We start from the raw sequence: 143490 nt of genomic DNA, 5'->3' as shown, positions 1-143490 counted from the left end.
CAACATTAGAAAATCATATATCAATCGGTGAATTTTACTAAGAAGATTTTAAAGAATGGGTTCATCAGATAAAGGTAGTGATTCTTCATCATCTCCATCTGAATCTCCTCCAAATTCAAATAATTCATCGTCATCATCAGATAATAGTAACAACAATTCTTCCCCTCCTCCATCATCAGATTCTTCATCATCATCATCATCATCATCATCCGATAACAATAACAACAACAATTCACCCCCTCCTCCACCGTCAGATTCATCTTCTAATAAGTCACCCCCGCCATCGCCATCGCCATCGCCATCACCACCACCACCACCACCACCACCACCACCTCAATCATCAGACAATAACAACAACAATAAAACCAGTGGCAATAACAATAACAACTCGCCGCCGCCGCCGCCGCCGCCGCCTCCTTCCTCGTCTAAAAACAAGTCCCCAAACTCTCCATCACCACCACCGCCAAGTTCATCAAAAGGGTCGCGGTCTTCATCCTCGCATTCTCCTCCATCACTAAGTGATGATTCTTCGTCTCCACCACCGTCGACATCTTCTAATAATAATAATGTTACTCTTATAGTTGGACTTGTGGTTACCCTTGGGGTTTCATTATTGCTATTGATAGTCATAGTGGTTGTTTGCTCTAAAAGGAGAAAAAACAAGCGTCGTCATGACACCATGCAATATTATGGAGGTCCTTCAAGTAATGGTATGAATTTTGATTATTATCGATCATTATTTTCCTTTTCTTATACTATGATAATCATTGTCTTAATTATATACGACGGATATTTTAAATTTTTTAAAATAATAGTACTTAATGTCAAATAACATTGGCACCTTTTTCACTTATTATTTCTTATTTAGACAATATTTAAACTTATTTTTTCAAAGTTTCCAATCCACAAAATAATGTTACTAATTATTAATGTTGCTTTATACATTCAGTTCAACTTTTTTTTTTTTTTACAAGCAGTTCAACTTAACAATAAGAAACTTATTAATCTTCTTATGTCCTATCATTCCAACAATTGACATTTTGTTTTTGAATAAAGATTGTCATTTATTTAAATTTAAGCCATGAATAAAAGACATAATGTGTATATATTTACTAATATTACAAAAACAACAATCAAATGTGTATATATTTACTAATGTTGTACTAATATCTTATGCATTAGCAATTAATCAATTATCCTTGTCAAATATTTTCGTTTTTCTAATTTTTAGTTTTCATAATTAAATACAATACTAATTAATCTCTTTATGGTTAATTTCATTAATTATGTACTAGGCCAACAATATAACGGCCAACAACAATATAGTAGCCAACATGCACCTTGGCATACAAGCCCTGGTCAACACCAAGACTCAAACAACTACGCTACAGGTCCAACGGGTATGTCCTCGGCACAATGGGGGGGTGGCGGCGGCCAAGCGATGATGCCGCCCCCGCCTATGATGAGCGCTGATATGAGTAGTGCAAACTACTCCTCAGGGCCAACAGGTCCTGCCTTACCACCACCTCACCCATCAGTAGCCCTTGGGTTTAGTAAAAGCACCTTCACATACGACGAGCTAGCAGCCGCAACAAATGGCTTTTCGAAGGAACGATTGTTGGGTCAAGGAGGGTTTGGTTATGTCCACAAAGGGTTGCTACCTAATGGCAAAGAGATAGCAGTGAAGAGCCTTAAGTCGGGGAGCGGCCAAGGCGAAAGAGAGTTCCAAGCTGAAGTTGAGATCATTAGTAGGGTGCATCATCGACATCTTGTATCCCTTGTGGGTTATTGTATTGCAGGAGGTCAAAGGATGCTTGTTTATGAGTTTGTTCCTAACAATACCCTTGAGTTTCATCTTCATGGTATGCTATTTAATAGGTCGCGTATCTATTATTTCAGTCTCTTTGAAATAATGTGCCATTTATCTACATCTTTAAAAGAATATTAAAAGCAATTATAAACTTAAATATTTGTACATTATATTCAAGATCTATAGATCATGTTATTTTGCCTTAACTTCTTATAGTTATATACTTATATATTTGTACACTATATCACTCATGAATATTATTATTGGATCGGATTTAGTGAATACAATTACAACTACGTTTGTCTCAAAGGGTATTACTTAATAATGTTCGATCCCATATACATTTTTTTTTGTAGGTAAAGGTCGACCAGTCATGGATTTCAATACGAGAATGAAAATTGCACTTGGATCTGCTAAGGGCCTAGCTTACCTTCATGAAGATTGTATGAACCATTACTAACATGTTCCTTTCATTTATAGCATTATATATATATATATTTCAGTATTGTAATAGTTAACCATACATTTGTACATATAGGTCACCCACGAATTATACATAGAGACATTAAAACCGCAAACATTTTGATTGATAATTGCTTCGAGGCCAAGGTTTGCACGTCGCACATTCTTCATATACGCACTTCGTACATTACAATATTTGCTAATTTGTTGCAACATGACATTGTAACTGATTAAGGGAGCTATCATTTTCTTTCAGGTGGCTGATTTTGGCTTAGCTAAGCTCTCATCGGACACATTCACTCATGTGTCAACGCGTGTCATGGGAACATTTGGGTAAGAATCTTAACATCAATCCTTTCACTTGGTTGCTGCTATAAGCTCGATTTTATCCATTGTTAGTTACATAATCTTCCTTGTATAGTACTCGGGTGAACCTTACACATAGATCGATCTTGGTGTTTTCATTTATAGGCTTTGATCATTTTTTGCTCATTGAAAATTCTCCAAATAAAATAGCATAATATGGTTACTTGAGTAATAAATACGCTTAATTATATAGCTTTAGGTGTACCCGAGTACAATATGGAAGTTTTCATTAATATTAATGTTGGTCACATAAGAAAGTGGATCAAAACCTATTTTAATTTATAATCTCTTGAAACCCAGGTACTTGGCACCAGAATATGCATCAAGTGGAAAATTGACTGAGAAATCTGATGTTTTCTCATTCGGTGTCATGCTATTGGAGCTAATCACGGGTCGTCGCCCTATCGATCCTTCATCTGAAGAAGAGGATAGCTTAGTAGATTGGGTTAGTCATTTTATTTACATAATCGTTTCTCATTTTCATTGGTTCAAATGTTCAATTCATTACATAAAATCGATCATATATAGCTAAATCTCAGTTTCATTAACCTTGCAAATAACTTGTTACTATCTATTTACTCGTTGTTGACTAGATACATAGGTTTAAAACATGATTTATTTATTTTTAGTACTTTAAACATCATATGAATAATAACTACTTACAGTTTTTTTTTTTTTTTTTTTTTTTTGGGGGGGGCAAATATCTAATGTACGTGTTACACATAAACAGACTAGACCACTTATTGCACGAGCAATGGATGAAGGAAATTTCAGTGGACTCGTCGATCCACGTTTAGAGGGTGAATTTGATTCCGAAGAGATGATGCGTTTGATCGCATGTGCAGGTGCATCCATAAGACATTCTGGTAAAAGGAGGCCAAAAATGAGCCAGGTGAACATACTCTTATGTACTCTTACTAATCTTTGCATTATGCATTTAATTATGCACTAACTATTTCATTATATAAATAGCGAATGACAATCGAGGTAAATGTAACTAATGACAATTTTCGATTACGTACTAACTTCTTAATCTCAAACATACTTGGTATAAAAAATAAAAAAAATAAAAAAATGAAAACACAAATAACTTAAATTGGTTGGAGCAACTTTAGTACTTACGTACACTAATTTCAATAATATAATGCTTTAAATTATAACTAAATATGATTGATTTCTTATGGTCTTTAAGGAATAAAGATATTAATCATATTATGAAGTCAAAAAATAACATGTGAAAATTGTTACATGAATAACAGATTGTAAGAGCATTAGAAGGTGATGTATCATTGGATGACTTGAACGAAGGAGCAAAGGTTAGAAATGGTAGCACATTAGTTGGCTCCAGCGGCGGTAGCTCAGACTATGATACCGTTTCATACAACAACGACATGAAGAAGTTTAGAAGGACAGCACTTAACAGTACAGATTATCCAAGTAGTGAGTATGGAGCAACGAACGAGTATGGGCATACCTCCGGTTCTAGCGCCGAGATGTCACCCTCAATGCCCAAAAGGACTAGCCCTTCGCCGAACCACTTTGTCTAGAAGGGAGGATACGTACTGTACAATTTGAATAACACTCCGACAAAGCGGCAAGACGTACTATTCCGGCAAAGGAATAAGGATGGATGAATTGGGAACGACCAGATTTTCCGTGAACTATATTTTTTCATTGATAACCCATTATTGTTGTTCAAGTGTAACCTAGCTTGAAACAATTACGTGATTTAGGTGTCTACTTAAGATTTATTTTAATGTACATTCTCAATCACTTTTTTTTTTTTTTTTTTTTTTTGTTATTGATAGAGTAGAAATTGTTATATACACTCGGGTGCGTGTACGGTGCATCCAAGGGTATTGTCTGCTCATTTCAATAATGATGCTCATTTTATTATCAAATGAGCAAACAAATACCCTTGGGTGTAACATGCACCAGGATGTATATAACAATCTCTCTTGATAGAGAGATTGTAGTTTTATATATTGCGTTATGGAAACAAGTTAATGGTTAAATGAAATACAAAATGTGGTTTATTCATTTTTTTTTATTTTTTTTTTGTAAGATATAATTGTCAAACATATACTTTATCATTTTCTTTAAAAAAAACACTAATTTAGTATTAAATAGCTATTATTTGTTTAAAATGGTTGTCAATATTCTTTATATTAGAAAAAAGTGTAATCATAAGTCCTGTACTTTTTGGAATATTCTAGGTTTAGGGTTTAGTGTTCTCTAAAAGAACCCTAGCTATTGTATATATATATCCCCTATTTTATAGAATAATATACACATCTCTATTCACCCTCAGTTCTCTTTTTCTAACACGTTATTAGCACCAAAGCTCTTTACGCATGCTAGAGATTAAATTTGATAAACCTTTGCATTAAACGTTTCATCAAGGATGTTTTGTGTGAGAAAGTCGGCACAACAATTGAAGGGAATTTAAATTCCTTAATGTCCGCTTCTTGGGTTTATGTTTTCGTAACATTATGATCAATTTTTGATCTAGGAGTTGGGCTCCAACCTTTCATGCCACGTTTGGTTATAATGCTATTAAATTGGATTATGTATTTAATTATTAAAGTTTTAATGGCATTACAACTGAATTATTCATGTGGATATTATACTTTAAAGCTAGTATATTTTTTCGAAATAGTGCGGTGAGGTTTCGTGTCCTTTTCTCCAGCAAGATGAACCAGCAAAGACCTTTCATTTTTAATTTGCTATATTGTTATGTTGTAGGCTCAGAGATTACACACTAATTGAGATCGAGAAGTTGTAATTCGGCTATGCAGGCTACAACAAAATATCAAAAGAGTGAGTCGTGTGACAAGACCATCTTGAAATCAGGGAAGTTTCTTCTCAGCTTTAAAATTCATAAAGTCAAACTTATATTCATATGTGCCCCTGATTATGAATAATATTATTTTTATCTTGTTGTCTATGTGATGGGTTAAGTTAGTATCTAAGATTAACTAGATAAAGTAAGTTGGTTTGACTAATCTTTGTGAGTATTGAAGAGAAATACTTCCATGTGACTTTATTTATTTGTCACTAAAGTGCTAGTTGATTTACATTACCTCTGCTAATATTTATTGTGTTCATTGCATTGGTAAATCGTAATTGAATGTGGAACTTATTATTTGTCTTAGTTGAGTACGGATTGTTTGTTAGTTTTTGAATGATTAAATGTACTTTCACCCTAATCTAGAGGCATTTGCAATGGAATTGTTAAGCAAGGTGTATTTGCTAATTTTATTGTTTCATATGGTTTGTTTCATTTAAAGATAGAAAAACCTTGACGATCTTTTGGTTGCATATTGACGATATTATTGCTTGAAGATAATATCAAATTGGATAAACAATAAGAAACGAGATCCTTAATTAAGGGGGCAATATATAACTAATTATGCATGGCTAATATTAAGTCTAGCTCTCGACCAATGTTTATCTAATCAAAAGATCAGATATAATCTTGTCAATAGATTAACAGATAAATTTACGGAGTATATTCTTACTCGGACTACCATATACGTCCATACCCCATACTTGCTAAAGATTTGTTGGTTTCCATAATTAACAATATTATATTAACAAGATAATATACTATGAGTATATTTCTTAAAACAAGATTACACTATATTATTATCATAATATTATGATTCTTTTTATTATACTATCAATGATATGATATTTTAATTAGTAGATTTTGCTGCTATATAATTTAGTTATCCTTTCTTTCAATGCTATTAATTTTGGTGAGTATCCTTATTACTCGTATTAGCTTAACATTAATAGGGAATTTAGAACAATTGAACTTAATATTTGATACATAAATTTTTATTTTTTTAGGGCAAGCAAGCTAATGCATTTTATTAATCAACGGACAAAGTGTACGAGAGTACATAAGGAGCAACCATTTCAGGGCAATGGTTGATCCAAACTTGTTCAACACCAAAAGGCATTAGCTTAGCAAGGTAATGGGCAACACTATTCCCATCCCTTTTTACATGGGACCAAGAAAACGATGTAAAAACACAACTAACAGACAGAATGTCTTCCAATAATACACCATCAAAATCAGTAAAAAACACAGCTGCCTTTGAAAGTCGATTCACAAGCACTTGACAATCTGATTCAAGGATGTCCTCTTTGTAGCCAAACCTTTGTGCGAGCTTAATAGCCAGTAGAAGAGCCTTCCCTTCTGCTATCTTAGGTGGCCACCAAGCTTTAATTTCACTCTTCTTGTTGCTGAGAATAACACCTTCCCTTCATGATCTCGAGCTACCACCCCCATTCCCACCCACCCATCAGTCATCACACAAAGACGCATCCGAGTTCACCTTAACCACACCTGTAGGAGGAGCAACCCACTTCTTTGTGCTAGATCGACGCTGTCGGTATACCCTCTTGCTATAAGTGCCAAATTTATTTGCTAGACGACAAACTCGTGCAACTAGAATATCATTAGGTGTCACAAGTGAACCTTATTATTCTTTTCGAGAGTACCCAAACAAGATATGCTGCTCTTTGATTTACTCTTGCTCCTAGCGTTCCCCATCTCAGCAGCAAATCACACACGCTCTTCCCTTCTTGTGGCCTAGCTGTAGCACAACCACATTCATCCCATAAATCCCATACACGATTGAAAGGAAAATCGCATGAGTAGCATTTTCCTCACCAACCTCACACCACGGACGCGCTGCAGAGTCAAGCAAGTGTCGAGTGTGTAGCAGCAACTTAGTTGGTAGAGTATTCGTGCACATTCTCCATAAAAAGTGTCTTACTTTCGGGGAGGCCTCTAAGCTCCATAGCTCCACCCAAGCTCGGTGAAACGAGTCAAAATCACAACCCTTTCCTAGCATATATGAAGTCTTTGTCGAGTATTCTCCATCCTTAGAAAAAGCCCACGTGATTTTATCTTTCAGAGCCCTCATGCTTAACAGTATAGCTAAGATGCATTTCCTATCTCGGTCATTAAACTTGGCAGATATAAGCTCATAATTCCAATCCATCCTTGAAAAATCCACAAGGTCACTCACAGTACACAAATCCCCAGCTTTCGGGGTTGTGATAAACCACCCATTTTCATCGGCTACCCAAGGGTCTTTCCAAATATTCACATTTGCTCCACACCCAATTTTCCAAATAATTCCCTCCTTTACAAGAGCCTTTGCACTCCAAATGCTTTGCCATGAATAGCTACCCGACACACCAAGATAGGAGTCAAGAAATGTAGCGGATAGTATTTCGCCTTCATGACCTTCCCTAGAAGTGAGTCTTCTCTAGAAGCAAGCCTCCACACTTGTTTCCAAGAAGGGCCACATTGAATACTTTCAAGTCCTTAATACCTATACCTCCAAAACATTTAGGAGTACACATCACATCACATGACTTCTAATGAATTTTTCGTTTAGAAGTCGAGTTACCCCAAAAGAACCTTGCCATAGCCGAACGAATATCATGTATAACTGACGGGCGTTAGAACGGTCGCACATTCCACACTCAATCAAATAAATTTGTAAATCCTAAAACTAACCCCTAAACAAGTCTAGTGGTAAGTTCGGAGTCGAACCACAAGGAACGGTAATGTTGGATTGTTCTCGATCTAATGCTTAAGCTACGCCGAAATCGGTTTATGGATAGTGGACACTACAACTACACTAAAACACATATAAAGAACAAGGTATGATAAAGTCTACTAGGGGAAAAGATCCACTTAGAACAATTAATAAGCTAATGAGAATCCATTTGATAATCAATCATGCAAAGAAAGAATTATAATGAGAATTAACTAAACTCAAAAGTAATCTCTCAAATTCCTAGCCTAGATCCCTCATTGACTAGGTGCATAGAAGAAAATTACCCAAAATGCAATCAAATATATCAATTCTAATTCACAATCCCTTGTCAAACTAAAACCAATATTCAATTAAGTGTGCTATCATGGGAGATCAATCCAATCTAAAACAAACAACATGCCAACATCAATTCAATCAATTTAATCACACAATTATCATCAAATTTATCTCAAATAACTCAAACAATCATTACAAAGTCTCACTCAACACCTAGTAGAAGGGAAACTACTCAAGCATAATGAAAGCAACTAAATAAAGCAATAAGAGAAAAGAAAGTAAGAAATGCTCATTGATATAAGGTGGAGATCTTCAAATTCCTCATTTGATTATCCAAAATCCATGAAAACCATTGTGCTCCTCACTTTCTCTCTCTAAAATTTTGAGAGTTTCTCTCTCTAAAACCTAAAACTAACCTAAAAACTATTCTAAAACTGAAAAATCTTTTTTTTTAATGAGCAAAAAAAATCTATTTATACCCCTTACAAAATTGCTTAGGAAGCTCCGCAAAAAGTCAGCTGAAACGGGAAAAGGTCCGACCGAACTCTGTGTAGGTTCGGTCGGACTCAGGGTAGGTTCGGCCGAACTCAGGGTAGGTTCGGTCGAACCTCCCTGATCCTTGTTTGGTCGAACTTTCCTGGTTCGACCCCTCCTGTAAACATGCTGAAAACTTGGTTGAAACTGCCTTGGAGGTACGGTCGAACTTTTCAAAAGTTTGACCACACCATGGTTCGACCGAACCTCTTAAAGGTTCGGCCACACCTCCTCTTGAACTTCCTCTTCTTGCTTCCTCTTCTTCCCTTTTGCTCCTCTAGTCTTTGCCCATGCCTCCATACTTGGCCAAGGGGCCTCCTACCGTGCTTAGGACCGTCATGGAACCTGCAAAAGATAGCAAAGATCACGAGAGCATGGGGATGATAAAATTATGCATAAAGATTATCAAAACAAGCGCAAATAAGCATACTTTTCATCCATAAAAGAAAAGGAAGCCATAAGAGGAGAAAAGAGGTAGAAACCCTAAGAAAAACAGGAGAAAAGAGACCAATACACTACCCCTAAGGGTAACATAAATGTCACTCATCAAACACCCCCAAGCTTAACTTTTGCTCATCCTCGAGCAAAACAAAACAAACACAACGGAAAACGATGTATATTTTTTTAAAAAAAAAACAATAAAATAAAATAAAACTAGAAGAGAAAGAATATACACTAACTCACTTTCGTAGGAATCACGAATGCATTTAGCGCATGCATCAAGCACTTTAAACCCCATAGATCGCTCTAGAGGACGAGTAAGCTCTCGTAAGGGTGTCCTAAGAGTTTAACCCATAACTCTTGACAAAAATCAAGGCAAGGCAATAAATAAATAAAATAAAATAAATCGAAGTAAGAGAAAAGTTACAAGCGTTCTAGAGTGGACTTTTATGATGGAACAAACACTAATGAATGTCAATCTTTCTAAAATAATAAAGGTATGCACGTTCTAAGATGTCCAAGGTTGATTGAAACATAACATATGCTAAGCATAGAGAACTAAAGGAAACACATTCCACCTTTTGTTTCAACCAATCAAACCACGTTCTCTCTACTAGTTTCAAATCCACTTTCAAGTTAGCTTCTCATGATTCCACGAAGAAACCGGAAAATAAATAAGAAATTAAAAACATCGAGAAGGTTACCCGACATCTTGGCTATGCAAACTCGCTCTATAGGCTTGATTCCTATTTCCCGCCATCATTGAATGACTTAAGCCTCTAGGATCAAAAGGACTTTCAAGGTATTAACATATAAGCTAGGAGAGTAAAGGTGTGGAGAACTCTTGAAATTGGTGGTAAACCTATGTGAAGCACGGGTGGAACTTCTTCCACAAGATCCAAACGATTCCAAAACAAAAGTGCCAAGTATGCTTATTAAATAACTTTCCCCCAAGCTTATTTAACACAAAATAACAAAAATAGGGAGAACAACAATAACAAAACCCCTTTTTTTTGTGCTTTACATTCTTCTTTACCTTTTTTTTTCAATAATTCCTTTTTCCAAGCTTTTTTTTTTTTTTTTTTAAAAAAAATGTCCTTGCCTCTTTTAACTTTGGACGGCTTTTTTTTCTCAAAATGTATTTGGTTTTATGCAAAAAAATTATATACAACACATACTTGCTTTGCAAATGAACTTATAATTCTAAACTTGCACCATAAACAATAAAACAAGCTCCAAAACAAAATTGCTTCACAAACTAAAGGTAGGATTTAAAGTGAAACCAAGGCTTCAAGGCTTGTATTGTGGCTAGAGAAAAGAAGGTATATGGCTCAAAAGGGCTAGCAAGAGGGGCAAATATAAACTAAACTCAAAAATAGAAAATCTATCCTATAAAAAGAGAAATTCCTTTGTCATCCCCAAAAATGGCACGGTCGCGATCTTGGGAGCTAAAAGTCAAGTTCTAGATATGAGAATGCAATAGCCAAGGATCCAAATATGCCGCTCAACAAAGTATGATGAAGGCTAGAACAATTATACATCACTAGGGATAGCAATAACTAACTCTTGATTTCATATCCACTATAGAGAGCAACTTCATCTTACCACAAGCAAGTGAACTAGAGCTTCATGGTCCCAAAGTTCTTAGCCAACTACCTTAGCATACCATATCCTAGAGTCAACCTAACACATTCTCAAACCGTGCACACCTCTAAAATTTAGGAAGAAAGGCATTCAAGAATACAAGTCCAAAAGTATTATGTCCAAAGCAAGAACAAAAGAAAATACATTGCAAATTTGCCTTGATAGAAACAAAAATCTTTTTGTGATTTTCAAGACATAGAAAATGGAAAAGCATATACAAATGTGCATGGCATATATGAATCAAAATTCCACCAAACATGATAGAATACCCTCCCTTAAGCTTGAATGAGGCAACATGCTCAAACTTTAAACCAAAGAATCCATGGGAGGAGAAAAGAAAGAAAGTCATCCAACCAACCAACATATGTCCAACAAGTCACAAATCATTAGAGGAAGAGCAAGGAAGGATATTACCGGATATTAGGTGGGTATAGTACTCGCAAATGACCCAATTAAACCTTCTTGAAGCCGACTACCTCTAAAATTGAATCTTGTTTTCCATGTGCTAGCAAAAGTGGAGTCAAACTTCCTTGATTCTTGATCCAAACCAATGCATAAGAGTATATTAAGTTATGTACCTAGCACCAAGCACACAAACATTTCCATGAGGCCAAAAATTATTCTAAAAAGAAAAGAAAATGAAAGCAATAAAACACGGGTTACTTCCCGAGAAAGGCTTGCTTAAGGTCCAAGCTTGACCGCTCTAGTAAATAATATTGCAACGATCGCAAGAGCTTGTCAAATGCACTACTACACATCTCATAAGATAACAAGTAAGCAAATGATATAAGAAGGGCATGCACCAAGATTAGTGCACGCAAAAGAAGGTGAAGAGGGAGTTTCCAAGAAGAAGAAGAATCAAAAGAAAATTCAAGAAAATAAGAAGAAGAATAGAAAGGCAAACTCTCTTCACAAAAATCTTTTTGGGTGGCAAAATCACCATTTTCCTCAATTGAAGACGAATGAGGGACATAAAAATCTTCATAGGCAAAGGGGTCCCCAATAGGCTCATTAACAAAGGAAGGAAGGGATATAGGAGTGTAGGGGATATGGTTGAAATTCCTTGAAAAAGGGACATGAGAGAAGGGGATAGGAGCAATGGTCTTACAAATGGTCTCTTCTTCACCACCATTCCTCAAATCACCAATTTGAGCATGAAAATCAATCATAGAATCCTCAAAAGAAGAACACTCATGATCATGATCTCCCTCAAACATCCAACTTCCAAGAGGAACTACATAATCCCCTTCACTACAATCATGAACAACAACTCCCTCAACTTCCTTAAAGCCTATAATCTCAAAGCCATGCATGAATGGATGCAAATTCATTTCAAAATGGTCTCTCTCCCATGAAGCATTCTTAATGAACTCACTCAAAAGGCTATGGGTTTTCATTTGACACTCAATAAACACATTAGAAATAACCTTAAATGAATCCAAATACTCATGGATAAAAGGATCACAATCATGCACTTGAGACTCATCAAGATGGGAAAAAGGGTTAGGATTTTCAAAATCAACACTCTCTTCATTCTCAACTCCTTCACCATCACTCATATGCTCAGCAATGGGATCCTCACACTCTCTTGGTTGCTCAAAATCATCATCATCATCCTCAACACACACATTAAATTGGGATTTTTCACAAACAAGCATCAAGGGTGACAATTGGCTTTCTAACTCTTCTTTTCTTCTCCTTCCCTCCTCAAGACGCTCCTCATTCTTTTTCATTATCTCTAATTGACCTCTCATAGAATTAAGAATCATTTCCTTACTAGGCCCAATCTCATTATCAAGCTCAATGCACCTAATTTGAGATTCAGAAGTAGCAATAAGGGATTCAAAAGGTGTTGAAGGTTGAGGCTCAACAAGAGAAGAAGAAGTACAACCAAGATTGGAAAAATCAACATTAAGATCATGAGCATATACATCACATTGGGGAGTGGGGGCACAATCAAACACATGAGGTTCATCATTAAGGGAACGAAGCACATCACAAGAAGGCATGGTAAATAATGAAGAATATTGAAACACACCATTAGCATCAACTTGAGCATGTACCTCATCATCATGAACAAAAGAGGAAATAGAGTTGAAATCATGTGTTTTAGGTTCACTTAATGGATCATGTAACAAATCATGGGAATTCATGCTAATATTAGAAGTATCAACACATTGCATATCAATAATAGAATCATGATTAGCCTTATTATAGACATCACAAGCAAACCAAACATAAAAATCCCAAGCATCATCAATTGATAATGCTCTAAATTCACCATCATGCATGCATTCAACTTCATCCCTAGTTTGCTCATTCAAACCAAAATAACAAATCTCACAAGCCTCCCAAAGACTACAACAATCAAAATCCAAATATCCCACAAGTCTATTGAAATATTCACAAAAAGGCTCATTGTCATATTGAGGAAACGAGTTACTTGCCATTTTTTTTTACAAAAACAAGCAAAAATTAAAAAAATTAAAATAAAAAGAAAAGTATACACAAAGACCTAGACTCAAGCAATCAAAAACAATCAAGCATTGACACCGTTCCCCGGCAACGGCGCCATTTTGACGGGCGTTAGAACGGTCGCACATTCCACACTCAATCAAATAAATTTGTAAATCCTAAAACTAACCCCTAAACAAGTCTAGTGGTAAGTTCGGAGTCGAACCACAAGGAACGGTAATGTTGGATTGTTCTCGATCTAATGCTTAAGCTACGCCGAAATCGGTTTATGGATAGTGGACACTACAACTACACTAAAACACATATAAAGAACAAGGTATGATAAAGTCTACTAGGGGAAAAGATCCACTTAGAACAATTAATAAGCTAATGAGAATCCATTTGATAATCAATCATGCAAAGAAAGAATTATAATGAGAATTAACTAAACTCAAAAGTAATCTCTCAAATTCCTAGCCTAGATCCCTCATTGACTAGGTGCATAGAAGAAAATTACCCAAAATGCAATCAAATATATCAATTCTAATTCACAATCCCTTGTCAAACTAAAACCAATATGCAATTAAGTGTGCTATCATGGGAGATCAATCCAATCTAAAACAAACAACATGCCAACATCAATTCAATCAATTTAATCACACAATTATCATCAAATTTATCTCAAATAACTCAAACAATCATTACAAAGTCTCACTCAACACCTAGTAGAAGGGAAACTACTCAAGCATAATGAAAGCAACTAAATAAAGCAATAAGAGAAAAGAAAGTAAGAAATGCTCATTGATATAAGGTGGAGATCTTCAAATTCCTCATTTGATTATCCAAAATCCATGAAAACCATTGTGCTCCTCACTTTCTCTCTCTAAAATTTTGAGAGTTTCTCTCTCTAAAACCTAAAACTAACCTAAAAACTATTCTAAAACTGAAAAATCTTTTTTTTTTAATGAGCAAAAAAAATCTATTTATACCCCTTACAAAATTGCTTAGGAAGCTCCGCAAAAAGTCAGCTGAAACGGGAAAAGGTCCGACCGAACTCTGTGTAGGTTCGGTCGGACTCAGGGTAGGTTCGGCCGAACTCAGGGTAGGTTCGGTCGAACCTCCCTGATCCTTGTTTAATCGAACTTTCCTGGTTCGACCCCTCCTGTAAACATGCTGAAAACTTGGTTGAAACTGCCTTGGAGGTACGGTCGAACTTTTCAAAAGTTTGACCACACCTTGGTTCGACCGAACCTCTTAAAGGTTCGGCCACACCTCCTCTTGAACTTCCTCTTCTTGCTTCCTCTTCTTCCCTTTTGCTCCTCTAGTCTTTGCCCATGCCTCCATACTTGGCCAAGGGGCCTCCTACCGTGCTTAGGACCGTCATGGAACCTGCAAAAGATAGCAAAGATCACGAGAGCATGGGGATGATAAAATTATGCATAAAGATTATCAAAACAAGCGCAAATAAGCATACTTTTCATCCATAAAAGAAAAGGAAGCCATAAGAGGAGAAAAGAGGTAGAAACCCTAAGAAAAACAGGAGAAAAGAGACCAATACACTACCCCTAAGGGTAACATAAATGTCACTCATCAATAACCGAGCTAGGAAATTTGTACACTCCCATTAGATAGGTTGGTATTGCTTGAATCACGACTTTAAGTAACATCTCTTTCTCAGTCCTCGATAGCAACTTTTCCTTCCAACACTGCAATTTCTTCCATATTCTATCTAAAAGAGCACCAAAAATAGCCTTCTTCGATCTCCCAGCCAAAGTAGGATTTCCCAAATATTTACCATGTCGATCAACACGTCTCATATTGAGTACCCCAATCAAATCATCTTGTTACTATGCGCTTACCACTCCACTAAACGACACTTCCGACTTCTCATAATTAATTTTTTGCCTGGAGTACATCAACTATCACTTCGCATTTCTGTCGTGTCGCTCTAGCAAAAAGTAAACTATCATCCGCAAACAAGAGATGAGATATAGCAGGCCCACTCTTACTCGCTTTCGCCCCATGTAGCATTTTAGTATGAACTTTATTGTGCAACATGTGAGAAAATGCATCAACAACCAAAATAAACAAATAAGGAGAGAGAGGATCTCCTTGTCTTAGACCCAAGATAGAGTTCACAGAGCCACACACTCTTCCATTAATTATGGAAGAATAAGAGACCAAAGACACACAATGCATCACTAAATTCACCCATCCCTACCATCAAAACCCATCGTAAGAAGAAGTTTCTTCAGAAAACCCCACTCAACTCTATCATATGCTTTGTTCATGTCAAATTTCAAAGCAATTGTGCCATGCATGTAGTTGCAATAAAACTCATGGAAGAACAAGAAGATAAATAATTTTTTTTGGCTAAATAAAGTAAAAAAAACCAAAAACCAATGTGAATCCAAAAACGGTAACGGTTTGGATTTTATGGAATTTCGAACGGCAATTTGCTCAAAGTGGGTGGCGAAATTCTTGGTGGGGCTCCGAGGATGAGAAAGGCGGGCAGGGAAGAGGTGTGATGGGGTTGGGGCTGCCGAGATGGGGTTAGAGGGATTTTTTTTTTAGTTATTTATTTTTTAAATAAAAATTAAAATAGACCAATCAAAAGTTGACACGTGGCAAATAACCTAAGATAACAAGTTACCAATCGGTTAAGGGTCTGTTTAAAGAAGATGGGTGTCAAAGGTGGGATTATTTTTGAAATAATTGAAGGTGAGATTGTTTTCGACCACACAAAGGTGGGATTATTCTTTTCCACTTTTCCTAATTAAAATTATAAAATATAAAAAAAATTGTGGGTTACAAGAAATTCTGGTTTGCTTATTCAGAGAATGTACCGTCAATTCAATTCACTACTACATTTGAGAGCTAATCCAACACTTATTTCCGTTGTATTAGGTGTTCAAACCGTTGTAATAGACCTAATACAACGGCTAGCAGCTGTCACATTTTCTAGGGTTGGATCCGTTGGATTAGGTTCCTTTCTTTTTTTGGAGTAACTGAATCTAATACAACGGATTGCGTCTTTCTTCCGTTGTATTAGGACTTTCTTTTTTATTATTATTATTATTATTATTATTATTATTATTATTATTATATTGTCCAAAATCCTGTCCAGATTGTCCAAGTCCAGAAGTTCAACTGATCAATGTCTTTGCATCGTAATTTTGGTATTGATGTATCTCTAAATCATTAGAATTTAAAAAAAGAAAAACTAAGTTATGAAAAATTGAAAAACGAAGAACGAAGAACGAAAAATTGAAAAATCTGAAAACGAATATCAAAAAAATTAAAATTCTGAAAAAAAAATCCAGAAATCAAACCCAGATCTGAAAAAAAAACCCAAAAAAACCCTGAAATTGAACAAAAACACGAACCCAGAAAAAGCTAACCCAGAAAAAACGAACCTTGAATTCAAAATCGAACCCAGAAATCAAATTCGAACCCAGAAATCGAAAACAAACCCAGAAATCAAAATCGAACCAAGAAATCAAAATCAAACCCAGAAAAAATGAACCCAGAAATCGAAATCGAAATCGAACCCAAAAAAAGGAACCCAGAAATCGAAATAACAAAAAAACAAAAAAAACCAACCAAGAAGAAATGAGATCGAACCCAGAAATCAAACAAAAAAAATAATCTGAAAAAACAAGAACAATAAAACAAAAAACGAAGACGAAAACAAGATCTGAATAACAATCTGAAAAATGAAAAAAAAAAAAAACGATCTGAAAAACAATTAAAAAACGAAAAACGATCTGAAAACAAGAAAAACAAAGACGAAAACAAGATTTGCAAACGATCTTAAAAACCAAAAAAAAAAAAAAAAAACAACTGATATTACCTTATAAACTCAAGTCAAAGAGGAGAGAATGAGAGGCGAGAGAGTGTTCGAGAGAGAGAGAAGACAAGGATTCGAAAGAGAGAGAATGAGGGAATGAGAGAGAATGAGGAAAGTTTAGAGACGCGTGGATTATAAGCTAGGCTAATTAATATCCCGACTTTTTTTTTTTCTCCGTTGTATTAGACTAGGTCTAATATAACGGATTCTTATATCTAATACAACGGTTAGGATAAATCGTTGTATTAGCCTAGTCTAATACAACGGTATGAAATTAGTCGTTGTATTAGCTAATTTTGTACCGTTGTATTAGATTAGAAATGTAGTAGTGATTTAAGTTAGACCTGATCATGTCAAGCCCGGGGGTTTGGGCAAAAATTTTAGGCTTTAGATTCGAGCCTGACCCGATTTTCTTAAAAATAAACGGGTTTGGAAAGCTTAGTAAACTAATTTTAGTTAAAATTTTGGCCCAGTCCGGTTTTGGCCCAAATAGCCTCTTTTTTTTCTTCAGAAATACTGAGTTTGGACACACCTTCTTCCGCCCTGAACTTGGGGCCGCCCCGAAGGCGTGGCCATAATGGACTAATAAAACTTTTGGACAAAGCTTGGCCCAACCCATGATCAACTTCTCATTTAAGTTTGATACATATATCTATATCAGATATGAAATTCTTTAAATTTATGTTTATTGCCGAATATCCTTAGTTTTGTAATTTGAAAAATTATGAAAGTTTTATATTTAGAAAGTGTATATTAATATGAACTAATGATATCTCATTTGATAAATTATTTATCGTACGGATTGGTGTACAAATTAGGTCAAGGTTTAGTCATATATGAAATTAACTCATTTCAATTCAAATCAGAATAAAGTTATGATCGTACTTTGTACTATTATGTGTGGTTTTTATTGCTAAAAACATTAATTCCGTAAAAATAATTACTCCCTCTGTCCCTAAATGATGTGTTTGCTTCTCATACAAGGAGAATGGAGGGAATACATTATATTCTTGTAAGTAGAGGAATACTATATGAGAAAGATAACAAGGAAGTAAAGATATTTTGGATATATGTGTATTTTATATGAGTATGAGAAAGATAACAAGGAAGTAAAGATATTTTGGATATATGTGTATTTTATATGAGAAACGTTAAAAAAAACATGGAAATTTTGTCAACAACTACCATTTAATTGACCACTTTTGAGAACAACTACCTACTAATTTTTTTTTTTAAAAAAAAAACCCACAAAAACACAAAAAGTTTGAGTAGCACTACCATGTTTGGTTTTCCAACTACAACCTCTAGTTAAGAAGACCCAATTTACAAAATTTCCATCCAAAAAAACCCATATGAACTAACAAAATTATCTCTACATTAACCTTAAATTGGGTATTACAATTCAATTGCACCAAATCCCCCAATTTCGTAAAACCCTAAATTCAATTTTTTGACATAAACCCTAATTTTAATATTCAATTGAGGAATTATATCATATGCAATGCGAAATTAAAGACAATTTACTTATAATTGTGTTCAGGCATTGAATTCCATTAATATTGTTGTCTCCATTACAATTGATCGAAATCGTATAAGGTAAGCACCACCAAACGGAGATACTTGTCGAAAAACCAAAAGTGGTAGTGCTACTTAAATTTTTTTGTGTTTTCGTGGTAGTTTTTGCAACAAAACAAAAAAAAAAAAAAAAAAAAAAAGTTAGTTATTTTCAATAGTGGTTTTTTAAATGGTAGTTGTTGACAAAATTTTCCAAAAACATTTAATAGAACGGAAATTTATGGACGTGTAAGCAAATTTTGTATAAAAAAGGTAAAAAAGTTGTATGGATTATATGATGGATATGTGATTTTTTTTTTTTTAAAAAAAAAGACATATTATTTTAGTAATATAGGAACATCATTTAAGGACAAAGAGAGTATGAAAATTACATTGTAACATCCCGACCCCAAACAAATTAGGGAGGGGCCTATTGTCACGAAATGCGCATTAAGGGCCAACAACTGTCCTCATAGACCAACACAAGTCCTTCCGGCACATTTTGTCCTCACTCATGCAGGCCTTGGGAAAACTTCCAGGAGGTCACCCATCCCAAGATTACTCCCAGCTAAGCACGCTTAACTGAGAAGTATCTTAGCATATGAGGGGTATCACACACACCTCCACTTGAGAACGGCAATACCCTCGTTGCACCTGGAACCCTAGGGACCCCAGTATTATGCCTAATGGCAATTGGGTAGCCAAAGTGTTACATCACTGACATAGGATTATTTTTCACAATCAACACGCGGTCACAGGGTTGCTATGATACCATTTGTAACACCCCGACAACAACTGTCCTCATAAACCAATACAAGTCCCCAAGCACGCTTAATTGAGAAGTATCTTAGCATATGAGCTTCCTAAAAGGAAGATGCATTTTGTTGGTATGTGTAGTATATTAAATTCTTTTAAAGCAATCATGAGGGGTATTACAACAATTTAATAAAATACACATTATTACGAATCTAACAAGATTTTCCTTATACATTAGAGTACGTAAAATGTCAAACTTTAATCAAATCACAGAATCTGATATATAATTCATATTACAACAAATAAGTAAAAATATGGTGAATTAAACATTGTTTTACTCCGTAGTCTCCATGTTTAATATGAAGTATTTTCTTTAGTTTGGTTTCCTTGTTTTTACAAATCTATCTATCTATACTATATACTAATACTTTTACTAGTTTTAGTGTGGGCAGTAACCTCATAAATGGGTACTTTTTATTTTTCTTTGGTTAATTGACAATCCTTTTCCTCTCCAGCCAGCAGACTCCTTACCTTTTCCTATTCTGGTCGGCCACCCTTTCTCTTTCTTGTTCCCCTTTCCTTCTTTATTCTTTCGATCAGTGGTTAGGGGGGATTTAGTGGTGGGTATGAGAGGTGGTTTCAAGGTGAGGGAGAGGAGCGGCTTTCGGGGGTGAGGCTTGGGAAGGGGGCTAATTTCGAGGTTAGGGCTACGTAGGGGCCAATTGTGGGGCTAGGAAGGAGATATGGGTGAATTTCGGGGTGGGGGAAAAGGAGGAGGTTGTTTTCGGGGGTGGGGTTGCGGAGAGGGAGGCATTTCAAGGGTGGGGGTGGGGCCATATTCCGATGGTTGGGGCTAGGGAGAAGGGACTGTTGATGGTGGCAGGTGGCTTGGGATTTTTTTTTTGTTTTTACCAATTATGTGCTGACATGTGTCCAGTAACATGTTAGGTGAGCAATTGAAACCAATAAAAGCAAATACCATTGAAGTTAGAATTATTAAATAATAATCCAAAGTTGAGATAATTTAAAGAGAATGGTTAAAATCAGCGTGTTTTCTGTGTGGCTGGTCACACCATGCAACCGGCTGACACACACCAAAACACTGACCAGATAATCTCTGATCGAACGAGTAACCCTTAATTAAGTAACCCCTGACCGATCGAATAACCCATCGCCAAGTAGTCTAGTCACACGGTATATTTAGCCACAACTTTGTGGGTTAAAATTGGCATTATTAAAATTAATTTTTCCCTTAAAAAAAATTACAAAGTTTATTGTACTTATCTCTCAAGTGAGAGAGAAAACTCTTGAGTAAATATTTGGTTTTCAGGAGAGAGAAAAAAGAGATCTTCGTTCCCATCCTTCTGTTATAAGCTTCTCCCTTACAAACTTCACTTGCTATTCGACCGATAAGAGTGAGAAAGAGAGAGACGGTCTACGCTATTCGATTTCAACCATTGCAGATCCACCAACAATGGCGCAACCTCTGATTAAGAAAGATGACGATCGAGATGATGAATGTAAACATTTCTCTCCCTAATTTGGCTCCATTTTCGTTTCAATTTTTTTTTTTAGGATTATCTTTGTGATTTATTCGAGTTAATTTTACCGACATTTGATCAAATTTTCGGAATGTCGGATCTGATGAAATTAGGGCTGAAATCTTATATTATAATCGTGCAATTTGATGTAATTGAATTGATTTGATTGATCACAATAATTAGGTTAGATCTAGGATCTAATTATGCAATTCGATTGAATTTTTGTGTAATTGGATCTGGAAATTTTGTTTGCAGCTGAATATTCTCCCTTTTTGGGGATCGAGAAGGGAGCTGTGCTTCAGGAAGCTAGGGTTTTCAACGATCCTCAGCTTGATCCTAGAAGATGTTCTCAGGTTTTCGACTTTTTTCGCCTTCAATTTTGCTTCAATTTCTGAAATTTATGTTTTCGCATTGTTAAAGTTGTCTACTACATTGATGTGTTTAGGTCATTACAAAACTTCTTTACTTGCTAAACCAAGGAGAGTCTTTTACAAAGGTTAGTGCTTAAATACTGTATTCGTCGGTTTGACATATGTTCAGAACATTATTACTTTTAGCTCTGAATGTAATCATTTTTTGAAATTATTGGGATCTGCTGTAGGTTGAAGCAACTGAAGTATTTTTTTCTGTTACCAAATTGTTCCAATCGAAAGATATCGGGTTAAGAAGAATGGTCTATTTGATGATAAAGGAACTCTCACCTTCTGCTGATGAGGTTACGCTGCGATTGTTATTGTGCCAGTATTAGTTTTGTAATGTGATACAATGTACTAGTATGATCTACGATGCTGACATATTTTCCCTATTTTTTGAAGGTTATTATTGTTACAAGTTCCTTAATGAAGGACATGAACAGCAAGACTGATATGTACCGAGCAAATGCTATTCGTGTGCTTTGCAGAATTACTGATGGAACACTCCTCACTCAGATTGAAAGGTATTTGAAACAAGCTATTGTTGATAAGAACCCTGTTGTTGCCAGTGCTGCGCTAGTCAGTGGTATTCACTTGCTCCAGGTTTGTTAACAAACCTTTCACCAGCTACTTTAGCATCCATAATTTTGTTTTGTCTCTTATATGTTTGATGGTTTGCTAGACCAATCCTGAGATAGTGAAACGATGGAGTAATGAGGTGCAAGAGGCTGTACAGTCACGCGCTGCTCTGGTGCAATTTCATGCTTTAGCTTTGCTGCACCAGGTAATGTCTCTGTTATATTCTCGGTTGTCTATGTGCATGAGAATGACTGGGATAGGTATAAATTGTAGAATATACGTATTGCTGTATGTGGTAATCAAGTTTTGGATTAATCTATTAACGATTAGGCTAGTTTGTAGCATGTTAGTCACCTAAAATGAAGGAAGAACATGATTTGTTAAAGTGACTAAAGCTCATCATTTTCTGATCCCAACAATCTACCTCCTGAGAATGTTTAAAATGTTTTTATCTGTGGCATTGTGCTATTCTATTCTGATGTTTGTTATATAAAAATCAATTTGTCCTTTTATCACATGCAGGGGTCATTGATAAAATTTACTCTGTACCGTTTATCTTAGAATATACGAAGTATATTTTTAGTTAATCTCAGCACTTCCTCCTTCCTTAGATGAGAAAAAGAAATGACTGCTTATGGATAATAAGTAAACTTGTTTTTCTATATTTGTTGAGAAGAGAAATTTCATCTTTTCCTTGGATGAATCTGTAACAAACTAGATAAGTACAAGAGAAGAGAAATGAAGATTAGGTTTTCACATAAGGAAATATAGGAGAGGGTTGGACAATAGAGGTGCATGCATAGTTGTTATTAATTTTTATGTTGTAATGCTGTAAAATTGAGATAATTTTATCAGATCTTTTACACCTACACATATCCTTAGCTGTAACTATAGTTGTAACCAAGGGTGAAGGTTGTGGATCATGTTCAGTTTTTGAGTTTATGTCTAGAACATTGCATTTGCAGAAATTTAAAATGGCGCGTCTTGAATTGCTCTGGTGCTGCTTGGAGAGGCATAGTGTAGGAAAGAAGGGAATTAATAATTGATTTGCACTTTAGATATGATACCTATGAAATTAATTCACATTGTACTTCATCCGTTTCTCAATAGATGTTTCAATTTGACTTTTTATACTAATCCTATACTACTTTGTGTATATTTAATTACTGATATGTAAAAATAAATGTTATTCTACTTGTTGGGTTAATATCTATGTGTGTGTGTGTGTGTGCGCATTTATATTTTTATAATTTTTACTTTAACGTAATTGAAGATATCAATGGCCAAAATAGCATGTTGGTAGATGTGTTCAGTCAGATGATGCATTATTGAGAAAGAAGTAATTGTTTTTTTTCCTCTGTGTGGGCTTAATGCATCGTGGGGCAGGAGCTTCATTTATCCCAATCATTAAAGTGTTTCAAACTGATCCATCTCTTCCTTTGCATTGGAAATTTTTGCTTGTTGGTGAGAATGTAGTGAGAGAGTTGATGGATATGATCAGATGACTTCCTAATGAATGTGGGTTGCAGTACCATATGGACTAGTGCTACTTGATGCAATTGGACAATGTTTAACATTTCTTTCAATTTTCTGTGCAACATATTTTCACGGTGATGCATATGCCAAATGTCTAACCTTTCATCACGTATCATTACTCATTAGTACTTTTTGCAATTTGCAAATGCTTTGGGTTTTTGTTTTTCTTTCTTTTCCTGTGTTTATCTGAAGTCCAAGTGCTTTTTGGAACTTGCAGATTAGGCAAAATGACCGTCTGGCTGTGAGCAAACTAGTTTCGAACTTGACTAGAGGAACAGTGCGCTCTCCATTGGCACAGTGTCTCTTAATTCGTTTTATTAGTCAGGTAGGATTATGCTAGACCTCTGTCCCTTGGTTTTTTCATGTCTACTTATTTCATCTTGGATGGCTATTTACTTAATAAAATTATTGCAGGTTATCCAAGAATCTGGAACCCAAACAGGTGATCGGCCATTTTATGACTACCTTGAAGCCTGTCTACGTCATAAGGCGGAAATGGTTATTTTTGAAGCTGCAAGAGCAATTACTGAGCTTAGTGGTGTGACAAGCCGGGAGTTGACTCCAGCGATCACTGTCCTTCAGCTATTTCTCAGCTCTTCAAAGCCAGTCCTTCGTTTTGCAGCTGTTCGTACTTTAAACAAGGTATGCCTTTTCCTTTATTTGCTCCTGTTCGTAGTGCTATCATACCAGATTACCAAGCCACTCTTTGTTGTCAATCTTAAGTGTTAGATTATCATTTGTGTCTTGCTGCATGAGATTTTGTTTCAATTTTGCTTTATGGTCTTTGAATAACTTTGCTATCTCCTTAATATCTTGTAAACATCCTTTGTTTCTTTGGCAAATTTAAAAAACCATTTCTTAAAACCACAAATGCCAGTCTCAACTCATTAAAATATTATCACTAGCATTTGTTTTTTCTTTTTCCTTTCTTTTTTTTTTTTTTTTTTTTTTTTTTTTTTTTCTTCTCTGTAATTCATCTCTGGTCTAGATTTTGAATCTAAACTCTTGTTAATTCAATATCTTTGTTTTTGTGCAGGTTGCTATGATGCATCCAATGGCAGTGACGAACTGCAACATTGACATGGAAAGCCTAATATCTGATCAGAATAGAAGCATTGCCACTCTTGCCATTACAACTCTTTTAAAAACTGGAAATGAATCGAGTGTAGACCGCCTCATGAAACAGATCACAAACTTCATGTCAGATATTGCCGATGAGTTCAAGATTGTTGTTGTTGATGCCATTAGATCTCTTTGTCTAAAGTTCCCTCTGAAATATAGATCACTGTATGTGTACTAGTTTCATTTGCCTTATAAACAGTTACTACATATCTTCTTTTCTGTAAATTAGTATCTAGATGTTTTTATTATTGGATTTTTAATTACTGATCTTTCCCAATAACACTATTTCAGCATGAATTTCCTGAGCAATATTCTTCGAGAAGAAGGTGGTTTTGATTATAAGAAGGCAATTGTCGACTCTATTGTCATACTGATTAGAGATATCCCAGACGCAAAAGAAAGTGGGCTTTCTGCACCTTTGTGAATTCATCGAGGACTGTGAATTTACGTACCTTTCCACTCAGGTTACAGTCCACACCTCTCTACAATGTGATTTATTTATTTTTAATTGGTTTTTTTGAATCAATTAGTTCTATTGCTATTCTTTTTTATATGTTACTGCTCCTCCAGATTCTGCATTTCTTGGGTGTTGAGGGGCCAAAGACAGCAGATCCCAGCAAATACATACGGTATATCTATAACAGAGTTATTCTTGAGAATGCCACTGTTAGGGCCAGTGCTGTAAGTACATTGGCGAAATTTGGTGCCATGGTCGATTCACTGAAGGTATTTTACTTGGTTGTATTGGTTTTCAAATGTATACTAATTGAAAGTTGATGACCTCTAATGGTGGACTTTTTCTTGTGCAGCCCCGTATCTTCATTCTGTTGAGACGCTGCCTATTTGACAGTGATGATGAGGTGAAGCTCATTTTCTGTGCTCGACTTTTGTTTTTCTCCTTTATTCTATCATACAGGGACTTCTTTTTTTTGGACCATTTTTTTGCTGGCGATTCATGACCCCAAATCATTTAGAGACTAAGGCATCTATTTTTCTCCTTTATTCTATCATATAGGGACATCCTTTTAACCATGAAGTTCAAACTACATATTTGATACATCTGTTTAACCGATAAAATAGTATTATAATAGCTCCATGGAACCACTGTACATTTATCTTGTTCAGAGTTGGTGAGAGTGAGGGATAGTTCAAGTGGTTTGAGCCTCTCTCCGGTTCCAAGAGATCTTGGGATCGATTCTCATCACCTGCCCTTGTGGCTCTCTAAACACCAAAAAAAAACTTGTTCAGAGTTGGTAATGCAAACTAGGTTTTCTAAGGGCAACTCTTCTCTTTGGGGGCATGGTTACATATTTTTGCGTCTCTTGATATCTTTTTGAACTGTCTTTTCAATTTGTGATGAATCCTCTGTCCAAAAAATATTTCAATTTGTGTATGATTCTTTAGTCAATCATGATAATGATGAATTCACCAAAGGTTAATGGTACATAACATTTGTGGGCTGACAACCAACTGTGAATGGCTACAGTCCCAATATAAAACATTTTTCAGTCACCAAACTTTCGACATTTCTTTGACCTCATAATTCCTTTGTGATGGATACTCTTTGTTGTCTTTCATACATTGCAGCCAAGTCCACCTTATTTTCTGCTATACATTCTACACCATTTGTCCTGGCTAGTGGAATATGAGTGTACATAGATGTAGAATTGCTTTTCTTAATTTATTTGGTAATGCTAGGCTTTATCTACTCTAAGATAGCTATGTTCTTATGAGTGTTAGCTGACTCTTTGAGGTTGTTTACAGGTTCGTGATAGGGCTACGCTCTATCTGAATACGCTGGGAGGTGATGGTGGAGTTGTTGAAACTGACGAAGATGCTAAGGAATTTCTCTTCGGATCTCTGGATGTCCCTCTATCCAATCTGGAAACTAGTCTAAAGAACTATGTAAGCATGCTTGTTAATGTATTTGATCATTGCTTACATTGAAGCTATTTGTTCATTGGTTTGCTATTTATCCAGGAGCCCTCTGAAGAACCATTTGACATTAACTCTGTTCCCAAGGAGGTCAAGTCTCAGCCGCTTGCTGAGAAGAAAGCAACAAACAAGAAGCACCCTGGGTTGGATACTCCTCTTGCTGCTGCTTCAACTGGTGTGGATGCTTATGAGAAATTACTGTCCTCTATTTCAGAATTCTCGTCGTTCGGCAAGCTCTTTAAGGTTTGACTAAACCCTTGTTTTTAATTTGGGGGAGGGGGTTGATATTGGGCGATTAATAATTTTGGTTTTTGCTGTAAATTTTTTTAATTATGCTCTTTACTTTCCAGTCTTCAGCTCCTGTTGAGCTCACTGAAGCTGAGACAGAGTATGCAGTTAATGTTGTCAAGCATGTATATGATGGACACGTTGTATTCCAATACAACTGCACCAACACCATTCCTGAGCAATTATTAGAAGATGTAAGGCCTCTGATATATCAGAAAATGATTTCTCTATGCTCTGCAATCTTGTCTGTTGACCTTTTGAGGTATTGTATGTTTGCTACTAGGTTACCGTTACCGTGGATGCTTCTGAAGCAGAAGAATTTGCCGAAATAGCATCTAAGCCTCTCAGGTCTCTTCCATATGACACTCCTGGACATACATTTGTCGCCTTCCAGAAGCCTGAGGGAGTGCCTGCTGTGGGCAAGTTTTCAAATAACTTGAGATTCATTGTTAAGGAGGTATACTTTTTTACAAACATTTATGAATATATATTTCTGCCACTAGTCCTTCCTGTATATCTTTGGTGATATTTGATCTAAAATGCTGCCCTCACCTGTTGTAGCTCTCTATTGAGTGCTGGGTAATTATTTAGGATGAGTAAAATTTATGTGATTCTCTTGTGCTTACTTCTGTTTTTTTTTTTTTTTTTTTTTTTTTTTTTTTTTTTTTTTTTTTTTTTTTTTTTTTGGATTTTCCATTTGGTACCATTGTAGTTTTTGGGATTTATTTTTTTATTTTATTTTTTTAATTCTTTGCATTAATGTTTCTACCCAGAGACCTTGATCCCCATATATGTCTGGTATACATGCTTGTAATATGAAATGACATGCTAAAGCAGAATTGGTAAATAGGTTAGGTTGAGTAATACAGTTATGTTTGTTGGTAAGCTTGGGTAAGCTCATGGAAAAGTAGGTTAGGTTCAGTAATATAATTTTATATGTTGGTGCAGGTTGACCCATCTACTGGTGAGGTTATAGAGGAGGATGGTATGGAAGAAGACTACCAGCTTGAGGATGTGGATGTTGTGGCCGCCGATTACATGTTGAAGGTTGGTGTATCTAACTTCAGAAATGCTTGGGATAGCATTGGTGCTGACTTTGAGAAAGTGGATGAATATGGTCTTGGCCCAAGGGAAAACCTGACAGAAGCAGTAAATGCTGTCATCAGCCTTCTCGGCATGCAACCTTGTGAGGTAAGCTAACAGAAATAAGTTTGAAATTATTCTAATGAACTAATCATATTGCCGGTTGAAGATCAAGGGAGAACAGGATAAAATTTTCCTTGTTTTGGGGTCCATTCTCCTTCCCTCTATTAATCTGCAAGCTCACTCCTTCTCTTCCCTCACCTCCCTTCTTCCATCTCTATAGTCTCCTCACCTCCATAAATGCCAACCAAACCCTGAAATCTATGGGAGAACTGCTTTGGCTATTAGGCATTGCAGATATTAGCGTGTCTCTGCCAACTTCTGTTTCTTTTCATTGTTGAAGCAATCAAATTATATTAGCTTAGCCAACTTCTTATCAGCCTCTTGAAGGTAGAGAAAGAGAGCTTGTGCTTCCTGGCTCTGGTTAATTCTTTTGGTTTGTTTTCCTCAGACTGTCACTATATATTGTTTTCCACTGGCAAAAGGCTAAATGAAAATGCTAATGACTATTTCCCATTGTGTATGATCTTCAGGGTACTGAAGTGGTGCCAAGCAATTCAAGGTCACACACATGCCTGCTTTCTGGCGTATTCATTGGCAATGTGAAGGTTCTTGTTCGATTACAATTTGGTCTTGATTCAAACAGAGAAGTGGCGATGAAACTTGCTGTTAGATCAGAAGATGATGCAGTCAGTGACACAATTCATGAAATTGTTGCTAGCGGCTAAACATTATATATGTTGATTTTTTAGGTGAAAGTCATAGTGTGGGGCGGGAAACAGATGCTAGTTGTAGAGATGAGGATTTTCCCATACAAAGCAAGGTTGCCCTATTAATTCATTACAGATTCCTTGAGTTTACGCAAATTCTGTCTACAGTGAAGTCTGGTTCATGGTGTTGACGGGGATTGGTTGTACTACAACTTACTGGCATACCCTAGTTGGTTGTACCCCTTAGCCGAAATCTGATGCTCTTTTTTGTTTGTTTGTTATATTTGTAGTATTGTGTATGAATCTATCCATTTTTCCCTGATATCATAAGATACTTGTGTATTCACTAAAAAGTTAAACAATAAAATGTTATTTCTATTTTAATTATTGCATTGTATGAACCTCATTCTTTATTTCATTTAAGTTAGCTATTTTCTTTAAAACATTTTAATGTTACATATCATTTGCGCTGCCCAAAAAGCTGTCGTGTGATATCATATCGGGATGTTCTGTAATTTGGTTAAAGCTCCATTTTTCTGTGCGAACATCATTAATTTCCATAGTTCAATCTAAACACTGGTCAAGTCAAGTCAGCACGTTGTACCTTGTAAGCTTGTAACATGTATAGCTTTACTTCACTTGCCTAGATGGAAGGGTTGTAAGCTTGTAACATGTATATCTTTACTTCACTTGCCTAGATGGAAGGGTACAAGATTGCTTCGTCGAATGGGCTGGTTTCTAGTGAACTGTATATTGATGTGGTTCCCCTGACAAATCTCTAGTCGGGATACTTGCCTACATGAGCAGTATTTCAAAAATTGACATGTAATACTTACTTTGTCACCAGATCTTTACCCTATAATTATATATTACTTTTTTTTTATAACTTTTTGTCAAGTATAATTGATGAGAGAAAATTGTGGTATCTAAAATAATGTTTGTGAGAAAAATTGTAGTCTCTATTATGTTATGGAACAATTTTTTAGGGACATATAAAGAAAGGAAAATGGGGCCTTTCTTGTCATAGATTAGTATAAATGGAAATTACATATGGAAAATTTTGACCTGTACATACTAGCTGAACAATGGAGAGATTCATTTCCATTTGGCATAAAATTTATCATCACCACACAACAACATTTTTTTCAATGAAATATGGACACTCCTTTGCATCAAATGCATATGCCTAGGCACTATTCTTCTTCTCAAGCTAAATGCAAAGTACTGGGGGAACTCTTTTATTTCATCAATGCTCCTTTGCATCCCTTCTACCAAGTATTCAACCTTCGGCGCCATGTTATTCTCAATGCTATAGCCAAAAATTGCAGGCAACCGTGTACATGCTTTTATTGACTCATCATACGTAAATCCAATGCTCCTTAAGAAGTCACGCTTAGTCTCAAACTTACTAACACGCGTATTAAGAAGGTGGGCGTTGAGATTAGTTGGTGAATTCAGCCTTTTGAGACCTATACTTGTAAGAAAGGCGAGTGTTGGCCTCAAGCAGTAGTCAACATTGGAGAACAAGAGATCAGGACAGCAAAGAATAAGTCCACAGGATTCATGAGTAGAAGCAGCAACATCAGTAGCCAAGAAACTGAATACAGGTCCAATATCAGCTGGTTCAAGATCAGACAAGAGTTTAGGGCAACTGGTAGTAAGTTTTGGGATATCACTATCTGAAAATCCTTTAGATTTTAGGAATTTGATGATGGTGAGAATTCTATCCAAACTCGCATGAGAGGGCACATTGGTGCTTTTGGGATTCGAATCTACAATGCCAAGATTTCTTAGGTAGGCTAGTTTTTCACGGTATGAAGTGCGGAAGCGGATGGCAGTGGCAGGGGAAGAAGACAGAGAGCAGATGTCACTGGCAGGAGGATACGACGGGGACTGGTAGCTAGAACTTCGAAGGTGTGAAAAGCAGACCTTAGACGTTGGGCAGAAAGATAGTAGCATCTCCAAAATTTTCAGCAAGAGTCATCATTGAACTCAGGGGTAGATGGGAATATGATAAGATGATAAGATAATGGTTGATGCGAAAAAATAGTGAGTGGCCCCAAAAAATTGGCATTTAATGAATTTTCCAAATTGCTTGGTACTAATGCAAAGATCTTTAACTTCATGACCAAAATGATAGAACCATAAAATAGCTGCTTACATGAGTTTAAATTTATCTTATTATTCTAGCCAAATAAACTCAAACGAAATGCAACGGCTTACAGATGTACAGAATGCCCAAAAAATTTAACAGACAGAAAACAAAACTAAACATAACAGAATATAATTATACGATTTGTTCCTATCATTTCTTGACACAAATTATAGCATGACTTGTGACACAACTCAGTAGGCATATAACACGCAAAATTTCATTCAATATAAATTTGCACTGTGATGCGCTAGAGATGCAATGAAAAATAAGAGAGAGCAAATGCTGTCTGTAACCACAAGGTGAAATTTATTCGGCTACACAACTACAATTTCATGTAAGATATTATTCAACAGTTCCATTGCATTAAAACAAACACATTTCAGAAGAAGCTCGGGTCAAAACAATACAGCTTTGAAAAACACTTCTACTTCAATGACAATGCATTGTCTTTCTTCAATTCTGGTACCGGATAAGGATCCTACAGCAAAACACAAACAAGCTTAACATAAGTTGGTGCAAACCATAATTTATAAGTTTAAGCATTGAGAGCTAGAACTGTAAATTATTTGAACATAAGGATAGATAAAGCATCCAGCTATAAATTCAGAAAGGAATACATCTCATGATTCCCACCATGTTAGTTCAGCATAAGCATTAACCACTGTAAACACAGAGAAGTTCCTACTAAATAGTAAGCCACCCTTCTCTCGTTCCACAGACAAAACACCTTGTTAACTCGGAGATTATTATTATGAGTATTATAAAGCATTGTCACGGGAATATAGGTTCCCTGGAGTCCTCATAAAAAACCACGAGAGTGTTATACTAGATTACACTAGTCCTCACAATATCATTGAATAAACAATCCATTTTCAAATTAGAGAAAAAAGAGTCTAGATTAAAATATATACCAATCTGCCAAATACGTAGACAACTAAAGGAGAAGACAACATCTTAACCAAAGTTTATAATCTAAATGTCAAGGTATTTATGATTAGAAGTTAAAATATGTTTATGTAATCATCATGAAAATGAGTATAATTTAACAATATCAAACAAACAATTTTACTATCTTAGAAACATCTAAGCACCCTGCAAAAACCCCATGTCAATCGAACTTGACAAGATCATCAAGAAAATGAATAGAATTTAACAATCTCCAAGAAACAAATTTACTACCCTAGAAACATCTGAGCTAATAAATCAGATCCACTCATCAGAATCCATTCATTCATGTCAATCAAGAAAACGAATAAAATTTAAGTTTACAAAATCATCAAGAAAATGAGTATACTGTAACAATCTCCAAGAAGCAATTTTACAACCCTAGAACTATCCAAGCTAAAGAATCAAATCCCCTTTGAAAAACCCTCCATTCGCATCAGTCAAATCATAACATAAGCCAAAGTAGTAAGATTTAAAAATTGATGACAAACAATAAGGTATTCTAACAAATACGGACATAAATATTCATAGTAGGCATACCGCATATGGCAAGAAAACAACAGCAACAACAAAAAAACCAAACTACCAAAGTTCGTTTCCCAATTGGATGGGGTCGATGGCATAAACCAAGAATATACTCCATTCCTCGAATAGCCATCCACATAGGCATATGCCAAAATAAATGAGTATAACATCACAAAGAAATTTCAGTAGAATTAATCTTTCTTGAAAGTTTTTAACAAATTCCATCTCAAAACTTTACTCACTTCTCATTCAAATTGTCAAATAAGCCAACTATAATGACTAGCTAAATATAACAATCTTTCTTGAATGTTTGGCTATATTTTATTAATAAAATCGTTTTTCTTCCTAGCTAAACAAATCTAAATCAATGAAATAACATAACCCAACAACAACAAATATTCAACTCAATAAAACATCATGTTAACCCTAAAAAATCAATTATATATAACAACCACCAAGGTGATTAAACAGAACAACTTCAAATTCATCGATAATTTCAAAATTCTGATAGATATGGTATAGAACTAAAAATCCGTAACTTTAACAAATTGAAATCATATTCGTAATCGTAATCGTAATCGTAAAGGTAGAATCGATTAACAAAATTGAATTGATAATAAATCTAAAAGTCAAATCTAGGGCCGAATTAGAGGAAGGAGAAGAAAGAGACTAACTTTGCGATTGAAAAGGAGATCTCCGAGAGCGACGGCACCAACAATTCCGGCGGTGACTACCGCGGTGCTGCTGAGCAAACTCCATTTTCTGTATATCATTTTTCCTTTTCTGGTTTTCACTCTCTCACTCCTGATTCCTTCGTTCTGTTTCTTCTTTTGATGGAGTGGTTTTTTTTATTTATTTAAATATTAATTTACTTTCTTATACACTTTTATTCTTTCTCCGTTTCGTAATAATTTCAATAACTTGCACACTAGGTTACATTCTTGCATAAGAACGGTTACTGACACGAATACGGGTACGAAACAGATACGAGAAAACGTCTATCACAAAATAAGGGACACGGGTACGGGATGTTAAAATTCATATAATATTAAAAAAAAAAAAATTGACCATATATTTGTCATTTCGTCCTCTCATTAGATTATACTTTATCATATTAATAATGAGGTATATATGAAGGCACCCATTTTATTTAATTTTTACTTTACTTAAATTTTCTCTTAAAAAAAAAAGTTAAACAACCCATATAATAGTAGGATACGGTCCGAGACGTATCGCCATATGTCCCACGAGTGTCGGTGTCTGACACGGTGTCCGACACGGACACAACAGTTGAATGAAGTGTCCATGTAACCTAGTTATTGCACAAAGCAATAGAAAACAGTGATCATAGGGTAAATTTTATAATATAGACTATAGTTAGTAAAGATATATGTAGTATTTAATTAATAATTGGAGAGAGAAATAATGCTCGTATAAAAGTAATATAAGTGGATAGGAAGGAGAGAAAATATAAAAATATTTATACAAGTGAGGTAAGGGAAAGAAAAATATCAAAATATCTATGCAAGTGGGGTTAATAATGGTAGATCCTTACCAAATTAGTAATGGTTGCAATTATTATGAAAAAAATGTAAATGAAAAATGTTGTGATTATTACGAAACAAAAAGAGTAATACGGTACATATTTCATTTTTTGCCCACCTTTTTAAACGAGGTTACCCCAATCAAACACCATGGCTGTGACAAACAAATGCATAAAATTTCCTTATTTATATTACAAAAGCTATAGTTTTTCCATGTGCTGAACATATATTTTCTCTTTTTAACCTAAGACTCTTCTTATAATGGAGTAATACATTATAAATATAAAAAAAAAAAAATCAATAATAAAAAATAAAAAGTAGTTTTGTGACTTTTTTGAGAGATATTGCTAGCTTTGTTAAACTTTTTTAATTTTTTTTTAAAGCCTAACTAACTTTATAATTCAAATTCAAACATATGTTTTGATGGTTGCTTAAAATGAATTAGGCAGTTAGGCACTATATCATGAGATAGAGAAAGTATTGATCTATTTGTGTTTTATTACATTACATGGAATATTAAATAAAAGAAATTTTGTTGAATAAATCTCATTTGTTCACAACTACTTGTTAAATTTTAAATAGCCTATAGTTGGTTAAAACAGTAGACCAATGTATAGTTCAATGAAAGGAAGCTCATGGAAGCCATCACATCCAAACACAAAAAGTTCAAAATACACGCAACATAGAAGCCTTGATCCAAATAACAGGGTTCAGATTCTTCAGAAACCATTGTTTAACAGGTTCTAGACTGGTAAGCGTAAACATTTTGATCTCCTTAAGCTTCTTATGGTGGGATTTACACAAGGCTGCTGTTGCAATTTTGTCAGTCATAAGTTCATAACAATTTAACAAGCAGAATGCATTCACACCAAATATTACTTCAACTTAATGATAAACCAGGGATTCTTGCCATTCAAAGCTCATTAAGCAAATTTTCACACCAAAATTCGCAGTGTTGTAACTAAAAGATGATAACTATAACTAAATCATTAGCATCTCCATGAAAGTTTACAAGAAAAGAGAAATACAAAGGATTAATTTACAATATACGTGATAGTAGAATTGAATATGTTGGTTCAAACAGTGACGATAAGTCTGATAATTAATGAGATCATTTAGCTGTCATTAGAGATTAGATCACCCGCCTATGACCACCAAAAGCCCAAATCTGCGGAACAAACAAAAAACATAATGATCACTAGATTCAATTTCTGATGAATTAGAAGCTCAGTTAAATGAGAAACGAAATAAGAACAGATCTAAAATTCTTAGTGATCAGGAGTTTTCAAACAAATCGAAACTAATGAACAATTTTGATTATCATTGTACGAAAAAGAACATATAAACTGCCATAGAAAGAAATCTTTAATAAACATGAAATCGATGATAATTCATGATCCCATAATTACAAGTACCCCGGCAATGGCAGCAAAAATTAAGACTGACACAAGATACAGGAATGGAGGAAGTAGGATATGTTGGGAAAACAGGAAGCACTTGTGCTCTTTGGAGTATTCTTATACAACAGGTATGTACTTAGATTTCAGAAATCTCTCGTACATGGTATGATTTTAAAATGTAGCCAAGTAACTGGGGTTCTAGTTGCTTAGTGAAGATACTGCAGTCTTACTTTGTGGTAAAGTTTGCCTTAAAAGACTTAGTCTCCTCTCAGGGAGCTGAGTGGAGTCGTGATTTGTCAGCGCTAGTAGTACAGTATGGACCTAGATTCTTAGAATAGATCCTTGAGCGATTAGGATCTTGGTTGCAGTTCTAATCTATCAAAGAAATATAATACAGTACTCGTAGTGTTTTGCAATGCTATCGAGTCTAGAACTAGGTATAGATTGCCACAGGACTCACAGTATCAAACAACAATATATAACATTGTGGCTGTTCTGACTAGGTATTCTCTATATTGTTGCTTCATTTTTTCCAAAACTCAGCTTGATATGGATAAGTGCTGTAGTTATTTAACTCAATGAATAAATTCATTACCATTACCACCATCTGTTGCTTAGATCAGTACGCTAGTCATAAGACAGGAAAACTCAAACATGTTTTCCCTCCTCATTGCAAATCAACTAATATCAAGGAGTTGGATGTAGAGAATGAACATAGTTGATGGATGCTCTAGGTGTTTAATTTGGATTATTACTCCCCATCCCCTTTCCTCTTCTTTTTTCTCCTTTTTTGGGGGTGGGGGGAGGATAGGGAGGTTGGTATGCATATCTATGCCACTTTTTTTGGATGATAAATAACCCCTATGGCGCAAAGGGAGAACCATAGGTACTGAAGATCTCACTTCTATTTGGTATCTAGAATCTAAATTAGCATTTAGAGAAAACAGAACACTTTACAGCTCTACATGATGGAAATAAGAGCCAGATATAAATAATTCTATAGGATGAACTAAATAACTACTTTACCCAAAAAGCAATTAATAAAAAAAAACCTTAGCCATTTCCTCTCTTTTTTCTCTGTGGGGTTCTTCAAAAAAAGTGTTTCATAGGCCGGAAAGAGCCAAATTTCTTCCCTTTAGTTTCTTTATGCTTTTGTTATTGAATTCAATAAAACTACACTCTTTGAAGGTTCTAAGTACCCCTATAGTGGGTTTGAGTGTAGTAAGTGCCCCTATGATGGGCTTTGTTTTAGTTTTGTTCTTGTATTATGAGTTTAGTATGGTACAAGTTGTTTCATGGGTAAAGATTTGTGCAGGATCGAAAAACAGGTTAATCCCTCAATTACAATCAGATGAATTAGACGAAAATTTTCTTCACGACTACAACAAATCGATAGACCCCCTCGTCGAAGAATGTTGTAAATCACAGTGATATGAAAGAGGGTATAAAGAATGTACGATTTGCAACAACGATCTTAGCTTTGCTGAAAGGATTTTTTTTATTTGATTCGATTGTCATGTATTTATTAGATTTAAATCTCTTCGTAGATGTCGTATGACTTTTTATTTATGAATCAATCTTTATTAAAAAAAAAAAATACTATTTTACCCTTAATCAATCAAGACTCAAGAGTCCCGTCAAAAGTTTAAAAAATCAAGACCCAAGAGTAGTGGATTGGGTTACAGAAATGACCCAGTAAAATTACCGGGCAAATTAAGATTCTTTGAACACACACACACACACACAAAGGGAGAGACAAGGTGTTCTAACCTTAAGGTTTGTGTCCCAACTTCCAGTACAGAGGGCGCTCCCATCCGCTGACAAGCCCAGACAACTGATTCTTTCACCATGTGTGTTTTGAAGAGACCCTAAATTCAGAACTACCTGTGATAACAAACACATCACATCTGTCCATTATTACAACAGAAAGCTATTAATATCGCAATTAAATGAAACAGATCAGATCGCACTCAGAGCATACTGAGACTGGCCAAGTATGTAAAGCAGATAAACACATCTGCTTAAGGACAGCACAGGGATAGCAGACAATAGGTTATAATCTAACCCCCCCGGATCAAGAGCCTGAATGCTTCATTAATGGTTGATTTTCTGCCAAATTTTTTTTGTCGACAATTTTTTTTCATATGGTTCAGTTTATGATCATTAATCTCTAATTTGGTTAGAGAAAACTAGCTATAAAACAATAGGTCCCAGGACCTCAGTGAAGTGGTGCATCATGCTGGGTATCCCCATAAAAAATGTAAAAACAAGTAAGGACAGCAGAAATTCATACCTCTGCCAGTAAAGTGTCCCAGACATAGCAATCACCATTCGAATACCCTGCAAACAGAAGTCTTCCTGAAACGGAGAAAGCAATGGTTTTCACCTGAGGAACTTCATTTTCATCACGTGGCTGGTGGTATACTTGCAGTTGATGCCCAGTACGAATGTCAAACAATCTACATGTGCCATCATCTGATCCAGTGCCAAATCTGTTACCATCTGGAAAAAACTTCACAGTATTTACATCTCCCTCATGGCCATAGAATGTTCGCACAGCGCGACTTGCAACACGAGTATCCCACAATCGAGCAGTTGAATCACATGAGCCGGATACAAACATTTTACTGTTTGCTTTACTGATCGAAATGCTGAAATGTACACAGAAGAACAGTTTTCATCTGTAGCACTACAAAAAATCAACCATAGTATTCTATTTCATATAGTTTTGCAAACAACAGGAAGATAAATGAAAAAATATACACGTCCAAAAGCAGACAACAAGGTAATAAAGCAAACGTAGAAAACTAAAGTGACAAGAAACGAAGCTGTCATTTTCACATGCTTTATAGACAGGATATTGGATTTGATAATTCCGTTTTATAAGTAACAAAAAAAAATCTAAACTTTTATATGATCAGAAAGTCCTATTATATAACTTTACATAGGCTCTTGATATGTTTGTTTGTTAGCAGAAACTAAAGGTTAAAAAGTAATGCAGAAGAGAAGTTGTTAAATTTAATTCAGAACTAGCTCGTCCAACTTATTTTCTGTTTATTATTACATACAATAGAACTATGCATGTTCTACATATAATGATTACGTATAATCTTAAGTGAGCTTGAAGATAGTTTATAGTTGATTCTCTCAATATTTGCAAAATAGGAGAATGCCAGCATGAAAGCTAAAGCATAACTGCGTGCCAATTGTGTCCCAAGCATCTTTTATTTCTCCCACAGCTAGGATAGTAGGATACAGCCCCATAAAATATATAAGAAAATTAATTATTAGTTACTAATAGTGAATTTTCTGGTTTCTCAGCGTCAATAGATTCCAGAATCTACCCACAGCAATCAAACCACAAAAGGAAGCAGGCGAACAATTTGAACACCGCAAGAACACTAAGGCAGAGAAAGGCTAAGAGTTCACAGTAAAAGCACCACAAGCAACTATTTTCAGAAATACACTCTTTCCATGCCAACAAAGTGGAAAAGAAAGTCAAGCTTTACAGAATACAAAATTCTACTTCAAGTACCTCAAGACATCAGAAGTATGGCCAGATTGAAATTCACCTCCAAAGACTGATGTTCTTAATCCCGTAGTTGTATCCCATAGAATGCAGGTCTGATCACCGGAACTGGTAATCAAGTGGGTATCTTCATCTGGAATGTATTGACAGCATGACACATAACCCTTGTGCCCACTAAGAGTTTTTGAAACAGGCAAATTCCCATCTTTATCGGTGGTAGAATTAAGGTTGAAGATTGAGCAGACACTATCAAGGCCCCCACAAGCAACTGATTGACCAGTAGGAGAGAAAGCACATGTCATCACCCAAGCACAAGGCAGCTTGATGGCATGAGTCTTCTGGCTAGTGAGGGCATTCCAGACAATTAATCGTCCATCTTGAGATGCACTAACAATTCGGTTTTTATCAGGGGTCCAATCTAGTGAGTAAACCTGGCATGCATTTTACAATTAATGGCGAATTCATGATTGTAAGGACAAAAAGTTATTCAATGAAAATGCAATTCGCCAGATCTGGCAGCTACCTTTGTAAAATACAATTAGTTACCAGCAGCTAATTTTACCAGCAAATTATGGTTGAATTGAATCAACAACTCACACAAAGAGAAACCTATATATGTCCTACATTAAGTTGCTTCCACGGCATAATTTTCCTCTCCTCACATTCAATTAGCCCCAAATGGAGTTTGAAGCAGACTTTATATGACACTATGACAGTTTACAGCATGGAATTAAAACTCAACCGTTCCGTTATATAACGGCCATTATGTAACAGATTTTGGAATTTCCGTTCCGTAAAACCCCGTTATATAACACCGTGACAAAAATCACATCTTTCACCCTGCGTCATCCGTTCCGTAGAAGGTGTTTTGCAGTGTTAGAATGTTATTTAAACCGTTACATCCGTTTAATATTTTAGTAATTGATTATTTAGTCTATAAAACATGATATTTAGTATTTTTGTTTACCAAATATGTTACCTGCTATATTTTGATAAATATGGTTATTTTATATTCAAAGAATACTTATTTTACTTAAAGACTATAAACACCACTTAATCCATTAATGTGAATTATTTTGAAAATTCACACCGTGTTTGCCGCGATCTGTTTTATTCGTGCGTTACAAGCCGTTCCCGCGACAACTCGATCGCGACCGCATCTTCAATTTTTTTGCTATTATGGAAAGGCAAAGCAACACGGTGAACAAATTCTTTGTCCATAAATGGTTCACATAAATTAAAAAAAAATATAGGATGTTTGAAAAAGCCATATCCTATCCTAAGATAGTAATCTATTACTTGTATTAAATTTTCCAATCGGCTCCTACTTAAACTGAGGAACGTTGGTAAATGGAAAGTATAAGAATGCTCTAGCTAATATAAAGGATTTTCGAGTAAAAGTACTATGTATGTCATTAAAGGGTAGGGCAATGTAACAATCATTTTCTGATTAGAGTAGAATTAAGGGCCCTAGAATTCCCTCACAACATCATCCTCACTCTCAATAGCATTCACAATGCATGCATTACATGCATCCAAAAGAAACCACAAGTTCCCATGTCTACAGCATGCATTATATGTCACTCAATACATAATGGTAAGATTATTTTCAAATTATTTTATACACCATATTACCAATGCAATGATCAATGTCAAATTAATATTCCAATACAATTTCAACTAAATTAATCCAAAGTTTTAATAAGAGTAAAATTGGTTTAAATTCCTCGCAATTTCTTCACATAATCAGCATTATGCTCCACCAATTAGAGTACCAAATTTCATTTTGTTCAGATGCCAATCACTAAGACTTGAAATCAGGGTGACATAAAATCAATTACCTTATTACAAGTATATTATAAAACAAAATTCCTCAATTTAATTTAAAAGGTGTAAAAAAAGAATAAAAAGGCGCTACCTTTCCGGTATGACCCTGCAATGTTCTACAGCACACAAGATCCGTCTGTCCAAAGCTCACCGCCGTCTTCCCTTGCGCCGCCGCAAAACTAGCAACTGCAAGAAAATCCACAAACAAAACATCCTCAATTTACCTTAAAATTTCTTACTAAAAATAGAAAACTCACATTTTTTTCCAGAAATATCAGATATATTCATTTTTAAGAGAGAAAAGTGAGGAACAAACCATCAGTATCAAGAAGAAGACGACGTCGTTGCTTCAACTGTTCTCTAAGAGAATTAACTTGCTCTATTGCAGCAACATGACGTTCCTTCAATCCTGTCACCGACATTTTCTCTTTCTTCTCCTCCGCCGTCGCCGCAACCGCCGCCATCTTCGTTGATTTCACACCAAAACAATCAAAAATCTAATCTCCACGACATTGAAGCAGAAATACCTCAAAATTCAAACCCTAATTCACTAAAATTAGGGCAATTTCAAGATGATACTGATAAAAAAGCAGAAATCGATTCTCAAGCTGAACAATCCTCCAAAATATAGCAAATAACCTCACAAACCCTAATTAAAGTAAAAATCGCTGAAATCAGTTGAAATGTAGCAAGTAAAATGTAGAATTCAAAATGAGAGAGAATTGGGCGAGATTTTTAGGGTTCTGGAAAAATGTAAGAAATGGAGGAGAGAGAAAATTGAGAGCATGTAAGAAGAAGAAAAGTGGAAGTGGTGGAAATGTTAGACATTGAAATGAGAGAAGAGAGAGAAGTTAGGTGTTTTGTGAGAGATGATTAGCTGACAAAGTTGTGAAGAGGAAAGTTGACTGAAAACAGCCGCCGGGGCCCTGATATTAGGCGTGTGACGTGGACACAATGTGTTAGAGATTAGGTTCGGAGTAGGATGACATGGTGTCAATACAAGTGTGTAGCAGTGTAGGGTCCGTCGGGAAATATTAACGGTTACGTTACGTGGATATACATCCTTGTTAATATGGTTTTTACATTCTCGAAAAGCTAGCTGTTTTAGAAAGTGATTAAGTTAAAATAAGGAGTTTTTAATAGATTGATTGGTTAATAGGTGATTTGGATGTATTATGTAAGATATATAACAATTGCATAAGATATTTTGGGAGTTAATAACTTTGAAGTAGTTATTCCTCACATTAAAATAAGAAAGGATGGGGTAGTTGACATTTGACTTGGGTTGAGTTTTTTCATTGAATAAAAGCTCCAATTGGAGTAGTTTATTCAAAGAAAGATACATTCAAACGGCTTATTGTAAAAGTGTGGAAAACTGAGAATAATTTTTTGTAAAATATGTCACGCTCTGATGTGTGTACTTTATTATTCGCACTTAAAACATGTATTTTAAAGTGAATCTCTTTAGCACTATTATCATTTTACAATTTCTTAGGTTACTTTTTACTTCATTAGTCCCTTTTTATTTGTACCATGAGTCTACTTTTTGTGAGAGTTTTTTGGGTCAAATGGTGCAAACAATAAGGGGCGGAGGGAGTAACAATCTAATGCTAGTTGAGTGAATTAAATTTACAATAGTGCATATACATATACTAATACAATGGTATGTAATCTCATTTAGTTGATAATTTTCCAAAATTTATATTTAATATTTGTAGTCAAGTCTTATCCATATCAATTTTAGAAGATTACAATATGTTTCGGGGTTTTCTGATGTCCTGCGGGAGAGTTACAATTCCGAGACTGGAATCGGACGCCTGTACCTGCAAAATAACGGAGACTCCTGGGAGCTCCGCCTCCAACGGTCAAGTTAGTACTTGATTAAGGAGTAATTAATGCGGAAATTAAAGTGATTGAGTCTCTCTAGGTGAGAGTGTTTAATGTAGGTAATCTGCTTTGTTAGCGAGATCAGCCGGTTATTACTGTGTGTAATTAATGTGTTTTTTCCGTTCTGTTTCGTAATCCCCCTTAATGAGGATTAAGGGAGGTATTTATAACCTTGGGAAACGTGTCCATCCTAGGTTTAGGTTAACCTAGGGCCGATTGGGCTTCCCTCGGAAGTTGGGCCTGGGTGGCCGGTTTCTCCATTGGGCATGGAGTATGCCACATGTCATGACATAATAGGTCCAAGATGGACGAATAAGCGCGTGCCACGTGGCAAGCCCTGACAGTTCCAACTGAGGGACACTTGGCAGGACCTGATTGGCCCACGTGGCGCATTCCGATTGGTGGGAGCAAAATCCCCTAATCATTTGCCCCTCACAGGTGGCACGTGACTGGTCACGTGTTACCTGTGACAGGTGTCGCACTGTAACAGGCGACGACCTGCTACAGGTGTCAGTCGGCCAAAGGATGAGAGATTTTCCCGCCCAAATTTTGAATTCTGAAAGTGACCCTTCGCCTTCTCACTTCGCCTATATAAGGGAGGATTGTCTTGAGTCATTTTCACACTTTGAGAACTTTTTGAGAACATTCGGACCCCTGAACTTGCTCTGACATTTTGGACCTTTTCTGCCTACCGCCTGTTCTGACAAGCCGACTGCACAGGATTTTCAGAACTTCATCAACCGTCACTCGTTCAGGTAACTGCCAGTTCTCTTACTCTTAATTTTCTTTTTATTTTTTGAAATGGCACCACGGAAGCACACGACACGACCTAGGTTAGTGATCAGCCGGTCACCGGGGACGGCTGAATCTAGGACTAGGAGTGCCGCCTGCCCTTTTCCGGACCCATCTTTTCCCTTTATACAAAGTCCGACTGTATCTGTGTTTATGCAGAGCAGGATGGCCAGAACGAAAAAGACTGCTAGGATCTCAAATTCAGACGGCTCCTCCCACAGGGTGCCGCTTAGTGAAACATCTGACCAGGCGCCAGATGTGGAAGTGAAACAAGGCGGCCTGAATGCCGGCAATTCTGTGGGGGAGTCATAGTGACCCCTTCTCATTTAACAGTTAACAATTCTGCTCCTTTTCAAAGAGAGGAGGCGGGCCCCTCCGGGAGAGGGGAGGAGTCGTCCTCTTCGGACTCGTCAGAGGACGATTCTGAGTCAAGCTCTTCTGGCCATGCTTCTTTGGGTACAGAAGAGAATAACATCCGCCTGCAAGAGGCGAGACTTTCTCATGCAGTTGAGAAGGGGGACAATTGGGCGGAGCCATCCGCCTCTTACCGAGAGCTAAATACCCCCTACTACTGCACGGTACCTCGGGGCCGGATCACAGCCATGCAAGAGAAAGTGGAGAGCTTTATTGCAAACCACACCATGGGCCCCGACTTTTTAGTGTTTGTGCCGGATCCAGAAGACACAGTCGTCTGGCCGGCTGGTTCCAGTTATGATAGCGCCTGCTTTGGCTGCTACGAGGCGGCCATTAAGGCAGGGCTGCGCTTCCCATTACATCCGGCTGTTCAGCGGATTTTGGATGGGTATGAGTTGGGGTTATGGCAGTTAGCCCCAAACTCCTGGGTCAACGTACTCGGCTATGTGGCCGGGTGCGAACTGCACGGGGTGGAGCCGAGCTTCGAGGCTTTCGCTCATATGAACTATCTCAGCCGGACCCCTAAGACAGGCGGTACCGGTTGGTATCAATTGACAAGCCACAGGGCTACCTCATGACGAGAGGTAAAGCAAACAAGTGGAAGGACTGGCGGAGCACCTTCCTCATCATTGAGAGTTCAGACATTGAGCTGAACAAGCGCTTCAATAGGTGGAACAGGAATCCGCCCCTTCTTGCAGGCGGCCGTAGCATGCCGCCTGTTCCCCCCAAGGCTAAGAAAGTGATCCTTGATAAAGGACTCTTTAAAGTAGAGTCGAGGGTCGACTCTACTTCAGGGGTACGAGAGCAAGTACCCCTGCACTGCGTCCCGAGCTTCAAATGTCTCTACGACGAGTACTTTTTGGCCGCCTGTGGCCTCAGCAGTCGGTGCTCAAGAGGTAGTCGGCCTGTCGAATACTCTGTTGTTCCATACATTTCTTGTTATGATTTTTATTAACTTTGCTGTTTGTTTTTGCAGCTGACGCCATGAGCAAAATCACCGCCTCCAAGACTGCGGCGGCCATGTTGCGGGCCTCTATCATGCAACAAGCTTCAACCGACTCCCCCAAGAAGGGGGCACCCTTGGTGAGCTCCGAACCTTTCACCCTCTTTTTGGAGTTGTTTATGCATATACTGACTTTTTTCTTCTTTTTTAGACGGGTGCTCCAAGAGCTTCATCTTCCCAACAGCCGGACCCCAAGGCCCGGAAGACGACTGTTGGGAGCTCGCCTGGTTATGCCAGGAAACATGTGGCGGCTGAGAAACAGCCGGCCACTTCTTCTAAAACTCCAACTGGGCCGCCTAGAGGTATGAAGTTGTCCTTGTAAATTTTAGACTTGCTCCCTTTTTTACTAGGTCTAATCCGTTTGTTTATGCTTGATGCAGCCGGCCCTCAGGAGCCTGACTTGGTAGAGATGGCCAAGTCTATGATCAGGGCAGTTCCTCCAGCTGAAAGGGAGGCGGTCAGGGGTGTCGGCACCCTTGACCTTGACGGGATTGCAGGGGTACTTGCTGAGGTATACTTAGCATATTTTTGAGTATCTGAATTTCTGGGCGCCTGTTTTATTTTGTTTGGAAACTGACGCCTGTTTCTTTGTACTTTGGCCCTGCTCCGAGTGAACGGCCTTCGCAAGCCGCTTGATCGGAAGAACAAAGAGGTAAAGGCTGCAAAAGCTATGGCCGCCTCTGACTGTGATAAGGCAATGTTTCAAATTGCCCAAAATGAAGTTCTGACCATTGATATTCTTTATTATCAGGCGCAGGCTACCGCCGCTGTTTGGGCTCAGTTAGAGGCGGCCTAGAAGAAGAATGACGAGCTGGAGACGACCATCACAAATCTCAAGGCCGAGCTGAAACCTCTTCGCCTGAAAATGTACTCTTACGAAGCCTTGGAGAAATCCTTGGCCAACGTAAAGGAACGCCTGGTGACCCAGGAGAAGAGTCTTACTCAGGAGCTCTCGGAAAAGGCCGAGCAAGAGAAGAAAGAGCTGGTCCGGGAGATGATGGAAGACTCCGCTCAAATCCAGCGCATGACTTGGGGCCGCCTCTTCCCCAGTGCCGACTTTGCCTCTTGGGAAAGAACGTACCGCCAGTGTTCTGATACATATAATCAAGAGATCCTGGCGGCTGCTGAGGAAGAGGCGTTGGAGGAAGCGTTGGAGGAGGAGGAGCCGGTAGTGGCGCTTGTGCCGCTTGGGGGTAAGGCATCAAAAAAGGATGCAGCTGAAGCCGAGTCCAGCAAGAAGAGTGCTGACTAGGCGGCAACTGCTAATATTGAAGATCTGCCCCCTTCTTAAGCTTTATGTATTCTTTCCACGACCTGCGTGCCGTTTGCTTTGTATTTACCCGGCCAGGGGGCCGGGCTTTGAATATTTTGCCGTTCTTTAATGACCGGCTTCTTTTTAATGAACTTTTGTTTTGCCTCAAATTTGTCTAAGTATTCCATATTCTAATATCCAATTGTTCACTAGACCGACTGTTTGCATGGCCGGTAGTTGCAGACAGGTACGGATAGTTAGTCACGCCGCCTATGCCCCTGGACGACTGGTTGTCTGTTTCCAGGATAGACGATCAGTCGGCCATTTATCCAATCGGTATTCTCTCTATTTTAAAGACTGGATCCTTTTTAGGCAGGCGGTCCTGTCATTTGTAAATTTATCCAAGTAGGAAAGTGGTCTGACTAAGTAAACATGAGTGTTACCTAGTCGCTAAGGAACTGAGTAGTAGAGATAACAAGCGGCGGGTACCGGTTGTTTCCCTTTATTCGCCAATGTTTGTTGGCTTTTAACTCATAATTTGTTAACCTAGCAGGAGTAGTGGTTGAGAGCCCCTGTTTGCTAAAAACAGGCAGACGACTCATACCTTTTAGGCTCCATACTAAGTTTGAGGGAGTGATTATAAGTTAACATAGGAGTTACTTAGTCTCCGTCACTCTAGATTGAGTAGTAGAGGTACCAGGCGGCGGAGGCCGGCTGATCCCCTTGATTCGCCAATGTTTGTTGGCTATTAACTCAATAGGTTACCTAGTAGGAATAGGGGTTTGAGTGCCCCTGTTTGCCAAAAAACAGGCGGTCTACTCAAACCTTTTAGGTTCCATACCAAATTTGAGGGAGTGACTATGAGTTAACGTTGGAGTTACTCAGTCGCCGTCACTCTTGCTTGAGAAGTAGAGGTACCAGGCGGCGGATGCCGGCTAGACCCCTTGATTCGCCAATGTTTGTTGGCTATTAACTCAAGAGGTACCCCCCTGCATTTATCCCAAGTAATACAGGCGGTTATCTGACTCAAATGTCAACTGCTACCACTGGTTTGGTTAGTGATAGAGTTATCCTTGTCTCAAAAACGGCTACGTGGTTGCCCTTGGGGACAGTCGTATAGGTGCCGTGTAATTAGTTTATAGAACAATGTTCCACCCAAAAGGGAGCTGCTCTCTGCGACGAATCTCATCCGGAGGGATGCCGCCGGACGCCTGCTATGATGTTGGGACAGGTCGTATTAGTTTTGTATATTTGATCAGTTGGCTTGGCGCCTGGTCTGATCATTCGGCCTGTGGCCTTGGTAAGTTCTTGGTGAACGTAGGTGCTAAGTAAAAGGAGGGTAGCCGCCTGTTAGGCACAAGGTCGGCCAGACCCTAATCTTTTTAGCTAAGTATTAGGGGGGTTGGCTATGTGTTTGGAACCAGTCGGCCATCTTCTTATGGAGAGTAGCCGACTATATGTCCAGACGACATGCCCCTATTGTGAGTAAAATACTCAATGGAGAGTAGCCGACTGTAAAGGTACAGACGGCATGCCCCTCTGAAGATAGAGTGAAAAACTCAATGGAGAGTAGTCGACTGTAAAGGTACATACGGCATGCCCCTCTGAAGAGTAAAAATACTCAATGGAGAGTAGCCGACTGTAAAGGTACAGACGGCATGCCCCTCTGAAAATAGAGTAAAATACTCAATGGAGAGTAGCCGACTGTAAAGGTACAGACGGCATGCCCCTCTTTAAGTAAGAATAAAAATTAAACATGGAGAGTAGCCGACTATTTGTTAGTAGGCGTGCCCCTCTTAGTACAAAATTAAATAGTAAGTGCAAACTTTTATTAAGTAGCTCTTGACTATTTACATCATTCAAAAGAAATATTTCTTAAGATTATCTACATTCCAAGTTCGAGACAACGGTTGTCCGTCTGGTGTTTCCAGACGGTAGGTACCGTCCCTGACTTCCTCACAGATTCGGTAGGGTCCTTCCCAGTTGGGAGTTAGTTTGCCAGACTCATTAGCCCTACCAACTGCTTCCATTTTTCTAAGTACAAAGTCCCCTACTTTGAGTGGACGCCTGTGTACTTTTTTGTTGTATGATCTAGTCATTCTCAGGCGATAGATTTCATGGCGCAAAACAGCATTGCCCCTCTTTTCAGGAAGTGAGTCCAATGCCAGGCGCATGGCTTCCCAGTTTGCCTCTTCGTCATATAGCATTACTTGAAGAGTCGACTCGTAGTGTTCTATTGGAAGAACAGCTTCCGCACCGTAAGTTAGGAGGAATGGAGTTTCTCCAGTCGCCCCTTTTTCAGTCGTCCTAATGGCCCAGAGAACATGTGGTAGTTCATCCGCCCATAGGCCGCCTGCTCGTTCAATCTTTTTCTTGAGACCGTCAGAGATGATTTTATTAAAGGCTTCTACCTGGCCGTTTGCTTGTGGACGGCCGACAGATGCAAAGTAGTTTGCAATTCCTTGGTCACCCAACCAGCTTTTGAGAAAAGGCGTCTCAAATTGGGGACCATTATCAAAAACCATAGACATGGGAACCCCGAACCGAGTGATGACATTTTTCCAGATGAATGAAATTACATCCTTCGTCTTGATTCCCTTTACAGCCTCCGCCTCTACCCATTTAGTGAAGTAATCGACAACAACAAGTATGTACCTCCTTCCGCCTGTAGCAGGCGTATATGGACCCAGAATGTCCATGCCCCACTTAGCAAACGGTAGTGGGCTATGAATGGTAGTGAGGTCAGTAGCCGGACGGTGAATTAGTTTGCCAAACCTTTGGCACTTGTCACATTTTTTCACCATCTCCATTGCATCTGCTTCCAAAGTAGGCCAAAAGTAGCCCTGCCGCCTTGCCCTTTGAGCAAGCGTCCTACCGCCTATATGAGAAGCACAGTAACCAGAGTGAAGATCGTCTAGTATCTCTCGTCCCTTTTCTGGAGTAACACACTTTAAGAAGGGTTGAAGGTACCCCCTTTTGTGAAGTTCTCCCTTTATCATTTCAAAACAGGTGGCTCGTTTTTTCAGTGCTGCCGCCTGTTGAGGATCATCCGGCAGTGTACCGTTTGTCAGATATGCCCTGATTGAATCCATCTAGGTTGAGCTTCTGTCTAGGACTCCAATAGGGTTTTCCTCGATGCTTCTCTTCTCCATTACTTCCCAAAAAACAGTTCGAGGAGTATCAGAGGAGGCGGATGATGCTAATTTTGACAGTGCATCCGCCTGGTTGTTTTCTGATCTCGGCACTTGGATTAGATGGAAATCCTCAAGGGAGCCGACTGCTTGTCGGACCGCTTGTAAATACTTGATCATGGCCGGATGGGTTGCTTCGTATTCGCCATTGTACTGACTCACTATCAATTGTGAATCGGAACAGGCGTCTATTTTTCTTGCCCCTGCCGCCTTGCACATGCGGATCCCGGCTAGTAAAGCTTCATATTCTGCCTCATTGTTTGAAGCCTGAAAAATGAAGCGTAGAGCATACTCGTACCTGTCGCCCTCTGGCGACTGACATATGACGCCTGCTCCACAACCATTTGAAGTAGAGCTTCCGTCCACATATACCTTCCATACTTGGTCTGGAACTTGAGAGTCAGGAGGACGAGTCATCTCTACAATAAAGTCAGCAAAGGCTTGCCCCTTCACTGCTTTTCTAGGCTCGAAAGTAACTTCGAGGCTCTGTATTTCTATGGCCCATTTGATCATTCGGCCTGACGACTCCATGATGGTCAGTGGCCGCTTGATAGGTTGGTCTGTATACACAACGACTGCATGTGCCAAAAAGTAGGGCTTCAATTTTTTAACAGCCATGAAGAGTGCAAGACCAAATTTCTCCACTAGGGGATACCTCAACTCGGCATTTTTCAGTACGTGACTGACAAAGTAGACCGGGAGCTGACAGCCATCTCTTTCAGCAAGGAGAACAACGCTTAACGCATAATCAGAGACGGCCAGGTACATGTAGAGTACTTCTTTGGGCAAAGGGCTGACCAGCCTCGGCAAGGAATGCAAGTGAACTTTCAATTTCTGGAAGGCGGCCTCAGCATCCGGCCCCCATTCAAACCTTGCCTTTTTCTTAATTGCCTGGAAAAAGTATAGGCATTTGTCGCCTGATCGGCTTAGAAATCTTTCCAAGGCCGCCAGACAACCTGTTAACTTCTGAACCTCTCGGATGGTACGAGGCGACTGCATGTCAATGACCGCCTGCACCTTCTCAGGGCTCGCCTCTATTCCTCTCTGATTGATAAGGAATCCGAGAAATTTCCCAGACTCAACTCCAAATACACATTTCTTGGGATTGAGCATGACATGGTGCCGCCTGAGTGTGGCGAAAGTTTCTCGGAGGTCCGACAAATGATCTTTCTGAAGTTTAGTCTTGACAATCATATCATCAATGTATGCCTCGACGTTTCTCCCAATCTGATCAAAGAACACAGTGTTTATCATTCGCTGGAAGGTAGCCGTGGCATTCTTAAGACCAAACGGCATGACCGTGTAACAGTATAACCCCTGATCAGTGACGAAGGCCGTCTTCTCCTGATATTTCTTCCATAAAGGAATTTGATGGAAACCAGAGTAGGCGTCCATAAAGCTCATCAAAGCATGGCCGGCTGTTGAGGCGACCAGATTATCAATTTTAGGCAGAGGGTAACTGTCTTTGGGGCACGCCTTGTTTAAGTCTGTGTAGTCTACACACATTCGCCAGGTGCCATTCGGCTTTTTAACAAGCACCACATTTGCAACCCAGTCTGGGAAGTAACATTGCCGAATGAACCCTGCATCAAGTAATTTTTTAACTTCGGCGGCTGCCGCCTGACTTCTTTCTTCGCCATGGTTCCGTTTCTTTTGCCGTACCGGCTTCTTTTTCGGATCCACGGCCAGTTTATGCACCGCCAGATCAGGACTAATGCCTGGCATTTCATGGACTTCGAATGCAAAGATGTCCTTGTATTCTTTCAATAGTTTGTGAAAGTCGTCACCAAGGTCTCTCAGAGCAGTCGTCCCAACTTTGACTGTTCGGTCAGGACGTGAGTCGTCTAAGATCAGGTCCGCATGCTCACCAGCCGGCTGAGGGCGGAACTCATCCGACCGCTCCTCTGCCAATGATTGCTATTTTCTTTCTTTTCTTGCGGCCCCTGTTTGGGATGCCTTTCTCTTCTTGCCGCCTGCTTCTTGAACAGGCGCACTGTCCTTGACATTGTCAAGGTCTGTTTTTTCACCGCTTGACCCAGTGGCCATAACAGTGGGCTTGACATCCGAGAGATAGCACTCTCGGGCCATCCTCTGATCTCCCCTTAGGGAGCCGACTGTTCCATTATCCCTCTCAAACTTGAGCAACATAAGAGATGGGATTATAACAGCCTTGGAATTATTCAGGGTTGGTCGACCCAGAATCATGTTGTAGGCCGAGAGTTCTTCTACTACCATGTGTCGTCCTTCCCCTTTTTCACCCAGGCGGATGGGTAAATCCACTCGTCCCAGTGGGTGGACTCCTCCTCCTCCAAACCCTACTAAAGGGTGGGAGGCCGGATGTATGCAATCAGTCTGATATTTTAGTTTCGACAGACATTTGCTACTGATGAGATCTGAGGAGCTTCCGTAATCTATGAGGATTCGGCCGACTCTCTGGTTGGCCACTTTACATTCAATGACGATAGGGTCGTCATGCGACCCTCTTACCCCTCCTAGATCTTCTTCAGTGATGACAATCTCAGGAAATGAATATTTGGACGGCCGTTCTTGGTGAACGGAATTTACATCTAACCGCCTGATATTGTCTTTGTTGCCCCTAATAGTGGGGCCGCCTCCTGAGAAGCCGCCTGCAATGGTGTAGACGACTGCATCATCTGTATCGGAGCTGTCGGCCTGTTGATTCTTTTTGGCCGACTGCTTTTTTGAGGAAGTGTTCCCCGTAGATTTCTTGACATAAGTGTCAAGATCACCTTGCTCAGCCAGGCGGTCCAGATACCGCATGAGACTGATGCAGTCATTGGTGTGATGACCAACATCATCATGATAAGCACAGAATTTATCTTGGTTCCGGTTGTTTGCAGAACCCTTCATGGGGACCGGCTTCTCAATTGAGATCCGTCCCTTGATTTCTTTTAGGATAAACTGGTTATCCTTGTTAAACGCATACTTTGGGGAGTATGGTTTGAATTCTTTTTTCTTTTTCTGGGCCGGCTGTTTAGAGGAATCAGCCGCCCAGACCTCTTTTCTTTTCTCATCTTTGTTTGACGACTGTTTCTGTCGTCCCTCTCTTTTGTCGAACCTTTTCCCGTCCGACTGTTTTACCGTGCAAAGATCAGTCGCCTGTATATAGGCTTCTGCTTCAATCAAGGCCTCTTGAAGAGTCGCCACCCTTTTTCGAACCAAATCAAATTTGAAGGTAGACCCGTCTTTGAGACCTCTGAAAAAGTCAGTATAGGCTACCTCATCCGGTAACCCTTGAATCTGTATTCTCATCAGGTTAAACCGCCTGATGTAAGAACGAAGCCCCTCCTTCTCGCCCTGCCGAATTGTTCCCAAATCAAGGGTCGTTTTCTTCGCAGGGATGTTCATGGCGAAGTTGGAGGTGAATAAGTAAGCAAGCGTCCTGAAGCTATTTACACAACCAGTCGGCAGGTTGCCGAACCATTGTTGTGCGATTCCTTTGAGAGTCGCTGGGAAACACTTGCACCAAGTGGGATCATCCAACCCTTGAAGGTACATCAGGTTGGTGAACGCCATCAGATGGTCTTCTGGGTTAGTAGTGCCGTCATAGGCGCCTACTAGTACATTTTTCACTTTGGCCGGCTGAGCGGCTTCAGTAATTTCCTTGGAGAAGGCCGACGGCTGTTCACCAAGTCTAAGCAACCGTAGCTGCCAGTCCATAGGTTGGACGTTTTTTGCTGCAGGTCCACCAAACGGAGGTGGCTGCAAAAAATACTGTTGTTGCGGCACAAACGGTAAGTTTGGTACCGCCTGGTCGCTATGAAAGCCAGACTGACGGGAGGTGCCGCCTGACTGGCTCTCATGATACGACTGAGTATGCTTCATAGAGGCATTTCGCAGACTATTTTGAAAGTTTGAAGTAGAGGCCGACTCTGACAATCGGTCACTCTTCTTCTGCTCTAGCAGTAGCCGAGCGTCTGTGAATGTTTGCTTCGACCCGTCCGCCTGAATATGACGAACATGTTTCCTATTTCCTGTAGGATAACGGAATTTTGTGAAATCAAGGGCAGGTGGCTCCCGCTTCCTAGATTTAGGATGAGGAGTCGCCTCTCGCCCTTGAACTGGCTTCCTCTTCAGTGAAGTGGAGGGTTTCTTGGCCGACTGCTCCTTGACTGGAGCAGGCGGCTTCTTGTTGATCAACTCTTGAATCTCTCCCTTGAAGTCCCTCACGAAGGTCATGAGTTCGTTCCTTGTGATGGGAGCAGACCCATCAGTCGGCTATTGCCGAACAGGCGGTGCGCCTGCTGGCTCACTTCCAGTTTGATGATGTTCCCGTTCCCTCCTTTCGGTATGACGGGTACGTCGGGCCCTTAGGGTCCCGTCTGAAGCTGTGTGAGCTTCAACTTCAAATTCACTCTCGGTATCATGGTCCGACTGAACTTGAGGGTCGTCTAGGGGACGCCTCTCTTCAGGAGTCGGTACAGACTTGGATGCCATCTCAGAAGTACTCTCCCCACAGACGGCGCCAAATGTTTCGGGGTTTTCTGATGTCCTGCGGGAGAGTTACAATTCCGAGACTGGAATCGGACGCCTGTACCTGCAAAATAACGGAGACTCCTGGGAGCTCCGCCTCCAACGGTCAAGTTAGTACTTGATTAAGGAGTAATTAATGCGGAAATTAAAGTGATTGGGTCTCTCTAGGTGAGAGTGTTTAATGTAGGTAATCTGCTTTGTTAGCGAGATCAGCCGGTTATTACTGTGTGTAATTAATGTGTTTTTTCCGTTCTGTTTCGTAATCCCCCTTAATGAGGATTAAGGGAGGTATTTATAACCTTGGGAAACGTGCCCATCCTAGGTTTAGGTTAACCTAGGGCCGATTGGGCTTCCCTCGGAAGTTGGGCCTGGGTGGCCGGTTTCTCCATTGGGCATGGAGTATGCCACATGTCATGACATAATAGGTCCAAGATGGACGAATAAGCGCGTGCCACGTGGCAAGCCCTGACAGTTCCAACTGAGGGACACTTGGCAGGACCTGATTGGCCCACGTGGCGCATTCCGATTGGTGGGAGCAAAATCCCCTAATCACAATATATAGTGCTTCTCTGAGTTTTGACAACTCTTTTTTGTTCTACTTTTCTTATTTCCGTTGACCTAGTATTCAACAATCTAGTTTGTGTTTCTAGATTTAAATCCTGCTAGGACTATTTTTCTAATCCAATAAACCAGTTTCATTTCCTATAATTTATACTCTTTATATGGGATTTTGTTGTTCTTTTGAAAATACTACAAGATCTTTTTGCGGCAAAACTTTGCATTTCGAGTAGACACTATCAATATAAATGATACAAATCATACAATGTGTTAAATTGAAAAATGTTCACAAAATGAACACGGTGGCAAAACGATTTTATTTCAATATGTTCAAATATGTTCAATAAATTATGCTTGGCAGTAAACATCCACAAGAACGTGCTCCAATAGTTAGTATTGTTTGGCTATGGTGTTATACTTGGCAAAATATATTGAAAATGAATTGATGATAGTTATACCAGGCATATAACATCTACAAGAATTTCAGCTTCAAAAATATATAAATAAATAAAAGAAGCTAACAAAGGTTACACATCCACAAATAACTCTTAAACAATAGAAAATTTAGTTAAAACACCCATGAGAGTTAAAATATTAAGAGCACTCCCAGCAGTGAGGAGAAAAGCCCTCACGAGTAAAAATAAGGGTGTAAAAAAAAAAATCCGAACACTACATCAGTGAGTGAAAAAACACTCACCGATGAGTGAAAATAAAAACCCTCAAGAGTTGAGGGCTTTTGGTGATGAACAGTAACATGTGGCCCCCACTGCTTTTGTTGTTTTTTTACAACGGTTATATTTTGTATTTGAAATATAACCGTTGTAATTATTTTTAAAAAAAAAAAAAATTCACCAACGACCATAAAATTTTTTTCTCTATAAATAGACATGCATTTTGATATACTTTCAAAAAAACCCATAAATTAGAGAAATTAACATATTTTCCCAATTTCTTCTTGTTATTATTATTATTATAATTATTTCTTATAAAAAAAATTTCCAGTTAGTATTATTAATATTTTTAAACGTAATTATAAATTTTTATTAAATTATTTTTAAACGTAATTAAAAAATAAATTAAAAAATAGTGGAGGAGAAAGTGATGAGAGGTTTTTTTTCTCCTCATTGTTGTGGTGAAAAAAACATTTGATGAGAGAAATTGTATGGGAGGAGTGAGAAAGTGGGTAGAGAGAGATTGAGAGGTTTTTTTTTTCCTCACTGCTGAGAATGGTCTAAGGAGCAAGATTTTCCTGCATACAACTTTACAACCACAAACTAGTGCAAAACTCAAAGGATTGTTACTATATATATAAACCTATAAATATTTAGCTAGTGACTCATTTCAGTCACCAAATGTTCATGTCCTTGCTAATTAGTAGTGAGCTGCAAGACTAGAGTGGGTGATCCGCGAGCAAGAGAGAAGCGTATATCAGGGAGAGGGAGGTAGCTGAGCTTTCAAGATTCAACGAAGAAAGAGGAAAGTACGAAACATAAACACCACCAGCATGACCAATGCAAACTAAAATGAACTTTTGACGCACTAGATTTATTTAAGCCAGCTCCCAACGATACTCTGGCATTCCCATCACTAGGATAAACACAAGAACCATAACCTACAAAAGTGTTAAAAAGAGCTTTAGACTTGATAATAAATAAGCACGAAAGAAAGTAAGAGTATCACAAAGTATTGAGTACATGAATGATTTAAGTGAAATTTAGAAATAAAAAGGCGAGTTTAAAAAATTTCTCAAAATAGTTATGGATGAACTGATAAATTAACAAGAGCTTACTTGGATTAGTGGATGTAACTGTAGCTGTCTGCGTGAAGTCACAGCTCCCGGGAGTTCTGCCAGCCTTCTGATAAAGGAGATTCATGGCATAAGCTGCATGAGAAGCCACTGTGTTGGGGTCATAACAAGGTCCACCAGCTTGAATTTTGCTGCAGTCAATGCCCTGACTACAAGCGTAGTTCAGATTGGCCTGCAATTGGGTGACTGAGACACCTTTCTTTGGCACACACCACGTTCCTGAAGATTTTGGAGGAGTCCCTGGTACTGCTGTTGGAGTTGCTGAGGGAGCTAATGGAGTTTTTGAGGGAGCTGATGGAATTTTTGAGGGAGACGTAGTTGTTGATGGAGCTGGACTTGTTGAAGAATTTGCTGGACTTTTTGATGGAGATGATGTTGGGGCCTAAAAGACAATAATGCTCAATCAGTTTTCTTAATCAACTAGTTACTGCTAATTAACACCGAAAGTTGACTACATTTCTATGCTACACAAGAATATCAAACCACAAAATCAGTAGGGTGTGATTTCAGGACCATTTTTTGGGATTTTCTGACATGATATTTCAGACTGCCTTAACACTTGTTAAATCCAATGATAGAGTTTCAAACTCTGATCAACATTGAACCCCTTTTAGTTTGAAATATCGAAAACAATGTATAACAAAATCATATGGCACACCGACACACATGACTTCAATACTGATGAATGCTATGTTAAAATCCGCAACATATTAGGATTTTTCGTTACTGGTTTATGGACACGATACTTGTATTGGTTATATATCCAATTTCTAATGAATACTCACTTCCTTAATTAATCCACACAATGAGGCATAATAATCCATACGATGCATAATGATTTAGATTCATTACTGCAAGTAGAGTGAACGATCATATGTTCCTGTATATTTCTATAATGAAAAGGAAATTCTGTTTCTACACGAGTATATTTTTTTTTTTATGACAGTGACAAAACAATTTACCACCAAAGGATTAAGCTAATTCTCAAAACTCAGATCACATCAGAAATTGATCTGAATAAATTCTCACCTGGCTGAAGCCCTTGGTGAGGCCTATATCATAGGTCATCGATAAGTCAGGCTTAAAAAGACCAAACGACTTCTCAGAAGTTGGACCAGGCTTCAGATCTTCGTCATACAGAGCAAAAATGTATGTATCTACTGATTTTCCAGGCATCAATGGGGTCCCAGCCATGGATCTGAGATGTGAAATCAGGCCTCCGTTATAAGCCTTAGCATTTTCAATGCTAGGACCAACTTCGTTGCTGTCCCCACGGTATGGCCACCCAGTCTCAGCAACCACTATATCGATGTCTTTAAATCCCAATGCATTCAGGGCAGAGCGTATTGCATCAACCTGAGATTCTCAACTGGTCAGCCTCAATAATTTCATTACTACTACAAGTGTATTACTTCTACTACTAGCAGTGTTAAATTACTTGGAATACTCAATATCAATTCATCTGTCTGCACTTCATACTCAAAAAACTGACATGGGTAACAACACTTACACTTCATTTTTGAGGCAAAAAATATGCAATTTTTTTCATAAAAATGGGGCTTAGTTTGAGACCAGGACGCGGACTTGAATGCAACATCTGTATCCAAATCCAAGCAACATAAATTCAGGGAGAAAGAATAATATCATGTCAATGAGTAAAATCCTTATTGCTCTTTCTTCAAGAATTCTTAATTTAGGAAGTAAAATCATGAGAATAAAATGAAAGGAACAACTTCCAAAATTGCATAAACTGATCATCAACTTTTAAAAAAGATGATATACTGATCTTTTTTATTTTCCTAGTTACTTCCCATTGATTTCCACACTGTATTTTCTTTTCTTTTTCCTCAGATGGACCATGGAGTAGGACAAAAAGGAAACAAAGGAATGAGTTGATTGCACTAGCCCTTTTTGTCCCGCTTGGTAATCAATCACTTTAAACAGAACACATCAAAACCACAAATGTTCCCATCAATAATGAGGTGAAAAGAACGGAGCCAATTTTCAGGGATACTTGCATATTAAGTTATGCCTAAAAGACAGATTCAGCAAATATCATGTGGACGAGGACCACGAGACGAGGTGGAGCATAAGAGATATGTAGGTATTGCTGCTGGTATGGGATTACAGATTTTCATATAAAAGATTAAATGATGGATATAAGCTCTTTAACTTTTTAAAGGGATATTCATTTTGAGTAACAGAGTAGCACTACTCACAAGTCTACGAAAGATAAAGGATAACACAGGGCTGTTATGTACTCTACCAGTCTATTTAACATCAAGATTAAGGGGAGTGAAAAGGTAATAGAAAAAAACTTATCTAAAGTTTATGGTACTTTACATGCACAACATCCCAAAATGGATGATGCTAATTTAAATACAAGATAGAAAGAGTATAAATCATGCTGAAAAAAAAAATATATAGACCCCACTTTTTTCGTCTATTTTTGAGGTGTTACCTGGTTTTTTTTATTTTTCTCAAATCACTATTATTCTATTATTAGCCCATAATACCTCATGTAAGTCAGTTGTTTAACAAAAAGATTATGTAATACAATCAATAGCCTAAATAAACTGTTTTAAAGCCATGATTTAGATGATGAAAAAAGAAAAAGCAATGAATGTACAAGAATGCTAGCTTTAGTTATCAATCTTTAGTAACTTTAAAACTCTTTATATGCCAAAGAGGGAAAAACAAATTTGAAGTGGAACATTGGTCCTAGTCCAAGTCACAAATATAAAATTTTCTTCTTTATTGCTATAATGCATATCTTCACATCATTTAAAAGAACAGATATGCTAGCCACAGAAACCATCCAAGCAAAAGAGAACTCTAATACTCATTAGCCCAACTACGATAGTAAAGTATGGTATGTTCATCGCATTATCAGTGCACTTTTGGCACTACATAGAATCATTCAAAGGAAAGCCAGACAGTGAGGATGTTAGGCAATACTTCAAAGCAATTCCAAGACAAACCTTACCATAATCATCTCAAAAGCAATTGATAAACTGATGCAACGTATAATATAATGAATGCTGCTATTACAGGATATATGGATGATTTTCATAATTGATAACTACACGATTATGCATACAGTACAATGTCATCATCATGCATGAATATATAACTCTTAGATTAGAATAACACATGATTAAGCATAAAATATATACGTGTCAGTGTGTCACAGATTAAGCTATTCTAAAGAAACTAGACTTGTATGATATCATTCAAATCAAACAGTCAAATATTATATTAATCAAACCAAAACATGATTGATGCAAGAAATTAATTAAATAGGTCACTCTTGAGTCTAGATTGGCCTAAAAGCTTGTTGACTCTTGTCTAAACCAATTATGATTTTGTGGAAAAATCACCATACACCTAAGCAACGAGTTTACCATGCACATAATACACCTGAGTGTATAATGGATAGTTTGTTAATGAAAATGAGACCTAGAAAACCCAAAAAAACAGTACGGACCAAAATTCTCACCTGGGCATCAAACATGTTCATGTACTTAATATTGGATCCCGGGTCAACCCGTCCAGCATTTGGTTGAAACAGGCAAAATGCAAGAGTGTCAGGCCTTGGATCACTCTGGTAGGCGAAAAACGGATAAGGGTTAATGGTAAATGGGGACCCATTTTCTTTCTGAAACTCAAGTAGTTTCTTCATGGTGTCTCCCAATTCTGAGACAAATGCCCCAGATGACGGCGGGTCGGACTGACCCATAACAGCCATGGAATGGACCGTTGAGACCTGGATCTTTCCATCTAGTTTAGCTGCAGTAAGAGCATCTTGAATATTCTGCATTGCAGGTACTAGCTGAGATATCAAGTCTTGGTCCCCTGCATATCATAATTTTTTATCAGTCAATGATTATTCAACTTTAAAAAATTAAATAAAAATTTCCCCTTTTATTTTTTATAGAGGTATACTTAAACCATACAAATTTATTAATTTAAAAACTAATTTTAGCGTATAAACTTCTAAAGTTTAATACTCCGTGGTACAAACAACTAAAATAATTGCCAGATGCCCAACACAAGTTATGGTCTTTCTTTGTTCCTTCCTTCCATTCTTTCTTTCACCTTTTTTCCAATTGAGGCTATTGCTTAATTGAGTCACACAAGTTGTTAGCTTTATACTTTTACCAAGAAAAGGTTGATTAATTTGAATCATCATGGAATCATTCAGCTTTATAATATTACCAAAAGATTTCTTCTTTGTTTTTTTTATTAATTTTATTCCCACCATGCCATACCAATCTCTTCACATTAATTTCCAAAAATCCAAACCGTCATGAAATATGAATTTTATTAAGCAATTTGAGACAATTAAGTTTGTTGTGTACAATAGGTCGTTGAGGCCTTCCAAAGAGAGGTTTGATAAGTACTTGTATATACATATCAAGGGGCATTTGAGACATTTCGCATGAAATTTACCCATCTCTCTCCTCCTTTTCTCTCACCCCCACGTGTTGGTTTTAAGTGTACCATTGGGTGATTAATAATATCACTAGATGATCAAATAGTATCATTGAACATTCAGTGGTACTATATATTCATTCAATGGTACTGTATATTCACTTAGTGGTACCAACTACGTATAGAAATAATATCACTACATATTCAATGATATTATATAAGCTTTTAGCGGTACATTTAAAAATTGGTCCCACTTGCCAATCTCTCTCCTCCTTTTTCTCACCCCCATGTGCTTACAATACTTTTTAATATTTTAAGGTTTGATATGTATTTGCAAATACATATCAAACCTTCATTAGTACTTCCTCAATAGGTCGTTAGTTCAAATTCCACCCTCTTTTTTGAAATTTATAGTGCTCTCATCGCTCATTGAAGGGAAAAAAAAAACTATAATACTAGCATACAATACACCCGCTGTATACAAGTTTAATAAGAACTAAAAATTAAATTTGTAAACGCACACTAATCAAGGCAAAACAACAAATGGAGTACTTGGCAAAATTGATCAACATATGTTAAAAAAATTCTACAACTACCAAAGAGTACCAACATATAGCATTATAATTAGTCTCTCAAATACTCATCATGAGAAATTATTTATAAATAATGATATTAATATTAGCAAAAACTATACTTTTAGACTTTTGGTACAAGAACAGTATTTAAAAAAAAAAAAAAAAAAAAAAAAAAGAATTAAACCAACGAACTAACCTGAGGAGATGACCTCATTACCGACAGTAATGAGAATGATCTTACTATCAGGGAAAGCCAAGACGTTGGAGTTAACCCACTGAGTAGCATGACTTGGATCGGAAGCAAGAGCAGGAATATCACCATTATCAGCACCAATAACAATGCCAATTCCAGTATTACCAAGTGCTTTAATGATACCAGGGTCAGCTCCATAAAGCCGAACCTTTGTAAACGGTGTTGTTTTCAGCAGTTTCGCTGTCGCTTCCGGTGGCGGGAGGTTGTCCGCCAACAGCCCGTAGTTTATTCCTAGGTAGGATTGAGCCTCTGCTCTAAGAAGTGAACAGAGGAGGAGAGAAAAAATCAAGGGAAGTTTTATTTGAGGATGAAGAAGGTGGCTTTTTTGAGTTTTTTCCATGGTTTCTTTGGTTATGGGTTGTGGTGATGATGATATGTTACTGTTTTTCTCTTTCAAACTTGATGGCTAATTGTGGGTATATAAATACCTTGTTTTTTGGTCGTATAATATATGCTTTTTTTTTTTCTCGTTTTTGTTTTTGAAAAAATATGGTGGAGAGAATGTTATAATTGGGCAATCTTGGTAATAAAATGGTGATGTGTAAGTCTTAATAATGGTCAAATTTAAGTATTTTTAAGAGTTAATTTTTTAAATATATTTTTAAAGTATTCACAACCTAAGAATAACACTTCTCGTATAAAGATAAGGATGAAAAGAAAGTTTTTTAGGTGAACAATAGAAAATTACTAGTATATAACCATAGAAGAGGCAAGGTCACGAGTACAAACTTTTTGTCTCGCTTAAATCGTTATGAATTTCTTTTTTGTTTTATTGGGGTTAAGCCAATTAAAGTCTGCTTCTTTTAGTATTCAAGTTCATCAATTTTATTGTTAAAAAAAAATATCAATTTTAAATTGATGAGATGTAGAAATTAGTGCGAAATTTTTTAAAAATATAAACCCAAGGTATCTTAGCTTGTAAATTATTTGCTTTTTTTTTTAATAATTAATTTTATTTTTAGTGCAGTGTACGGAGTATATAACTCTTAGGATAGATGAAATGGTGGATGATTTTAAAAGAGGGGACCATATGGTGGCTCAGTTCGTATTAAGGTGATGTCGGGAACTCAAACTCAGAAACTTCAAAGTTAGAAACTTAGCCGTTAGCTGTTTTTAACAGCATATGAGGATGGCGGTAGAAAGACTTTGTATTCAAGTCTTTTAAGTCTACCTAGAAAAGGACATTGCTTGGAGATTTCCTTAGCTGCGAAGACAAGGGTAGTTTGTCATTTGGAAAACTCTAAATTATGAGTAGCTTTTTGACTAATTAATTCCCTCTAAATTCCGCCAAGAATCTCCACAACATCTCCGATTATTTTGATAAATTCTCAAAATACCCTTGTGCTTTTCATGATTCTGATTCCCCGGTCTTTCCAAACTAAACTGAACTCACCAAACCTGAATCCTCCAAGTTTAGACTGAGCGTTAGTTCTCAACTTAATAGCTTAACCATAAAGAATATCTGTAATATAGGCAGAAAATGGTACAGAAAATTGCAAACTCGAGGCTGTTTAGCCAATATCACTTCACTTATCAGCTTACAACACCTAAAATTCGCAATAATGAGCAAACCAGAAGCAACAACTAACGTTTTGATAGAAAATTAAACCTAAATCTCTTCTATTTTCCTTTTTCCTAATAACGTAGCCTAATTATTTTAGAGCAAAGAAAGAAAATGAGCCTAACTCTCTTCTCTTTTCCTTTTCCATTTTTTTTTTTTTTTTTTTTTTTATAATTTAAAGTAAACCCAGTCAATTTCCTTAACATACTAAACTTTGAACCCTACCTAAAAAAAGCCACAATGATGTGCTTCCCTTTTAAGATTAATCAATCACTAAAATGAAATAAAGGTCCACATATGACCCTCATTCTAAGCCTTTGAAATACACTAATAACCTCAGATTTCAACCAGAAAAACGTGGAAACTTACATCACTTAACAGATTTAAAGGGCATTCTAGTCAATTCTACATAAAAGCCCAAAAGGCTAAAATTATACCAATGCCTCTTTTTATTTACCTGTTTACTTTGGGAAGGTGTCTTACAGCTTCCACTCCCCGCCTTTTATTCAAATTGGAGGCTGCTCCAAAATGTGCAGAGTATCAAGTATTCAAAAAAAAAAAAAAAAAAAAGCGAAAGGATATCAAAGACAACAAGACGAGGCAGAGAGCTACGAATGAATGACACTATTCCAAGAACTTCAAACAAACCAAAAAGACACTATTAATAACAGCACTGAAGAAACAACGATACAAAGTATGAGTTCTTACAGGAGTGCGCTTGAAAAATCAAACAAAGGCACCTTGTACAAAGCAACAACCTCACCCACAAACAGCATGCATAATACAACAGCTGAATCAATAAAAGAATAAATTAGAGAAGAGGGGGGGGGGGGGTAAGAAAGCCTAATGCAAAACCCTTTGTTTCAAAAACCCAGTGGTAACATATTCAAAACAGACTGGAAGTATGGAATATGCACTTCTTAGCCTTGACAAACAAAACTTAATCATGAGATGACTCACGGATAACCTAAATAAATCTGCAGCGGGAGATTATAAAGTTTAGCCACCAGAGTGGGAAACTGGAGATGTCACGAACTGACCATCCTTGAATGTGTGAATGTACTGCTGCGGAAGGGAGTGCTCTACCTACAAGTTGAAAATAGGAAAAAATGTTAGAACTCAAACATTTCAGATATAAACTTCCATTTAATAACTTTATAAATAATTCAGTGTCTTCAATCACATGATGTTTAAGAAACAAATGAAGATGCTCAGCCCTAAAAAGAATAAGAAAGTCTTAGGCTCCGTTTATTTTGACATAAAACATTTTCTAGAAAAATGGTTTTCCTAATTTCCATTGTTTGGTTTGTAAAGGGTGGATCACAATTTTCCCAAAGGTGAAAATAGTTTTCCCATGAGTGAAAGCAATTTTACATAAAATAAAATGAAAGAAATGTCAAATTTCATTCCCTACTCCAAACATCCCTTTCCTCTTCTCCCATCCACCCCTTCACCCTTCTCCCTTCTCCCTCACACTACCATTTTTCTCTTTGTCTATAATTTCTCTTGTAAGGAAACATAGGAAAACTATTTTCACAATTGTGTTTTGCCTTGAAAAATGTTTTCCAACTAAACAAACAGGGACTAACAGAAAAATTCCTCAGCAGAAAGTTGCTAAACCAACATCATAGGCAGGTTTACCACTTTGACAGACACAGTTTAATGGGCACCAGGAGAGCAAGAAACATGTCTCACTTGCACTGCAAGGGTCCATTAATGTGTCCAGACTCTCTAGAGATCCTATACGGATGGGTAGGCTTACATTTCAGCTGTTGGTCAATGCAATGTTTGCGACCTTCGGCCATAGTCTTAGCATCTTTCTCTAGTACCCTCAGCTGACGCTTATAGCCTATACCAAGCTAAACTCTTAGCGGGTCATTTTTATAATTTGCTTGGTAATTCTTAAAAAAAAGTTTGATATGAGACGTATGCTACTACGGATCATTGAGCAAATTAAAGGTAACTAACCAAGAACTGAGCACTAAAAAAAATTTGCTTGGAGCAAAATTGCAAATGGAATTTTCCTTCCAATGTTATTCGTCAATACAAAGGGGTGTCTATGTCAACTTTGGCATCTTTGACTATTTAATTAATGTTATATTAACCATCATCAGTACTTGTCCTCTCCAACTACCAGGAACTGAGCACTAGTATCCTCAAATTTAAACTAACCTATACCTCATCCCCAACCTAAACTCTTTACAACACAAACTAAGGTTAAAAAAAACACATGTACTAAACCAAAATTTACCAAAAAACAGAACTAGACCAAATAATTAGATTCATGCTGCATACCCAATCACCATCAGCCTCAGAAGCAGGTACCATCACATTGATCTCACTTGACTTGGCAGTGGTTATAGATGCCTCCAAAGAATCTTTGCTCAGATATATTTGACAACCAGATGTATTGTCCACTGAAATTGTTGGAGCTGAACCCTGCATTTCAAATTTACCAAACTCAGAATTCCCCACCACTCACGAAATTCATTTTTAGTTATGTCAAATTATAGTCAAGCGATAAAATTACTATGCCGTCATCATTTCTTTATATTTCATTTTTATTGTGAAACAATTACCTGGCACTGGACCTCCACACCATTGCAGTTAACAATCTCACAGGCTGCTACAACATCCTGTTGAAAAAGTCATCACATGCATAAGTCAAATCAGCATGGTCTAGCATGATGTAGAAAGATTTACACAAGCAAAGTTTTCAAAAAAAAACGCAAACTGACCTTAAATAAAATCCCCGTCTTAGTGCATTTATCAGCAGTGATATTGTTAACTTTTCCTGTAATAAATCAAAGATAAAATCTGAGCTTACTACAGTTAATTTAAAGATAGATATGAGTCCCCAAACCAAGAGAAAGTCAACTTGTAAGAACTCAACAAACCTTGTATCAGCAAAACTGAATCTTTACACCCAAAAACATAAACTGACTGCTTTGAATCACATTCACTAATTACCAAATCCCTCTTCCCAATTTGATTTTCAACAGCCCACCTACCAAATAAATTGAAGATAAAAGCACTGATCAGTGACAACTGACAAAAGCAAAGGATGCACATGTATCAAAGACAGGAAGACACTCACTTACGACCCATCTGAAGCTCCAGCTTTGGAGGCCCTGTTTTGGAAAATGCAGAAGATTTAGCACGAGGTTCCTTATCCACAACAGGAACAACACCACTACGGTCAGCCCGGTTCTTTGCCTTCATATCATCTGTAACCTTTCGCAGGCCTGGAATTGAAAGAGATTGGTCACCAAAAATTAACCAAAAAACAGGAAATGGGGAAAAGGAACATGTAGTAATGTAGATACCTGATGTAGCAGCTCCACCAGAACTGATTTCTTGAAAAACAGCAGACATCCCTACCTTTGGTTGTGATGAAGAAGGTTTAGCAGAATCAGCAGAGAAGAGTGAAGCAGGAGGTGGAGGTGGTGGTGCAGGAGCAGCTGGTCCTGGGGCTTTAGGTGCAGCAGCAACAGTAGCTTTGCTAGAGGTACTCCAAACTGGTCCCAGTGGATAGAAACTCTTAACATAATCCCTCAAACCTGGTAAATAGAGCTCCTTCAAAGCCTTGGCCCATTCCACGTGATTAGGATCCTTATTTTTGTACTCAATCAGAACCTGAGCATTAAAGAAACAGTAGGAATCTGTAAAATCAGAAAATGCATACATAGTAGTGATAGTACTTCCGTAAAGCTCAAACAGTTTAATCATATCAGTGTGCACAATGAAAAGACATCCCCTTGAAGCAGATAAGACCAAAAAAGAACTGGAAATAGAATTTATTACTCAAACTCAGCCAAAGATGCTCAATTAATTTGTTGTTTGTAATTACAGTATTAAGATACTTGCAAAATAATCTGTATTCATAAGCCCAAAAAAGCCAAGTAATACCTTGTTGCTATAAAATTCAGCCATTTGCCAGCTTTCTTCCACATGTGCAATAGGCATACTCATACCTACCAAGAAGATATGATTTAGGAGACCAGGAGAGGATGGAGGGGATAAAGAAATAAATCAGCATTAGGAGGTTAGAGAGTATTAATTACTAACCACAGTCTTTGCCAGTATATGCAATCCATGCCAAAGCTGCAAGGCTGTCGGAAATAGATTTCTGATGGTTGAAGAAATCAGACCGCCTCCCCTCAGTCAAGGCATTAGCTTTCATAATCACTTCATTCAGTGGTTTTAGAAACTCACCCAACCCAGCCATGTCAGGTTTCTGCAGAAAAGAAAAAAAAATGCATTCAGTATAAAACAAATCTAAGCACAGTGCACAAGTAATTTGGCACCACAGTCAAAACCTTCACCACAGTACCTAGTACTAGTTTCAGCCACGTAACTGTAAAGAATATGACACTTGGGACATCTCAAACTCAAACAAGACCAGTCTCGGCAAAGATATCCAGCCATGCCATTATCTATTAACCGTAATTCCCTCTATTCCAATACAAGTGATATTTTAGGCTAGCAAGTCAAAATCAAGGGTAATAATAAGTGGAGATAATATGTTTTAGCTCTGAACACACAAAAGAAGAACCTCAGAGCTCTAAAAAGTGAAAGTTGCCAATTTGAATAATTAGGATGGAATGTAAAATATCAACTAATTGAGACTAAAAACCTCATATATAAATAAACCAAGTGAAGCAAAGTTTGTAACATAACACTTCCTTCCAATATTTGTGTCTTTTAAGGCTACACATACATATAAAGAAGCTGTTAGTCACACTAGATTGGAATTTAACCCAAAAAAAAAAAAAAAAAAAATATATATATATATATATATATAGAAAATGTTGCATAGGTATTTTTACACAAACAAGACATAGTGCACTCAAACCGTAAGGGGCCCTTACATAGATGCTACATTGCTACTATAGCAAACTAAATCTCTATCCTACCACTCCCCCATCATATTACCAGTCAAAATGTCAAATCCTTCCATTCCTAAGCCTGTTGATTTGCATCAAAATTTCATGATGACAGTCCAATTCCCCTCATATTGGATAACATTCAACATATATATTGTAATATATTTGCCTATAAACATTGTTGATCAGTCTAAATTGCAAGCTTATTGAAGAATATAAAATAAGCACACAAACAATTAAGGTTCTTAAATTACTTATTTCAGATATTCATTACTCAATACAAAAACAAGATCATTTCTGTAGAAATCAAGAGCTTCGAAAAAATCTCTCAGCTTCAATGATTCTTCATTGAGTTATCCAAGTGAATCTGAACTTTGACAAAATTCTTTATCTTACATTCATATACACATTAGTACATTACTCATCCTAAATACGCACTATTCCAATTTAAATAAAAACAAACAAACAAATAAATTCAAATCAAGCGTCTTAAAATCTAAATTCAAACGCGAATTCCAAACTTTCAACCATCCTTATCATCATCATCCGACAACCTTATTACACAACAACTTCCAATCAAAATCAACAAAAAAAATGCGCTCAATCAAAATTTATGATTGAAATATGAATTCCTTAAATCAGAAAGTTCTCATCGCCAAACATTTTCCACATTGCACCAAATTCACAAAAATTCGCTCAATCAAAATCAAATCAAACTTAACAATTCAATCCAAAAATAAAATCAACAAATCTTAAAATTCGAACATCAAACAATTACCTGAGTTTGCTTAACTTTAACAAGAAGCTCACGCAAAGCAGAAAACGCATCACGAAGAATCTCCGTAGATTCCAACACTTTACCGCCGATCTTCTGAGCAGCGTCGTAAACCCTACCAACATAATTGGCGATCAGATCATCCAAAGCGACAATCGAAGGATCCACCACCGCATCTTCGCCGGAAAAATCGACGCTTCTAGAAGAAGATGACGAAGAAGAAATCGCCTCCAATCGAGCAACTGCCTTCTCCAACCTCTCAACAAGTTGCGCCTCCATTGTTTTCTCTCTCTAAAATTGTTGATTATCTGAAGAAATGTATGAAAATGTAGATCTGAAGGTTGAAAATCGAAGGATTTGGTATTTATATGGAAGGCATTGTTGAAGAAAAAGTGGAGGAGAGAGAAAATTAAGAGAAATGGAAGGGAAGGGAAGGGAAAGGAATGTATGTGTTCAGGTTGATTTTTGGGCGGGGTGTGTTTGGATCAGGGGAAATTGGAGAATTTTACGGACACGTGTCATTCAATGAGGGTTTATGATGTTATTTTTATTTATATTAGCAATGTTATTTTTATTTATTTTTATTTATATTACAAAATTCGTGAAGAATTGTTAGCAACTGATCCGTTGTAGTCTAGTTGGTCAGGATACTCGGCTCTCACCCGAGAGACCCGGGTTCAAGTCCCGGCAACGGAATTTTTTTTAAGGATTTTTGTGTTTTTTACTACGTATATATTTCATTATCCTATAGACATTGCTCTAACATTATACGTATTTCATTATCCTATAGACATTGCTCTAACATTGTACGTATTTCATTATCCTATAGACATTGCTCTATCATTACACATAGTAATTTTTTTAATTTTTTTTTTACTTTGTAATTATATATTAATAAAGAATTATAAAAGTTTATCTACAGAAATTATATACCTAAAAACTAATCCAAAAATATTTTACATGACGTTATACTATAAATAGTGCAAAAGTTAAATTGTTGCGATTATTACGAAACAAAGAAGGAACAAAAAAAACAAAGTGTCAGATCATTAGGTTAATTATATTTATATCTCTTAGGCCTCTAAACCTAATTCATCAAAGTCCACCCCTAAACTTAAACATGGAGCCTAGAAACACGACTAATCCACGAACAAAAACACCAAATTCTCCAACCAACCATACCATATTCATGAACATATACAACCAATTTGTTCTAAAGCCAAACCAATATCCAGGCACAACCCCAGCCTCTAAACCTAATTCATCAAAATCCACCCTAAACTTAAACATGGAGCCTAGAAACACAGCTAGTCCACAAACAAAAACACCAAATTCTCCAACCAACAATTCCATATTCATGAACATATAAAACCAATTTCTTCTAATGCCAAGCCAATATCCAGGCACAACCTCAGACGTGCACATTGCCCGTGACGTACGCGACTATGGTCTAATTAGTAGTTTTGTGCTTGAATTTTCGTCCGACGTCATTGAAGCTTATAGACGCCAATGCCACTCGGCTACACTAACTAATAGAAATATCCTTAGAATATTCTCATGCTAGGTTTAGGATATATTTTGTATAAGAATATCCTTACATATCTTGTTACTACCTAATATGATTAGGACTCTCATGGTAACTCCATAAATATTGATTAATGGAAATCACTCTAATCAAGGAGTTTATATTATCTGACATGGTATCACAGCTTAGGTTAGATCTTGGGATTGTTTAGATCTAAAAATTTCTCTTCCCCTACCGTGGGTTAGAAAAGTATACCCACCGGCGGGATTCACCAAAAAAAAACACTTTTTTTTCGCTTTTGTACGGGGTACGCTGGTTGACCATCACCGGCAACCCCTCTTGTGCTCCAACTTCCCACCACACACGGGAGCTTTGTGCACCACCTCTACCTCTTGGTTCTCCATCTAATATGCCACCTAGCTCACTCATAGCCCTCCTTCTTTAGCTTAATCTGAGAGTGAATTGCAATCTTGCATAGCGTATCTAATGATTGATAGTAGTCTTGGATGAGCCAGACCCACGAGACAAACCACCCCTTTGTTAGTCTTCTTTTTCTCGATGTCATTGTTGGCCTCCACCACCTTAATTATGTTGTCGTCTTGCTCCTAGCCCCCTTCAATTCCCAACGGAGGTCTTCTACTTTGACTGGAGCCTTGTTCAACTACACTACAATAACTTAAAGGGAGTGTTGGATTTTTGGCACTAACAACAATTTTTTTTTTTTTTTTACCTTTTCAATTTATTGTTAATTTTATCACAAGTACATGAGGTGGAATTTTTCATTCTCTAAATCCAGCCGCTACTTGTTTTAATTTGGTGGAATATATCTTATTGTGTGGGTCAATTTTTTTTTTTAGAGGTAAATAGTTCCTAATGGTTAAGTGGTGTGGGATTTAGGCTATCTTATTTGTTTTTTCTTCAACTGTGATTTCCCGTGGTAGTGTAGTGTCTTATTCTCGATGATGGTTTGACCCCTTAGCTTCTTCTTCTCTGGATCTGTAACTTAGCTCAAGTCTGTGCGCGACTCTTCTCCTTCTCCTCTGGCCTAGCAGCGGGTCGTGGTTTCTTATCGTCATCACCGGCACACGTCTTCTACTTCTCTTTTTATCATGGGTTACCATACTATCCTTACCGTTCGATGCATGCAATGATTCAGATCCAGTCTGAGCATCCAATTTTCTCCCGCTCCAACTGCGGTGGTGTAATAGAGAATATCCGTAGAATATTCTCATCCTAGGTTTAGGATATATTTTGTATAAGAATATCTTTATGATATCTTTACATATCTTGTTACTACCTAATATGATTAGGACTCTCATGATAACTCTATAAATATTGATCAATGTCAATCACTCTAATCAAGGAGTTTATGTTATTTGACACTAACATTAAGACTTGTATCCGAATTCAATACCTTGAAATTCAAGAACGCAAATAGACTATGCGTTTTCTTTGTAGGTTATGAATTGCTAGTGGGTGTATCAAGGAACGTTGTGTACCACTTTCGTGGCAAGAAGAGGTGCGTCATGGATGATATTGCTATTTGCGGATTAAGTGCTGGCAGCGCCAATCTCTTGCGTGCCCCTCGAAGCCTTCTCTCAACTTCGCTTTGTGTTTTCGGGTTTGCAGGACTTGAAGCTTTATGGAACAAAGGAACTAGGAACCGAGCCTATATACGCTAGCTTCATTGTATTTCTATTTTGCTGAAAAATTGTAATGATTTATTGTCAAAGATACGTTGAATGATTTGAACCATTATAAAATTTTAAATTGTAAAATAGTTTAGATGAGCTCATTTTTATTAGCCATTAAACATTCATAATCAAGAGTTGAAGAAAATATTAATAGAAATAATAATGAATTAATGATTAATTAAAATATCATGCTCGAGACCTAGGCGTGTTCGATATTAGTTTTTAAGTAGTTTTTAGGTAGCTTTTACCAAAAACAACAAAAAAAAAAATGTTTGACAATATATAGTTGTTGAAATAGTGTTTTTTTGAAGCCAAGTAAAACAAGATTATATTAAATCAAATCAAGATCCACCAAAGTTCGTAGACTTTGGGGAAAAGAGTTCATGCACACTCGTTCCAGGTGAGTACTAGTGTCCCATCTAGCAACAAAATGGGCGACCGTATTCCCCGCTCGTCTAACATGATTACAAGAGAAGAAACTAAAATCGGAACTCATCTGCAACACATCCTCGAAGATAAGGAAAATTGGAGCAGCACCTGTTTTTTTCGTTTGGATCACGCGAACAGCAGTGAGTGCATCACTTTCCAGCATCACTTTCTCAAAACCCAGTATGCGCACCAACTCCACTCCATACCTCATAGCACCAGCTTCAGCCATCTCAGGGGACCATTGAGACTCGCATCTTTTCACTGCTGCAGCTAATAACCTTCCTTCACAGTCACGGACAGCTGCTCCAAACTGCACCCCCACACCTTCCATAATATGGGCATCAACATTCACCTTAACTATGCCATTAGGGGGTAAAGCCCAAGAGCTATTCAATCTGCCAATGGACCTCTGTACCCCACCCCTGAGTTTCTCATTATATGTCGCGTAATCGAGAGTAAGCTGAACAAAGCCCGTAGCCACCCCAACAGCATCGAAGTTTCTATTACCCTACAAAATATGCATGTTTCGGCAATGCCATGCAGCCCAGCAGAGTGAAGAGAAGATTTTTTCTTTTTCCTTGCTTAATCTCTTTGTACACCACCACAGAATATCAGTAAAGCCTACTGCCGGACATTCGAGGATAAGATCCCCAAATTCGCTACATCCCCATATCTGCCTTGCATACTTGCATTCAAAGAGAGCATGAACCACAGTCTCAGCACTACATCCACACACACTGCATCTACTCAACGCTCCAATATGCCGCTTGTAAAGAACATCACATACTGCTAGCTGGCCTTTGGAGGTAATTTTTGTCAAAAATTAACATTAATAGATTTAGAAATTAAGGGTGTGTTCGACAAAGTATAGCATTGAAGGTAGTTGTGGACTGTGATAAACTGGTAATAGGTTGTTAGCTGTGAAGATAGGTAATAGATAGATAAATAATATTTAAGGTATGAGTGTTCGGTAAGCTAATGATTAACTAGCTTCAAAACTCCAATCAAAATATTTTACCATTTCTTTCTTTTTCATGAATTCTAAAAAAAAAAAAAACATATTTTAAAACAAAAACAAAAAGAATGCTCTGGTAATTTTTTTTTAAAGATAAGAAAAATACTCCGTACTACGTATATGATAATTTTATTTGAGTCTATCTTTTAAATGTTAGATAAAAGATAAAATGTAATCATTATTAGGAGTCTTAGTGGTTGAAATAGTGTTTAGTGGTGGACTTCTCTCAGCTAATGAGATCTAATTGTTCGTGTTACTCTCTCTAGTTTTTTTAGTTGTTTACTTTGTGTGTTTTAAGTTTTTTTGTAATAATTTACATCACTATGCTTGATAGTTTTATATCATATTTTATTATTATTATTATCTCTTTTCTAACTCCAATCAAAATATTTTATCCTTTTTTTTTCTCATGGCTTCTAATGAAATTATAAAAATAAAAGAAAACACTAACTCCTTCCACTCAAGGAGGTTTTAGTTTGATTAAAAAAAAAAATCATTAAAGATTTTTAAAACAAGAACAAAAAAAATAATGTGTATATGATAATTTTATTTGAGTCTATCTTTTTAGTATTCGATAAAAAGATGTAATTTTATCATTGTTAGGAGTCTTAGTATAATTCGGTGTTTATGTTCAACTTAATTTAGGTATCCTTGTTAGATAATTCTAGAACTTATGTTGTTTATATGAAGGGCTTAATATTTGATCCGATCATCAAATCATTTATTTATAGCTTCGTCTGGCTTAAATTGAGTCCAAGATTTTGTAAAAGTTCGTTTGACATAACAAATCACAACACAAGTAAAGCAAATGGGACTACTTGAGAGATTGCTTCACCAAGAGAGTAGTAGTAAGGATGATTGTAACCAATTCTTGTGTAGGCAAGCTTTCGAAACCAATGATCGATACGACAAGATGGAGGATTGGGCGGACAAGTTTAACGTGGTGACCGGTATAATCAACAACATTACAGAATAAACAGACGAGTGTATAAGGTTTCAAAATGAAATAGAAAATAAAATCAAGAAGACAACACGAGGAATATGGTACAAGTTTAACGTGTTGAACTTGAATCGCGAATATGGTACAAGGATACAATGGTAAGGTACAACCGTAGCAACTTTGAAATTTTTACCAAACAACACGAGCAACTTGGTGAGGCATCTAAGGATCTAATTACCAAGTGTGTGTACAAGTTTAACGAGGAAGAGGAGGTAACAAATATTAGGAAGTTGTGTCTTTTAGATGAATTAGAAGGGATGCATGATATGGTAACTAAGAAAAACGAAAGGGATGCTACGGAGTTGAAGGAGGACGCGGAGTCTCTTGGCATGATTGAGAAAGAAATTAAACAAGTTAAATTGAGGCTTCAACAACTCGAAGCTCATAGATTGTACACAGAGAATATGATGGAGAAAAACATCGCCGTGTTGGCTGATTTGGTAAAACAACAAAGAAATCTCCTCTTAATAACTCATCAACAAAGCATACGTAATTATTCAGCGAATGGAACAATTATTGATGTGTTGTGAGACTTCGCGTACATTAATGGTAAAGAATAACAAAACCTACCGATTATAGTTTTATATTATGTTGAGTAATTTGCAATAAGCTATTTTTGTAAAATATGAAAGGGCTTCCAGCTTGCCCTAGATTGTATTAATTGAGAATATATACAGTTAAGGCATTTACCACAATATGGTAACAAATCAGAAGATATACATTAATATTAATAATTCCCAAATCAATACCTATTAAGTAGGAAAACATATCCTAATAATCCTACCCCCCCCCCCCCCACCTCAAGTTGGAGCATGAGGAGTGAAAATGGCCAACTTGTGAAGTAAATTGTCAAATTGAGTTTTGCCGAGAGCCTTGGTGATGATGTCGGCAAGTTGTGCATTTGTTAGGGACATACGACGGTTCAATCAAACCATCAGATATCGCATCACGATCGAAATGACAATCAATCTCAATGTGTTTTGTGCGTTCACGGGATTTTTGGTGATATGAAGAGCCGATTGACTATCGCAAAACAATTTGATAGCCCTTGGATGATGAACTCCCAAACTCAATAATAGACCCTTTAACCACTTCAATTCACAAGTGACAACAGCCATAGAGCGATATTCCGCTTCTGCTGAAGACAGAGTCACAGTATTTTGTTTCTTAGTCTTCCAAGAAATGGGAGAGTGACCAAGAAACACAAGCTAACCAGTTAAAGATCTACCCGTCACTGGACACACAACCCAATCAGAGTCACACCAATCCTGTAGAGATAAATCACTATTGGCTCGCAAAAGTATCCCTTGTCTGGGAGTACCTTTCAAGTACTTGACAACCGTTAGAGCTGCTTCCCAGTGCTCAGTTTGGGGTTCCTGCATGAACTGAGACAATATATGGACTGAATTAGCAAGATCCGGTCGAGTAACGACTATATAAACCAACCTACCAACAAGCCTTCGATAGGTTTCCAGATCAGATAAAAATTCACCACTAGCCAAGCCAAGCTTGTGGTTTTGTTCAATAGGAAAACCAACAGGTTTGGTACCAAGCAAGCCAACCTCAGAAATGATATCAAGAGTATACTTCCTTTGACAAAGGAACAAACCAGATGTACTATTAGCCACCTCAATACCGAGAAAATATTTCAAGGAGCCAAGATCCTTCATATGAAAACAGTCACTCAAATACGCTTTGAAAGCCCTTAAAGCAGCGAAATCATTCCCAGAAATCACAAGATCATCAACATAAACTAGAACATTAATTTGCACGGCATTTCTAGTATAGGTGAACAACGAATAATTTGAATATGACTATAAGAAACCATAATCTTTTAATGCAGACACAAGTTTAGCAAACCAGCATCAAGGTGCCTGTTTCTAGCCGTACAATGACTTTCGAAGACGACATATCTTATTCGGGTGAGATGATTCAAAACCGAGAGGAAGTTTCATGTACACCTCCTCATCAAGATCCCTATGTAGGAATGCATTATGAACATCCATCTGGTGAACCTCTCAATTTTTAGAAGTTGTAATGGCAAGAAATTAAATGCCCGAACAGTGACCATTTTAGCCACAGGAGCGAAGGTTTCGGTGTATTCGATGCCCTCCTTTTGATGATTTTCAAACACTACTAATCTTGATTTTAAGCGTTCAATGCTTCCATCCGAGTTATACTTGATCTGATATACCCACTTACTGCCTAGAGCACGTTTGCCAAGAGGAAGATCTTCCATTGTCCATGTGCCATTTTTTTCTAATGCCTATATATCTTTCTTCATAGACTCCTTCCAACCCGCATCTCTCATGGCCTCCTTAAAAGACCAAGGTTCATTTCCTGAAGTGACAGCTGCAATAAAATTTCGGTAATATGGAGAAAAATTGTCACAATTAATATAATGTGCTATAGGATGGAATTTACCTGAGGGACGCTTTGGAGACGAAGTGTTAGAACGTGGCGAAGATGGACTATTTGCAAGGATGGTATGAGTTACATAATCTCGCAAAAAAACTGACGGAATTTTATTTCGCATACCACGACCCAACTGATCATCATGAAGTGTTTACTGAATGTCGGATGAAAGAGGTGAAGGAGCACTATCTTTGGTGCTTGGCTGCACCTGTTGCTGCTCTACAATGCCTGGCTGCATGTCTGTAGGCTTTGCTCCCCCTGCGGGCGCTGGGATTCCAGCGGGGAGAGCAGAAGCAGCAGCTTCTGTGGCCTGATCGTGCCCTGCGGACGCTGGAATTCCAACTGGCCAAGCAGAAGGAGCGACATTGCTGGCCTGCTTTTCCCGAGCAGGTGCTGCCTCCCTAATAGGCTGTGTTGAGCTAATGGTTTCTACGTTTCGAGCATTTTCCAAAGAGGTATTGTCCATATTACAACCACCAGCTTGAGTACACTCATAATCCACAACAGCATCGAAATCATCATCCACATCTACATTCAAGGGCATAATATTTTCCGGGATAATGTTGGAAGAATCTGGACCAAGAAATGGGAAAAAGTTTTCAGAGAATTTAACATCACGGGACACAAAAAAAATCCTTTTAGTCGAGATCAAAGAGATTCTATCCTTTCTTCCTGAATGGATATCCCAAAAAAATACATTTCCGACTTTGACTCTCAAACTTATCCCCTTTTGATTTTTGATTGTGAGAAAAACAGAGACAACTAAAAGTTCGAATTGCATTATAAGAAGGAGAAGCACCAAAAAGTATCTCATATGGGGTTTTATTAAATGAGCAGCAGCAAGAACACTTTCCCCCCAAAAATAAATCGGCAAGTTTGCCTGAAATCGCAAAGCTCTCCCCACATTTAGGATATGCTTATATTCTCTCTCAACTCGACCATTCTGTTGTGGAGTACCAACACATGAAGTTTGGAACAAAATACCAGTTGCAGCAAAGAAATCATGCAAGCAATTAAATTCAGTTCCATTGTCACTTTGAACCACTTTAATAGTCTGTAAGAATTGTTTATCCACCATTGCCACAAAAGACATAAACATACAAAATACCTCTGTTTTATCAACAAGCAAATAAATCCATGCGGCACGAGAAAAATCATCCACTATGGTAAAAAATACCGGGCACCACAAGACGAAGGATGTCTATATAATACCCACAAATCACAATGTATTTTGTAAAAAATTCTAGATGCATTATTCTCACTTAACAGAAATATGTCTCTAAGGTGTTTAGCACGAAAACAAACTTCACATGCTTTATTTAAACTGCCCTTACAATGAATAACAGGAGGTAAAAGTTTCACTACTCGTTCCGACGGATGACCCATTCTCTTGTGCCACAATTCCAAATCAAACAAGGTTACATTCACCGATACATGTTGCACTGACTCTGCTCCGTTGAAGTAGAATAGTCCATCCTGCCTAACACCCATTCCAATCTGCTCCCTCGACTGGTCCTGTATAGCACACATAGAGGATGTAAATTGGACAGTACAATGCATATCATCGATTAATTATGATACCGAAATTAAATTACAGCTTAGTTCAGGAACAAAAAGAACATTATTTAAAGTTAATTTTGGTGATAGACGAGCTGAACCTTCCTTGGTCGCCTTCACTGACTTGGCATTAGGAAGTCCAACAGGACAATAAGACACCTCATGAGAATCGAGCAACCAAGAACTATGACACGTCACATGTCTCGACGCACCAGTGTCAACAATCCACATAGTATTATCAAACTTACAATTCAATCTGTCATCGGGAATTTTTGTATTACCAAAGAATCCCGTAATTGCTTTCCATTGATCTGCCGAGAAGAGTTGAAACGGTTCACTGTTGGAAATAGGAGAGGTCCCCTGGTTAGAGCTAGTACTAGTCACAGTGGCATTAGCTTTTGCTGTCCCCCGGCCTCGGCCAGCCTGAGGTTTGCCTCGGCCTGCGCCATTGTTCACCTTGGATTGATTTGGCCACCAAGCCGGGTACCCATAGATTTCAAAACAACCGGAAACAAGATGACCTGTCTTCTTACAATGAGTGCAATAAAGATGGGATTTATCCTCTCGAACTGGTGGATCATCAGTGCTATTCGCCTTGCCCTTTCCAGCATTAGTACGAAGGGCAAAGCCGACTGCTTCAGATGGTTGTTCGGCTGGCAAATTTTGAGCAGAACGGACACACTCATCTTGGACCACTAATTGATATGCTCGATCAAGAGATGGTAGCGGATCCTGGGATAAGATATTTGTACGAAGTTGAGCATAATAGCCTGAGTACAGTCCCATTAAAAATTCATGAAGCCTTGCTGCCTCCCTGCGAGCTTCATGTTTCTGCCCTGCAGTGCACGCCGAACAACAAGCACAGGTAATTAGGGGTTCGTGGGTATTTAATTCTTCCCAGAGAGCTTGCCAAGGTATGTTGCTACCGGCATCGTCTTCGTTTGCTCACACTTTGCAATCGATGATTTAATTTGCTGAGTTCTAGGACCGTTAACAACTGCAAAACAAGTTTTGTGAGTATCCCAGAGACGCTTTGCATCCCTGTATTTCGACAGAGTACTTTTGATGTCAGGGTCAATAGTGTTCATAATCCATGAAATTAACATGGCTTGAATTGTGTTCCAATCAGATTTAGTGCAAGGAAGAACAGGAGCCACAATCGAACCGTCAAGAAACCCGAATTTTCGACGAGCCTCCAACGTAAGTTGAATATCATCCGCCCATTCATCATATTATCTCCTCTGAGACGTGTAGGAGTAATAAAGTCTCCGAGACGATCTGCCCATTCATTATAATTATCTCCTCTGATACCATGTAAAATATGAAAGGGCTTCCAGCTTGCCCTAGATTGTATTAATTGAGAATATAGTACAAGGCATATACATCAATATTAATATTCCCAAATCAATACCTATTAATTAGGAAAACATATCCTAATAATCCTAACAATTTTTCATTTATACTTTGAATCTTAAATGATTTTATTTAATTTGTCAAATTGTTGAGAAACTGATTATCTTATTATGTTTCATTTGCTTGCGTTTATAAATTCTTGATTTGTATGTTAATGTTCTCTACTTCTTTAAATCTTGAGGCTATTGAGTTTAAGATATAAGTCATTTATAGCGATCAAATTATCAGATTATTTGAGCAGCAGGGTCTAGCTTCAGTACAGAGTTTGTGTTTATATAGGGAATTAATTGTTCCTGATTCAGGTAGGGTTCTTCCAAATATATTGTTTATAACAAAGTAATACTAAAAATTAATTCTCGACTGAAGGAGTAGCAAATTTGTTGAGATGCAGCAAGATAACTAGAAATCATAGTCTTGTAGGCATTAAAGTCGGACTAATCGATTTGATCGACTTGGGAACTTTGAGGTCAGTTAGGATTATTAGGATAAAATAATACCAGAATTTTGACATAAACACTTGCATCAATTTGCTATAAAATATCGAAACAATTTCGATTTTCCAAAAAAAAAAAAAAAGAAAGTGCTCTGTGCAAAAGGCAATTGACAATCAACTTACAAAATCAAGCCAATTATAAACAATGTTTGAGATTGAGCCTCCAAATTTTACAGAGAACAAAAAAAAATTCTTACTTCTAGAAGCCGATAAATACTACTATATACTGTACATGAAAGGCTCATTTGATTGTAGTTCTTTCTAACCAGATAAAGATAATGTGAAGGAAAAAAAAAAAGAATAAACCAACAAAACATGCCACCCAAGGCTCATCACCTGTGATCTTGTTTGTATAAGCTAAATATACAAATTTATCCGCCTTACTTTCTTGTGTAATGGACACTAAATAGATCCTAATAAAACTCTTCGGGAGTCTCGGTGGATGATCACCTAGAGAAGCCTTTATCGGATAACTGAAGTTTCTCGGTAGCAGAAGTCAGAGGAGCATCCTGTCGTGTAGGTCGATGATCCTGCAACATAATCCAATCAGAATAATGCAGGCAGTGTGAAACAGAGCTTCCATCAATTCTACTCTACATTTCCAATTAATTCACAGCATAATTGTAGCTTATGTAGCATGGTGGTTGTTTCATATATGGGATTCTCTCATTTTCAGGATAAGTTCTGGTGTTGTAGCTAAATACTATTTCCGACTAAATATTTAAATAGTAGTCCTACTTATAGTCTTATAGATATTATCAGTGAGATCCAATTAGAGTGATGTTAAGGCAAAAAAATGGTGGTTGCACGTAAGGGCTAATAACTATTGAGTGAAACCAACTTTGATAGGACTAGCAGAACGGAGCTGTCAAGGCAAAATGGTTGTTGGAGACGAGAATAAATATATACAAACGGAACACCCTACCAGTAATTATATGAAAACTTGAACATAGAATACGACTTACAGGACGAAAGGGGAATTCATCTGCCTCGAGCATATGCACAATCTGCCCCATCTTTGGCCGTTTATTAGCATCCAGATCTATACACCGAAGGCAGATCAATAAAACCCGCTTTAGTGCCCTAGAAGAGGGTTGAACAGTAATTAATGGATCCACCACTTCTTCTGCACGTCGAGTTGCTACCATTCCCTTGAACCAATCAACCAAGTTCATCTGAATATTTAAGCAATGTTAGAGAAGCGCAGATGAAGGTTTTACTTTACAAACTATGCAAACTATAAGTCAACAAACCTCTCCAGGGGGTTTAGAATAATCAACTGGACACCTTCCTGAGATCAATTCCATAAGCAGAACACCGAAACTGTATACATCACTCCACTCACTAAGCATACCTGTGCTGGCATACTCTGGGGAGACATAACTGCACAATCAATTCCTAGGATTAGAAATCTAGAATCAACCATTAATCGCATTCCTATCCCAAAGTGTCTGGTTCAGTTTACAAGACTACGTATGAGCAAATGCTAGAGAGAGGACGAACCCAAATGTTCCCATTACTCTAGTAGTCACATAGCTGGCTTCGGATCCCAAAAGCTTGGCTAGCCCAAAGTCGGATACTTTTGCATTCCAGTTTTTGTCAAGAAGGATGTTACTAGACTTGACATCACGATGAACAACCTTTGGTTCCAGTCCCTCGTGCAAATAAGCCAGTCTGTGGAAAAGATTAGTTACAAACTCGTAAAAGATGAAAATTGACAGGAAAATTAATCACAAGGAAATTGTAACTGCAAACACCAACATCCAACATGCATTGTCTATCAGTTATATGACACTCAATTTGTGGTTTCACACTTAATATTGCTTATTACAGTTCATATGCAGACTTCAAATTATTTATGTGGGGAGTTGGGAACCTTAGGACTCCATATTCCTGTATACTTACAAGCCTTGCAGAGAGAAGGCTTAAGAAATGGGAGGGCAGCGTAAGAGAATTAAGTCTTACATCATCACACAAATGCATAACATAATTTCAGCTGGGGAGGACTGCCTTTTCCCGCCTCACCCCTTACCACACTAGTACGTTTTTTATTACTGAAAAGTGATAGAGGCACCGAATGGTAGCATATTAACTGCTGCATATACAACATTGATCGCCGATGAAAGTTGGAAAATCATGTTATAATCACATATTCTGCCTGCGATTAATCGTTCTGTTCTTATCTTTCATAAATCATAATTACTAAGTTGACATGCTCTTACACAAAGGTCCCTGATGAAAGAATGAAAGTTGGGGATGAAATATATCTTGACCTCATCGCTGATTTTAAGTAGTGACATAGTTGAAAGTCTAATCATAAACCAATAATATATAAGGAACAATGGCAACTTGTTTCAGACATCCTAGAAAGCTGGATCGAGGAAGGAACTCAAGTAGCCCCAGGCTCACACATTCAGTTATTGGATTTGAGCACACAGTCCAGTTATTGGCTTGACAAGCTGAACAAAGGAAATGTTCAATATGGACATGAATATCTTACCCTTTGGCAGTTCCAATGGCAATCTTCATACGGATATCCCAGGTCAAAGGGCTTACATCCCCAACATCTCCATGCAACCATTGTTCAAGAGTGCCATTATCAACATATTCGTACACAAGAATCCTGAGTTGTCAAACAAAGAATATGTATGAGCAACACATTAGCCATTTACAAGAAACTACAACAGAGTGATGAAAGTTAAGTCAAATTGGCAGATGGATTAGAGGGGCACCTTTGAGCTCCATCTGCACAGTAGCCAACAAGACCAACTAAATTCTTGTGTCTTACTTTTCCTATGGCTTCAACTTCCACCTTAAACTCCTTTTCCGCTTGCCCCCTACATTTCGATTTAGTATAATCAGAATTACATTTTCATACAAATGTTTTTAGATTAAGCACACACTACACACATATACTCGTAATTAAGGAGGTACTAACTGATTAATTATTGCATTGGTAAGCCGACATCTTACATTAACACGGAGCAATATAAGTTTAGTTTATGGTCACGTAATGTCCATTGAGTGATCAATTGAAGGGAAAACAGAATTATTTATGTCGTCCTTCATAAGTGAGTAGTTTGTTTCGTTTTTGTCACTGCTGATTAGTTTCTTCACGGGTTAAAAGTGTCACAAGAAGTCACAAAAGAAGGCAAGTAATAGTAAATGCAGTGTTCAGTTAGGCATCTTTGAGCACCCTGTACTACTCTAGGAAACATGTCATAAATGCAACACCTCAATGGTCCATTTTTTTTGAATTTTGAATACCATTAATTTAAAGCAAGAAAAGTTCCAGCATTTGAAATTTTATTTTCAAGAACCATGTTTTGAAATTTTAATATAGCCATTAAAATTATAGAGTCAGTTACACAATCTTGTGCATAATCTCACAACAGATCAGGCCATCAGGGTACTTAATCTCAATCACATCACCACTCGCGATCATGATATATATTCACGATAGACCAGACACCCACATTGCCCGTAAAAGTGGTTCCATGGCCGTGAGTCCATGACTACAAATTTACAATCTGAGATCCAAAAACCACAATGCAAATAAAATTCTTACAAGCCATAAACTGGTTTAAAAGTTTTCAGCCAATTATTCAGCCTATAAGCTTCACTACGCGAAAAATGTTCTCTAAATCTTAAAAGCAAAGAACTTTGTCAAATAAAGAGTTCCATCAAAGTAGGAAACAACTAATTAAGATCAAATAACACATGTGTAAGAACAAATTAAAAGAAAAGTACAAAGAAATTAAAAGAAGAGAAAGCAAAAGCTCCAAAAACCATATGATGAGGATGACAAAAAGGGGATTAAAGATCTCATTGAGCATTCTACTTTCTCAAGTCCAAAGATGAACAAAATAACAAAAAAAAGATTTAGATAAACATTATTTAATTTTTTTCAACCTACTTTTCTAATTTTTTTCATGAAAAATATAAAGAAATTGCTATCAAGTACTGACACATGGAATTGCAAGTAGCACCGTTAGATCTAAGCAAAGTTAAAGAGTGCCCCATCAAAATCTTCAAACCGACATGATGACTTTGAGCACAAACATGTAAATATCTATTAATATTTCACACAAAAAATTATGGCATAAAATAAAGACCCACTAAAATTAAAAAACAACAACAACATGATGATGATTTTGCATTAAAGATTGTAAAAATTTGTTTACTTTATTCTAAACATTACTAATATAAACAAATTCTTGAATTCGTCAATTCAATAAAATTTATATTCATAATATATGAGAAAAGTTTGATGAATGTGGTACAAACAATTCCAGAAATACTAGACAAAATTAGCAGTAATTCCTTCAAGTAAACTTCAACCCAATTTTGAAATCAAACATTTTAGCTTAAAATTGGAAAACAAGAGAAAAAGATTTCACATTTTCTCCACCAAACATTTCACCCCCAATTAATCAAAGAAAGACAATAGATGTAGCTTTTTGAAGGCAGACAATAGATGTAGCTTAAAGGGTTTTGTATAAGAAGTTGATCACGAAATAATTGCACGTAAGTGTTTAATTACGCCGTAGATTAATAACACTGATCTACACTAGATTTTATACCCCCATAAAGTTACAAAATTGATACCGTACTTAAAATACGAGCAACCATTAATAACACTTATCGATGCAAGATTTTAGAGCTAAATAGCCATATCAAATTTCACACAATTACCAAAAAAAAAAAATTCAAAGTTTTAAACGACCAAATTCATAGAAAAATGTGCAAAGCAAAAACATACTTGTTGTTAAGAAGATTTTTGACAGCAACAATAGACCCATCTTCAAGAACACCCTTATAAACAATACCATAACCACCTTCACCAATAATGTTTTCATCGGAAAATCCACGTGTCGCAACCTCAAGCTCCCTCAAGCTATACCAACGGCCCCACCCAATATTTGGAATATCCGATGAAACTACCGACGCTTTACTTGAAGAACTTCCGTCGCTACTTTCCGTCGATTTACTTCTATTTTTCTCTCCGTCAATCAAAATTCCAATTTCCTCTGTTTTATCTCCCTTTAAAATCTCCCCCATTTTCTTTTTAACCCCATTTTCATCATTCATTGCTTTAATTTCCGACGAAAACAGCGGAATTATACCCGAATTTTGTCGCAAAAAGACCCGATTATGACCACCCAGTTTGTTTTTCCGTCTGATTAAACAGAGGAAGATGAGTAAACAAGAAAAAATCAAAAGACCCACAAAAATTAAGATCAAAATGTAGAGTTTTATGCCGATAATTGAGGTTGTAGTTAATGTTTGAATTATGGTTTTTTCTGGGTTTTCCGAAGCCATTGTTGAAACAGGGTAACTTTTAGAGAGAGAAAAAAAAAATTTAAAAACAAAAACAGGGGATTTTGTTGTTCTTTCAGAGGGTAAATTCTTCTGCCATTAAAAATTCAGGGGAAATCAGAAGATGATTTGGGAGAAGAGAGAGAAAGATGGAGTCATTTGGAAGGTATCTCTCTGAGAAAGCAACTGAGCTGAGCTCAGAGAGAGAGAATGAGAGGGAGTAGTGAGTGAGTGAGACAGAGAGAGTGTGACTATGAGAGAGCGGTTTCAACGGATATAATAATGAAAGCTCTTGTTTTTTTACTCACTTTGTCCCTAAATATTAAGTTGTGTGTATAACATTATTTTTGCTATAATTGCTATGTGGTTTGCTAAAATAATGGTTTGTGTTCATATTAGACTAAAGCCTAATTATATTTTAAAATTTTTAGTTTTCATTAGTTAGGCTTTGTTAGAATCAATAGACTTTACTATTGATATTATTGAGCAACTATTTATTGCTAATAGGAGTTATTATGTCTAAAATGAACGCAAGTCATTATGGATAGAGCTTCTTTTACATGGTTCTTACCAATTGTGATGCTGACATATCTATGTGTACAAGTTTATGGATATCATGTGCGCCAAATGAAAATGGAATTATAAAAGTGATAGAGATCAAAGGCTATTAATCAAACTACATAATCGGTAATTTTGTAAATTATCACAGATCAACTATTCAATTCGTTACTTTAGACTATTGTGTAAATTCTTATACCAAGATTATTAGACTAGACCATTCATAATCTATCAAACAACAATATATTTTCAAAGAAGGGAAAAATTAGTTTTGCATCCATTTTCAATTGTTCATATATAAAGAAAGAAAACCAAGGTAGGGTAACCTAATTTAGATTTGGCTAAACATTAAATAATTAATTAATTTAAGGCTAAATACAATCAGTACATTTGCATTTAGAAATAGAGAAGAGGAGCAATCAATGAAGGTAAACAAACATCCAAATCTAAATGAATTCAAAGTACATTTGCATTTAGAAACATTGGTCAGATCAATCAATGAAGGTAAACAAACATCCAATGCTAAATCAATTAAATAGGGAAAGCAAATAGCTTCCACTTACACAAATTAGAACTTAATGATTTAAAATAAAATTACTTCATGTTTACATCTATTTATATAACTGTTATACATATAAAAGAAGTTTTTTTTTTTCATACTACTTATTATCAATAAAAATATTACTTTTTTAATGTATGATCAAAGCATAAACAATTAATAAAAGAGATCTAAACCAATCAACATCTGTTACATTATTGTTGTTATAAATCTAGAGTTTCCAATTCTTTAATTAGTCATGACCGTTTTAGTCAGCTGAGGGCTAATGAAGCCAAGGAGGTCCAAATGGATAAAAGGACGAAAATGACCTTGGTTTACGTGTAGGGTGGTCCAATTAAGGGGGAGTATGTCATGGCTAATTTTGTCTTTTAACACGTGGCGTGGGTAAATAGGAGCATTTTCTAACGGGATGTAAAATGGCACTTATTGAATACTTGACTAGTATGAGCTATCAACTTCTCTAGCTTATGTGGTTGTGTCTTTACTCTTTATAGTCTTAAACTATGTCCCACCTTCTTAATCCATTTCTTAACAAATTTAAATTTAATTTTGTACGTGGCATAAATTATTGACATGTTAACAACGATTTGATGGAACCCTAAAGCCTTAATTCTTAAACTACGTATTTCAATTGAATTCTTATAGCCTCTTAGAGCATTAGCAAATGGCAATATTGGGGTACTAGTGTACTACCTCGCCAAGCCTTCCTCGTTTCGTTTGGGCTTGCTCACAAGCTGTCTAATAATTAGGGAGTGAGTCTTGTAAGAGCATACGCCAAACAGCCAAAATAACATTTGGAGAAAATGACGTGGATGAAGGAGAAATTTCTGACAGTATTAGCATGGCTGATACTCTAATACTTCATCTGTTTCATAAATATTGTAATTAGGATGAAATTACGCATTTCAAAGCACATTTTATATATTAAATATCTATAATTATAAAAGAGTAAAAATTATAAAAAGTTGATATTGTGAAAGTATTTTATGAGACGAACTTAACAAGACTCCACAGGACTATATTTTACTTTACGTATAAATCATAATATGTGGTCAAACAAGTGTGATAAAATTTAATTTGTGGTCAAACAATTTAATCATAATATGTGGTCAAACAATTTAATCATTATATTTTACTTTACAAGTTAATCATAATATGTGGTGAAATAAACATGATAAATAGTGTAAAAGTTCAGTTGTTGCAATATTACTAGAACGGAGGATGCATATTAGTAAGTCTATAGACGTGAGATACTTTTGATTTTACAGTAGTGGTCTTGTGATCTAGTCCTATATCAATCTTTACCTTATAGCTTATTAAAATATTTAGCTTTTTTTAAATGCACAGAGATGAAACCCTTTCTTATCTTGTCAATTTTACTTTTAGCCTTGTACTCAAGTCCTTGTATCTCCCCCTTCATTTTGGCTAATTAAAATAAAAAATAATAACAAAGTTGTGTGCAACTGGTTTACAATAATATCAGTGTATATCGAATAATTTTGGGATAACTTCTAGTCAATTTGAGATAACTTTTAATCTTCTTTAGATAATTTTAAACCTCGTATATATATAGACAATGGAATAAGTTTTATAGAGGTGACATACTTACTTTCACTAATTTATACTCCTTTAAAGAAGGTAACTATATCGACTCGATTTCTTTGTACAAGTTTGTGTATTAAAATATAACTTTTCTTAAATTGATAGAGGTAAAGCCATCATCAAGTTTTACCTTTTTTCAAAGTGACAAAGATTGCGATTTATTTTTTAAAATATTTTAAATTTGGCTAACTATGTATTTGTCTTAGGTTTAAAGCCATATAAAATTAGTGGCGGACCCAGGAATTTCCGACTGGTGAGTCACAAATGATAACCAAATATGTAAAAAGAAAAAATTTACCAAAATTCCCAAGAAAAATTATTTACAAAGATCATCCAAATAGAAAATTGACAAGATTACAGTACTAACTAATAATTAACAAGCTTAAAATTGACAAGACTAAAATTAACAAACTAATAATTAACAAGCTAATAATCGACAACATGACAAGCTTAGCTCTCTAATAATTAACAAACTAATAATTGACAAGATTAAAATTTGTACAAGCATTAGGTTCACATTTCATCAAAAACCCAACAACATTAACAAAAGGTTCAAAGTTAGTATTTTTTTAAAAAAAAAAACTTAGAAAATAATTTATTTATTTATTTATTTTTTTTTAAAAAACTTAAAAAATATTTTGGGCCCTGGTGAGTCATTTGACCCACCAGGCATAAGGCCAAGTCCGCCAATGTATAAAACCCATATACTTCTATTTACAGCGAGAACTCGAAATTATCACTTTAACTTCTTTGCTACAAAAAAAAAAAAAAAAATGTAGAAAGTTATTAGGCACCAAACATGTTCTGTTTCAGTAAAAGGAACTACATATCTGTATCACTTTGACCATACCTTATTAAAATTTAAAATATGTTATTCGTTATAGATTCCTAGATGAACTGCATGCTTTGTTTTAAACTTCAGCAATTAACGAATTTCATGCGTGATGTAGGAGGTTTGGATGTTAGCAATATAATTTTTGATTTTTGACGTTCATTTTTCATTAATATTCAACTTAATCTGCTGTTTACGTGCGACAATCTGAATTTATTTTATTCTGTTCACCTAACACCCAAATTACCCTTATGAATCTATGTTGACGTATGCTAATTTTGCGGGTTAGCAATTTTCCAAATAGCTAATCTTATCTGATAAATAAGATGATTTAATGATTGGTATTTGATTCTTGAGATCAAGTTCAGAGTATTATCCTTCGAATATGTTATTTGTAATTACGCGAGCTCTATTATTTCGATTAATTTAATTCAACCGCGTTCTCCGTAGATTATTAGGTACATTTAGGATTATATTTGTCCCTAATTAATGACTAATGAGTCACGACTTGTGCTTTAGGAGCACTGTGCATTAAGAATAGCATAATATATGGTAGACATCATTTTGAAAATAATGTCAATAATGCTCCAAAAAGATTGTTGAAGTGTGATCTTGAAAGAAGAATTAAAAAAAAAAATTATTATTAAGCTATTCATTCTAGTATATTACCGTCAAGGTATGACATGAGTCACAGGAGCATTATCTACAAATATTACGAGTAAAACTCTAATGATATTTGCAGTGTCGGGGCTAAAATTACAAATTATTTATGGGGCCCTGTTCAACTTTTTAAAATAGGGTCTTCTACTTGATAAATTTAATACACAATTTTTATTTGATAAAAAATTCATTACATCAGAAAATTCGTCAAAATTAAATTTTTGAAATTGAAATAATAGATTGAAAAATTTTGAGGAAAAAAGGAATCTGTTTTTTTGGAATTGAAATAGTAGATTGAAAAATTTTGGGGAAAAAAGGAATATGAATTTTTGGGCGGAGCTTTCTAGAGGAAGACTACTGACTACATTCAATGAATCAATATATTTGAGGAAATTGATGCCACCTGTCAGCTCCCCAAAAAATTAAAAAATTGTTTGATTTTCAAAAATTCGTCAAAATTAAATTTTTGAAATTGAAATAATAGATTGAAAATTTTTGAGGAAAAAAGGAATCTGTTTTTTTGGAATTGAAATAGTAGATTGAAAAATTTTGGGGAAAAAAGGAATATGAATTTTTGGGCGGAGCTTTCTAGAGGAAGACTACTGACTACATTCAATGAATCAATATATTTGAGGAAATTGAAGCCACCTGTCAGCTCCCCAAAAAATTAGAAAATTGTTTGATTTTGTGTCTCGAACCCTAGACCTCCTATACTCAAGGTGATTGCTCTAACCACTACACCAACTGCACTTTCAAGATATTATGACTAACTTAATTATATATATATCTAAATTTTGGGGCCCCTCAAATTTGGAGGCCCAATTCCGTCGACCACCTTGCTCCGGCCCAGAACCGCCTATGGATATTTGTTAGTTTGGGGCACTCTCTAAAAGGAAGAAGGTTGTGAGTGAACAAGGATTGGTGTTATATGTCTAACTTGAAACTTGATGGCGAATTCAAAAGTGCAGATTTTGAGATATATAAGCATGTCTTGAAAACCTTAAATGAGCTCACTCCGAGGGTATTCCTCCTGTAAGGAGCAACAAGCCTTTTTTCCGACATACCTCGAAAGTGTGCTTAGCTTTACTAATGATAGGTACAAGGCATCTTTGGCCAATTATTTCGCCTCAAGGACGTCAAGGACTCAAGGGTCTTAAGTAATTCCCCCAAAAAACATTGAGGCTATTGTGGGTTTTGTGGTAACTGGGAGTAGTTTTGTAGGCCTAAACGAAATTATTGGCAAAAAGAAAAAATTCAAAGAACATGAGTACCTTAGGTCATAAAATGGTGTGCAGTACTATAATTTGAAGTCTAATTATTCAAAATGAAATGCACCCATTCAGCAAAACCAAAATTAGAAAACGTAACAAGTTTTCTCATTAAAAACCATGTCCAATTTACAAATGTACATAAGTGGAATCAATACATCAAACCACAATCTAGCTCATTAACAAAGTTCTAATTACATCTATAGTCTATACAGGACTATCAACACACGAAATCCTAGCCAGTCCAGTCCACACAGAGTATTACGACAGAGGAAAAGCACAACCAAAGCATTCTATGAGAAACTTGTTGACAAAGATGGTCGGGTTGCACGCCGAAACCAGGTATTGAAGGCTGTTATTAAATGGGGACAGTCTTCTGAATCTCGGGTTGAGAAACTTAGACATTGCTGCAGTAGCTCTTGTGCATCGTCCATGGGCAATGTGGAGATTATCTTCAAGAATATCTCTTCAAGCTCTAAATATAACGTAGTAGAACTGTGAAGAACCGGCTTGTGGCTGGGAAGCACAGGAGATGCATTATCTTTGCATATAATAAGCACAGGAAGCCAATCTTTCACGAATTTCATTCTGACCTAAAAAGATAGCCAAGAAAAGATGTACAATATAAACATCAATGGAGATATTAAGCTAACAAATTAAAGCCATAATCTTTAAAAAGGGATGCAAACCAGTACATAAAAGTGCAATCCAACACAAGAGCAGCAGAACCAGCAAAACAGAAATCATACAAGTCTATAAGCACACACAAGTCTATGTTTTATCCAGCCGATCATCACATGTAACAAGTCTATAAGCACATACAAATCTATCAGCATGCAATCTCTTTTGCACGTTCTCACCTCAAAATGTTCAAGAAACCGTCATAACCCCATCCAGTTGCCATCAAAATTTCTCACGAATAAAAGGAATCAGAACTTCTGATGTCCCTCTCTAGCAGACTAGTCTTATTTCAAAGGTTTAAATATACAAAGCAGTTTCAGCTTCATACCCCATTTATTCAAAGCAAACAAAAGCACACACTGACAATTATGTATATAGCCAAGGAAATAAAGATTAATCTAGGACTCAAAAACACAAATAACTGATGTTAATCATACCTCCAGTCACAATGAAGCAATAAAAATCAGTCACTCCATACAAACAAACTCAACATGTGCAAACTCTGAACTTCCAAAAACCAAAAGCATCACTAAACAAGGTTGGGAAACTTCAATTCAAGCACTTTCATCTCCAAATTACAGTATTGATCACATAAATGCGAATAGAAGCATAAGCAGTGACTAGTGAGCATTGACATTATAGATTAGGCCAAATCAATATGTACTAACTGCAACCTTGATCAACAACCAAAAGTATGAGGTAAAGAAAGTCGGGAAGATTTAGAAATGATCACATCATTACAAACCTAAGATCATAAGCTTAAGAAACATGGTCCGAAAAAGTTAGAATTGGCCAAATCACTTACAAATGACCATACGCATTAGAAACAAGGTCTAGAAAATCCAACTACCAAAGGCATCCAATATACAGGGTCCAGAAAAGCAAGTAACATTAAACAAGGTCTATTCATCTAAGTTCGTGCGCTTAATCTTCACATCACAATGTCGATAATCAATGATCATCTACTGAAAGTCTGTCATAGATAGCTAGGCATAGCAATAATCTTCGAACATATAAACATTGTATCAAACATTAACATTAATAGAAAAAGAGTATATACCTGCCGAGCAACTAAAATGTTCCCTGAAGCCACAGCACAGGCAAGCTTCGACGTACATTTCAACACCACCGTAGGAAGCCCGGGCACGATATTCCTCCAAGCATCATCACGAAACGCCCTCTGTAGATCAGCAGCAAAAGAATCCTGCTCACTCCACTCCTTAACCGCCAGCTCCGCAACTCGAAGCTCAATCATCCTCTCCACGAGCCACAACAAGTGCTTCCCATTAGTCAAAGCAGTATGCAAATTCAACCTCTGAATAGCCTCCGTCTCAGCATGATCCCCTCGAAAGTCGGGACTCGAATACTCCTCCAATGATCCCTTCACCACCTTCAAACTCATCAAAAACGCCTTCTCCAGCACTCTCCTCGCCGACTCCCTCGACGAAAACTCCCTCAACAACCTCGCAACAAACGCCTTCACCGGCGCCAAATTCGGATGATTCTGCTTCGCAGAAACCAACAAATTATCAAGCATTTGCTCACATGAATCCGTTTTCGATGTCGAAACCCTAGCTAAAAGCTCCTTTGATTCCTCCTCACTCAAAAACGGAACCAAATTCAAAATCTCCTCTTCCTCCTCCTCACTCCAAGGAACAGCTTCCAAAAACCTAACACATTGCTTAACCAAATCATCAAACAACAGTTTCATTGCAACAGGCAAAATCGAAATCGCCGTAGCAACAGAATTGACCGCATTCGACAAATCCTCACTATAAAGTAACCTCAGAACAATCAAATGAGCGTTAACCGAACCAGATTTCGGCGAAACCGCTAGATTTACCTTCTGATGATTCAACTTCTTCCGATCATCATCGTTTTTGCTCCATCGATCGGAGAACAAAGCGGAGAAATACTTGGCCCTACAAAGTGCAGAAGAATGAAGGTAAACCTGGAATTCATCAGAGGAAGAAGAATCGGAGGTTTCGGCAATGGAGGAGAAAGAATCGGAGTCGTGGAAGAGGCGAAGGAGAATGTCGGCGGTGGAAGCATCGTTGAAGCCGCCGGAGATCGGCAAAGAGAGGAGTTGAACGGAGGAATCGGAGGCGGAGGAGAGGGAGGAGAGGCGGGTGGAGCTGTTGATACGGTGTCGTTTCTTTGGGATTGGGTTGTTGTTGTTGCTGTTGTTGTAGGGTGACATTTGGAGGGATTTGAAGAGGAAAAATGATTTTTTTGGTTTTAAAAGAGAAAAAATTGAGTAATGAAGATATGGTTTCGAAAATTCACTTAGGTGCGATAGCATTATCTAGAAAATGTATGGAAGGGTTGACACGTGGAATAGGCCATGTTTTGTTCATTTTACGGTTATTGATTGTGAACTACTCCATAATATTTAGTCTGTGCCTTGCACAATTGCACTGGCTAATTTATAGAGTGAAACCAGTTATTTGTAACAAAGGGGGTAAGCGCGGGCTCCTAGACAAAACTTTTTAAACATGATTATTGAAAGTTATAGACGTATAATTAACTATTAATCAAATAAAAAAAAAAGCAATTACAAATTTATAATTAAAACAGAACCACCACCACACGCCACCCAGAACCACCACCCATGCCACCTAGAACCCACAAACCACCACCTATGCCACCCATAAATCACCAAAACCCACCTTCAACCCACCGAAATCCACCCAAGAACCGCGTAAACCACCCAAGAACCGCTAGATCTAAAACAAACCCACCCACAAACTACCCCCATGAACCGCCCAGAACACCAACACCCACGAACCGCCTAGAACATCAACACCCACGAAACCGCCCAAAACACCAACACCCACGAATCACCCACAACCATGAACCACCAACACCCACGAATCGCTTAGAACCACGAATCGCCAAAACCACGAACCACCAACACCCACAAACCACCAATGTAACACCCCCAAATCTCCCTCTACGGAAATACTAGTATAATACGTATAATTATACCGTATAGATAGACTTAGGCGTATTACCGCCCCGTGATTACGCAAGACTACTCAAACTTACTAACCAAAACCAATACTTTGCAGCGGAAACTTAAACTCTTTCTTCATTAATAATAATATAAATAGTAACCATAGTCATAAGTACTCATAATTGAACAAAGACCAACATTCCTAATGAGGTGAAGAACATTCTCGAGACTCCCATATGCATAATTCTTGACTCCACCTGAAATTGGTCAACATTGCTTACCATTACGGTAAACAAGGCGAACCAAAACAAATAAGAAATACGGGTTAGCAAAATATGCTAAGTACGATAAGTGCAAGACACGTAAATTCAATTTATTCGCAAACATGCTTTTAAAAACCAATTCCAATAATCAATCCAATGAATTCCAAAACTCATGATTAAACCAATTCTCAATAATTCAATAATTCGATGAAACGATTTATAAAACCAATTCCTCTTTTGAAAACCAATTCTCAATATTCTCAAAATAATTCCAATAACTCATTAACTCAATAATAATGATTAGTCAAATCAATTATTTTCGAAAACTCAACCTCCTCTCTAAGTGTACACACCCCCCAAGCTAGTCTCCTACTATTTCAAGGCTATTCTTGGAGAAAGACTAGGTTATACAAAGTCCATAGCCTTCAATGAATCAGCATAGTGGGATTAATATAATAATCATGCTTGTAAAGCTTTTTAATAAATAAATCCTCATAAAATTCTTCTTTGAATAAAAATCAACCTTTATAATAGGTTAACTCACAACTCCTTTTTATTTAATTCAACATGCATTTAAAATCAACCTTTTAATAAATACTTGAGAATTAAGTCTCATATTAATAACTTTTCAAAATCAATAACTCTTCCTTTTGAAAAACCTTTTATTTAATTCATCAAACTTTTCAAATCAATTTCTTTTATTCAACTTGACAAATAATTCAAACCATTCAAACATAATATTAATCCTCCAATTTATTTATCAATCCAATTATTTTAACATGCTTTTCATAAATCATAATTCAATTCAATCCATATTATTTTTCATAAATCATAATTCTATTCAATTTAATTCAATCATCATATAAATCATGCAAAACATGCTTATACAATCCAATCAATTTCAAAAGTATCTAGCCACCTAACGTACCTTTGATCCTTGCTTAGCAAACACAAAGAAACTTCAAGCACTTGGATCAAACACACCCTACAAATAAATATAACCTTAATTAATATAAGGTTAACAAATAATCACAACAATTAATTAAATTAAAAACCGCCCAACTATATGTACATGAACCTTTTAAATTATTTTTCATAAAATGAAACAAAATCTGCTTTTATTTAAATTATTTTTTTTTTAAAAAAAATTATTTTATTTTATTTTTTTACGGGGAGCAAATTTTATATATCAAATGGCAACAGCATCCATAAATACATACGGGGTTATAAATGGAGGGACATCATGTTCCCAAATTTGCTCTAGACCGAAAGGAATATAATTTGCAAGGTTATGAGCTACCGTGTTTCCTTCTCGTCTCACATGACTCCATTGCAGGCTATGGTAGGGAGTGCTCTATGCCATTGCATCACTTAATATCATGTCCAAATCAGTGTTGTGCATCTCCTCCTTCGCAAGCCTTGTGACTAGGACTTGGCAATCTGATCCTATAATAGCTTTACTGTACCCAAACTTGGAGCCCAAACTTGTTGCCCAAACGATCACCTTTGCCTCTGCAATTTCAACTGTCCACCAAGCATGAATTCTTCTCAAGGCTGCAAACAAGACCACCCCCTTATCATCTCTCGCCACTACCCCCAAGCCTACCCAACCTTCACCTGTTATAGATGCATCGGTATTGATCTTGATGAATCCCTGTGGGGAAGGAATCCACCGTTTTGAGCTTGAGCAGGGTCTGGCTGCAACGACTCTTTCAGATGTTTTCTTTATCTTAGCACTTTCTTCAACCCATCTCAAGACACGAGTTACCAGCAAATCCTTTGTAGCATCCTTCCCTTGGAACACCTTCATGTTTCCGTCTTGCCATATCCCCCACATCAAATAGGTGCCCCAAATTTTGTTCCCGCTTTATCTCACTCCAGCTTTCAAAGAGGTCACATGGCGATAAATGGTCCACGTTCTTTTGCATTTCAGCATAGCCCAGATTATGCCAGAGTTCTCTAACTCTCTCGCACTCAAAGAAAGCGTGTTGTCATGTCTCATGCTCACTTTCACAACAAGGGCACAGGTCTGATTCAGTGAGATGACGATGCATCAATAGTCTACGTACAGGGATGGTGTTTTTACAGAGGCGCCACAGAAAGTTCCGTAATTTTGGAATTACATTCATTTTCCATATATCTACCCAAGCCCGGTGGAAATCATCAAGATTGCAGCCCTCACCCAACATATAGGCTGTTTTCACATTATACATGCCATTCTTTGAGAAAGCCCATATTAGTTCATCAGGTGGCTTCCTGGAGCTTAGAGGTATCGCGAGGATTCTCTTTACGTCTCTTTCATTAAAGTGTGCTTGCAGAGTTTTGTAGTTCCATACCATAGTTTCAGAATTTATTAGCTCACTAACTCTTGATAGCTCCATCGAAGGGGCGCTAGTTGCAAATCTGCCTTCATCATCACAAAGCCATGGGTCGGTCCATATATTGATAGAATTTCCATTGCCCACCCTCCATAACACCCCTTCTTTCACAAGTGCCTTTGACCCCCCATATACTTCTCCACGAGTAGCTACCACCATAACCAAGAAAAGACCCCAAAAAATCCGTATTAACGAAGTATTTAGCCTTCATAACCCGACTACGGAGAGAGTTTGTATTTGTTAAAATTCTCCATGCTTGTCTACCAAGGAGTGCTACATTGAAAATTTCCAAATCACGAAAGCCCATACCTCCCAAGCACTTCAATGTACATAGAGAATCCCAACTTTTCCAGTGAATACGCTTCCTCCCGTCACTTTGGCCTCACCAAAAGTTTTCCATAGCCGCATGAATTTTCCTGATTACCTCCGAGGGAAATTTGTAAACCCCCATAAGATAAGTCGGAATCGCCTGAATTACCGCCTTCAAAAGAATTTATTTTCCGGCTTGGGACAACAACTTCTCTTTCCAACCTTGCAATTTCTTCCATACTCTATCCAGCAAAGCTTCAAATACCCCCCGTTTTGACCTCCCCAAAATACTTGGAATACCAAGGTATTTTTCATGACGTTCCACCTGCTTCATTTTCAGAATTCCCAGAATTTCTTCTTTTTGCTCAATTCTAATCCCTTTACTGAAGGACACTTCCGATTTTTCTTAATAGATTTTTTGCCCGGATGCTGCTTCGTACTGGTTGAGAATATCAACAATGTGTGAGCATTCTCGCTGGTTTGCCCTAGTAAAAAGGAGATTGTAATCTGCAAAAAGAAGGTGAGAAATTTCTGGACCTCTTCGACTAGCTCTAACACCATGAATATCTCCCTTTGCTACCTTACTCCGGATCATATGAGAGAAAGCATCAGCCACAATAATAAATAAGTAAGGAGAAAGGGGGTCACCTTGTCGTAGACCTCTAGTGGGAGTCACCGCGCCACAAACCTCCCCATTTATTACGAAGGAGTATGTCACCGAGGACACAAGCTTCATCACCAAATTGACCCATCTTCCATCAAATCCCATCTTCAAAAAAAGTTGCAGCAGAAGCCCCACTCGACCCTATCATAGGCCTTGCTCATGTTTAGCTTCATAGCAATGTGGCCCTTTCGGCCCTTACTTCTCTTCTTCATCATGTGGAAACACTCCAAAGCAATCAAAGCATTATCAGTAATTAACCGACCGGGCACAAAAGCACTTTGATTTTCTGAAATAATTTCAGTTAGCACATTCTTTAATCTAAGCACTAGACATTTCGAGACAAGTTTATAGAGTACATTACATAAACTAATGGGTCGAAACTCCATAGCATTTTGGGGTACTTTGACTTTTGGGATGAGGGCTATGTTTGTTTTATTAACATACTCGGGGAAAGGATTTCCATTCAAAATTCCAGTGACAATTTGCTACATCTTTACCAACAATGTGCCCAAAACGTTAATAAAAAATAGCATGCATACCATCCGGGCCGGGAGCTTTGCTAGGGTGCATTTGCTTTAGGGCTATATGAACCTCCTCCTGAGTATACGGTCTTAAGAGCATATCATTCATGGCTTGAGAGATTGTAGTGGGCACCCTGGAAAGAACCTTATCAAAATCATCGTCAGTGGGATTTGAGGATGTAAAAATACCTTCAAAATAGTCGCCAACGATAGCAGCAATATCCTCATCTTCAGTTCGCCATACCCCGCTCTTGTCCCATAGACCGTTGATAGCGTTCTTGAGAAGCCTTGTGGTAGAAATACTTAGTGTTTTTATCGCCTTCACTGATCTTCGCCACTCTAGACCTCACATGCCAATAAGCCTCGTACTTTTCTTGTAACCCATCAAGTTTTTTCTCAAGCTCAGTACACTCCTTGCAACTGTCTTCATTTATTGGCTTTTCTTGGGCTTTTTGCAGGGCAAATTGAGTGTCTGCAATCTGCTTCTCCAGCCTATTGAAGTGCTCATCACTCCATCTCATGAGATGTCTGCCCACCGTAGCCACCTTCCCCACCATATCCAAGGACGCAGATCCATCCCACACACTCTTTACAATCTCTTCACAACCCTCGTCCGTCAGCCAGAAGGTTTCAAACTTGAAATCTTTCTTCTTCTTTTTTCTCTTTCTTGTGCGAGTGGCATCGCAATGAAGGAGGATGGGAGCATGGTCTTATTTTATCCTCGCTATATGTTCAACCGAAGCATTTTTATACATCGAACACCATGAAACCGAGCCAAGGAATCTGTCTAGCCTTTCCCGAAGTCTTGTAGCTGGAGTTTTTCTACACTCCCAAGTGTACTAAGTGCCCATATAACCTAAATCCCTCAAACCACAATCTGAGATCACCTCTCTAAAATTCTCTATCTCCTTCCTTACACCTTGCGCACCCCCTTCCCTTTCATCATATGAGAGTAATTCATTGAAATCCCCCCTCCCATCAAAATTGGAACCTCTTCTTCGCACAAGTGACGTATAAGTTGCCAGGTCTTAACTTTTTCTTCTGCCCTTGCCCAACCATGTATCCCAACGAACCTCCATTGCAGCGTATCTTCATTCCAGATGTTACCACATATGTGGTGGTGCGAGTAAGACACAATCTTGAAATCAATCTTCTCCTTCCAATACACACATAATCCCTCAGCACGTCCTCTGCTTGATACGCTAAAAGCCCCGTGGAAACCCAAAATTCCTTTCAAGTCTTCAACCACCTTGCTCTCCACCATCTTCTCCAAAATGAAAAGTATCCTTGGGCTAAATTTATGACTCCATTTGAGGAGCCGACGAACTGATCGGGGATTGCCCATTCCACGACAATTCCAAGCTAACACACTCATTGGGTGCGGCGGGGTTGGTCATTACCAACCTCCGCCTTTGGCCCCACACCACTAGTGAATGTTGTGTATATTATCTTCTTCCCTATATGCATCTCCTCCTCCATCACCTCTCCCTCCTCCCTACCCCGCTTCCCCCTTTCCACCATCATGCCCTCTTTTGTGTTTCCTTCTCCTACCTCCCTTGCTATCATTTTCCAATGCCGCATCCCCCTTTCACCCCTACACCAGCAGTAGCACATGATAGTTGGTTCTCATTTACACCATCAGCACACGTTACAACACCCATGTCTTTGAGGCACCCTACCTGATCCTTCCTCCTCAATTCTAGCCCATTTTCTGCCCTAACAGGAAACGTCATGGTGGTTTCATTCGAATTCTCATCAACATTTCCTTGGACATTAGGCAAATTCTGAGCATGTGAGACGTCTGCCCCTTCCTTAGCCACCCCATCTTCCACCTTCTCATTATCCTCAGGGGTTTGCTGATTCTGTTTTGTAATAAAAATTCTCCTTACGGCATTGCTTAAATCCCCTGATTTTATTTAATTAAAACCACTCATAATAATTTTTATAAATCCCCCATAATAATAATAATTAATTAAATAAGAGAAAAGAAGAAGAAGAGGTAGAAAACCAAGGGAAAGAGAGAGAAGTGGCGGCAAGGTGGGGCAACCTTCCGGCAGGTGGTTGGAGGTGGCGGTCGTGGTGATTAGTGGTGGTGGCACAAGAAAGAAAAGAAAAGAAAAAAAGAGAAGAGAAATTAAAGAGAATTGGATTTGCGTTGGAAAGAATAGACAGAATTTGCAGAGGCCATAACTTCTTCAATATAACTCCGAATTAAGTAATTCTTGATTCTAAACTCAATGATTTTTCAAGAGAAACAATTTTTTGTGAAATAAAAAAACCTCAAAACTGATCAGAAGTTCCCGAAAATTAGCTCCAAAGATATACGGGCTAATTTTCTTTTAGAAAAGAGGAGAAGAAGAGTAGGAGAGAAGAAGAGAATTGAGTTTTTGGTGTGAAGAATATGAGAGGTATGAGAGGGTATTTATAGGCTAGCTCATGCAAGAATTATGGCAAGAGAATGTGGGAAAAATTATGGTAAAAAGAATTAAGGAAATTACTTGGAGAAGAGAACTTAATAATTATGGAAAGTTTAATATCAAGGTGAATAAGAATAATAAAATTAAGGAAAGTATGTTGTCATGAAAAATAATATGGCAAAGGAGGTTTACTTGGGGAATAATCAAAGATAAAATAAGGTAGGAAAATAATATGATCAAATATTTAGGAGGTGGAAAATAAAATTAAGGAAAATAAGAGATTTTAAGGAGATAATTAAAAATACAATTTACCAAAATAAATCACCCAAAAATCCAGCCAAGTGGCCGAAATTTTGAGCTTCCATAGCTCCAAAATTTCGGACATCTTTGTAGTATTTAGGAAATATTTTGCTAGATTTAAGGCTAAAAAATAATTGTGTAAATAATATTTATTGTATAAAATAATTAATTAAGAAAATACTAATTATTCACTAAATAAAATAACTAAGAAAATCAGATTCTACATATAGAACATCCGAAATCATAGTAATTGAATTAGGAATTTTTGGCCCTTATAAATAAATAATAAAATATAATTTTGTTTAATTAAAATATCCGAAATATATAAATAATCCGGTTTTAAAAATAAAATAAATAGATAATAAATCTTATTCAAAATCCAAAAATAATAATTAAGTTTTAAAATACTTTTGGCGCCAAAATTCAAATAGTAGAATAAATTACTAAAATACCCTTTTTAGAAAATAATAATTAATTAATTAATTAGAAAATACGTTTCAAAAATACGGGGTATTACAACCAACACCCACCCACGAACCAAAAAACCACCCACAAACAACAAAACCACTAGATCTACCAAAGGAGATGAAAGATGAGAAATGAAGAAGGAGATGAGAGATGAGAAATGAAGAAGGAGATGAGAGATGAAGAAGGAAGAAGATGATGAAGTGAGGGATGAAGATGGAACATAGGCATGTTGGATATATAAAAATTTATTCAAGGGGAGCCATGAAAAAAAAAAAAAGAATTATAAATTGCAAGATTTGGGGCAAGTTTCAATTAGTTGTTTCCACCAAATTGTATGATGCATCTATTTGATAACTGGAGAAAGCTTTCAAGCACCAATACTTCACCAAGTTTACTCGAAAATTCTCACTTTATAAATAGAGGCTCTCTACTAATACTTCATTTGGAGAGGAGGGAAGGAAAACAAGGAGAAAACAAGGAGATCAAAATACAGAGAAAAATCTGGAAAGGAGAACTTCAAATCATCAAGAATATCACCAGTTCAACCTCTACATCAAATAGTCATTGATCAAGATCAAGTCTCGTCGGCCCTCAATCAAGAATTTAAATCAAAGGTCTACATCAACAAGCCAAAGGTGTACATCAACAATAAGTCAAAGTTTTGCATCAACTGTCTTCGATCGTGATCAAGCCTCAACAACCCACGATCAAGAATCAAGTCAGCCCGTGAAACAAGTCAAAACTTCAGAGGAGAGACTGTACCCAAAATTATCAAATTAATAAATTTAATACTTTGTCGCATTTGTTTTGAATCTATAATCTATAAATTGGATTTGTAAATCGTCTATGAACCAGCAAACATGAATTGTGAATTGATATCCGAGCTGAAAAACCCCAGAAGATGCAAATAATACAAAGGATAACAAGACTGTTTTAGGAGTAAGTAGTTCTGTAGAAACTGATAATTCTGAACCATAATATACACACAACTAAGAAATCTACAACTCAAAAAACATGTCCATGGAATTTTACACATTTCCAATCTCATCAACAAAACTTGTCAGCAATTGACATTCTTGAGCAACTGAAAAACTTGCGTCTTATAAGATAACTATGCATTTTAAGTGTTACACGATGAAACAAGCTAACACACCTATCCAAACCAAATAGTGTTTCGTTAGCTGAGCCGCAAGCTTAGAGCACTCAAAGCGGGTGGTCTTTTGTATGCAAGTTCTTGGTTCACGATTTACCATGTATTGTCAAAGCAGACACACTACTTGCTGCACAATCTAAAGCATAATTTCACAGCAATTCGAAGAAAGGGCAAGTGAGAGAACAGCTATCACTGAGCATCGGGGGGTCATAGATCAGAAGAACCGTCTTCTGAAAGTGCGTGTTGTTCCTTGGTAGGTTTTAACCAGCAAACCAACGCCTATTCCAATTCCAAGGCAGACACTAAGGCCAATTCCAACACCAACCCTTACTCCTGCATTGAAAAATGAGAGTTCACCATCTTCGCCTTCAAAATACTCGGTACCTGGATAATAGTTGCTGTATCCTTCATTTTCCACCTACACCACATGGAGTGATCTAACGTCTTAAAAGAGCAAAGATTAAGCATGTAACAATCAGCATTTGCAGTCCATTTTCAGCTTGACAATGAGGAAAGTAGAACCAGAAACAAAATCAATAGTTGAGATCGACAAACATCCACTCAAATTACCAAAACATAGAGCAAGTTGAAAAATAGAATGGAAGACACTATTATTCAAATTTTAAAGCCAATTTTGAGGCATTTACAGAAAACCTATTTTTCAGCTAGAGATTTTTTTTTTTGTTGAGACATAAGTGTATTATGAAACATGGTGTCAAATAAACAACTTCATTTTTCTAATAACCATCTAGCAGTACAGTTCAAGCTAAAAACGTAAAGGAAAAGGTTAAGTGCTGTTGAGCCTCTTTTCTAAAGGGTAAAACCATCTAATTTATCAGGGCCTTATATGGGAGGCAATTAATAAAGTAATAGAGACAAAAAAGTGAATGAAGACAAGGTTTAAGAGGTGGTCAAAGTGGCAATGTTGTCATAATCTGAGGGAGGGAAGGGAAATAATCACCTTCAGTTTTGGATAGTACAGTGGTGGGTAACTATTACCCTCTACCACCCCCCCCCCCCACACACACACACCCCAAATCATTATCTGAATCCATCAGCCACCACCTCCAAGTCCACCATCCACCCTCTTCATATTTTTCATAATGTGAGGCAGGGAAGGATGGAAGGAAAACAAGCACCCTCAGTTTCAGGTAGCGTAGTAGTGGAATATTACTACCCTAATTTTGAGGGTAATAAATTCCCCTACCCTCTGTCTTACACAATCAATATCTCAAATTCTCAATTCATCTGCCACCACTTTCATTCTCTTCATATATTCATGTATTAACCCTTGATACAATACCCTCACTCCAAGCACACCCTCAACAGCTACATAGTGTATAGTTAGAAGGCATATATTCCCAATCCAACTAATAAGATAACATTTCATCCAAAAGGGACTTTTATCCCGTACTAGATGGTAGTTTTGTTGAACAAATGAAGTGAAATTTTTTGGGATGTGAAATTTCCTTGGAAGTAAAAAACGTTATTTGGTTGAGAATAGGAAGTACAACTTCCAGTGAAAAGTTCCACTTACCTAGGGAGGGGGCCTAGTTTAGCAACTCTTCCATATATTGTGAAAAGTGTGACTTTCCATGGTTTTTCCAACCAAACAATACCACAATCTTTCACTTCTTTGGAAAATCTACTTCTCATGATTTTTTTATACCAACCAAGCAATCACTAGGTGTCTATGTATCATCTTATGACCCGTGATATTTGATTATGCAATGTCACCCACCCGCAGTTACCAATAAGATTTTCTAATCGATTTTAAGTTGGTGACATGTCAAGGTAGAGGTGGGCCGTGGGGCACAAGATGAAATATATGATCCCAAACCCATGTAAACCAGGGTTCAACATGATACCATGTTGCCATACAACCATTCCTATTCCACATTACCCAATTCAAGTCATAAAGTTTTAATAAATATTAAGGAAAGAAATGCCCATTGCCACAGAGAACAAAGAGATTACTATACCATCCCTATTTCATAGCATGTGCTAGAAACCCTTGCAAACCAGGGTTCAACATGAAATTGAAAAGCCATATACAACCATCCCTATTCCACAGTACCTACTTCAAGTCACAGAAAGTTTTTATAGATATGAAGGAAAAAAATGTCCATTGTCACAGAGAACAAAGAGATTACTATACCATCCCTACAACATAAAATGTGCTAGAAACCCATATAAACCAGGGTTCAACATGATACCGAGTTGCCATATACAACCATTCCTATTTCACAGTACCCAATTCAAGTCACAGATAGTCTTTATAAATAAGAAGGATAAAAACATGCCCATTGTCATAGAGAACAAAGAGAATTGCACCATCCCTGTATCATAACAAATATAACATGTGCTAGAGCACATACCACATCGACACCTTAAAGATAAGGATTTTTATTTCACAGAACGACAGTAAGCATTTTTCTAAAAGAGTAAACATTATCATGCAAGTATATGACACATTTGTAATGTGATTACATACTAAAATTCATGGAAAAGATACCTGAAGAGAAACATGTTCATTTACAAACCCTAAATTAGTCCAAGAAATACCTGCACAGGAAGTCGGGGTGGAGACTCTTTCTCGCTTTCAGTTGAGTCATTCTCAGGAATTGAATTTAGCATTGCCATTCTTACTTGCTTCCTCCGAGAATTAAGATGCAAACTTTTAGTTAACATTATAGGTGTCCCCAAGAAACATCCAGCAACATACACTTCTATGGTCGGTAAAGCTAATTCAGATCCAATTAACTGTTTCCCTTTTAAAAAGCCAGTACCCACTGTTGCATTCGTTTCACAATTCATACTCCACATCCGAGATACATGATCAGATTCACTACCATCAATATAACCATTGCTCTCACACTTATTCAAATACCCAGAAAGGACAGGAGCATCCCTATCAAGTACCTCAAACTTCACGCTACCTGTTATTCTAATACTGTCTGTGCTCACATATGTAGCCTCTTCAGATTTCTTATCAAGTCGATCCCTTCGGAGAAGAGTTGATACTCCATCAGAATATATACTAGCTCTTACTCCATTTACTTCAAGAAGGGTGTTGGGATCCAATGGGATATGGTTCAAAGTGAGGTTCTCAGGGGTCGAATCATCAATTTCACACTTGCTAATTCTCACATAAAAGACTCTTAAATCAAGCCAAGATAGACGGGGCGAGTGTCTCGAAGTCAAGTGACCATTGTTTCCCAAGAACCCATTGCCATTCACAGTCACATCCATTAAAACTAGAGAGGTACTATCCTTCTTGCTATTTGAAATCCTTCAAGGATGTTGGATGAAATGACTAGAGATACACCATAAAGAGAAGATGAAATTTGTGAAAACATAGGAAGCCTGTAGGCTGTCGCAATACCAATAAAAGAAACCACAGTAAGAACACATACTCTATAATTAAAAATTAAGCATAACACCACCCAAAACCAAATATAACACCAAACAAGAAGAGAGTAAATTCATAAGCTCAAGAGAACAGAAACAACAATACCAACAATCCCATAAAACCTCTCAAAAGCTTAGCGAGGTTTAAATGTGCGCAACCTTACCCCCTAAATCAGACTACAAGAGGCAATTATTCAATTCCAAGTTTACACAGCCCAAAATGAAATGAAATTGGATTATTCAGCTCATAATACACATTTTAAATTGCAAGAATCTAGATAAATAGTGATATAGAGAGCTAGTTAAGCCCCAACTGCTAAAACCAGCAAAAGAAGATAAGAAAGCATGGCAACAGCAGAAAAAACACAATAAGAGGAAAAAGTATCAAATTTTGATGTGGGGTTAAATCCAAAAATAGAGAAAAATGTAAAATCAACCTCAAATGGAAAAACCCAGATAATTTTCATCTGGGTTTAAATAAAAACATAAAGACAAATATACCCACAAAAATAAAATTGATTATTAACTGAATTTTACAGCAGAAAAATTGGTACCAAACAATTACCACAATTTAATCAATCAAAACAAAATCCACCATTGAATTCAATTATATGATCAACAATTTTGCGGACTCATCCAGCATCATACAAAGAGACAAATTTCGATAGGTGTGATCAATTGGTAAATCAAAACAATAATTAAAAAGCAAAAAAAATCAGTAGAAATTTCAGTAATTCCCACACAAATAATATAGAAACTGACCAAAAATATCAAGGATTTGGGTGCTTCCTGAGCTCTAACCACTCTTCAATTGACTTGTATTTGCGCGCAATTGAAGTATTTTTTGGCAATTGATATTTTAAGAGTTAGGGTTTTTCAATGAAACAGTTAAAGAGGGAATTGGATAGAAAGTGCCCAGATCCTGAATTTGGTAATTTGGTTGTTATATTTGTTGTTTTTAATTTTGTGTAAATAAATATTTTATGTCTGAAAAAAATAAATTCATGTGTTTTACTTGGACATGCTCCTAGATTACGTGCATGGTTGATATTTGACCCTTCCCCTTTTTGATAAAAGTTTGACAATTAATTAATTATTTTATTAATATACTAGTAGTGATAATTTTGTAGTTTGATTACTCTTTGAGTTTTGTTAAATTATTGCATATTGAAAAGCAAAAAAAAAAAAGAGAAGAAAAAAAAAAGTTGTTTAAGTATAGGTCACATTTTTATTTCTTAATACTCCTACTTTTTTTTACTTATTTTATCTCCTGGTACTGTACTAGACTTCTAATGTCACAATACAATCGCATCATATAAATTTATTTTATATCTCTTACATAAGTCTAATGTATACCAATTTTACACGAACACAAGAACAAAATTACAGCAATGTTCACTAAAATAGTTTTGGTTGTAGATTAAGGACATTGTGGACTTGTGGTTATTCCTTGTAATCAATTGATACCTCCATAATTATAATGAAGTTATTGCACTTCTATTTAATTTTTTTTAACCGCATTCATTCAAATCATGTATCAATGTTGTTCATAGGATTTATGGTACGCATTTCAATATTTAATTTCCATTACTTCATCCTATTTAAGCTCTTGGATACATTTTTACATATGGAATGAGAAAGTTAGACGTCAATTTTTGTTTGTCAAAATTGTCAACATCGTATTCTTTGTTAGGAATATGAGGACTTTAGGAGGATAATCATGAGAACGATTGCTAAACATCCTCATAAGTCATTATTTAAAGAGTGCATCTTTGGTAAATTATCTTTCATTTATGTAAAATCCATTGGTTTGTAATTTTGTATGCCTCAATTCCTTTTTTTTTGGCAACTTTTCATTATGAATGAATCAACAAAAAATCTTTGTTTATTATTCCTACTGGTGAAAGAATAAAGAATTAATCACGATATATAAATGTACATATGTAAAATCATTACATAACATCAATTAAAACTACGTACCTCTTAAGTATTTAGTATCAATATTATAACAGAAAACCAAAAGTTTAAGGGTTCGTTTGGTATCACTGTTGTTTTCTATTTTTTGGTTTTTTGTTTTCCAAATTATATGATATATATCCTATAATGAACCAAACATTAATTAAATTTATTAAAATCATGATAATTTTGAAAACTGACAACAGAAAAGTGAAAACACTTTTTTCTTGTTTTTTGGTTTTGATTTTTAGTTTTTTAAAAAAAAAAACAGAAAACAAAAAATAAAAAACAATGCCGAACAAACCTTATATAAGAATAGTAGCTATCATTCTTCCATTTTAACTTACGAACTAAGGTATATGATTCAGAACTCAAGTTATTATCAAATTTATTTTTGACACTTATGCTCGCCTAATTATAGTTTAAAACAGTAATTTAATAGCTTAACTTGGACGGTGGGTAACATTTGATGAAAACTTATGATTAGTATATACAAGTACATTTCAAGTGCAAAGATGCAATTTTCTCATGGAAGATGAAATTACAAGGAGTTTTGGCAAATTGAGCCCATACTTTCAGCAGTGATAAATTGATAATAGAGTTCTGTACTTTTGGCAGTAAAATCCTCGGAACAAAATTTCAGGGAAAAAAAGATCCCTCGCCATGTCACGTGAAGTCCACGGAAACGTAACAGTAGTTCACGTGAGACATACATGAAGGTTAGAGAGGCCAAGCCTCTTTGCCCCCAATTTAGGAGCAAACTCTGCTTAAACACAAGCATAAATAGAGTCCTCAATAAGAGAGATAAACAAACCTCTTTATAATAATAATATTGATATTTGTTTTCGGTCTGGATTTCTGGAAGAAAGGAGGTTGACGTTGGGTTGACTAGAGGGAATGACGAGACTCTTCGACCTGCAGATGTGTTACTTTATTCCTGGGACAAAGGCCTTGATGTGTGTGTTGACTTGATGGGTTCTTCTCTTTTAACACAATTTGGGTTGTCTGACAATGTATTTGGTCGTGTTGTGTTGGTTGCAGCTCAGCGGAAGCGGGACAAGTATGGGGCGCGTTGCAGGGCTATTGGCAATGATTTCCTTCATTTCTCCTTTTTTTCATTGGGGGAATTAGAGAAAGAGGTTGTTGCGTTGCTGAAGCGAGTTCAGACGTTTGCTGGGACTCAAGATATTGGTGCTCGTGTAGCTGCTCACATTTTCAGCAAGATCGGGTTCGCTATAGCTAGAGGGGTAAGGGCCCAGATTTTATCTCGGCTCCCCACTAATTTCTTGTGATTCAGTTGACTTTGTAGATTTTTGTCATTTTTCATAATAATAATAATAATAATAATAATATGTCCCTTATAATATTTTAACCATAAGGAAAGCTCGAAACTTTAAATCTTGGATAATTTTTTTTACTGTTTATTCTTATATGTGGTTGGCCACACCGTGTGGCCAATCATTATAGGGGTTACTTCGTTAGTGTAATAGGGGTTACTTGATCAGTATTAAAGGGGCTACTTCGTTAGTGTTATAGGGTTACTCGGTCAGTGTTATAGGGGTTACTTTGTCAGTATTATAGGGGTTACTTTGTTCTTTTATAGGTGGTCACACGGAGTGGCTGGCCACACACAAGACGAGCTGTTTACTAATTACGGTAAGAGTTCAATGTAGTATAGAGTTCTTTGCATAAATTGTCTAATGACCAAAGTCGTACTTCTCTTACAACGTCTATTTTATTTCTTCATATATAACCTCATCATAGACAACCTTCAATTTCGTATGTTGGCGAACTTATCAATTAAACTAGTTAAGATTTGGTATAAAAAGATGTTAATCACTCTGAAAATGACATTAAAAGCTTCTTAATTAGAAACAAACTACCCACTATTACACTTCAGCTGAAGTAGTCTTGCCAACAAAACATTTACCCCTTATCCAAACCCCATACTAAAAATAAATAATAAAAAATTACTAAAAAGGAGAGAGAAAGAAGAAAAAATAAAAAATAAATTAACAAAAAAAAACAAAAAATGTATTTGACAAAGAGATTACTTGCAAAACCTTCTCAACCACAACTAAGTTTCCTTATAAATCAAATCTAGTGACCATTAGTTTCCTAACCCCACAAGATTTTCTACAAAATATGTACTAAATTCGTGGCTGACGATGGTCTTTGTGCCTATTGGAATAATCCGTTCAAGTGCTCTACATCATCCACTAGAAGTGATTGCAACAATACATCATACAGGTTTGAAAGGTTGCAACGAGTGCTTTCACACCTTACATAAACATGGTACAGTGAGCGGTAATGGTCGGTTGCATTTGTAAGGTCACGACGAGTGCTTTCACACCTCACATAGACATGGTAAAGGGAACAGTAATGCTTGGTTGCATTGTCGCTCTCTTCTCAATCTTTGGGATCCTCTACTGCACACAAGACCTTAGTATGCACGAGTGAGTCATAGGAGGATATGGACCCCAAAGACGGAGTTTATTTAGCCCTCAAGGGCCCCAGCCCCCTCCTAAAAAAGGTTTCGGTATTTAAAATCAAAGGATCATACTTCATACATTGGCCTTGGAACCAAAAAAAAACTCAAGTTCTGCGATTTATGGGGCCTACCGGCCTATCTTTGTGCAAAACATGGCACAACATGCTGCCATGCACAATTGCCCAGCAGAAGATTTATTTTCAAACTCTGTGGCTTCCCAATCCATAAAAAGAAAAGACTTCTAAACCCCCATCATTTCCCCTACTTTCTTTAGAGATCTGAGGTCACAAATCAATCTCATAACATAAATTCTGTGATGCTCAAAGAACAAAATACATGTGTATAATGACCGACCAGCTTAAAAGGCATATTTGAGATTCTACAGAAAAGGGCCGCAGGCCACCACGCCTGCCCACCAGCACTAAGAAAATCACAAAGAAAATATAGTAGGTGCTAATAAAGATAAAATTAGGAGAGAACTATACATAAGTTCTCGCCTAGCATTAACACTGTTATTTTGCATATACTTGTCGAGATCATAAAGAGGGATATAAATGTTAATACTAAACTGAAATGGCAATGGAAAATTGATGGTCAGAGAGTAGCAAGAATGGGAAGCAGGCATGCCTATTCTGAAAGGGGGGAAAAAAATCTCCATACAGCTGTAATTCTTGCTCCCAGCTCATAATAGAAAGAAGTTCAAAGGAGGAAAATGCATTGTTTAGCTTTTTAGCCAGCTTGGAGGACTTACATTAATGAACATGGGAGAACTGACATGGAAATAAGAAAACAAAATTGCTAAAAAGGTGGGAAGACTGGGAACCTAAATAAATATTCGGAAAGAGATCGAACCACCGGCAAGAGAAACAAGCTAACACATCATCTTGATTCTGGTCACCGAGGAACTGCAAAGTCTATATATCCCAAGAAAAGAAAAATAACAGAAAATTAGTGGACTGTTTGAGACCATCCTCATGGTAACATCTAAGACTTGACACCAAGGAAAAGTAATAGAAAAAACACTATAACAGAGAAAGAAGGCAAGGCAATAACAAATAATAATGATCAAACACGGAACTTTTTTAAAGCATTAGATGCTAATGTAAAGGAAGTCATGGTCAATCGGTTAGATAATATATTGTGTCCAATTGAAAGGCCAATAAGGCCTAATGCCACTCCTGCCCATGCAGTATCTTCACAGCAAACAGACCATTTACCCACAACTCCTAGAGCAATAACTGAATGGTAATTGAAAAATGAGATCATATGAAACTCTTGAACATCATGGTACTTCGTTACACATGATTATAACCATGTCAGATTATCAGACTCGTAAACTCCAAGCTCAACAATCTTTCCTGCAATATAGTATGAGCCACATTCCGCTCAATCCTCAAAGTGCATATAACTATCATATCCTGTTTAATTCTACTTTTCCTTTTTGGTACTCCTCGTCCTTTACTCAAAAGACCAGCACAGAAGATTCAACAAAATCATGTAGTTCCTCAAACCAAAGAAATCAAGCTGCCTAGATAGCAATATATATCAAGCACCATAACCATAACAATTATTGTTCATCGTACTTATCGTTCATATTTCTGAATTTTGTAAATAGTAAACATATGACAAGCTTAAATCTATTGAAAGGTAATAGCAACATCATATAATGCTCAAAAAGTTTTATCAACAAAAAATAAAAAAAAGGTGACAAATTAACTCAAGTAACAAGTCCAAAATTTCAGACAATCCCTCACAATTATTTCAATTATTATTACAAGAAAAGATCCAAAAACACCTAATCATATAATTGCTTCATTAAGGTGTTGTAGAGCTCGTCACAAAGGCAAAGAAAATCCTATAGAAACAAAGAGATGAACCAAGTCAGTGGACTGAAGGAAAAAAGAACACCATCATCTTCCATCCATAACCAGCAAAACACACAGCAGAATCACTAATTCAAACACACAAACCTTCATGCTAAACCCCCTTCTTAAAATACAAGTATGTAGAATATAAATAATTTTTTTTTTTTTTTTTTTCCTCTTAGTCTATTCTCCATTTGCATAAGGTGAAAAAACACCTTTTCTACTGAAAATACTGGAATAGCGGCATTAAGTTTTTATGGTCAGCAGCTCAGCACCATAAAGAATTCTTCTTCCCCCAAATTGAATAAGGACTCTACTTAGTAGGCATAGTCATTTTTAAAATATATAAAAATAAATTTATAAACCTGTAACCATCATTTCCGTTCAGCAGAACATCTGTTTAACTTCACATGAACAAAAATTTAATAAAGCCACGCATATTTTTATTTCAACACAAAAAAAAAAAAAAAAAAAAAAAAAAAAGAAAAGAAAAAAGCCATGCATATTCATAAAAGGGTCCACCAAATAATCCACATATCTTCAAGATGATGTATGTAAACGTACACACCCACAAGTATTTGACACTGCAGTCTAGTCTAATTTGACCATTTTCCAGCCACACTAATCATTAAGAACTACCTATAAAGAGGCCTTACAAATCTCTAATCAAATTGCTGTTATAGACAAAAAAAATTAGAAGCCAGCTGTATATAATATGAACTTTCTAAAATATAAAAAGCCATCGGTTGCGAGCCTGCAAGTGAGTATACAAAGTAAAAGGCTGATGGTTTATTGGAAAGATTCAAATACTAGGTAGGGTAAACTTTCATAGACTTTTTACCCAGTGGACAATGGCTAGATGGCCATCATCAGAACTCAATTCTTTGGAAGCCAAAAATGGTAGGACACTCGTTCGATTAAAATTGCCCTTTTACATGCCAATTTGTATGAAGAGGTTATCATGGAGCTGCCACCCGGTATGCCTAATCTTGGTTTTAGGAAGGAAAAAAAGGCAGCAATGGTTTGCCAGGGATGTCCAGTCTAGATTTGATCACTAGTAGCACAACTTGTCATTGGTTTGCCAGGTTAACTGAGCCCTTACTGTCACAAGGTATGTCCAATCACGTAATGATCACTGCTCTAAAATCTATTACAGAAAACTAGGTATATGATGTTATAGCGACTGGTTCTGATTTTGTACACATCTGAAGTGGAATCTTGATGTTCACTTATAAAGTTATAATACTTTAACATATAAAGAGTCTATACATTATGCTCTAGGGTTATAGGTTGGATACAATGGTATAATTTGTCACAATAAGTTCGCTAGTGAGTTAAATCATGACAATGGTATCACTGATACAAAATCACTTTGCACCCTCGACTACCCAACCCCTCGTTTACATCAGATGCTAGTTCTTCACTTTCAGATCCTAGCCAATCAGCATGGTAACTGGAAAACTGTATTCAATGATACAAGACCATATACCTCTTGTACAGTTGTACTATTCAAAGTCAATGTCAAATTATGCAAACTCAAAGTGAGTCAGACCTTCAGGCTTTCAATCTGTTGAGATAACCTTATATTACAAGCAGGCTGGAGCTTGTACTACCGCTATGAGGAAAAGGTACCGATCCATTAAGGGGTCTATGGTCCAACACTCCAACTTGGAAAATCACCTCTCAGTTAGAATCTTGAGAATAAAAGTGCTATTCCCAAGTCTTCCAAAATCACATGATATTGAGCCATGGTACACAGAAAAAGAATCCTTTTTTCTACGACAGAGTCGCACATATTAAGATAGACTTTCTTTCACTCGCTACAAACCTAGAAGGTATGTTGCAGCTACTCACTTACTGCTTACTAAAAAGCTAACTAGAAACTCCACAATACATAACTTCTTCTCCATTCTCTAGCAAACTACATTTCTAGTAATTAATTACACTAAATCGCTAGACACTTAGTTCAACAGTTACATCTTACATATAGCCACACTAATTAGTACAGTTCAAACATACAGAAAAACTTATATCCATTCTTCCCCTTCCTTCCTCACTCCTCTCTTTCACTCTTCACTGTACATAATGTTAACAGAGTGTCATTCCTGCTCATTCCATCATCCATGGTATTTCACCACCATACATGCTCTCAATTTATCGCCCAGCCTCCCCCCTCCAACCTACCAAATAGAGAGACCCGAAGGAATATCAAGAGTCAAGGCATTGACTAATAACACAATTGCAAGTTACAACAGCTATCAATCTTACCATACAATCAACTAGTATCGAATGATTTTTCATCAAATATATATCCCAGGGATCACACATTAATCAGAATCAAAGTAGCAAATTACATTCATACAAACCTAAACCATAACTATCAACCTCCATATCAATACCATAATTTAAGATCAGGCCACAAACCCACATTTTATAATCTATGATAATAAACTCAATCATAAAATTTCAATAACAAATTCAACAATTAAATCAAATCACCTAGAGAAAGGCAGCTCCAGCAGCTGGAATCAAGAGCAAGAATCGACGTAAGACGAGCCGAAGCAATTGCACTATGAAGCGGCTTCTGTGACTCCACCATTCCCAACATTGATGCCAACCTTCAACAAAGTAGCAAACCAACCAATATAAATAAATAAAATTACACAAAAAATTAAAAATAAATTTAAAAAAATCCAATGAATGAACTGAAGTAATGGGTACCTAGAAGCGGAAGAAATGGGTCTGTTTGAAGATGAGGAAGCTAAAAGCTGCTTTGGAGTGAGAGAAAAAGAAGAGGGTTTTGATCGAACCGCCATTAATCTAGCTCCTGAAGCCATGGCTGATCGTATTCCCATTGTTGCCATTATTATTTTTACAGGTTGAATAGAGAGAAAGAAGGGGCTTAAACCCTAAAAAAACTGAATTGAAGTGGGGTTTTGGATTAGCAAGAAGATGGTGTTTGGGGCTTGACTTGAGCCTAGATGTCAATTGGAAACGACAGCACTGTGTCGTTTTGGTGATATGATAATAATTTTTTATAAAACCCAAAATCAAATCAAATTGTAGTACAAAATTAGTATAACCAACGAAGTTTGGTCAATTGGCTCACTTACTATAACCATCCATTCAAATTATAGTATTGAGTTGTTTTGGTGATATGTCAATTGGCTCACTTAGTATAATCATCGAATCAAATTGTAGTACTGCGTCGTTTTGGTGATATGTCAATTGGCTCACTTGGTAAGTTTCTTACCTCATATTCTAGAGGCTTGGGGTTCGTATCTTACCAAATAAGGGTGCTTAGGGGTAGGGAAAAAACCGTGAAGGTTGAGGTTTGGTCAAGGTCTCCTACCAATTTTTTTAAAAAAAATGAAAAATGGTTACACCGTTGAAATATCATTATGTACGTATTCACTTAGTAAAAAAACAATTGTTATACAAGTATTTACATTTCACATTTGTATCAATATAATTTACACTTTTTTTAAAGCGTAAAATCAATATTATTTTACGACTTTAATATTTCCACCGTCTAAAATTAGACGTTTTGTGTTTCCGTCCACTATTGAATCATTAACTCTCATTCTATGTCATTTCTTAACCTAAAAAGGCTCATTCATCATCATTTTAAAAATTGATCTAGTGGATTTTGCACTAAAATACACAAATACACAATTCAAATAATTGTTCACCCCATCTTTTGATTAATACTTCATATAGTGCTATCACCTATATGCTATCCCTTTGTAGATCCAACCGCTAGGTCACCACCACCAAATGTCGAGAACGAGAATAATGAAGGGCAAAGTGGAATTTAGCAACGAGGTTAGAATGATCACAATGCAAACAAGTGCATGTGAAAGGAGGAAGAGAGAGGGGATAGGAGGCTTGAATTTGAGATGCATAAAAGAGTGAAGAAATGTTGTGCTTCATAAAACAAAACTCTAGTATTCATTTTTGACGCTTTAAATTAGTAAAATAAAAAGTCAACAACATTTTTTCTTCTCTTATAATATTGTGTAATAACTACGAAGTAATCTATTTCATTTTCTCAATATCGTGGATAGTCATACAAAGTGAGTCCAGCTTTATTTAGCAAAAAATTATACTCCTTTTAAAAAAAATTACTAGTAAATATCTGGAACCCTTAGTAAAAAGTAAAACGCTGCGTTTATAGAATAAGTGCACCAAAACGCATCATTCGACGTTCATTTTCCCCTCGGTCCCAATCTCGCAGAGAAGTCGGTTGCTGTATTGTCCCCTCTTTCCGTCACTCACTCTACCACCTTCAAAACCACCCACGTCTCCCAAAAGAGAGAAACATCGAGTCGTCGATCGATCGTAAACTTTCTCTCCCCATTTCCATCAATGGCGGCGATCTTAGCTCGGAAGTCTCTTCTCGCTTTTCGTCCTCGTCAGCTCGTAAGTTTCCTCCTCATTTTTTTGAAACCCTAGATATTTCAATTGAATGATTCTTTTGGAACTGCCGAATTTATTCATGTTTTATAATCTTCTGCATTGCTTTGTTTCACATTTATTTTCTTCGAGATTTTGTAACTTAGCTCATAATTATTTTGCTTCAATTATGTGATATTTTTTTTTTTTTTGTTGCGATATTGAATCTAGTTTGATTTATATCAATCAGTTTAGGGCAGAGTTTTGGAAAGAATAAAATGATTTTTAGTCATGATTTCTATGTCTTTGACCTTTTGTATTGTAGCCGATTGCCTGTGGAAGTTGTTGGTGCTTAATTTAGAGGATTATAGTTTTCTGGAAATTTACTCGTTATTCTTCAATACATTTGAAGATGGGAAGATAAAGGCTCCATACGATGCTGTTGAAGCTAGGATTAGGATAATTTTGTAATGTAGGAGTATCTGCAGCTTTGTTTTCAATTATTTGGTCTGGAGGTCGTTACTCTGGATCATCAATTGCCATGAAATGTTCGGTGATTTTTCGAGTTTTTGTAACCTTTAACTGTGTTATTCTTACTTCTCAGTTCATTTAGTTGCCACACGTATTGAATTCGTTGATTATGAGTCCTATTTATTTTCTTTAACTTTCTAGCATGTGGATATTATGAATATTGATGGATTTTCCTACTAGATGTTTGAGGTTCAAACTGTAAATTTTCATCTATTGCCTTCATTTCTAGGATGATGTGGTCAGTTTGTGCCTAGCTATCATGTATATGGAGTACAATACCATGCCATATGAATTTTTGAGATATGGAAGGATAGTAGATGTGATTGTGAACAAAGGCATACAATCACTCACCCCTTTGCCCTATAATTAGCAAGTTACATATATCCTAAACATCTGTTTGTCCCTTGGGGGAAAAATTTTCTTAGATACTCTCTCCACTTTAGCCACATGTACTTCTTTGTTTTCTTTTGATGTACCCATTATTGTAGACTCATGTTTTTAGTAAAAGCTGGATAAACTAAGAGATGTAGTAAATTGTAGATGAGTGTAAGAAAAAGGTTAATAAAGTAAAGAAGAATGAGTGAAAATGTGTAAATATTGTGGGGTGAAGGGTAAGATAGAAATACGCATCTGCCTAAAATTAAATAAAATTAAAGTGTGTGAATCACATAAACAACTTAAAATGGAAAGTGGGTACTTAAAAAAATTACAGAGGGATTAGTTGCAACAGTAGGCTTGGCTCATAGTTTAAGAAAATTATAGACTAGGCTTATAGGCTTATAATAAAGTATTGTTAGTAAGAGATAGAAATAATAAAAGAAAGTAGTGAAAGAGAAATAATAAGATATTTGTAAAAGTGGGGTTAGTAGGAGAGAGAAATTATAAAATAATGGTGGGTCATTTTCAAATATAACGGCTAAAAATGGAAAGTGTTGCAACTAATGCGAAACGGAGGGAGTATTAAGATGTTGTACTCATCCTTAAGTTATTATAGTGATTGTCTTCTCCATAGTTCTCTTATTAAAATTTACTTGAGGAGTTTGAGAATAATCACATGATTACAAAAGATCTCCTAGTAAAATTGTGTTGTTATTTTAATAATGATGGGTTAAGTTTTTTGGGATAGTGTGGCAATTAGTGCCATTTTTGCAGAAGTAGTTGGTATACATTGTCATTTGCAGTTGCCTTTTTTGTTGTTAGACATATGATTTTTGGTTTTTATTTATTTACGTAGTATATATTATGTAAATGCTTTAACCCTTTTGCTTATGTAGGCTATGACTGGACAAGCATTGCAAGGCTTCAGCCAGCAGGATAGATCATTTGCCACCAAGCATTCGTTTTCCACTGATAAAGGTGTGTTGAATTAGGTTTTGTATAATTTTTCCTTTTATTCATTTTATGAATGGAAATTCTTCTGAAATAAATAAACGGTTGTTGAATATTGGAATCTTTAATGGAAAGTGACTGTAGGATAATATTAAAGATCAGTTGATGTTCTTATTGTACTTGGTATGCTATCACGCAACATGAGTTTTCAGGTCCAGGGTTTTTTGTTATCTTTCTCATTAGGATTATGTTTCTTTTGTACAAGGAGGATAATAAAGATCTCTCTACATTTAATAGATTTATGATGAAATCACGGATGGCCTATGTATTAGAAAAGGATACATCGCACTTATTTCGAGAAAGTTATTCCTTGACCATTGATTTCCCGAAAGGTGTTTAATCTACCTGCTCCCTATTACTACCTACCGAACATTGAGCATTGGGGGCCAAGGTATAAATAGACCTTTTTCCTATTTAATATTTATTCTTTAGTGAAGAAAAAATTTGTACAACCATCTTATCCTTCTTTTGATGCCTTCTACACAAGAAAATACTATGTTGAGATTAGGTCTGCAGGTTGTAAGTTATAGCTTGTGATGACTGATGCGCATTAGTTTGCATTTCTTGTTTTCTATCCTAAGATTAATATTTTTATTTTTTTAAAAAATTTTGGAATTGTATTTGTGAAATTATGATTGGTTGGGGTAAGCATTGAATAATCTGTCAGAACTGTGTAGGCACCAATTACTTGCTCAATGTTTTGCATTGTTTATTTTTCTAACTTATGCAGTTATGCCTGCCATTACTGGTTTGCTGAGCAATGACAGTTAAGTAATTGTTTTCTGAGCGAATTAGTAGCTCTGCCCAAACTGAACTACTCTGAAATTGATTAGCCTGTTTGAGTAGGGTTATGATTTTAGCTTCTATTGAGATACATTAGGCTGTACGTACCAGTGTCAGTTCCATAAATGAAGGATGTTCTATTATAATGACTCGTTTACGGTAAAAAGAAGTATTTGTCTTCTTTCAAGTTTTCTTTCTCAACTTTCATGCCCCTCGACTATATCGGGTACTGAATCTGCTTCCCCCTTGTGATGCTACGTACTGTGTCGTACATATTGGACCAGCTGATTGTCGGCATTTGGTTTTGACTTTTGGGGGGGGGGTATGATCAGGTACTCCATACCGGCAAATTCAATCCTATTGCAAACTTTTAAGGCTTGATCCCTGTGCAAGACTTGAAAAATTTGCTGATGAAATGATAGGTGCAGGCTTGGTCCTTGTGCAAATTTGATTTAGAGCTCTTTGCTCCTCTTTTCTCTATCCAGACCTCTCTCTCTCTCTCTCTAGATTGACAGCGGTTGGTTAGGGTTTGTGTAAATAAAGAAGTGATTAATGAATCTGTGTATGAGTTTTTGGCTTCAAAGTACATATCAGTAAGTTGCTAGATAATGTAAACTTAAGAGCTTAGCTTCATTTTAAGTCACAAAAATGTTTTGATGGAATTTTTAAATATAAAGTGGGTCAAAGGTAGTTTTTTTGGGCCCTTATACTATGCCCCTAATTATATCATTTTTTTGATGAAATATTATAAATTTCAGGTATTTTGAAAAGAAAATAATAGGCTATTTCCATTCAGGAAGTAGTGTACTGTTAACATGTATCTATTGTCACAAATTCCCCATAATGTACACATGGGCATACTGAGTACTTATTAAAAAATATTTAGTTGGTGGTGCTGAAGCAGTTTTTCTTTTTTTTTTTTTTTTATTTTTTATATATTTATATTTCTATTATTTACTACAACCCGATTAAGCCATTGCATATTGTAGTGACCACTTTGCTATCTTTGGATTCTCCTTGACCCTATTACTGCAATCAAAGTGATTATGTCAAATAGGTTGTGAATTATTTAGTATCTCCTTGGCCTAGAAAATTGACTTCGTTTATTCAGGATTTTAGATATTAACTGTCATAAGCAGGCATTCAAATTCTGCAGCAGATTGTCAGATATTTATGTATTGGGCCTCTGATAGGCTTGGATGCATCTGACTAAAATTTCCTGGTGAAAATGAACACTTCGATATGGATAGGAAGCATGACAAAAAAAAAAAAATACTAGATTGTCACTTTTCTGACTCTTCTTATGATCTGCTTCTTACAGATGATGCTGAAAGACAACAACTTGTTAAAGAGATATCAAAGGATTGGAGTTCCGGTAACACAACAGTCTTGACTCCTTATAATTTATAATAAGTTTGTCACTTGGCTTTGGCTAATGTATTGCCTTTTGTGGCTAGAAGGTTTTTATATTTTTTTTTTTTTTTTTTGCATGTGTTAAGTTCTGGCAATTTAATTTTCATTGCAGTTTTTGAGAGAAGCATAAATACTTTGTTTCTCACGGAGATGGTTCGAGGATTATCTTTGACTCTCAAGTATTTCTTTGATGACAAAGTGACTGTGAGTGTCTTCTTAGTGTTCTTACTCTATATTTGCTGCTCAATTTTGGAACATATTTTGTCACAGCTACTTTCAGATGGCAACATGTTTTATACACTTCTATTTTGCAGATCAATTACCCATTTGAAAAAGGCCCTTTGAGCCCTCGTTTTCGTGGAGAGCATGCTCTCCGCCGTTATCCAACAGGAGAGGAACGCTGCATTGCCTGTAAACTCTGTGAAGCTGTGAGATCTACAGACTTTTATATTCTCTCTTCTAATGATATGTTATCTTTCTATGATATATTAATTTCCGTAGGGTACTATTCTGCTGCATATTTAAAGATGGAGTTCTGGACCTTGTCATATTAGAGGGATGAATCTAGGGAGTGCATTCTCTATCATTTGACAGTCACCTATAATATAATTATTCGAAAAATATAACTGTCTTGTAGGGTTGGTATTCCTTATAGGTTTATGTGCTATAATGCCTGCCCATCATACACCCTAGCCTGAAAACTATAAAAATTGATGTAGATGAAGGTTGAGACACAGGTTGAACTTTTATGCTAATCTAGGCTTCTTTTCGTATGATTAGGACAAATTATGAAAGATGGGCAGAGACAGTTGAATGTCTATAATGACAAAAAGCTCTCACCTGTCTCTTTTCTATTTCCATAAGATTATATGATGTATTAGGATCTAATTAGTTTGAAAATCCTCTCTTATTTGTGTTGTTTAGTTTGTACTGGAAGTTTACTTATTAGATGCGAAAATTTTGTAATCCTGTCTTCCAGTTATTGGTTCCTTGCTTCTGCCTTTCGCTGTTTTTGTCATCTCCTTCCAGTAATGCGTAGTATAGGAATGCATACGCTTGATGTAGTATGCGCTATGATTATGGTCTAATTGATAGATCTGCTTACTAGCTTTGCCAATCACGTGCTGTTGGCTCTTTGATAAAGTGTGGTGAAAACTAAAATTCGAATTTCTGTCTAATATTAGGTCTGCCCTGCTCAAGCAATAACTATTGAGGCAGAAGCAAGGGAAGATGGAAGTCGTAGGACAACCAGGTAAATACATTTACTTGTTTTGAAAATCTTATGTACTCGTACTTGGTTATTGAAGTGTCTCACCGATGACGTATTAATTGAAGGTATGATATTGACATGACAAAATGCATCTACTGTGGATTTTGCCAAGAGGCATGCCCTGTTGATGCCATTGTTGAAGGACCAAACTTTGAATTTGCAACAGAAACTCACGAGGTTAGTAAATTCCTGTTAAAATCCCTGTTGTGTACGACAGATTGCTTAAATGAAAGAAGAATTTATTTATCGACAACAAACCAAATCCTCTCCCTCCTTTCTTTTCTCTCATTTGTTATGTTTAAAAGCTATCTCTGAAGCATCTGTTCATCAAATTGTTGCAGGAGCTTCTGTATGACAAGGAGAAACTGCTGGAAAATGGTGATCGATGGGAAACTGAGATCTCAGAGAATTTGAGATCAGAAAGTTTGTATCGCTGATCTCAGTTGCTTCGATGAGGCTATGATATTTTCCTTTTTTGTGGCTTCTGAATCAAAACCAATAAAATTTCTCTGTTTGGAGTTTCAGAGATCATTTTGTTGTTAATTGCCCTTGTAAAACGTTGTTAAATTGCAATCTTGTAGATTTTGGTATATGTTTAGCCTTTACTCCATTAGTTTTGGCTGCTAAATAACTCAACTTATATGCCAGGGCGCCCTAGGCCATATTTCATTCCCTGCAGGGAAAACACATTGGGCCTATATACTACGTATTATTTTTAATCGAAGTCGGTTCTTTAGAAGTAAACTTTTCATTTTGGCATCCTTAGACGTGACCAAATTCTACTAGGCTGGGAATAGGTTGGGCTGGCAAGTACTAAGCGTGGCATGACACGACATGCTAATTGGTTGTGGGCTACTGGACTTGCATGGACAAAATCAGCAGGAGAATGATTTGTTCGACCATTCATTTCTCAACCTAAATCTTTAAAGGGGTGGAACAGAGGCCATTGGCATTGGCCCTGCTCCAATTGGCATGACAGAAGATTGGGGGCTGGGTTGTGAAATCGTGAATTCTTATTTAATTTAATTTTTTTTGGAAAAAGTACATTAGGAAACTCTCTTCCCAAGGATAATAAGGGGTTGAGGCGCAAACCTAGCCTACAAACAAGTTCAGTCAATAAAGAAATGAAAATTACATTAGGAGTTCCCCTGACTTCTAATATTTATTTTTTCTTATCTTTTCAAAAAAAAGAAAAAGAAAAAAAAAAAAAAGAAATGGAAATACAATAAGGAGAATAGAGGAAAATGTTCGGAGAGATTGTACATTATTCTATGAACAAAAGTGATCTATAGAGTACTACGTATATATATATAGTAATATAATTAGCGTTTGTTTGGAGAATAATTAACAATATTCAATAACTAATCAAATATATAACATAAATTAATTCTTATATAATTAGTGTTTGTTTGGAGAATAATTGACAATATTCAATAACTATATCAGATATATAAGTATTATAGGCATCCATCTAACACGATTATTTTATAACAAGAACATTAATTCATATATTTCATATACTCCAACTAAATATCCATGCATAACTCTACTATACTTAGAGGTGTCAATTTAAGTGTTTGGGTCGGGTTCGGTGAGCTCAAATCGGGTTGGGTCTATTTTAAACTAGAATTATGCTAAATTATTGTATAATATAAGTTAAAATCTGAATCACATATTTTTTTAGATCGGTTTCGGGTCGGAACAGGTTAGGTCGAAAACAAGACAATGTTACGATTTGGATCTGTAAACGGAAGGCCACATTGGCAAAATGACAAGTAGAGTGAGTTAAACAAAACCCATGGCGCCACTCTATCCAAAATGAAAAAATCATGATGTTTTGCCACACCACCACTTCCACCACCTTCCTCCACCTCTCAACCCACCATAACCCCCACCACCAATCTTCTCCTTTCATCACCAATTTTTCTCTCTCCTCCTCCCAAAACCCTCAACCTTCCGACCCCCCAAAACCCCCAATCTTAAACCCTAATACCCAACAAATTCTCCGGACCCACAACTCCAAATCCACCTCCTTCCTCCTTCTTAACCCCCACCAACAACAATGGCTTCCACCCCACGAGAAAAACGACGACGTTTTGTTATCAGAAGAAGAGAAAGCAAGAATTCTGGAATTGACCCTTGTTAGAAAACGCCCACCTCAATTTCCGGGTTCAATTTATACCCGCCCACCTCATGGAAATGACCTTTCTCTCCCTCCTTTGAATACCCTTTTGAAGGGTGATGATGATAGTGAAGAAGGTGAGATTTTGATGAAGGCTATTAAGATAAGGAGGGAAGTTTGTTTGGAAATTTTTATTGATTTTCTGGTTAGAAAGGGTAAATTTGGTATTACTTATTCTAAGAATATGGGGTCTAATTTGGGTGATTTCATTGATTTGGTTATGATTGAGGCTGCTGCTTTGAAAAAAGTTCCTGAATTTTCGAGTTTTTCGTTTAATGCTCGAGCTCGAAAATTTATTGAGGAGTCTAATGTTGTTCCTCTTATTAGGTGAGCTGAATTTCTCACTCTTTTTTGGATTTTGGTTATGTTTTGCTTGTGAATTGCGTAATTGTATGTTTATTATCGTATATGTATGGATTTAATGTTTGTTACTTCGTACTTTTTTAAATTGCTTATTTTGGCGCATAGAGAGCTGCCAAGGGCGATAGTGTAGACGAGATCTGATTTCCAGTAACACTCCTATAACTTTACCATGTTTTCCTGTTTTTTGAGTGAGTAGGTTGATTGGTTTCATGATTAAATTCAATATTGATTCTTTTTAATGCTTATGTATGATTAGATAGTTGAGATGATGCTTTTGTACATTGTTGATTTTAGTTCCCTTCATAGGTTAGCAAATTCTTTGACTCTGTTTCTGGAAAAATCATGTTGCATAGGTAAATTCCAGAAGGGTAATATATTGCACTAGCCACATTGGTTTGATTTGCAAAGTCGTATTGAAAAGTTAGTTGGCATACGAAAGGTCCCAAAGAATTTGTAGTTGATAAAAGCTACCTTAGCTTGTTTAGCTATTGTTTTGAGGAGGTTGATCCGTTGATGTGAGAGAAATCACTTGTTTCTTTGATTATATTGTAGGTGGTTGAAACACAATTCATTGTCACACCCTCAGATTGGTAGAATCATATGCATGGCAAAGGGGGATGTCCAATTAATAAGAGAGCATGTAGAGTGGCTAAAGTCAATTCATGTGAATGGAAGATACATAGGAGTTGTGTTCACGAGAGTTGGAGAGACCATTTTGAGGCATAGCATAGAAGAAATGGATGAGATTGTTGTGTATCTAGAGAAAAAAGGTGTGAGGAGGGATTGGATGGGTTATGTCATCAGCCGATGCCCTGAATTATTGGCTTTTAGCATGGAAGAAGTGAAAACTCGTGTGAGTTTTTACACAGACATGGGCATGAACAACCATGATTTTGGTACGATGGTTTATGATTTCCCCAAAGTCCTTGGCTATTTTGCTTTAGAAGAGATGAAGCAAAAGGTATAATGACTGCATTTCTTTTTGTTTAATCGAAACTGATAATGAGAGCCATATTAGACTCATTAGATAATAGGAGTAATTATTAATAGCCAAATGATGGTAGAACAGTGCTCAAAGATTAATAAATATTGTCACCATGTACCTAATTTCAATGGAATACAATATTCATCTATAAAGGTGATTGTGACTTTTGGTTTCAGGTAAACTATCTAAAAGAATTTGGGCTAGGCGACAATGATGTTGGAAGATTACTGGCATTTAAACCTCAGTTGATGGCATGTAGCATTGAGGAAAGATGGAAACCTCTTCTCAAGTTCCTTTATTATCTTGGAATCGATCGAGATGGCATGAGAAGAATGCTCGTCATCAAACCAATGGTTTTCTGTGTTGACATGGAAGCTACTATTGTTCCAAAGGTAGTGTATTTATTTTCCTCCTTCCCAAAATAAGCGAACATGCCATCTACGAATCGTATTGGATTAGTTCTACTATAAAAGTATTTTTTAGTTGTATACTACTCTATAGTACAGTATTTTTTTTATTTTCTTTTGCTGAGAAATGCAACTATAGTTGAATGCACCTGCTGTCATCTAGCTTCCTTGACAGGTGTCTTATTATCTTTTGTAGGTACGGTTTCTGCAAGACTTGGGTATCACAGATGATGCCATCGGTCGCATGCTTGTTAGGTTTCCTCCGTTGCTGACATACAGCCTTTACAAGAAAATTCGGCCAGTGGTTAGTTCTCTCTAACATTTGTTGATAATGTTATACTTCCATCTGCCTGGACTGTTTAGGATTGAATCATTAAAGTCTAGTGATAGAATACAGATTGGAGCTTTTCCTTTGTGCCGCTCAGACAACAAAATAATTCTATGCTGGAGTACAATGCTGTTTAATACTTTAACTCATTACTTGATAGTGTCAATATAGGGAAGACTGAGGGGTTGGTCCTGCAGTTAGACTTTTAGTCTCAGTTATATTGAATGATACTCCTAATTTCGGCTGTTCTTTATTCCTTTCTATTTCCCTCTCCTTTAAGCTGGGGCTAGATATAATGAAGTTGAGCTTTGTTACTCTTGAAGTTCAAAATTATTTACTATGAGCTATGGAAAGTGTTGAAAATTGCCCCCTTCACTATAATGTACCTTTGAATCTCGACTTGGTATTAGCTTCTCATGAGTTATTGTGACTCCGGATGCTGATTTATTGGCATTGAATGGCCAAATGTCTACTTATGTATGGCTAAGTCATGATTCACTGCCAGGTTGTGTTCCTACTTACAAAAGCTGGAGTCACACAGAAAAATATAGCGAAGGTGGTGGCTTTGGCACCAGAGCTATTGGGGTGCAGCATTGCGCATAAACTGGATGGCAATGTAAAGTATTATCTGTCGCTTGGGATTAGTCTTCGACTGTTAGGTGAGATGATTGCTGATTTCCCAATGCTCTTGCGATACAATGTCGAGCTTCTCCGACCCAAGTATCGCTACCTGCGAAGAACAATGATCCGTCCTCTAAAGGATCTCATCGAATTTCCAAGGTAAAATCTAAATTATAGCTATATATGAAGTACAATACTTTTGAAATCCTTACTTTTAAAGTAAACAAATTCACCGGATTGTAGATGACAAATGTTTCGGTTGCTTGCTCCTATTACTCCAGAGAAGGAACTCTATGTTTATAACAGTTATAAACAAAATTTGTCATCATTTTGTTAAAATCTTCTCCGAACTCTCTTAAACATCCCCAATAAAGTGCAAATGGTTATGAATTGAGCAAACGCTCCATTATATTGACGAATTCTGACGGCTGTTATCATTCAGGTTTTTCAGTTATTCTCTAGAAGACAGAATCATACCAAGGCACAAGGTTTTGCTGGAGAATCAGGTGAACTTCAAACTCCGGTATATGTTGGCGAGCAGTGATGAGGAATTCAAGCAGCGAGTCAAGGCTGCAGTTGAAAAGCGGCAGAGATTTGAATCAGGCGCTACTGCACTTCATGAAGAACCTGCAGATTCTGAAACTATGGATTATTCTTCTGTTAGTGAACTTGATTCTAGCTCATTCCGGAGTAATGATCCTAATATTGTGCTGTTTGATTCGGGTTGACTATCCCTTGGTCCCAACCCATTGTATACTAACTAGCCAACACTTTATACTCAAATAGACTGTATTATTGAGATGTATAGATGAATAGATCGTTAGATGGTGAAACTAGATTACATAATTACTGTATGAAACTTCATTCATTTGGAATTAATTGTCTAATACTAAGACAACGATAGTAGGTCCAAAAAGTTGTCACCATTTCTAAATAAGGGGTAGTTTAGGCATACACCAAACTCAAGAGCTAGCCTACTAATCGCCAAAATCTTACTCGTATGTATTACAACAGGGTAGTACGAAATTCAAAATTTTAAAGTTAGCTTAATAAATTCACATGGTTACGAAATTCTGTATTAGTGTATGATCAAGGATTTAAGAGATTGTCAGCAAAAGTGTTCTTTGAAATCAATAAATAAATAAATAAATAATCTATCATGATACAACAAAAAGGTCCTATGGTCTAGCGGTTAGGACATTGGACTCTGAATCCAGTAACCCGAGTTCAAATCTCGGTAGGACCTTATTTTGTATTTTTCCTTCCAACATTTAAATACAAAATTCTTTTAAAGACACTAGCAAAGATGAAAACGATTCATTATGGACATTATTATAAGCTAAGCAGCACATTTTCAATACCAGAGTTCTTTAAATAAAACACTTCGTAATAATAAATAAGAAGAATTAAAAAAAAATGAAGTTGTATTGTGTTTTCTTGTTTCTTTTCCACTTCTTTGCACCCGTTGATCCCACCAAAATAGAAATCTAAAAATGAAAGAAAGCAGTCAAGAATTCTAAACATCTACTAATTACACCCTTCACGAGGACGACCCGAAAATCAAATAGATCAATTACAGAAAAAATTGTAGCAGCTTGTTTTTCTGGTTGACTGTCCACAAACAAGCTCAAACAAATGAGAACAATTGGCTGTCAGGATGTGCTGCCTTTCTCTCCTACAAGATGCATCAATCAGTTAGCTCAAAAGTGGTCGCAGCTCGTGAAATTGAGCACCCTTCCAACACATTTTAAACTATCACTGAATCACAAGTAACGGCTGTACACCTCTGAAAACTGAAATAAATTGACACCAAAACTGGCCCCGGAAACCCACTAACTGTAGAAAGCAATACGTGATGCGCTAAACCAGTGAGTCGGGAAGAATGTGAAATTGAACAATTCAATTGACCTTCTTACTCTAATGTTCATCTTGTCTCTGGTCTCTCTATGTCATGCACGTCTACAGGTTCTTGGAATATCTCCCTAGATTGCCGCCGTTGTGAGGACGAATTATCATTCCCACCAACTTGCCCACTGCCTTGAGACCCAGAAGTACCCGATCGTTTAAGACTGCCTGTTCCCTCAACTCGGGGAGCAGGAGGGGCAGCACCCACATCCAAGCTTTGCCTCCAACTTCCAAATACTGAAGCATTCCAAGATCCTCTGGAAGATGTCGTTCGAAGCCTTCCAGAACCAACATTTTCTTCTCTTACCACCTTTAATGGGTTTTCCAATGCTCTAAGGATATATCTCATGAGGGGCCGCCTTGACGACTTTGGATTGAGGCACGATCTAGCAACAATAGCCATTGCCCAGACTTCTTCGAGGAGGTCTTCGTCGTATATTAAAGAAGGGTCCACAATTTTTGTTACGAGTTCCTTGTCATACATATTTATACAGGGCAATGTTTGATCCATCCACTCCTTCATACTGGTATCGTTTGATGAGCTTATGCCAAGTTTGCCAGTGACAAGCTCAAGTAACACCTTTCCAAAGCAGTAAACATCATATGCACAAGTCGATGTCTGAGAACCTGGAACGAAAAATGTATTTTACTGTCGAAGTCTCTTCAGATTAACAAGTCAACAGAAATTTCAGGCAAATCTGATTAAAGGCAATTGTTCAAGTTGCACATCCTCCCCCCATCACAAAAAACAACAAAAGGCTCATGTGACTATATTTTTCCTTTATGCCAGACAACTACCGACCTGCATTTCCTATAAATTACCCTTTTGCATTAAACTACAGTGGGTAGAAATAACTCATATACAATGACCAAAGATAGCTACAGTGAATATGAGAGAAGTATATGATAATGCCACAATAGCTGAGTGCAGAACACCATCAATGGCACACAAAACCTTCATCTTACAACCGAAGTTCACGAAGACTATTTGCTCTTCATCAAAAAATAAAAATTAAAAAACGCAAAGACAATAGGTCAAACAGATAACAATTATTCCATAGGGTCAAAAGCAGCCTGAGTATTCTTCTAATTTCTAGAAACTGTGAAATCAAATGTTTACTAATCATCCATCCTAACATCAATTCATTTCAATTGTGCTGTTCAATGGTCATAAGGCATAACCCATCTTGAAAGAACAAACCACAAAAGCTAAGGAAGTAAGTTGAGTGATTTTCAAGAAATTAGGAGTCCATGTAATGTTTATCATACGTGATAAAACTAATTAACTATCTGTTAGACAAAAGTAGCATTCAGAAATCTCCAACAAAATCGTAGCTCTAATCTCTTATCTCTTAATAAACTGACACCAGGGAAAACTAAAGATAATAAAATTCAAATGTGGTTGACATACCTGATGGGCCTTGTTCAGAGGTCCTGCAGATAAATAAGCAAAGCAAAAGTTAATATAGCTTCATCTTAAGTCTTTTAAAGAACACATAAAGCAGCAGATGAGGTCCATGGACAATTGGACAAACTAGATAGAACACATAAAGCAGCAGATGAGATCCATGGACAATTGGACTAGATACCCAAAACACACGCACGCACGCACACACACACACACACGCACGCGCACGCACACACACACACGCACGCGCACACACACACGCACACGCACACACAGTTAAAAAAAGAAGCAATGACTGCAATGCTTCTGAAGAAGAGAAGACCAGTTTAATCGAAGCAAAAACGGCAGCACTTCTGAAGAGAAAAGACCAATTATAAAGAAGCTAAATCTGCAAAGTTTCCATGACCCTAAATCTATGAATTTTAATAATTCATTCAGAGGAAGCAAAAAAGAAACAAAACAGCATGAAAAAGGACATATAACATCATTTCAGTAGCCAATTCCCTGATGATTCCAACAGCAGAAAATGACTTTGACTTAGGCCAGAAGCCCATTGTAGTTTTGCATGCATATGTTTCGAAGTTCAAAAACCCTAGCACATAAGCTGACAGTAGATGACCTAATTACACCAAAAAGTATACTTACTGTGGCAACCGCAACAATCTTGTAATGACTCCAGGCTGACTATCTCCCTCTTGTATGCAAACATCATTGAGACTGCCAAGTCTTACTTCAAATTTATCATCAAGGAGTATGCTGCTTGCTTGTATATCCCTTAAAGAAGAAAGAGTGAACAAGGTTACAGTTTGCAACAAATTAATGATATATTACCAGTACATAAACAGGACTGCCAGAAGGCAAGGCACAGAGACAGCTCTGATCTACTTATTGAAGCCTAAGCATGAGGGTTGAGGCACACCTCTGAAAACCTAAAAATTGTTATAAAAAAAAAAAATATATATGTTGCTACTAATGAAACTTTTAGACGAGTCAAAGGGAGTGAAAATGTAGTTATTCTAACCTTGTACAAAGCATGATGAAAAATTCAGTGATTATATTGTGTATGATAAGTATTAAGGCACTTTTTAGATTATCATTACAAAGATCAAAGGCTATTTTAAGTGATTCTATAATTTCGTGAATTATATGATGTCGATGAAGAAAACAGTAATAAATAAATAAATAAAACAGTGGCTCTATTACAACTAAACCAGAATAACATATAGAGTTAAACTGTCATATAGCAATAGCAAAAGTGAATCCTCTAATTTTGTCAGGTACAGCCCTTAATTCAGAAAAGGTCCATTGATTTTGATGGATGTAGAAGCGCATCACCAAACAAGAGAACACAGTCAACCATTGTGGCACCTAAGTATAGTCATAGAGGTGAATAGATTGCTATGTACTAGTTTCTAACTGCTACAACCCAATCACATGGATTGAAAAGAACAACAAGAAAATCATCAGGATAAAATCACTTCATAACAGACTAGGATATGCCAGAAATAAAACATAGAGATTCCAAAAAAAAAAAAAATTACAACCTGAGGAGATTAAAAAAAATAGAAAAAAAGTTACCTGTGTACAAACGGTGGTGTACATTCATGATGTAGGTAACATAGACCCTCTGCTACTCCTATGGCTATCTTTAGTCTTGTTATCCAATCAAGGGATTGCAAAGTGTCATCGGTATTGACCTTCCTGAACAAGGAACTTGATAAGTCTGCATTTGGCATGTACTTGTAAACAAGGTATTTCTCATTTTCCTGATCCAAGCAGTACCCCAAGAGCGGAACCAATCTGGGATGTGTTATTTTACTGAAAAAGTCCAACTCTACAAGGTACGATTCCCTTTTTACTGAATTCAAGTTGATTTTTTTAACCACCACAGAGATACCACCTTCAAGTAGACCTCGGTACAAATCACCAGAATGCCCATTTTTAATGAGATTCAAATCACTGAAGTTGCTTGTAGCATCAACCAGCTGCTGATATGTAAATGAATCTCCCAAACTTGAAAAATTAATAGCAACTCCTGGTGAAGGAGGAACAGCTCCAGTAGGAGGAATTGGACCCACACCGTTCCCTCTTTGCCTTGTACCATGCCTCCTTCGGGAGCATATGAATAGTATTAATAGCAAAAGCAACAATAGCAATAGACCAATGCCCCCCAAAACTGCAGCCAATATAATAGTGCGCTTGTGACTCTTTTTCTTAGGCACTTGTCCTGCCCCCGGGGTGACATCAGAACTTGGAAGCCCAAAGTTGTCGAAAACCAAATCCTTAGAAGCATAAAACGAAGAACATTCCTCCTTTGTCCTCTGACCTGTAGCATGTTGCAGACAATTGGCTCTAACAGATGCACCATCATTCACATATTCTGGTAATTTGCCCTCAAAATAATTGCCAGATATATCAATTGAACTAAATGTCTGCAGCACCAAATTCAGTCCCCCATAAAACTCATTATTAGAAAGATTAAGCACTGCAGCAGTGGCATTGCGACTCAAGGTAATGTTCGGAAGAATACCAGTAAAGGTGTTTCCAGAGATATCAACAAGCCGCAATGCAGAGATTGACCACAATGCATCAGGAACAACACCCGTAAAGTTGTTGTGGCTCAAATCCACAATCTCCAACCTGGTCAAAACTGGAAACAAATCATCTGGCAGTGAACCTGAAAGTTTATTGTTCCCCAAAACCATTGTTCTCAATCTCCGCATTCCTCTAAATTCCAGAGGCAGTGAATTCACCAAAGAGTTAAAGCTCAGGTCAAGGTCAACCAAACCTCTAAGATCACCAAGTTGAGGAGGAATAACAGACATTAGACTATTATTGGATAAATTCAAAGTCCTGAGATTCTGCAAAACCCCAATACCACGAGGGATCGGCCTGGAGAGGGAATTCGACGACATATCAAGAAACGAGAGGTTCCTAAGCGAGGAAAAGGAATCCGGAATTGACCCATTAAGCGAATTGTGGGAAAGATCAAGGATGTTAAGGTTCACCAATTGACCCAAAGTAGAGGGGACAACACCACTAAGATCATTACTAGACAAATCCAAAGTTGTTAACCTACTCAACCTCCCCAAGCTCAAAGGTATACTACCATTAATAGAACAAGAATGAAGATCAAGCACCTGCAAACTATCCAACCTAAAACCAAACCATTCGGGTATTCGACCAGGGAGCTCGAATAACGAGGCATTAAACGACACTAAATTGGTCAAATTACCAAGAGCATCAACATCAAATTGAGGGTTTAGACCCCCAATTCTAGTCCTTCTAAACCCTGAAATATTAATCCCAATAACAGAACCATTACTACTACATTCAATTCCTTTCCAAGATGTACATGGGTCTGGCTTAATCGGCCAGTCCCTTGCTCGGAGACCGAGTGACGATCTGAGTTGAATCAGTGCAACTCGCTCAGACGGCACTGTAACTCGTTGTTGCTGCTGTTGTTGCTGTTGACCAACAACCAAAACCAATGTACTCCCAAATCTCAACAACCAACACCACAATAACACTAATTCTATAAAAATTAGCAAATTGGGTTTTCTAAATCCACCCATTTTCAAGCAACCAACAACAACAACAATATACAAAAATTAAGTTTTAGTGATCTACACATCTTTTCTTTTCTTTGTTGTTGCTCAACTCACTCCCATTTTTATGCAACAGTTTTTTTGATAAACAACAACATCAACAACAATGCTCAATTGCATAAAAAAATTTAAAACAAAAAATTATAAAGATTTCAACTTTTTTATTTCTAGAGAGAGAAAAATAAAAATTAGAAGAAAAAAAAAATTATGTAGGTGAGCTTCTTAAATTACCTCAATTTTGAGAAGCTTGAGTAGTGAAAAATCAAGCTTTACTTCTTTCCCACCAACTATTTTCTATCTCTCTCTAGAAAAAATTAATTAAATTCTTGGAATTTCTTGGTTGACAATGGGGTTTTGTGAGAGAAAGAGTATTTTCAGATCATATAATTATTTTTTATAAAAAATAAAAAATTATATGGGTATTAATATAAATATTAATGGGAAATTAATATTGTGGTAGGAGAGAGAAAGAGAGGGAGGAGAGAGATTTAGATGGCTTGCCTTGAAGTTGGGCTGGTCAAGCCGTCTGTAAAAAAAATTAAAAAAAATTAAGAAATTTATTTATTTATTTAATTCATTATTTAATTTTATTTTTAATGAAGGTGTCACTCTCTAACACACAAAGGCACAGCCAACTTTAATTACCAAAAAGTTTATAAAAAAAGTACTCTTTTTAAGATGATGACATGCAACTCTTTGGTTTATATACTCTTTGATTTTCTCTTTGCTTTGTTGTTGTCGTAATTGGTTGGAGGACTTTAGAAAAGTCAAAAACTAAATAGAATATTGTAAAATATTGTGAATTTTTTTTTTTTATATAAACAAATTAGTAGTCATTACTTTAATTGGCAATTTGTTTTTAGTAGTATTGAAAAGGTCTTAAATGTACATACATTTTTTTAAAACAAATTTTGGGTTGTATAAAATAGTGAGCTATTTATTTAGTGTATAAGTGGAATATAATCAAATTTTATTGTTTACCCTTTGACAAGATTTATCTAAATTAGGGTTGCAGATTATAAATTTCTTTCTCCGTAAAATAATAGTCATTAGTGTAGTGTTAGTTAAAATAATAGTCTAATCATATTTTTACTTGCTATTATTGAAATAAAAGTAACAATATAAACATGTATTCAACTAAAACAAGAGAGTTAGTAGTAATTCATGTATAAGACAGTCTAAACAAATGTTTATAGTCATGAGAGCTAATTTCTGTGACTATTAAGGACTTTCGTTCGTATTTTTCATAAACTACTTTTTTTTTGGTGAGATCATAAACTAATTTTGACAGTATTTCTTATGCAAAAAACAACATTTTGATTATCATCCAAAGAATTCTATTTATAGAAACAAATAACAAGTTAGTCCAGGTAATGAAATCATATCATATCTTTTAATAATCATATTAGATGTTTCCATACCTTTTAGCCAGAAAGATTTTGGAAACATATCCCTCAAAGACCACAATCTTATGCCCAAATCAATACTAATGGTCATAGTCTCATAGACTCATTATACGAGTATAATTGACCACTCCTAGAAAAGGTTAGAAACTCAATTTTATTTATTCATATAAAAAACAATAATATAAAGGTAAGTAAATAAATTGATTATATTGGGTTTATACATAGTACTTGGTATTAGCATTTGCAGATAGCAATGGAGGAATTATGTCTTTGGTGAGGACAAAAAGTGGTGCAATATGCCGATTATGATGATGTACGCATAGTATTCAGTAGTATAGTGTTTCGTATTGTTTTGGTGTTTAGAGAGTCATAAATAACAATAATATTATGTACGAGATTCGTGTTGCCAGAGCTCCGGTATGGCAATAGTTGACTTTCCGGTGATGCTGCTAAAGACAGCTAAGCTATGTTATTTGGATCGATCTAGCTAGTAATAATGGACCTTGTAATATTTTGATATGCTCTAAATAAAATACTTTACTGTATAGTGGTACATATTTAATGCAAATCTTTGACAAAAATCACAACATTACATGCCTGAAAATTCATATAGGACCAGTAAACTTCTGCAGCATGTGTTTTCCAAATTTCCAATTAATAATAATCAAATAATAAGGTTGAAAGTTTGACAAAATAAAAGTGATCCATATTTGCCCTTCATACTTCTAACAATATTTCAATTAATACGTAGTCCGTATAACCTATGGCATGTGTACTCTTTTACAGCGTTTTAATTCTTTCAAATACTCGTATATGATGACCAAAAAAACATGTATAAATAATTGCACCAATTAAGGAATAAAAAACATGTATATATATATGAATAACATAATATTGTATATTTATAGTTTTTGGTGCAAAGAAAATTTCAAAGGCAAATGTATGAATAAATGTTATTCTGTGGATTTATGGTAGACATGATACTTGACATCTACTTGTACATTTTATAATTTCTAAAGTTACACATTTGTAAGAACAACATATCTCTATTCAAAAACAAAAAAAAAAAAAAAAAAAAAAAAAAAAAAAAAAGAACAACATATATTGCAATAATTTACATGAAACAATTTTGATGAGCTACTCGTAATAACTACTTGAACAATTCTACCAAGTAAATACTTATTACTCTGTAGAATTGTTCAAACTATGAATTGAAATTTTGCAATATTTAGTGACTAATTTATGAGTAATTTATTACTAAAATACTCCGTATTACTTTAGTGATAAACTCCTAAAAAGTACGTAGTAATTTGATTGAAATGATCATATGTTCACGCGCAACTGATAATTATTTACTCCGTACATTGCATGCATATTTGTGGACATTGTGGTAAATTCTGTTTTTTTTTTTTTTTACCCATAACTAAAGCTTCTTAATTTCAACTATATATTAATTAAAAAGGCAAAGGTATTTATTAATTCATTATTTGCTTAATTGGAATTCAAAGGAGTACTACCAATGCTGCATAGAATAGAGTTACTATCAGATTAGTCTACTGTATATATATGCTGTTGCTGCTTTAGTTAAAATAGGAGGCCTGCCAACGGTCTTAATTATATAATTAAGATTTGTCAAAGAGAATTTCTTATGCTGTTTGCCATTTTATCCATTTTAAGTAGCCTGTATTTCCCCTCAAAAAAGTTTAAAATAATTATCTAATTTGTACTTATTCTACATTTTAAAAAAATTTATATATTTGGAGACTTATTTATTCGTTTGTGCTTCTGATAATCAATAATTTAGAAATACTTTCTTCATTTCTTTTTATGTTCGTGGTTGGAAACTGACAACTATACATCACAAATTGATAGAATCTTATTCCCAAGATATAAGAAAGACATGGTCATATTATAGATTCTTTTTTAATCTGAATAAGTATTTTAAGGATATCAACCTGTTATAATTTTTAATTATATGTAACTAAAAATCTGAAAGGTCAAACCATATACGGAGTACACTGAGTGTACATAGCCAAACTAAGAACATCAAACACATATAAGACTATAAGAGGGAGTAATTGATTGGTTGAAGCTAATATACAAAGCCTCCTTTGCCCTCTCCCAACAATTCTGCATGCATCATCCTTGATCCTACCTCTATTTAATCACTCTTTTCCAATAATTTGAGAACCTAGCTATATAGTCAACAGTCTCAACGCTCAACATAACAAACATTTAGGAAGGAAGGAAAATTTCTTGTAGATTAGTATTGATTATTTCTTAAAACCTTCGCTAATTCTACATTTTATAATGATTTTGTGATAATTATATAGACAGAGAGTAACAACGACAAATAAAATAGACGATACTTGATATCAGATCTTGGATACCGCCCCTCAAAACCTTAACCAACTAACACATATTATCTGCCAAAAAAAAAAAAAAGTTATCCTTTTTAAATAAATACTTCTATACAACATAATATAATTAGTGAAACGCTAAACATCGTCCGCAATTTACCATATAAAGCCCACAAATATGATATGGTTTGACCATTATGCCCTTTTTCTAAAATTGAAATAATCTCGGTGTAAAAAATGTGGAGCCGTACTGGCTCGCCGGGGGAGACCGGAGGGCAGGCCGGAGATGCGGGGGACGCCGGAGGTACGTCGTCGTCGATGGAAAACGAGGTAAGTCACCGCTAAAATTCACGGTTTACCGTCGGAGTGGCTCCGGCGCCTAGGGTGGACGCCCAAACCGTAGCCTGGACGTCCAAGCCAGACGCCAGATCCACCAGAGTGGCGTCCAGCCCAGACGCCCAGACCACCAGACTGGCGTCCTGGGCAGACGCCACTCCACTGGGTGAGGAGGCCCTGCCAGGCGCCAGTCCAGTGGTTGTGGCAGCCCTGGCAGACGCCACCTTTAATAATTAATTTTTTTTTTCTTTTTTGATTTTGTTGTTGTTTTTTATTTAATTTTTTTGTAAAAAAAATCGAAAATGATTTTTTAAAAAAATTCGAAATGGGTTTTTTTTAAATTAAATTTGAAAATTCGAAATAGGTTTTTTTAAAATTAAATTTGAAAATTCGAAATGGTATATTTTTAAATTTAGTTTGAAAATTCGAATTGGGTTTTTATAAAAATTAAGTTTGATTATATATAATTATGTTTTTTTTTGTGTTAATTTTGTGTAAATATAGAAATTAAATGTATTATCCGTTAAATGTATTTATTGTAATATATAATTGATGCAGGAATATGGTGGAGACGGAAATGATTACAGTGGGATATTTGGACATGATGGTCCATTCGAAGAATCTCAACAGGCGATTGATTGGGCAAAACAGGTTGCAATTGCAGCTGGATTTTGCTTGGTAGTAGTAACTCATAAATCTCAACGGGATGGTAGAATGGATCGCATTTTGAGATGTGACCGTTATCGCAAAAGAGAAGAAGGAGATTTTCGTACAGCCACTCGGTTTGATACAAAGCGGAAAGGTTGTGGGTGTGAGTTCAGAGTAAAGGTTCGACAACTACGGAGTCGTGACGGTTGGGAAGTGATTGGTTACTCTAAATAGGGGTATCACAACCATGAGATGATAGTATATGAAGAGGGTCATCGACAACTGAGCGGCTTAAGTCCTGCTGCGAAACTAGTTGTGAAAGAAATGAGTGATGCTCAAGTGAAGCCTGCTAAAATATTAGCATCTGTGTTAGAGAAATTTCCAGAAGACCATCCAAACCGAAGACACATCTACAACGTCAGACAGTAACTTAGGTTTGAACGGTCAGAGGGAAGGAACCCTATACAGCAGCTGCTACACCAGGCACAATCACGTGGTTACCTGTTCTGGTTTGATTCTGATGAAGATACAGCGGAGGTGACACATCTTTTCCTTGTGCATCCTGATTGTGCTGATATGATCAAGTCTTGGCCATTTGTGATTTTGATCGACTCAACGTACAAGACAAACAAGTACAAGTTCCCACTGGTTGAGATGGTTGGGATGGCTCCAACGAACCAGAACTTTCTGATTGGTCATGCAATCATCAGGGATGAGACGGCTCCAAGTTATTATTGGGTGTTGGAGAAGCTGAGAAACTACATCGGGCCTAATGTTCATCCAGCAGCCATCGTCAGCGACTGTGAGGGAGGTCTCTTTGCCCCCATAGCAGAGCTGTTTCCCGAATCGAACCACTTATTGTGCACATGGCACATCAACAACTGCGTGAAAGTGAAAGCCTACAACCTTTTCAAGAAGAATTTGGAAATGGCAGAGAGATTGGTGAATGGTAAGTGGCGGAAGATCCTACAGGCTACCACAGAGGAAGCGTATGAGCGAGCATTGGCTAACTTCAGGGATTCGTACCAGTGGTGTCCGGCACTGGTGGACTATGTGATGCATCAATGGGTCCCTCACAGGGAAAAGTTTGTCAAATATTGGACAAACCAGGTACTTCATTTTGGGAACACTACAACATGTAGAGTTGAGAGCGCTCATAGAGCTACCAAGGACTGGATTGATTCATCGACCGCTGCTTTGGATACACTGTTCGCTAGACTGAACAAGTCAATTGAAACTCAGAAGAACGACATCAGGAATTCTCTAGAGGACTCCAGACGACGACATGGTACGATGTATAGCCATTTTATATTTAAGATTCTCCATGGTCGTGTGTCGCACTACTGCTTGGGGTTGATTATCACTGAGCTGAACAGGGTGAGGGACTTGGCTGACGAAGTGTATACTCGGTGTGGGTGTACTATTTCAGTAACTCATGGATTACCTTGCGCATGCACCATTCACCGCGTTATTACAGAAGAAAGGGCGTCGTTACATGTTGATCAGGTCCATTCATTCTGGAGGACGCTTGTTATTGGTGAGCATGCAGACAATCAAACGGCCGACCGTGAACAGGAGGAGTTGGAGCAGTTCCGTTCGATGTACGACCGAGTGTCCTCCAGCCATCCTTCTATTATTCGTGACGCTACTCATGTACTTCATGACATGTTCCACCCGTCTAACTTAGATTATGAGGAACCCGAAGGAGTTGACCGTCCTCGAGGTCGACAACGGCGGAACAGGAGTGCGTTTGAGTATATCCGTGGTCTTGGTCGTGGTCGTTCTCATGGTCGGACATCGTCATCTAGTCGTAGTCAATCTTCATCGTCTGTGAATATGCCCCTGAGAACTGGTACGTTTTGGTTGTTTTTATTGCACATAGTTTTAAAGTGTTACTCCTGCCTTCTTAACTGTCTATAATTATATGGTGAATAGGAAGAAACGATGTTGATCAGTTTCCGTACAAGGAAAGGATACCTGCGATCATCATGTCGTACTTGGAAGGGTGGAATAATGTAATCGGAGATGGTAACTGCGGATTCCGGGTCGTGGCTGATGTTTTTCAAATGGGCGAAGACAACTACGGTTTGGTGCGTGAGTTGATGTACAGCAAAATTGCCTCTAACCGAAATGTTTATCGTCATGTGTACCAGGATGACTTGGATGGCGCTCTGCGGCGTATCCGGTGGGAAGGTGGACCTTGCGGCGAAAATCATTATTTTGATGCGCCCCTAGATCTGTTTGCCGTTGTAAACATTTACAAATGCGCAGTCATGCATTTCGGCCTGGGAGTGCATAGTCAAGCTTATTATCCTTGTACCACGGTTCTCCCTTGGCGGTCGCATGAGATTGTCACCACACCGGTCAGAGAGCTAGCTATTGCGTTTCTTGGGTCGTCATACAGACATTTCATCCGACTAGACATGTCAACCGATTTTCCAGTGCCACCGATTATACCTCGGTGGTACAACATTCGCACAGCGAGCGTAGAGGGTTGGGATGCGCTATATAATGACCAGATCCATGAATGGAACACCCTAGCTGCATTTTAGTTTTTCATGTTTACATTCTTTATTTGTAATCTTATTTGTACGTTGCTCTTTTAATGAGAACATTAATATTTTATATTGTATTGCTTACTGCATTCTATATGTTGCATGGGTAAGTTGCGCGGATCCACGGACGGTTATATCAAAATTTAAAAAACAGCACTGATAATATGTTTAAGTTGGAAGCTAAAAGAACAATCTAAAATGTTACAATTTTACAACATAATGTCCAACATAATGCTCTATAAATAAAATACAATAACCATCAGTAATCCCTCCTCGACGACGACTCCCACTACGCAAGGGTCTGTTCCAGACTATCAACAACAGCTCTCCCTGTTGCACTCATGTTGTCCTTCTCAAGAGAGAGTTTCTGTACGTCCTGCATTATCTTTCCCATCCACTGCATACAACAAAAAACAGAAGATGAAATACAATAACAACAAATAAAACTTAATTAAAAGACAACGATAAATATAATAAAAGACATACCGCTTCCGTGGCAGTAGGCGGTGGCACATAATCATCATCGCTGTGGTCGAGATCAGCGATCAACCTCGGGTGCGAATACCGGTTGAACCATTCCATGTAGTAATGGTCACACATGGGAGTAACCCCAGAGGGCGGCCGCTGCAACTCCGCAGTCCATAAGCGGGCCACCATCGGAAACTGGTCCCACGTCCCGGTCATGATATCCGGCCATTCCACGACGTAGTCCCTCGACGATGCAGGTCGGACCGCCTTCATTGGGCACGCCGGGGGAGGAGGGCCAACTTGGACAAATCCAAGCTGGCGAAGACAACGCTGGGGCATGTACAGGGTCCTGGGTACCCTAACACTAGGGTTCGGGCCGAAAGGCATCCAGTTCACCTGTACAATAACAACATATAAAATTTAATAACATGAATATAATATGTGCAAATAATAAAATGTAGACTCTATAAATAAACGTTACCTCTAAGGGGGACAGCCTGTCCAGCAAAAACCGTATCGATCGGAGGCGGTCAACGGACTTCTTCTCCGAGCGCGGACTCCACGCACAAGCACGCGGCATCCCCTCATCAATAGGAACTGGGTCACGATGTGGTCGCAATGCAGGAAAGTACTCGTATATCCAGGTCTGCAATAGAGTCAGACACCCAGTGATACCTGCCGCGTCAGCCCGACTCGCAAATCCTAGTTGGCGATACAAATACGCCAACGTAGCCGATCCCCAGGAAAACTGGCCTACACTGTCGGGGTCACACGCCTCTACGATGTCGCGTGGCCTGAGCTTGTTTCCGCCGCTCTTATCCGGAAACAAGGTACATCCGAGGAGTAGAAAAACATAAGCACTCAGCTGTGCGTCGGGCGTCCTACGTGCACTGGGGTACAAACACCGCTGCAACACGGATAGGTGTACAGTGCAGCCCTGTCCACCGCCAACAACTCCGCCAGCGAATCTGCCTGATCCGCATCAGCCACAGCACAAAGTCGTTTACCCTCAACACGAATCCCCAGAATGGCCTCGACGTCATGTAACATGATCGTCATCTCACCGAACGGAAGGTGGAAAGAGTTTGTATCCGGCTGCCATCGCTCAATGAAAGCCGTGATCAGCGTACTGTCAATCTTATCGTGCATGG

General features: G+C 36.9%; 12 protein-coding genes and 2 non-coding genes across 16 annotated transcripts; 6 read left to right on the top strand and 8 right to left on the bottom strand.

The window, feature by feature from the left end:
* The first annotated feature begins 346 nt into the window (after nt 1-346).
* Nucleotides 347-4678, top strand: LOC110698478 (putative proline-rich receptor-like protein kinase PERK6). The gene is made up of 8 exons (XM_021875914.1): nt 347-710; nt 1296-1862; nt 2167-2253; nt 2349-2419; nt 2529-2605; nt 2939-3083; nt 3369-3530; nt 3898-4678. The coding sequence occupies exons 1-8, from the start codon at nt 680-682 to the stop codon at nt 4183-4185; spliced, it is 1428 nt and encodes a 475-aa protein (XP_021731606.1). The 5' UTR covers nt 347-679; the 3' UTR covers nt 4186-4678.
* A 16343-nt stretch (nt 4679-21021) lies between these two features.
* On the top strand, nt 21022-29386 carry LOC110698474 (coatomer subunit gamma-like). The gene is given in 19 exon segments (XM_021875913.1): nt 21022-21252; nt 21529-21626; nt 21719-21769; nt 21875-21988; nt 22089-22289; nt 22369-22470; nt 24019-24126; nt 24216-24443; nt 24838-25088; nt 25215-25332; nt 25334-25387; nt 25494-25649; nt 25733-25783; nt 26688-26828; nt 26904-27101; nt 27209-27340; nt 27430-27603; nt 28095-28337; nt 28823-29386. Coding segments are annotated over 19 exon segments (2661 nt in total). The 5' UTR covers nt 21022-21206; the 3' UTR covers nt 29018-29386.
* Nucleotides 29387-29996: 610 nt separating this feature from the next.
* On the bottom strand, nt 29997-33563 carry LOC110698473 (transcription termination factor MTEF1, chloroplastic-like). Its single transcript, XM_021875912.1, has 2 exons — nt 33299-33563; nt 29997-31632 (listed from the first exon to the last, which is right to left on the bottom strand). The coding sequence occupies exon 2, from the start codon at nt 30956-30958 to the stop codon at nt 30095-30097; it is 864 nt and encodes a 287-aa protein (XP_021731604.1). The 5' UTR covers nt 30959-31632; nt 33299-33563; the 3' UTR covers nt 29997-30094.
* Nucleotides 33564-35030: 1467 nt separating this feature from the next.
* Nucleotides 35031-41830, bottom strand: LOC110698472 (guanine nucleotide-binding protein subunit beta-2-like). The gene is made up of 6 exons (XM_021875911.1): nt 41241-41830; nt 41016-41110; nt 39104-39528; nt 37862-38219; nt 37339-37452; nt 35031-35336 (listed from the first exon to the last, which is right to left on the bottom strand). Exons 1-6 carry the CDS (start codon nt 41386-41388, stop codon nt 35301-35303), a joined length of 1176 nt encoding a protein of 391 aa, XP_021731603.1. The 5' UTR covers nt 41389-41830; the 3' UTR covers nt 35031-35300.
* Nucleotides 41831-55699: 13869 nt separating this feature from the next.
* LOC110698470 (glucan endo-1,3-beta-D-glucosidase-like) lies at nt 55700-63693 on the bottom strand. Of its 2 annotated transcripts, XM_021875908.1 has the most exons (6): nt 63603-63693; nt 61528-62982; nt 59822-60177; nt 57352-57678; nt 56305-56704; nt 55700-56127 (listed from the first exon to the last, which is right to left on the bottom strand). In XM_021875908.1, the coding sequence occupies exons 2-6, from the start codon at nt 61922-61924 to the stop codon at nt 55970-55972; spliced, it is 1638 nt and encodes a 545-aa protein (XP_021731600.1). In that variant the 5' UTR covers nt 61925-62982; nt 63603-63693; the 3' UTR covers nt 55700-55969. The 2 variants fall into 2 exon arrangements, with proteins under 2 accessions (XP_021731600.1, XP_021731599.1); XM_021875907.1 differs by having other exon boundaries at nt 61528-63693.
* An 89-nt stretch (nt 63694-63782) lies between these two features.
* On the bottom strand, nt 63783-69559 carry LOC110698471 (cyclase-associated protein 1-like). Its single transcript, XM_021875910.1, has 10 exons — nt 68810-69559; nt 67214-67382; nt 67055-67119; nt 66472-66781; nt 66243-66390; nt 66043-66152; nt 65884-65939; nt 65725-65781; nt 65441-65584; nt 63783-64231 (listed from the first exon to the last, which is right to left on the bottom strand). The coding sequence occupies exons 1-10, from the start codon at nt 69083-69085 to the stop codon at nt 64145-64147; spliced, it is 1422 nt and encodes a 473-aa protein (XP_021731602.1). The 5' UTR covers nt 69086-69559; the 3' UTR covers nt 63783-64144.
* On the top strand, nt 69430-69502 carry TRNAE-CUC. The gene has a single exon. It is a non-coding gene; the product is annotated as a tRNA-Glu (tRNA).
* A 10883-nt stretch (nt 69560-80442) lies between the features above and the next one.
* Nucleotides 80443-85933, bottom strand: LOC110698469 (probable receptor-like serine/threonine-protein kinase At4g34500). Its single transcript, XM_021875906.1, has 7 exons — nt 85110-85933; nt 83080-83184; nt 82848-82970; nt 81851-82021; nt 81601-81730; nt 81313-81522; nt 80443-80877 (listed from the first exon to the last, which is right to left on the bottom strand). Exons 1-7 carry the CDS (start codon nt 85667-85669, stop codon nt 80794-80796), a joined length of 1383 nt encoding a protein of 460 aa, XP_021731598.1. The 5' UTR covers nt 85670-85933; the 3' UTR covers nt 80443-80793.
* Nucleotides 85934-91231: 5298 nt separating this feature from the next.
* LOC110698467 (BTB/POZ domain-containing protein At3g05675-like) lies at nt 91232-94106 on the bottom strand. The gene is made up of 2 exons (XM_021875905.1): nt 92887-94106; nt 91232-91738 (listed from the first exon to the last, which is right to left on the bottom strand). Exons 1-2 carry the CDS (start codon nt 94024-94026, stop codon nt 91439-91441), a joined length of 1440 nt encoding a protein of 479 aa, XP_021731597.1. The 5' UTR covers nt 94027-94106; the 3' UTR covers nt 91232-91438.
* An 8843-nt stretch (nt 94107-102949) lies between these two features.
* LOC110698466 (uncharacterized protein At1g01500-like) lies at nt 102950-107674 on the bottom strand. Of its 2 annotated transcripts, none has more exons than XM_021875903.1 (3): nt 107429-107669; nt 105821-106628; nt 102950-103673 (listed from the first exon to the last, which is right to left on the bottom strand). In XM_021875903.1, the coding sequence occupies exons 2-3, from the start codon at nt 106505-106507 to the stop codon at nt 103470-103472; spliced, it is 891 nt and encodes a 296-aa protein (XP_021731595.1). In that variant the 5' UTR covers nt 106508-106628; nt 107429-107669; the 3' UTR covers nt 102950-103469. The 2 variants fall into 2 exon arrangements, with proteins under 2 accessions (XP_021731595.1, XP_021731596.1); XM_021875904.1 differs by having other exon boundaries at nt 103470-103673; nt 105821-106571; nt 107429-107674.
* Nucleotides 107675-117190: 9516 nt separating this feature from the next.
* LOC110698465 (NADH dehydrogenase [ubiquinone] iron-sulfur protein 8, mitochondrial-like) lies at nt 117191-123478 on the top strand. Its single transcript, XM_021875902.1, has 8 exons — nt 117191-117400; nt 119179-119260; nt 121398-121451; nt 121602-121693; nt 121804-121917; nt 122674-122741; nt 122825-122936; nt 123101-123478. Exons 1-8 carry the CDS (start codon nt 117347-117349, stop codon nt 123194-123196), a joined length of 672 nt encoding a protein of 223 aa, XP_021731594.1. The 5' UTR covers nt 117191-117346; the 3' UTR covers nt 123197-123478.
* Nucleotides 123479-124476: 998 nt separating this feature from the next.
* On the top strand, nt 124477-128561 carry LOC110698464 (transcription termination factor MTERF2, chloroplastic-like). Its single transcript, XM_021875901.1, has 6 exons — nt 124477-125268; nt 125857-126265; nt 126466-126681; nt 126893-127000; nt 127530-127804; nt 128088-128561. The coding sequence occupies exons 1-6, from the start codon at nt 124589-124591 to the stop codon at nt 128371-128373; spliced, it is 1974 nt and encodes a 657-aa protein (XP_021731593.1). The 5' UTR covers nt 124477-124588; the 3' UTR covers nt 128374-128561.
* Nucleotides 128562-128819: 258 nt separating this feature from the next.
* Nucleotides 128820-128891, top strand: TRNAQ-CUG. Its single transcript has one exon. It is a non-coding gene; the product is annotated as a tRNA-Gln (tRNA).
* Nucleotides 128892-128950: 59 nt separating this feature from the next.
* On the bottom strand, nt 128951-135089 carry LOC110698463 (probable LRR receptor-like serine/threonine-protein kinase At2g16250). Its single transcript, XM_021875899.1, has 4 exons — nt 132537-135089; nt 131604-131732; nt 130962-130984; nt 128951-130177 (listed from the first exon to the last, which is right to left on the bottom strand). Exons 1-4 carry the CDS (start codon nt 134531-134533, stop codon nt 129570-129572), a joined length of 2757 nt encoding a protein of 918 aa, XP_021731591.1. The 5' UTR covers nt 134534-135089; the 3' UTR covers nt 128951-129569.
* Between the last annotated feature and the right edge of the window lie 8401 nt (nt 135090-143490).

This window comes from Chenopodium quinoa, unplaced genomic scaffold (assembly GCF_001683475.1).
Source record: "Chenopodium quinoa cultivar QQ74 unplaced genomic scaffold, ASM168347v1, whole genome shotgun sequence".
Taxonomy (NCBI): Eukaryota; Viridiplantae; Streptophyta; class Magnoliopsida; order Caryophyllales; family Amaranthaceae; genus Chenopodium; species Chenopodium quinoa.
This window is presented reverse-complemented; position numbering and strand designations above follow the sequence as displayed.

Coding starts and splice junctions, on each gene's coding strand:
- LOC110698472 (XM_021875911.1), bottom strand. CDS start 41,388: ATGGCGGCGGTTGCGGCGACGGCGGAGGAGAAGAAAGAGAAAATGTCG. Junction 41,111..41,240: donor TCTTCTTCTTGATACTGATG/GTTTGTTCCTCA, acceptor ATTTTCTTGCAG/TTGCTAGTTTTGCGGCGGCG. Junction 39,529..41,015: donor TGCAGGGTCATACCGGAAAG/GTAGCGCCTTTT, acceptor AATGCATGCCAG/GTTTACTCACTAGATTGGAC.
- LOC110698463 (XM_021875899.1), bottom strand. CDS start 134,533: ATGGGTGGATTTAGAAAACCCAATTTGCTAATTTTTATAGAATTAGTG. Junction 130,985..131,603: donor AGATTGTTGCGGTTGCCACA/GTAAGTATACTT, acceptor ATTTATCTGCAG/GACCTCTGAACAAGGCCCAT. Junction 130,178..130,961: donor CTCTGAACAAGGCCCATCAG/GTATGTCAACCA, acceptor TTTTCGTTCCAG/GTTCTCAGACATCGACTTGT.
- LOC110698471 (XM_021875910.1), bottom strand. CDS start 69,085: ATGGAGGCGCAACTTGTTGAGAGGTTGGAGAAGGCAGTTGCTCGATTG. Junction 67,383..68,809: donor TTAAAGTTAAGCAAACTCAG/GTAATTGTTTGA, acceptor TCTTTTCTGCAG/AAACCTGACATGGCTGGGTT. Junction 66,782..67,054: donor CTGAATTTTATAGCAACAAG/GTATTACTTGGC, acceptor TTTAATGCTCAG/GTTCTGATTGAGTACAAAAA.
- LOC110698478 (XM_021875914.1), top strand. CDS start 680: ATGCAATATTATGGAGGTCCTTCAAGTAATG. Junction 2,254..2,348: donor AGCTTACCTTCATGAAGATT/GTATGAACCATT, acceptor TTGTACATATAG/GTCACCCACGAATTATACAT. Junction 2,420..2,528: donor ATAATTGCTTCGAGGCCAAG/GTTTGCACGTCG, acceptor ATTTTCTTTCAG/GTGGCTGATTTTGGCTTAGC.
- LOC110698469 (XM_021875906.1), bottom strand. CDS start 85,669: ATGGCTTCGGAAAACCCAGAAAAAACCATAATTCAAACATTAACTACA. Junction 82,971..83,079: donor TGTGCAGATGGAGCTCAAAG/GTGCCCCTCTAA, acceptor TTGACAACTCAG/GATTCTTGTGTACGAATATG. Junction 82,022..82,847: donor GCCATTGGAACTGCCAAAGG/GTAAGATATTCA, acceptor TCTTTTCCACAG/ACTGGCTTATTTGCACGAGG.
- LOC110698470 (XM_021875907.1), bottom strand. CDS start 61,924: ATGGAAAAAACTCAAAAAAGCCACCTTCTTCATCCTCAAATAAAACTT. Junction 60,178..61,527: donor TAATGAGGTCATCTCCTCAG/GTTAGTTCGTTG, acceptor TATGATATGCAG/GGGACCAAGACTTGATATCT. Junction 56,705..57,351: donor TCACCAAGGGCTTCAGCCAG/GTGAGAATTTAT, acceptor ATTGTCTTTTAG/GCCCCAACATCATCTCCATC.
- LOC110698466 (XM_021875904.1), bottom strand. CDS start 106,507: ATGGATGTGACTGTGAATGGCAATGGGTTCTTGGGAAACAATGGTCAC. Junction 103,674..105,820: donor CACCCCGACTTCCTGTGCAG/GTATTTCTTGGA, acceptor CATGTGGTGTAG/GTGGAAAATGAAGGATACAG.
- LOC110698467 (XM_021875905.1), bottom strand. CDS start 94,026: ATGTCACCCTACAACAACAGCAACAACAACAACCCAATCCCAAAGAAA. Junction 91,739..92,886: donor ACATTTTAGTTGCTCGGCAG/GTATATACTCTT, acceptor CTATCTTTTTAG/GTCAGAATGAAATTCGTGAA.
- LOC110698473 (XM_021875912.1), bottom strand. CDS start 30,958: ATGCTACTATCTTTCTGCCCAACGTCTAAGGTCTGCTTTTCACACCTT.
- LOC110698465 (XM_021875902.1), top strand. CDS start 117,347: ATGGCGGCGATCTTAGCTCGGAAGTCTCTTCTCGCTTTTCGTCCTCGT. Junction 119,261..121,397: donor TTCGTTTTCCACTGATAAAG/GTGTGTTGAATT, acceptor TGCTTCTTACAG/ATGATGCTGAAAGACAACAA. Junction 121,694..121,803: donor TCTTTGATGACAAAGTGACT/GTGAGTGTCTTC, acceptor TCTATTTTGCAG/ATCAATTACCCATTTGAAAA.
- LOC110698464 (XM_021875901.1), top strand. CDS start 124,589: ATGATGTTTTGCCACACCACCACTTCCACCACCTTCCTCCACCTCTCA. Junction 125,269..125,856: donor AATGTTGTTCCTCTTATTAG/GTGAGCTGAATT, acceptor ATTATATTGTAG/GTGGTTGAAACACAATTCAT. Junction 127,001..127,529: donor ACAAGAAAATTCGGCCAGTG/GTTAGTTCTCTC, acceptor ATTCACTGCCAG/GTTGTGTTCCTACTTACAAA.